General features: G+C 38.9%; 5 protein-coding genes and 1 long non-coding RNA gene across 7 annotated transcripts; 5 read left to right on the top strand and 1 right to left on the bottom strand.

The window, feature by feature from the left end:
* Positions 1-61463: 61463 nt before the first annotated feature.
* On the top strand, positions 61464-63394 carry LOC147164686 (C-X-C chemokine receptor type 4-like). The gene is made up of 2 exons (XM_086092023.1): positions 61464-61591; positions 61838-63394. Exon 2 carries the CDS (start codon positions 61844-61846, stop codon positions 62963-62965), a length of 1122 nt encoding a protein of 373 aa, XP_085948149.1. The 5' UTR covers positions 61464-61591; positions 61838-61843; the 3' UTR covers positions 62966-63394.
* A 2707-nt stretch (positions 63395-66101) lies between these two features.
* dars1 (aspartyl-tRNA synthetase 1) lies at positions 66102-88627 on the top strand. The gene is made up of 18 exons (XM_086091559.1): positions 66102-66245; positions 68766-68877; positions 70588-70617; positions 70833-70890; positions 72730-72822; positions 74709-74811; positions 77499-77601; positions 78600-78680; positions 80360-80419; positions 83676-83787; positions 84840-84974; positions 86039-86186; positions 86614-86760; positions 86875-86917; positions 87025-87105; positions 87220-87331; positions 87888-87959; positions 88194-88627. The coding sequence occupies exons 1-18, from the start codon at positions 66223-66225 to the stop codon at positions 88283-88285; spliced, it is 1605 nt and encodes a 534-aa protein (XP_085947685.1). The 5' UTR covers positions 66102-66222; the 3' UTR covers positions 88286-88627.
* LOC147164684 (protein lifeguard 3-like) lies at positions 88108-93765 on the bottom strand. The gene is made up of 11 exons (XM_086091560.1): positions 93516-93765; positions 93347-93414; positions 93209-93273; positions 93062-93115; positions 91490-91540; positions 91381-91420; positions 91233-91270; positions 91051-91138; positions 90644-90739; positions 90463-90516; positions 88108-89053 (listed from the first exon to the last, which is right to left on the bottom strand). The coding sequence occupies exons 1-11, from the start codon at positions 93763-93765 to the stop codon at positions 88904-88906; spliced, it is 954 nt and encodes a 317-aa protein (XP_085947686.1). The 3' UTR covers positions 88108-88903.
* A 1200-nt stretch (positions 93766-94965) lies between these two features.
* pnkd (PNKD metallo-beta-lactamase domain containing) lies at positions 94966-101880 on the top strand. Its single transcript, XM_086092089.1, has 9 exons — positions 94966-95138; positions 95622-95737; positions 96056-96168; positions 96572-96630; positions 96940-97032; positions 97396-97559; positions 98985-99071; positions 99302-99417; positions 100861-101880. Exons 1-9 carry the CDS (start codon positions 94984-94986, stop codon positions 101032-101034), a joined length of 1077 nt encoding a protein of 358 aa, XP_085948215.1. The 5' UTR covers positions 94966-94983; the 3' UTR covers positions 101035-101880.
* Positions 101881-102770: 890 nt separating this feature from the next.
* On the top strand, positions 102771-111691 carry gmppaa (GDP-mannose pyrophosphorylase Aa). Of its 2 annotated transcripts, XM_086091933.1 has the most exons (13): positions 102771-102900; positions 104090-104187; positions 104287-104390; positions 104822-105014; positions 105173-105232; positions 105317-105447; positions 105578-105592; positions 107395-107529; positions 107628-107725; positions 107810-107856; positions 107953-108045; positions 109347-109515; positions 109616-111691. In XM_086091933.1, the coding sequence occupies exons 1-13, from the start codon at positions 102861-102863 to the stop codon at positions 109714-109716; spliced, it is 1284 nt and encodes a 427-aa protein (XP_085948059.1). In that variant the 5' UTR covers positions 102771-102860; the 3' UTR covers positions 109717-111691. The 2 variants fall into 2 exon arrangements, with proteins under 2 accessions (XP_085948059.1, XP_085948060.1); XM_086091934.1 differs by lacking the exon at positions 105578-105592.
* A 3208-nt stretch (positions 111692-114899) lies between these two features.
* On the top strand, positions 114900-129625 carry LOC147164681 (uncharacterized). Its single transcript, XR_015096725.1, has 4 exons — positions 114900-115011; positions 115087-115139; positions 115211-115288; positions 128071-129625. It is a non-coding gene; the product is annotated as an uncharacterized LOC147164681 (long non-coding RNA).
* The last annotated feature ends 279 nt before the right edge of the window (positions 129626-129904 follow it).

Here is a 129904-nt window from a genome sequence, read left to right as displayed (position 1 = left end):
CAGAGCTTCCCAAGTCATTCATTTCCTGTTTTGTCATGTCAATTACTGGAAATGTTGAAATAATGTATATTTTGTTTTATTGTAGGTACAATTACTACTTTATGCTCCTTCAAATAAAGGCATTTTGAAGCAGCAATTAACGAATAACCGTAATTACATCGTATGTTAGACAGGAACAAAATCCCCTAAAGATGTTCGTGATAATGAATTGCACAACAATAAACAAAGTCAAACAGTATTTCAAAATTACAATGCTAATTTTGCAAGTGTCGCTTGTCAAGAGTGACAAGAAATCTTAATTGTGCAGGTGTATATTAACATGTTTCACACAACATGAGGTAAATGAGCAAAAGTTCAGAATCAAAGCACGCAAAATTAGTTGTAATAGCCCATGTCTGTTTTACTATATGTTTAAGTGAGACACTAAACCTTTTCATACATATACTGTACTAGAAGAAGCATAATGTACGTAACTTTCCAGTGAATTGCACTTGTTTCTCTTCCGGGGCAAAATTATTCAAACACACGACAAACAAATGCTTTAGATACGGTACTACTCCGACTTGAAATTATTGCATCCACGGTCTGTGGTGAGGAAATGTGTAATAATGACTGTCAATGATGAAGTCATATTCATGAGTCATTTATAGTGCTCTCAGCTTGTTGGAAAGTATTAGCGATGGTTAAACGTTTTCACAAATCTTGAGATGTCATCAGACCAATGGATTTACATTTTATATTCAAACAAGCGAAATTTAACGGTTTATATTTCTACTGCACTTTGACCTGCACACAGTCTGTAAGTCAGAATGGTTTTGTGAAAGAGACATCCTTACTGTCAAACATCTCAATATATTACGCTCATATTCCACATGATGCGGTACATCAATTGAATTGTCTCTTCTCTTTAAGCGCTGCTGTATAAAACACGTTTTCATTGGTTGTTTGGGAAATGTTTAACAGAAAATGCGGGAGGACGCGACAAATTAGGTTATACAGTATACGGGCACCTAAAACAAGCAGTGGAAATTCTACTGAGCCGTCAAGTTATCCAAATTCATTGATCAATCTTCCTGGTGTATTGAATGAAGTCACTTCTGATGTTGTCATTCTCATTCCAGTTCTGTTTTTAATTGGCCTGAAAATGAACTTTATATTGATTCTTTTATCAATTCTCATAGTGTGAGTGAATGAAATAATACAAATGATATATCATTGCTTGTACAGTATATGATCATGCAAACGATGCTTCTATATATTGCTGTGTGACCTGGACATCCCAATATAATTAATCAAATATAGTTCAGAACCAAAATACACTTCTTGCGTGTGACATCATCACTCATTTATGGCATAAGAGGAACTGATAAGTGGATTCATCAAGCAAGCGAACAAACGATTTCTACTGGGAACCGGTTCTTAAAAAGAATCATTTTTCGATTCTCACCCCTACTTCAAAAACATGACTAAAGTCACTTCTTTTCATGGACACACGCTTACATAACAGACACAAGCTGGTAAAGTTATACAGACAGTGGTTAGTCTCGCTTTAATACACAAAGCTGGATCTAATCATAGGTGACATTTAAGAATACCTGTTCATCGATCAGTCAGAACTTGTCACCATTGTCACCTCCATATTCAAATTACACTGTTCAAAAACCTTGGATAAAAATCTCATGTGTTGACTGTTTCATGTCCTCGATTATTGCATTTTTGATAGACTACTTTGGTTTGATACATTTCCAACTTTCCTATTGTGGCATAATTGGCTGAGCTTGTGATATCCCTCCAGAGTTCTTGTCTTTCTCTTCTGACACCCCCCTGCCAAACCATTCTTCTTTTATTTTTTAAGCGTAATGTAAGCAGGAATAATTGGATATTTTTCTCCATGCTTTCTTGATTTCAAATAAATCTTCCATCGACAGGATAGCAATACTTTATCTGGAAATGACTGTGTAGAGCTATCCAATTTCCACATTGATTTAATTGAGATGGTAATTAGTCAATAAAGAAGAGTTTCCTTAGGCAGCATTGTTTTCCCATCTATGAACTGGAGAATTGTTGTCTCCTACTACGTACTTTGAGTCACACTGCAATAACAATTGCCAGGCATCCATTCTTGAGGCCTTTTCCCATCGAGCGATAAGTAACAAGGAGACAACTCGTACTATATCTCAATGATGAGTGACAAACTGAAATGCTACAGCCCGAATCCAAACGTAACAATGGCAACAATCAAATAAATTCACCTGGTGTCAAGGGGGCTCAGAGCAGCTCCGCCTCGCCTCTGAATGGTCTTTAACATTAAAAGATTCACTCGCACGCCGGCTGGTTTCTGATTGTGTTTTATTGCGTTTATCTTGAAACTGTCCTTTCTGAACCCTAATCAAGGCTTTTCATCAGGTTGCCTGTTTGCTTTTGAAGTAATTAACCTCATCCGTCAGCGTCAGCCAACATCAGCCTTCAGTGGCATCACTTTAAATGGCAGCAGTTACATTGTTACAACGTATTAAGCCACCTACCATTATTTTCAGCTAACCAAATTAATGCTTTCAAAATTACACCTCGGCTGCACGTAGCTTATCATCTACTTTCAAACAAGACGACATTCAACTGACATCTGACAATGACATGACCGATCAAACTCAAATTATACACCTGCTGACAATGACTTCCTCAAATTGTGTGACCTTGGACACCAGACTGCACTTTTCATTACGTATCAAGCCAATGCTAAAGTAGTCTACTTTCAGCCACAGATGTGCCACACACTCTCTCTCTCTATGGCTTCAAAACTCTCCAATTCATCCAAGCTGCTTTACATTTGAGTTCCCTTATTTTTGTATACAATCATAAAGGTATACAAGAACCAAATGCCAAGCACATCAAACATACTGTAACTTGCATATATCTGTAACATGACAGCAGCAATACTCAAGGAGAATATAGTTAAAAGGGGCTTAGCTCTTGAAGAGGGTCATCATGCCATCAACATAAACGCCCTGCATTTCAATTCTCTCCTCTTTGTTCCATAGGACTCATTCCATGGGGTGTGATGAAAACGTGGCTGCAGATAGACAGTGAGTAATTGCAGGCTTGGAAGTGTTATCCATTACAGCTGAGAGCACGAGAAAATGCTGTTCCGTTTTACATTTAAATAAGCACTTCTTTAATGTCAAAACCCCTTCACCTCACGACCGGGTTAAGAGTCTTTTAATCAGTTGTTGGCCAGCAAAGCCTGTGACTGATGGGTTTCAGGACACATGCCAGTTGTGTTTAGACAAGTACTATAAAACACTCAAAACCTTCTCACTAACAGAAGGTCTCACACACCATCTCACTCCTCATTTTCCAATACATTAAAATCAGTTCGCAATCATACTGCCAGGCTAATGAAGTCAATCCATCATTGGAAATAACCTGTTTTACATTTTCCCGGCATGGTTCGGAAAGGTCTTCCATAATCATTGCAGTTGCAATCACATCAAAATGGCATCAATCTTAGCATATTTGAAAACAGATAATAGCTTTATTTATCTTGCTTCAGGAAGCCTTTCAGCAAAACATACAATAAATGCAGGGCCGAGGTGTTGGGGGGCAGTTTTTTGAACTCAGTATTACATCATCTGCATTTTGCAGATGATCTGGTTCTGTTGGCGCCATCATGACACAATCTTAAACTCTTGCTGGAGCGGTCCAAACGAGTGGGAAGCGGTTAGGATGAAAATCAGCACCTCCAAATCTGAGGCCTCAAATTTGGAGACACTCAGCTGCAAATCGCTACAGTGAGAGCTGAAGATCACAGTTTGATGAAGCCAACAGAAAAACATCAAATTCAAAAGGCAGAGATGTGATACTGGGGCCACCAATCTGAACCACTCAACACTTCAGCTGGCACATAGAAATTCCATCATGAAGCTTATCAAAGGAATCATTGACAAAGGGCAATTTTGGCAGAGTCCAGCCCTCCAGACTGAACAAACCCGTATCAGGAGTATTCCATAATCTTGGAGCAACCCTCCACAGGACTTCCTGAGGCACATGGTCAAAGGCCATCTCCAAGTCCTCAAATATGTACATGTAGACTGGTTGGGCAAACTCCAAGGAACCCGCCAGAAACAGGGCTATAAAGCTAGTCCAAAAACCACACAGTTCCTCCTGAACCTGAGATTCGATTTCCAAACAAACCCTCCTCTCCATGACCCTTGAGCTTACCAGGATCTCTGGTCCCTCTTCTTGAAACGGGAGACCACGACCCCTGTTTGCCAATCCAGAAGTACGGTCCCTGATGTCCACATGATGTTGCAGAGAAGAGAGAAAGCTCCCCAACATCTGGTGGCTTTTGGAAGTCTGGAAATATCGCATCCACCATCGAGGAGCTTTTTAAACGCTTCAGCAACCTCAACTCCAGAGGGGAGGTTCAACGGTGTACAGCAAAATCTTACCATGCTATGTTTTATTTCTGAACTCAGTCAATATAATTTTAATATGCATTGGGAACTTGAATCTAATTGGCACTAATAGTAGTCATTGAATAAGGCAGGAAGCTTAGCTGAAGTGATGCATAGGAGCACAAGTTTTATTGAAAGTGTTTGGCTATCTAATCTTTACTCTGTACGAGTGCCTGTCAAGTCTGCATCAATATTTAAACCCCACTGAGAATGCAAAACGAGGACATATGCATATTACTTCAAAGTCAAGATGAATTCACAGGCTTTCCTTTTTGATAATGTCTGAGGATGATGGGCTGTCCTGTAGGGGCTCAAAATATCAGATTGGCTTCCAAACCAACAACAAACAAAGACTTTCTATCCAGTCACGATGTTATGAGCCTACTTCATACTCGTTCTGAAAACATTAAATAATGTAATCTACCTTAAAATTGTCATTTTCCCTGCAAGTTTCTTGGTGACCGACCGTATGGCGCATTAAGTCCTTATAATTATACGTTTCAACTGCTCTACATCAGTGGTGTCAAAATTCATTTTCATGGAGGCTCACGTTAGAATTATGGGTGCTCTCGGAGAGCAATCACTCTCTATATCTTATTGCAAAATTACACATGTGTTTGATTAATATTGATTATAGCAGCAATTGTTTGAAAAACACAAGGCAGGTATGCTTTTAACAGAGTGAAGCATAAATTGCCAAAATGTAGTTAATTAAATGGAAACCTTTTGAACTTCACAGCTGAAAGGTTCAGAATTATGAGTCAGTCAATAAATGTGAACTATACAACTGTGTTTCGAATATCCTGCCGAGATCAACTGTGTGAGTGCCATGCAGTTGAATGTTGTGGCATTTCTAACAACATATGGCTACAAATATCTTAATAGAATATTCTAATTAGGTGTCTTACACTTAATTCCAGAATGTTCTGTTTCTTGTCTTGGTGGTTAAGCTGATTAGCTTTATGTTTAGTGCCAATATCGATTGAATTGCTTGAACTCCAATACTGACTCATTCCAATGAGTGTTGATGTATGTGCTGTACGGATTTCCTGTCAGTTGTAAGGATGCCAATTCAATTTCCCTTGGACATTTTGAGAGGAAAAAATATTCTTGGCTAGATGCTATCATGGTCAAAAACTTGAGATGCTTTGTGGAACTTGTGATTTAGTTACTGTCAAGCTAAAGTAGCACATCATGTATTTTAAAAGAATCATACCACTTTTCAAGCTTTCACAGGCTACAAGAAAATGCACGGGGATGCTGATTTAGCCCATGGGCTGTTTGTTTGACCTGCAGTATGTTCTCTGGAGCTTCACATCCACTGAGCTGTCAATCTCACCTTTGCTGGCATTGACCATGCCGAGGCTGGTCCACCAATTGCATCTCTATGGAGGCAGAGAGTGACAGATGAAGGAGAAAATAATCTGATGTCACAAGGTGCAATAACGTGACAGAACATGCACTCTGTAAAAACTCACTCAGGGATTAATGTCAAGATTGACATCTAACTCACACAAAGACCCGACTGAAATTAATGGTATGGATTGTTAGATTTACAACCAGCTTTATAATTATGTGAAATACAAATAAAATGCATTAATATTTTTTACATCTTGTCATTTCAGTGGGCATTCTGGCACATAAACATATACATTTCCTTTGGCATCTGTCATGCTATATGGTTCTCGCTCTCTTTCTCAAGCCGAGCCTTGACAGATCATTTCACCTTGTGTGTGACACTTCCCGCCCACTGTAATTCACCATTAGCAGGAGGAGACAAACAAGGGAAAGCGCAGCAGTTAAGTCAAGGCAACGCATGGCTGAAAAACAAATGTGGCATTCGGTATTGGCGGGACTTAAATTCATGAAATGCCCTCCTACTGCTTCTTCAGTCTGCAGAGGCAATTTCCTCCAGAAACGGATGGTAGTAAATATAGTTAATGTGCTGAGGCAGCATTAATACAGCCACATGCTGTTAAAAGGCGACATGAGATACCGGGGTGATTCTTCACACAATTGAGGTGAGACTTCCTGAGCTATAAACTAGTCTTGGACTGGACTCACAAATAATACATCAAGTATTCAACGTGAGAAAAGAATTTATGAACAAAAGGAACCAATATGACGCATTTTATATAAATAACCAGCACTTCTTATCAATATGTGCAATTTGTGGCAATAATTTAAAAAGTATGTTAGGTTTGATGCTCAGAGTAGAACTCAGGAAGGACCAGAGAGAGAACAGAGGGAAAGTGGGAGAAAAGTGAGTTTCCAAGGTGCGAGGGGTCTTTAATGTTTCTGCTGGCCTTCCACCGTAGTCTGTAAATGTAGGTGTCTCTGAGGATTTGTAGTGTAAAATCTAGTGCTGCTAGCTGCTTTCACCACCCGCAACGGGTCCCTCCTGTCCCTCAAAGTACCGCTACTGAACCAACTTGTAGTTCATGGGGCTTTCCATGGTGGAACTGTAGAAATTTATCAGCAGGTGTTGCAGGAGCTGGGCTTGCTGTGGTTTCCTAAGGAAGTAGTCTTTCACAGACATTCCTTGCATAATGACAAGTTGAGGGCTGCGAAGATGTTGACTCAGAGGAACTTAAAACTTTCCACCCTCTCTACCTCCTCTCCATTGATACAAAGACTGGGGTGTTCAGTGCTCTTCGTTTTCCTGATGTCCATGATCATCTCCTTCATCTTGGTTGTGTTCAGGTCCAGGTTAATTTCAACACCTCCTCTTTGTAGGATGACTCTTCGAGCTTTGACGATGTCAATGGGTGAAAGGGAGAGCAGTCATGTGTAAAGAGGGAGTAGACGAGGGGACGAAGGACAGATCCCTGAGGTGTTTCGTATTTGGGATGATACTGGAAGAGCCGTTGTTTCCCATCCTCACATTCTGGGATCTGTTGCTAATGAAATCCAGTATTCAGGTGCACAATGAGCTGCCCATTTTGCTCAACTTTGTCACCATTTTATGGGGTGCCTCTGTGTTAGATGCAAAGCTGGAAACCACACACAGCATCCTCACATATTGTAGGTGTTAGCATTATCCAGGTGTGTGAAGTCTCTGTGGAATATTGTGTTTACTGTGTCTTCTGTAGACCAGTTTGTCCTATGCAAACTGATGGGGCTCGTGGTCATAGGGAAGAGTGTGAGAAAGAATGGGTCTCTCCTGATATTTAGTTATTACAGATGTTAAGCGCGACTGGGCGATAGACATTTAGGCATCTCACTGTGTTCATCTATGGTACTGGTACACTTGTAATTGACTCAAGGCAGGTTGGGACGACAGAAGCCAGAGGTTAAAGATATTGGTGAAAACCTACGCTAACTGGTCTGTTGATGCCTTAAGTACTCTTCCTCTCACCCCGTCTGGACCCGCTGCTTTCGTCGCATTGACCCTCCACAGTGTAGCTGATGCATGGTGTTGGGCGTTGTCCCACTCCGGAAGGGCAGGATAGGTGTAGGTTCCACAGCGGGAAGAACAGGTTCAGGGTGTCCAATGAGGTGCTGTTTGATGGATGAGGTGTCATGCTGTTGTCCTTTAACCTCTCCTGCCACATTTATACATTTTTGGGGGGCCTTTTTGATGGCTTTTTGCAGGGACCAGGGTCTTACATTTAAGAAGCTTTTTGTTTCATATTAAAGAGGTGCTACTACAGAACCATGACTTTCAGTAAGCTTCTGTCTAAATGTTTGCATGCCGTATGTACTGTACGCAGTAATAAGACTGGCCAAGGCTTGGGGAAGGAAGAACAATGTAAATTGTGACACCATCTACTCCTCCTCTGCGCCTGGTTGGGCCAGCTGACTTTAAAAGTGTACTTTGCATCTCCTTGACAGGAGACAGATGGTGTTTGGCAGAGGTCACCAAAGCTACACAATAATGAGTCTTTTCCTACTGGGGTAGTACTCAACCTGCCCACCTATTCGTAACTAAGGAAACCGGCAAGCATAAAATCGGCATGCATTATTACCAACGGAAGCTTAAAAATCATTTAATTTTAAAACACTGTTAATGGCTCATCAACCTAATGACGTTACAAGCTATGACAGAGTGCTAATGTGGATTCAGAGAAGCTGTTAAACTTTTGACATTTCACACATCCCATGAAAGGTTCCAATTTGATTTCACAAAAAATAATGTCTGAAAGTGAAGGAAACCCAGACAATTTTACATACTTCAGGGACATGACTTCACAAGGACATGCAGTACAACAAACAAAATCAGTGACCAAAAATCCAGCTGTCAAATTTCCCAAAAACCTTGATATCAAATATTTCTAATGTTTGATGATGAATATTACAGACTGCTAGGCAAGACTTATTGTCTTGTCAACAGTTAATGTTTTTAATTTCAAGCGTTGACAATGACAATAAGGTATATATGTCAAACTGGGGATTCAGTATCTTGCTCAAGGATACTTTGACGTGGTCACAATAGCCTGGGATCAAACCAGCAACCTCAGGGTTGTGAGATGACCACTCTATCACTGCCGCGCCGCGCCACGCCTGAAAGAGTCACTCAAAATTGAGGATTATATCCTATTCCTGGTAGATTGTGATGGCTGGTGAACGCTGAGTAGCAGAAGCTGGAAATGACTTGACTGAACTGTTGATCTAACATAGTGTAATGAAAAGTGACAGCCCCTATGCAGCATCCATTTGTGCCTGCATAGGTTTCTGCACAACATTCCATCACTGCCAAAGATATTTATGATTAAACATCGCAAGGCCTCAGATACTGTGAGCGATGATCACATTATGCCTGTCTAACCATCACACTGGAGGACCATTTGGGCAGATAATCGCTTCCGAGCTTTGGACTTTCACAGTAGTGTAGGGCCAACGTAAGTGGAAAATGGAGAAAATAGTTGCTGACCGAGAAAGTGTAGCGTTATACATTTGTGACAAGAGCTCTCAATCATCAGTCAGGCTATGACTCCCCCTCTATCTGTTTTCCTTTATTTGTTCTTCCAGTGATGTGGGAGCAATAAGCTTATCTGTGATTTCCTCAGAGCACCTGCAAGCATTAGCTGCAGCTACTGATTGGGACAATAAAGAGCTTAAGCACTTACTTTGCTCATGTTTTTTGTACAATCATGGGGAAAGAAAACAGCTGAATCTGGATCAAATAATGGTCTGTGCAGCTGCTAAAGGGAATAAATTAGGGAATGGGAGGCAACAGCTTCAAGCTACTGCAAGACATTTAAGAGTTGGGTAAAGATGGAAGGGGACAAAAACAAAGGCAGACCTTTTGTTCCCAACCTTCAGTGCAGCAAGGGTGGCTCCATTCTCTCCCAGTCTACAGACTTTTCAATCCATCAACAGCACAGATAAGTGCTGGTCCCACGGAGAGATGAAGGAAGAAACCGATTAGAAAGCAATCTGATGCACAGCAACCCTCGGCAGCTGCCCCAGTAAAGAGTGATCGCCACTTTCACATTGGAACAATGTCCACTATTAAATATATATATATTTTTTTTTTACAAGTATTTGCTCAGGAAATTTGGCAAGAATTAATATACAGTTGAGTAAGACACTATTTAATTATATGTTCATCTTAATTTGCACCAGAAGAGAGACTGCATACTGTTGAACAATTTCTCATCTGTGGTCTCCTTTGAGTTTTATAGTAGGGTGACCAGACATCCTGGATTTAATTGAGACAGTCCCGGGTTTTGAGCCTTGAGTCCTGTTGTCCCGGCTGACTTCGCCAGCCCCATTGTTTTGTCCCACATTTACACAAGTCCCGTCCCAGCGTTTTTCCAGTGACCAATTGTTTGGCCCTTATGTATGTCATCTACCAAGTGATTCATACGATATCCCATTTAAAAAGGAATGTAACTGTTATGTGTCAAATACAGACGTAAAAGTGAATAGTTGACAAATTAATTATGTTAAATTTATAGAGTAGAAACATTGGAACGATGATCAACAGGTGTGTAAGGACTTGCCTTCAAGGTTTATTTATTTAACAAATTTCAAGCTTTAAAATTAAAATTTAGCTTGTGAGTTTTGGATCGAGTGAGGAATTTGACTGCTTTTATCATGGAGGCAAAATAAATGTGAAACAGCTGCAAGAGGTCTGTTTACCTTTTGCATAAACTGTCAATGTTTACTTTACAGTTGCAGGCATGTGATTTGTTTAAACCGCCACTGAACACACTTTTCAATATTTTGATTTCCATCTTAAAATGTAATACAAAGCATATGCAACTGAAAGGATTTAGAATTAATCTACAGAAAATACACTAATCTCTAAAAATATTGGAACAGTCTGGCATTTTTTTTCTGTAGACTGCACACATTAAAATTTAGATTTAATTCATACACCTGTCTGTGCAAGGCCTCATAGCTGACAAAGCATATCAGAGCAAAAACTAAGCCATGAGTCACAACAAAATGACTGTAGAGTTCACAGACAGTTTTGTGGCAAGGCACAAATCTGGACAAGGCTACTGAACAAATTCCGTGGCATTTAATGTTCCCAAGAGTGCAGTAGCCTCGATCATTCTTAAATGGCAGACTAAAAATTGGCTCATCTACAATTTACTTGCACATAGGCATGGATCAACCTGTTGTTTTGAAATGACACTGAAAAACTTGCCATGGAAGCCAATCAAGTGGAGCCAAATGTGGATATTTGATTTTAGAAATTTGTTTTTGACACACTAATCAAATTGTAACGCGTTAGACTAGGTTCGGTTAGGTACGTACTTCATAGGCCCCAAAGGATATTTGGGTACAACAAAGTATGGTTGTATTTTTATTTCACTGTAAGATTATAAAAGAAAATGGACGAATGACATCACTCCCCAAAGAGAAGAAATCACTGAAACTGTGAAAAATTAAGCACTATACATTTTTACATTACATATTTTTAGCTGCACGATCTGGCACTCGCCAGTTGAACCTGGCATTTAATACCGTTTGTGCAGGAGGATCCATTGGCATAACACTCATTTTAATTATAACACTATTTATTTACCCAGCACTCTGCAACTATCCTTACAAAAATGAAATCTGGCTGTTCATTAAGGATGATATTATTAACCTGCAAAACCTCTCAACGGCAAGATAACATAATCAGCAGTTTTAGCAGGCCAATGTACTTCGCATTCAAGAAAAAAAATCCCTGACAAAGCAACTACTATAGTTATGAAACGAGCAACTAAGGAAATCAAGAAGATGTATCATGAAAGGAATGGACTGTGCAAAAAAATACCAGAGTGGGTTCCCCTAATGGCATACAATAAGTACACAAGCTTAAACAGAAGTTAAATGTCAAATTGGGGAATTTGAAGGTTCATTATTCTTGACGTGATCAATGAATGCCAAAACTGACTGAAGTGTCTTCTCGCAGCTGGAACATTTCATTATGCACCATCAGGTCACTTGATGTTTTTGGGTTCTTTAATTGTCACCTGCCTGCATTTATTCATTCATATATATATATATATATATATATATATATATATATATATATATATATATATATATATAAGTGTGTGTGACTGTTTTTGTTCATCCTTGTTAGATTTTTTTTTTTATGAAATAAACAAGCTCAGCTAAGGGTTTTATGTGTAGGTTGTCAGTAAATTAAGTTTCTCTTGGTAACAAATGAGTTTTATCCTAATTGTCAGTCTGTTAAAAAAAAGATTAGTAAACAAACAAAATCACCCCCTGAAGAACAGCCTTAAATATGAAGCATAAATGAATGTAATTATTACAGATTACTGACAGATGTGGTCTGTTTATATAACAGTTAAGGTTTTTTTGGTTTTTTTACTTTGTAATTTACATTTTCTCCACAATATGAATACAGAGGCCTGTTTTGTTCTGAGTGTAAACTGCTAAAGAATTGTAAGTGATGAATACATATATTATGTATTTTGTGAAGCCCACACAAATCTAACCCAGACACCAGACAGGGATCTTCTGGAAGTGGTTGGCGAGAGTCAACCCCCAGTCAATGCATGAATAATGTATGAAGGATATAGGGACATCACTTAGAGATTCTGCCAATATCAGCTGGGGGGCCTGGCCCACCCCCGGGCGTCTGATCTTTAGCACGACCTTTGAATTTCACACTCTCTGAATGTCTGGCTTTCTAAAATAGCAAATAATAAGATATAAATCTGATAGGGGTGCGACTTAGCATCTGTACATCATCACAACATGGATTCATTTTATTGTTACAGTGAAATTTATTCCCTAATGAGTTGCCTTATGACATTTTAGATGTTGTGACTGTCTTCTGTTCCATTGCTATCATAGAAAACCAGACGCATTACATTATACAGTCCCGGGATCCAGCCGTCCGTTTTCTGTATCGTTTTAGGAATGCTGGGCAGGGGGAGCTAAAGCTAATGTAGTCAACGGTGTTGCATCAATGGAACCACCACATGTCACCCACTCAAGAATTTATTTACAAAATACTTATGAGATCATGTGAATATACCAAAAAAAAGGGAAAACACAATTTAAATCAATCAACGCAGTGCTCAGTCATGGCAACGCTTCAGTCCGTCACCAAAGAAGAAGAATGTTAAAGATCCAAGAACTTTCTTGTTTTTCCAAAGTCTGAAAAGTAACAAAACAAATCTAGTTTGACAGAGCTGCTTTGACTCGCAGACTTGGATTACTTGGATTAATTAATAAATATATTGATCAGTTTTAATAATAGCCTACCTTAAAATGTACTTATTATTACTCTCAACATAATAAATCTTTAAAAAAAATTGTATGAAAACTCAATATATTGTGTAGTTCTTTGTGATTAACCACTATTTGACATTGGCATTTTAAGCTTATCTTGTAGTGTAGTGTCTGTATAGCCTAGCTGTTGGAGAGGCTAAATTTGGACTGTATAGGTTTGATTCAATTGGATTATTTCTCTTTTCGCCCTCGGGGTGTCAGTCAGAACACAAAGGAACAGTGGAGCGAAGATGTGGATTGGCAGCTTTAATCCAGGAACATCAGCAGTAGGTGCACTTTAGTGTGCAGGCATGCAGGCATGGGCTGCTATGACTCAGGCACTGTGGAAGCGTGAACGGTGAATGTGTGATTCTGCAATTAAAAGAAAAACAATGCAGGGTATGAGTGTGACTACTTGACTCCTAATAAACACAAATACAGTATTGCATGACTTAATAGCACACACTGATTGGCTAAATAACTGGGCTGCAACATTACTAATTCACTATGTTAACTGTGCACATGAATGGCTATAAACACACACAAAACTTGTACAACATACTAAACATGAGATAATTACTCAAAAGTATGACGCAGGTAACGAAATTACATCACTAAACATTATTGTGGCCGACTACGGCCGTGGACGTCGCGCATTGAGAGCATAATGTCCCAAAACTGACGGCAGTGCAAAGTGGGACAAAACATGCAAATAAGAACACAAAACTTTAGTTCACTTCTCAACTAATGCCTAACACGCAGAAGAGAACACATTTATGTAGTTAAATGGTGTTTGAGACACTTAATTAGTTACTGTTAAGTTATTAACATTGTTTTTCAGTTTCAATTTATATTTTAGCCGTTTTGGATTTAGTTATAGCAGTATGGCTCAATGAATAGAATTGTATTATCTGTCTCACTCTCAGAAGAAGGGCAACGGGTTTTTACATTTGCTATCTTAGGGGGAGTTTTGTCTTGGGCCGGTCTCTGCCGGTCGGAAGGGAGGCACAGGCTGATTATTATTGTTTTTCTCTAATCTGATTTATACCCATGGGAACAGATTTTCTTGTATTCACTGAGTTGTAAACAAATGTACTGTGGGCTGATGGGAGGAGACTTTTCGTATTCACCCACTTTTGAATAAATAATGATGTGTCGGAGAGCCGGACACACAATCTGAACAATACTGCTTGAGAGAGTTCAATTGTTGTCATCAAAAGCTTTTGATACCTTTGCAAAGGGACTTCTTCACCAGGATCTCACCATTCAATTAATTGAACACGCAAAGAGTACAATACTTAATATTGCCTACTCTAACATTACGTAGGAACTTCAACAAGGTACTCAACGAGCTGTCAATCAAATCGGCGTCGGAGCTTAATAAGGCACACAAGACACACGATAGTGTGACAAATAAACACGATACAGAGTAAACTAAATTACTACTTTGTGTACTCACTTTTGGTCAAAGCTTGCAACACATTCTGTCATGGCGGCGTCCAACTGCACATTAACCGCTGCGCAACAAGTAATGGACCCAGAATGCAATGCGCGCATCACACAGGTAAATCTAATGACGTCACTCTATTCTTAACATGGAATATGGAAAATAGACAAATATAATAATGATGACTATTAATATTTGGAACCTTCCTAACACTAGCTAACATAAAAATATAATGTTTGTGTGAGTGTGTTCTTTTTTTTTTGGTTCACATCTGCATATTGTGATGGGATCGCAGCAAACATGACTATATTTGCCAAGTGTTATCATCATGATACCTTCTTTAAAAAGAAATGGCCCTCTCCAAAACGTTTCTTATTTTCAATGTGACCATATCAAATCTCTTCACCAACAAACATTCATGTTGCCATCATGTTACCTTCTATGAAAAGAAATAGAGCTCTCCAAAATGTTTTTTTTTTTTTCAATCAATGTGACACATGATAAAATACTCCATGTCACTCATCTTCTGGTGTGTCAAGGCAAGTGGCCTGAAAATGGAAGTAAGCAGGCACTGAATGGAACAAAATGACCTGACAGAAAGGCAAATTAGCATATTAGCAGAATTAGCATGTGAGCGTAACATAGGCAGTGAAAGACCTTTGACAGAGATAACAAAAGAACAAAAGAGTCAGATCGCACATCCCGCTGTTTTCCATTAATGTCACCAAATAATATAAGAAAATTCCCATTCTTCCTGATCTTTTTTTTTTTGTCAGTGAAAAGGTTGTCTTTCTAGTGTATTAGTGAATGAAGACAACTACGTATTAGAGGCCAGGCTCCTCCAGCTGCAAGAATATGTAAATACTGAAATGTTTTCACCTTTGTGGCTTCTAATCTGAAGATATTAGTTAACTGAATCAAACAGCTTCTCAGAGGATCTGAATATGATTCATTACATTCGCTCCCATTGTTGTATGAGTGCTGCAATGTTTATATAATATGTACTGAATTATTATGAGTTTTGCTGTTTTTCTATGGTTTGAAAGAACAGAATATAATTGATTCTTGATCAGGTTTTATCATTTGAAGCGAGAATAATCATCAGTTCTAAATAGATATGACATTTGAATCCTTTTGGATACCACCCTGAAAGTCGTTTTTTTTTTTTTTTTTCGTTGCCTGATACCAATCCAACAGCATTTTCCAACTGTTTGCCAGTATTCATTTAAAAACAACATTTGCTGTACATTCATTATCCTGGAGAAATAGTCTGCTTGAGAAACAAAGAGATAAATATTCTCATTTTTAAAATGATGTAAAGGGCTTACTTTCAGAGTCAAAAGAAAGCGCAACCACTCCGACTGTCCTTGATGAGTGCGTGTTTGTTTTTTTCAGAAGACTGAGAAATGAGTCCCACTCTGCAGTTCACTCAGCATTACTGAACCAGATTGCCTCATTACTGCTGAACTGATAATGTTGATTTTCTTGGCATCAACACAGAGAAGACGCCGGATGCTTTTTGTGGAGGTTATTTAATTTTCACCAGCCACCGCCACCAAACAGACATCAATTGTGTCACACTTTTTTGACAATTCTGATGACAGCTCCTGCTACTCGACTAACTACCTCAAACACTCGAGAACTCCTTCATGCGTATTTGCGCATGGCACAAGTTGTCCTATTTGGCAGGCGGTAATTTACATGAAAGCCACACTGAAAATCAAATATGAATGACTCGCATTGTAGAATGTTTGTGTAATTAGTTATGATTAAAACAAACAAAGGCAGTATTGGTGTAGTGCATGTGTACAAACTATGGCACGGGGGCCATATGCGGACCCCCATCCTTTTTTTTCAGCGTTTTGCGACATATAGCTACTAAAACAATTTGTTGATGGACTCTACCGCTGCTAATAATAAATACATTTTATATTTTGTAGAAGTTTTCAAGACATGAAAATAAACAATTTAACTATTTACAAGCAAAATGGCAACATTTAAATGGGTGGTACTTTAGCTGGTTCAGATCATATCTCGGAGGCATAGCCTACATCTGAGTTCGATTCTTGAACCACTATTATTTAGCCTGTACATGCTTCCACTGGGTCAGGTCGTTCACAACAGTAATGTTACACAGACAACATGCAGATGTACTTAGCTCTGTCGGTGCTTAGAGCAAGTAAACAGCTGGATGCAATCTAATTTCCTTCAGCTAAATGAAGACAAGACTGAATTTATTGGTTTTGGCAACAAAAAACGAAAGGAAGGTGGTTTATTGACCAGCTTGATTCTAGGGGTAAAAAGACAAAAACTCAAGTTAGAAATGTTTTAATTAACTCCGACCTGAACTTTACCAGTCACATCAAGGCCATAACTAAATCAGCTTTCTATCATCTAAAACAAATAGCAAGATTCAGAGATCTCAGACAAAACCGCCAGAAACTCATTCACGCTTTCATCTCCAGTAAGCTGGACTACTAGCAGTCTTTTGTCCGACCTTCCTTAAAAAGACTGAGGCAACTTTAGCTTATCCAAAAATGCTGCCAGGGTTTTAACCAGAACAAGAAAAACTGAGCATATCACTCCTGTTCACAAATCTCTATACTGGCTCCCTGTTACCCACACAGTTGATTTTATAGCGGTATTGTTAGTTTATAAAACATTACATGGTATGTGGCCAAAACACATGTCTGATCTACTTTGAATGATATACAGTAAACCCAGTAGGGTACTGAGATCCCTTGGATGTGGTCAGTTGGTAGAATCTCGACGCAGAACGAAACAGGGTGACGCTGCTTTTAGCAACTATTCTTCACATAAATGTTGTTTGTAGTGCTTAAAAATGTAGCCAAATCTGTCATTTGATCAAACGCCTGAGACGGCATCTTGACAAGTTTGATCTCCGAGTTGAGCAAAGCAAAAGATGATCTAAAAGAGTCGCCTGTGCAGATGTGACAGGAGCCGTTAGTGATGATTCAGCAGGTTTGTAGCGTCTTTGATTTACACGTGCGAAAGAAGCACATACATGTACCGACTTCTTAAGATGGAGAACGACAAAGCGTCTGTGCAATGATGGATTTATGTGCCAAGTCTGCAAAATTGTACTCGAGGACTGCAGCACATTTCCAGAAGCTGAAGACAATGGATGTTTGGTCGTCCTTGCTTGCAAGGACAGCTTCTTGGATTACAATAGGTGACTGTACGCATTGTCTATTGACTGCTGTACGGGAATGAGATCATCTCGTATGCATGCGATGTTCTCTTAACAAGCAGCCAATCACATCAAGACACCATAACTGATTTTTAATTTATTTTTTAAGCAGAAGCCTGTCGGCTAATACCTTTGTAGCCCACTACTGATACCAAATACTGCTATGTTTCCACTTATTGTCTTCTAAGTGATCAACATTGTTATGCATCTAAGGTATGCCTGTACCGTAATTGCCCGTGATGTCTACTTAAATGATGCTAATTGGTCCAACAGTTTGCCCTGCTTCAACTCAAATCTTGCTAAAAATGTATTTGCAATCCTAAATGCACTTAAGGAAGCAGAGTGGGACTAATGTTTAGGATGTTTGCCTCAAAGAAGAATTTGACCAATTAAGGAGGCAATTTGTTGTTATCCTAAAAATGAACAGAGATGAGCAATGTTTGCTGGTTTGAATGAATATTTCAATTAACCTTGGTAAAAATGTTAAACGTGTAACCTCGTGTAACGTGTAACCTCAAGGAACACGTTTATTTTATTTTATTTACCATACTAGAATAAGTTGTAATTGCACACCCACTACAGTAGGTGGCAGTGGCACACTCATTGTCAGTGAGTGCGAAAAGAGTATTATCTGAAAAAGTGTACAACAATTTTATACACAAATTATACTATTTATAGTCGCGGCAGAGAGTTGGGGGGGGGGGGGGGGGGCGAAATATTTTTTTCCTTCTGGGCCGCTTAACAAAAGCCAATAACAGCATTATGAAAAGCATTATTTAATTGAGAGTAAAAAATATATATACTTTTGTAATTAAGTACATTTCAGAGTCTGTTCTTTTTAAAGATGTCAAGTTATTAATCTTATATTATGATTAATCACTTAATTAAAAATGTTTTTGTCAACATTTTTTGCCCGCCAAATTTAAAGAGCACCTGTTATGTGGTAATTGTTTCTACATTTAATGTATGACGACATATTAAAAAAAAAATTGATCCATTGCACACACTCATCCTCTTCTTTTTCTAATCAGTTAATTACTTGCATAATTTAAAGTGAAAAAATGACCCCAATATTTTGACATGAACAAATATTCTGAATATCTTGCGCAAGCATTTATTAAACGCTTTACTTTAATACATGCAGTTGTTTATTGCTCAGCACAACCTGTCCTACCTTTAACATAACCACTAACCATCTGCTCTCAAGCTAAAGGATCATCTGCGGTCAAAATTAATAATGTGATTAATCTGCGTTAAAGCAGGATTAATGCGATAATTTTTTTTGTGATTAATCAATGAGTTAATGCTGCAACTTTGACAGCACTAGTTCTTTTATACGTGTACTTAATGGCAGGAGTTGAATCAGTACTGCTTTTTCCAAAGATTTGTTTACACAGCTATTCTTCTATGCTTAATCTTATGCAGCATTGTCTCCGCCAGGCTTTCTTAAGTGTCTGCCACTGTGGTAGGAAAATTATTCATTAGAACACAAGTGTGAAAATTGAAAATCCCTTAAAAACTGAAAGTTCTACAAAAAAAAGCTAAGCAGTTGCAGATATTTTTACATCATTAATGCGTGTATCTAATCATCATTTTGTATTTTCAGTTTATTGTACGTCCACCCTCTACTGTTATGCAGCCCCTCACCATTATTACAACATAATGAGAAAAACTGTGCCACCTAGTGGGTGACTGGAGGACGACATCAATGCGGCTTGTTGAGAAATGGTCAACTCATACGGCATGGTCATCCGAGAGCATTTAGGCTTGGACAGATTCTTTGTCAACTGTACTTCCATGTCACAGATGTAAAGAGGTCATTATAAGTGTGCCTGTTGCTCTGTGGAAACACACACTGATTTTCAGACTATATGGACAAGAAAAACGCTAGAATATGTACACAATAGGAAGCCAATCAATCACAAGAGCAAACAATCAACCCCCCCCCCCCCCCCCCCCTCTTTTCCTCTCTATACATATCCTTCACGGATTCCATCCCTTGACACACTAATAGGTAACAGTAGACAGATCTGGGCTCCAAAAATATGTTTCTAGTCTGGCCAGTGCATCCAATTAGCAAGTCAAGCAAAACCTCTGCCTGGGGCAAATGGAAATGTAGATAAGATCCTTCGGACAAATTGGAGGTACAATATAATAAGGGACTGACTGATGGGGACCAGGAGTCTTAAGATGCTATCGAACAGACATGCTGACTCGCCTCACTTCTGCTGACCAAGCGTTAAAGGCGCTCTTCATCCACAGAGCAAAAAAAAAAAGACACAAGAGATAATTATGTTTTTTCATATCAAATATATATAATAAATTACACTCCCGCCTGTTCAGAGACTCGGTAGATAGGGCTCATCAGAGCACAATGTGCTTTATATGCGTTCCAATTTGGCTCAGTCAAATAAAACACTGCCGGTAGTGAATCTATTCATATTTCTTCCTTCACAGAAGGTTGATCAAAGGAGGGTGTAGTCTGCGGGAGTCAGCTCTTCGCCATTAAAATATCTGAATTCAAACCACTTTGCCATTAAAGCGGAGAGCAAACTTCCCGCTTCTTTTCTCAGCAAAAGGCGTGCAATTTTTCATGTTAATGTCACTTTAACTGCATCGATAAACAGTGAATGGAGAAGCTGCAGGTGGCATGTTGCGGGCAATGTGACGGGAATAGAGGAGCTCCTCGCTCAGCGTTGACGATCAGAGAGCAACTTCCCTTGTGTGGAAAAAGCTCTTTGCTGCTCAACAGGGGTGGGGGCGGGGTTGGGGGTTCTGCATGCACCCGGAGGTGATTTGTCTTTACAGAACGTGGGAATATTAATAAGGGAGCGCATCTAAAGGTGACATTTATGTGAAAACAGTTTCACTCTTGTATCATTTAAGATGATCTTGATTAAATAATTCATGTTTTTTTTTTCTCCCATGCTAATAAGGCTAATAAAGACGATTCTGATTCTGACTCTAAAATGTGAACGCGAATGGTTGTTTGTCCACATGCGCCCTGTGATGACCGATCCATGGTGAACACGAACAAGTCAGCTGGGATAGGCTCCAGCTCAGCAGCGATCCTAATGAGGACAAGCGGTGTAGAAAATAGATGGATGGATAGCCTCTGCAAGAAGAAAGGTTGCTTAATCACCACGGTTAGGCATCATTTCTTTCTGTGCCTCATCCTCCACGCTCTCATTTTCAAAGCATTTCTTAAACTGTATTTCGAATTCCCAAGGGCAGACTCCCTTTTCACGTCGCCGTATTTATTTATGCTGCCGGCAATAAACCACACAAAGAAAGAAGGTAGAGTGATAGACAGCTCAACAATGTTGCGTCCCTGATCAGTTTTGCGGTGTAGTGCCTTGCTCAAGGACACCTGCAAAAAGAAAACTAAATACATTTTTGGTTTCCTGCGTCTATATTCAAAAACTCAGTAGCATAGGTTCCATTTGGAATATGTGAGTCTGTATGGTTTCACATTTCTGTCAAAGGTGGCGAAAGTATTTTGATGAACAAATTAGTAGAAAGTACATATATCTATTTTCAAATATAAGGAGTAAAAGTGTAGTGTTAATTTCGTCAACAAAAACTAAACAAAAATAATTTTGTCAAACATTTTTCACCAGACTAAAACTAGATTAGACTAGACGGAAACCCTCATTAATAAACAATAACTGGAACTAAATCAGTAAGCATTTTCGTCGACTAATGAAGACGAGACGAAAATGTACTTCACTTAATAAAAATTGGACTAAATTCTATGGACCTTTTAGTTCATGAACAAAAATGAGACGAAAGTTGTCTCTCTGCTAATCTGTCACTGTGACACATTGTCAAGTGACACAGTGACACACACACATGGTGTGTGGTAAAAAAAAAAAAAGAAGAAGTAAATTACAGTTATAACGTAACATGAATCCAACGGCCATAACGTTAATAATGCTGGAAAATTTACTAGCTTATAGCATGTAGCCACTTGTTGATATACTATAATTGTGTGTCAATGTGTTTTTCATCCAAAAATATGAGAGAACATTTTACGTCAAATAGTTTTAGAGCCCAAATGTTCAACACAATCTGCTGACAAAAAATATACAGAAGTAAAATGATTGTCCTCGACCAGACTAAAACTAGATGAATAAAATCATGTTTTCTTGGACTAAACTAAAGAGTAAAATGCTAGATTTATAGTCGACTGAAAATTGACTAAATAAAAATTGGTTGACTAACTATGATAAAAAAACTAACAAGCGTGATTGAAACTGGACTAAAACTAAAATTCAAAATGGTGGATAAAATGAACACTAAAAAACGCTCATGTACAATTATTTTTACTTTGTTACTTCCCACCACTGCTGTACGTGCCCTGCAATTACCGTAACTGACGACTCCAGGGTGTAGTCTGCCTCTGACTCCAGCTCAATCTCATCCTCAGTAGGATAAGTGATATAGAAAATGGATAGGTCTTCAATCAGAGCTCACTCTGTGTACATTGGTTCAAAACTCCATATCACATGGCACTTCCTTCACTTGTCAGTCAAAAACCCCTCCCCTTTGGATTTGTGTGAATCCGCTCAATCGCTCCATAGAGTCAATTTTAAATATCAGAATTGACAATATCCAGTACAACTTATCCCAAGGATTCCGGGCTGAGGATAAGAGAACATGTTTTACTCCTCTAATATATAGCAAGGCATATTACATATTCGTCAGCCTCTCTGCATATAATTACTGAACATCACAGAAAAGAGAAGTCGTAGCTACGGGAAAGAAAAAAAATAAATCTCAAGCGGCTTTTATTTAGCCATATCTGAGCTGCATTCAAATCTTTCCCAAGACTCTTTGTTGCCAAGCAACATGAACCTAAGATACTTTATAGCCCTGAAGTTATAGAGTTTCCCCCTCAGGCTTGACAATTTATATGAGACGAACATACACTGGCATCCCGTTTCCTTGGAACGTAACAAAGTGTGGTTCCCAAATTTAGATTCTGCCGCTGATTATGGAGGCACAGTAACTAGCAGGGATTTCCCGTCATCCTCATGGGTATGGTGCATTTTCTCCCGCTCTAATTGGAGATGCAGAAAAATGAAGAAGTCGGTAAAATTAGGTTGAAGTGTAAAATATCATAATACAAACATGGATTTTTTTTTTTTTAAGATGGAGACAAAGTAAAAAGTAAAAGAAGGCATTGTACAGTCTGAGGTCAAATGTAGTATTTTGAAATGCTTGGCCACCTCCAGATAGTCCAGATTTAGTAGCTTTTTTTTTCTTTACTATGTACAGAGACTTTATATTTATTGCAATTAATTAGTTTAAAAAAAAAAACGCGCTTAACAGCACTAAAAATAAAAAAGCTATTAGAATATACTTTTTATGATTTTCCATTAATTCCAATATTTTATTCAGGTAAATATCCATTACAAACTGTATATGAAATAGTAGTAGAAAAATCGGATTAGTCGCAATTAATTACAGAGTATCGTGCGATTAATTAGTTGAAAAACTTTTAACCGCTTGACAGCACTAATATGCATATATGTAATGTGTATGTCTGCCTGGCAACAACGGCAGCCTGATTTTTTTCAGGATTATGAAGTCTCATTTTTGTCAAACTTTTTAATCATTTAAATTTAGCAAAGTTTTTAACAACACTCTTTCTCTGCGGTGTGTCAGATTTAGAAGATATTTATTTTTCACTTTAACAGCGACTTCAGTGCTCTTCCATTTCACCTTTGCAATATTATGATGATGGCTATTCAAATATGGACTTGTTGAACCTCAGGGCCATTCCACTTTAAACTTCCCACCATATTTGATTAACCTCCCTTTTGTTATTTCAATGCCATGCTATGCGCCATGTTACGGAATTTGCATGAAAGCCAAGCCAGGTTGAGCCGGGGCAAGCTTAGGCTGTCAGTGTCCCATTCTTCTCACACTCCTCGGTTGAGAAATGAACCAGACTGGATCGTTGGATGCGGTCCAGTTTAATTAGTGGAAATCTGAGAATACAGAGTGCTGACAAGTGAATATCTATCTAGGGATCTGTAGGGGCCACGGGGAGACAGCTGATATAATTTTGCAGCCTACCTGAATTTGTAAACAACATTGATCAATATGACACGGCTTTTACAAATGGCTGTAGTTTAGAAAAATGACAGGTCATTACAATAAAGGCGCAGGGCCAGAACTGTCGCTAATATAGATAATGGCCTGGGGATAAACTGCATCATTGATTTCCCTTGCAACATGAGGACCAACAGCATTAGATAAGAAACCGCAATGGAGAGAATCTTTATGGAAAGGAGAAGATGACAGTGGATTAAAACACATGCAGTAGAACAAAGAGAACAGCAAAGGCATTGTGATTAAAGCAGAGCTACGCCATTCTTTGCGCGTCTCCGTACAAGTTCAGAGACAAGAACAAGGCTCACTGTGCCTTTGCTGCTTTTCGCCTCTCTGCATATCAACTCCTTCATCTTTCAGTGTGGCATTTTAATACCGCGTCATGTCGTAGTGCTAACTCACAACAGCGTCTGCAGAGATACAAAGGCTGATATATTTGCTGTCTATTCTCCGCTTGTGCAAGATCATTGCCGGAGAAGGACGTTTTGCTCAGACTTTGATACCGCGTTGAAGTATCACAACAGGCCTCGTACATGTGGGATAAAATCAAATACAAAATAAAAATGAATGTGAATATTTTTCTGACTTCCGCCGAACTGAAGTGCTTGAAAAGTAGGGCAACGGGGTTCCTCTCGCGCACAGCCAAGCCAACAGAAATTGCCTGGGGAGCTGGAAATCGGGCTCAAGGGTACAATGACGAAGGCAACGCTCGTTCAGAGCTGTGATCAGCCATGAGAACTGGCAGGTCAATGGCAACATTTAAAAGCAAATAAAAAGCAAACGTACGCACAAAAAATTGCTCAACGGGGCCAATGGGAAAATGAACATCCTAAGTCACCAAGGGAAAATCAAGGAGTAACTAAGCGACTGGAACGCAACCTTGAGATTGAAATTGAATTTAAGCAAAATGTAAAAATTCAGATGATAAACACATCATCATCTATGCCATCATCATCTTTTACATTTGGTTTGCTGCGTGCGTAGATCATCATACAGTGGAGAGCGCTGTGGACTTTCAAATATTTGAACCATTTTATGTAGCTGTCAGGGTCACCAAGGACTCACTGAATCAGAATCACTGAATGTCATTTACAAATAACATTCCAATATAAAATGGCATAAATTTATTCCTAACAGTCTATTATCTTCATGTCATAGCATTTCTTTTTCACTGGCTCTAGTGTGTGTATGGCAATTTTTATTTAATATTAGGTTTTGTTTTGTTTTTGTTCAATCATATTTCTATGGAAGCCCATTCCTGTCAGTAAAAAAATATTTATTTATTTATTAATTACTATCAAAAGCCTGTTTCCAACAGTGGGATTTTATTTATTTATTTATTTATTTTTGGTTGTTGTTTCCAGCCCATTTTCACCATTTTTATTTTATATTTATTTATTTACTGTCAGCAGCCAATTTCTGCCAACAGATGTATTTATTTATTTATTTTAGAAGCTCATTACCATTATATATTGTGTTGTGACATTGATAATATTAAGAGGTGGATTAAGTCATTAGTCAGAATGAATCAATCAACAACAACAAAAATTAACAAAAAAAGTTACTAAAATATTAGCCACGGGCTTTCAATAAAATGAGTTATGAGTAGTGGCCCGGAAGTGTATGGTTTGTTAAATGCTGATTTTCAGGTCCCTCTTTTGCAGACCGCTCTGGAATGTTATAGCCGGTGGCATGTCCAGCAAAAGTTTACTCCGCCTGTCAATTGACATTGATATAAACGGTCAGACTGTGACTAGTGGCCTGTCTTGCCTGCGTAGCATCACCCAGTGTCAGCTCGGTTTGGCGTCAGTCTCCATTCATTTTCCACAGAAGCAGCAGGATCCCCCCCAAATGGATGGATAGGAATATTTTTAGCACTATACTGAGGGCATTATTTGCATTTCTCATTCCCTCACATATTATATGACATGTTTTTATTGCGCTGAAAATATTTCTCTCATTCACCAGACATCATAAGACTGTAATGATATTGAAATGTAATCATATCAACTCAACAGTATCATTCGGCTTAGCTTTATTTTTCTGCTGTGTTTCTAAAGGTTCTTTGCATAATTATCCCCAATTTTTCAATTGTGGGTTGAACATTTCCTTTTTTGTTTAGGATTTTCAAACTATTAAAGCAAGCTCATGACATTTCCTCAACACCCTCCTGCAAGTGAAACTATACTTTTACACATCTTCACACTGCATAAGCAAATTAGTGCGATAGGGAGCTGCTTTACAGGCAACTAAATGCGATCTCACCTTAATTAGGATTGTGTGGATGTATTCAAACAAACAGCATCTGTTTCACTTTGAGATGCAGTGCACAATGTTGAGACAAGATGTCTTTCAGTTAACTCATTAATGTGCTGAACACCTCGCGGTGACAGCATCCAAAATAAATTTCGATTTAGCAGCAGCGGAAAAAGCCCCAACAAAAACACAAACAATCCGTCAGGTATCTGCAAGCCTGCGTTGTTCTTCCGACACCCACTTGCTGTCCAACTGCATGCTTTCTTCACTTTGTGGTCTTCCTCCTACCTACGGGAAGCAAGCTTAGCTCTTCTTGTTGCCAGAAATACTGGCAGCAATTGCAATGACAGCTGTGTGGAAGTCGTTCACAATAGATCAAATCATTCTCTACCGCACTGCAAACTTTCATAATTTAAACCTAGTTCAGTCATATTTTAATTGCTTGGATTGGAATAACAGACATGGAAGGCCCTTTTCTTTATTTTACATATTTGTGCTAAACGGGGCAGTTACAAATTCTGAGGTTTGGGGCTTCGGATCTCAGGTCTGGCCTTCCTTTTACGAGAGGTGTGGAATTTGGACCCAAAAATAGACAGGAAAGAGAAGTTGAGAAACAGAAACAGTCTTTGTAGACAAAAATACAAAGCAAAACAGAACAGAGAGCAGAGCTGGAATCAGATGGAAACTACTCGACGAAGAAACCTTGACTAGGAACCGTTAGCCCAGCTGGATGTAGAGCAACCTCGACGTAGGCCTGCTGACGAAAGTGTTACTTGGTAACTCCAGCTGTTTGGAAGCAGAATCTTTTTTTCTTCCTTGCAAAGGGAGATTCATTTGGCAGATTTGGTTAATTCGGTTAAAATTGGAATCATTGAACACAATAATCTCTGGATCTTGAACATGTCAAAATGCTCTAAATTGGCAATGAATGTGTGTTAAGAACATTTTCACACTGCACTTAGCAGGGTGCAGCACGTCATCATCAAACCCTTTCATTGTGTATGTGGTCAGGGGCAGGGACCACGGAATGGAGTGTTGCGGGGTGACATGGTGCCTCGAATTTGGAAATACTATTTTTGAGAGTGGTGTGACGTGAGACAAGTGCCTCCATTTAGAAAGGAGCTGGTGGACTGATTTAGTGTTATATTGGTGGAATTATTTACAAGTAACTCCATTATTAAATTACTTAGTCTTTCTCTGCTGCTTGTGTCCTCCTCCTCCTCCTCCTCCTCCTTAAAATGACCAAAGTCTTATGGTCACATTGCGGTCTAAACAGCGGTAAAATCACAGTTTTTACTTCCTGTTAGGGTTCTACGCAGAGGTGGCAAATCCAGGTCCAGAAAGTAAAAACCCTGCCACATTTTGGCTTTAGCCCCTGGTGCTAGCTCCCTAGCGATCTCCCGTGGTGCTCGTTTACCTGCTAGGGAGCTAGCTAGCTAGCTAGCACCAGGGGCTAAAGCCAAAATGTGGCAGAGTTTTTACTTTTTGGACCTGGATTTGCCACATCTGCGTTCTATGTCAGAACATCCAAATGTGTTATTATATGTTCTAGGCAAACTTAGCTACAAGTATGGTTTTAAATAAATTGTGTTTCTTTACACTTGTACACTGCGAAATAGGCACACCAGTCACACAAAACAGTGTGTTATTTTCCACACGTGTTGTTGTGCCTCTTCTAATCTAAGTGCAAGTCACGCGCACGTTGTTGTTGTTTCTGCCGTGTTTCATGTAAATGAGTTGCTTTGAAAACATTACTTAGTGTGTGGCCACGGAGAATTTGTGTGCGGTTAAGTGACTTCCTGGTGCCCTTTTATTGGTGAAACAGTCAAACGATGCAAACAGTTGCGTAGGAGTGGTGGAACAGATTCGTGTGGCAGTACCCAGAGGCAGATGTCTCGCTAAAAATACTCAACAAGCAATAATAGATTGATACAAATCAAAGTAGCAAGTGGAATGTAGCGCAATGTAATGGAGTAAAACAAGGGTTTCTTATGAACAAAAATGCTCAAAAGTGTAAAGTATGGTGCATTAGAACTACTGTCCTCAACCGCCCTCATTTTTCAGATAAATTGAAAGATCCCGTGAAACATACCAAGGCTTTCGGTGAACAAAACAAAAGTGTAATTCTTAGTTCAAGATGTCCTCTGGAATGGTTCCGCCAGCCCTTTCCTCACATTCTCATCTTCTCCCGGATAAATTGTCTGCCAGCCACCTGATCTGGATCATTCAGGGTCTAAATGAAGAGTGAGCCAGAGGAGACGGTCTTGTCAATTTGTTCCCAATATCCGCCTGGTCTCCCCACGTGTCCACTTCAAGCCTTCGTAGTGGGAACATCTCAATTCTTGCAGCAAGATGTTGCACACATTCCACTTTCAATATAAACACATGAAAATTTAATCCTTTATGTTTTTGTATAGAAGACAATATAATTGATTAAAGCCAGCAAGGCTCGCAGTAAAATGGTTTACTTCCCATGGGAGACCTCAGATAAATGTTCCTACACATCTTCCAGCACCATGTCTTCATCCATTTACTCACCTTTCCGACACTTTATAGCATCTTAGCAAATGGCAGGAGCACAGAGACGCGGTTTAGTGCAGGAGAAATGAGCGTTGTTTCACCGACAGTAACAGATAGACAGATATCTTTACTGGCAGTGCAATTTAAAAGGCCAGCGGTAACCTTAACAAAACAGTTTAGTAAGACAAGCCGCCACCCAAATTGCTTTGCTGACACATGGAAAAGCTATCTACATTTGCCTTGATTGGTCTAAGCTAATTTCCATGGGCAGGTTAACCAAGAGAGCAAGATTAATGAGTTAATCCAAACCGTTCTCTTCATTCTTCTTGTGTGGAAAGTAAATAGTGGCAAATGTGGGTGTCATTATGCGCTTTAAACCCTTCTGGATGTGTAAGAAATGTGATGGATTTATCTCAATTGAAACTGATAACAGTTTCCATGAACAAAGAAAAGTGCTTTAATGAATCAACAGCAATAATGTATCAAAAAGTCCACTAATGTTTTATCTTAATGCACCGTAAAGTGTGCTACTTTGCTAAATGCACATATTTGAGCCAGAAGACATCTGCTTCTCCCCTGTAAACAGCACAGGAAAATAATTATAATAAGCTGCTCAAAGCATTAAAAACGTACATTTTAAAAAGTCTGCACTATCGTCCTTAGCCAGACAATGTGTCCTACTTTTTACACTCGATGATTCAGAGCCTGCAGTATGAAAGTTCACTAACTAGCCTTTTTATTTTCATTAGAGACGCTCAATAATCACATAAAATACCACACATTGATTCAGCGTATTGTTTAGTTGCTGTTTTTTTAAGATTTTTTTTAAAATAGAGATATACGTAATAGATCAAGTATTTCAAGAAAAAAAAATCATGTGGCTAGTGCTTCATTATTGTTATTCAATCATATCTTGAATTTCTAGTTTATAATACAATTAATAGTGGATTACTGGTTATCATTTTTGTACCTAAAACCATGTTCTGGGTTTGAATCTCAAATTAGGTTATGTTTGTCTATATATGCCCTATGATTGGTTGAGGAAGACAAGTATCACTACAAGTACAGAGTTCAAGGCAAACATGGTGAAGCAGCTTTTATCTGTTATGCTGCACACAAATGGAATAAGGTACCAACAGAAGTAAAGTCAGCCCTGAGTGTAAATGTATTTAAATCCAGGTTAAAAACATTATTAAAGTTTTGATTACGGTTTTGTTGTTGTTTTTTTATAATAATTTGTGAATCAATTTCACAATACAGTATTTTATTAATCTTAGAAATCTACTTTTATTTATTCTTTTTTTTAAAGTGTAGTTTTAAAATGTATGTTCTTTTTTTCTCTGCTTCATAATGTCGTTAGCTGTTGTGCTTTATGTATAAAATGTGCTATTTAAATAAAGATGCCAATAGAAAATGAATGGATGGCTTCATTTCAAGCTATCAACATTGATATTGTAGCTTTGTAAGTGGCGGTCCCACATACTAAGAGGATCTGCACTTATTACTTTGTTTTCAACCGTTTTTTCATGAATTGTGCAGACCAGTTTTTTTCATGCCATACAATATTGATAGCAGTATAACCACACAGTTTATCAGCCTTTGATGTTTCCTCCTGAGCCCAAAGACATGTTAATATGTGAGACCCAAAAAAAAGTTTTTTTTAAACCTACATAATTAAAAAATAATAATAATAATAATAAAATAAATAAATAAATAAATTAAATCTCTTGCCAAACTAATTTAGTCTGCTCATGAATAGCCTACAATGTCAAAAGTTACTTTTGTTTGTTGCTCATGTTTAGGGTGTTTTATTAAATCAGTGCTTGCAAATTGACCAGTCCTTGAAAAATAATGGTTAATTCATTCCTTTGCTTTTCTTCATTGGCTAAAACCATTTTTTAAGTTAATTATTCATCTATTTTCTATTGTACCTTTATCAATTATGGTCACCAATGAGCTGTAGCCTATCCCAGCAGACTTTGAGTGAAAGGCAGACTACAGTATAAATTGGGTCTTACCAGAAATGTAAACAAACAACTGTTTACAATCCCATTCACACCTTTGGACAAAGTTTTCAATGAAACTAACAAGCATGTTTTAGAATGTGGGCAATATGCCTGAATACCCAGAGAAAAAAACAGACAAGCCAGATCAGAGATTCAAAACCAGATCCCCAGAACAATGAGGCAGACCTGCAAACCATTTGTCCACAACATGTGCTGCCTCGGTTTGTTATATTGTATGTAATTGATCAAAAAAGGCTACATTGGAATTAATTATGCATACTACAATCGTGTTTGAAATTCTTCTGCGTGCACACGCACACACCCCCACACACACACACACACACTTAAATTGCTCAACCCACTTCTTAGTTTTTATGGCAATCCCCACAGGAAGTCTTCCTAAATGTCTCATGTACAAGAGTCAAAAATGTAGGATTCATATTTTTTTACATAAAGTTTGGTTTTGCTTTTTTATTTTATATTTTTTACTAACAACACTAAAGTGAAAACAAACCAAGGCAAGCGACCTAGTTAGAGAATTTTTGTTCATGCTCGTCAAACTGGAGTGACAGTCTGGTGAGCAAAAAGCCATCAGACATAATCGTTATCTAAAATAATGATTGTGATGCTGCTGCTGCTGCTGCTGCCGCCGCCGCTAAGCGAAGCTTGTTTCTCGTACAAGATGAACAAGAGGTGAGAAGTAATTACATGTCTAATTATATCACTGATTGTCTTCTTACCATTTTCATGACTAAAATGAGTTATGTAGAGAGTGTGCTGTGATAGATACAAACTTTTTTTCTTTTTTGTTGGAATTCTGCTTCACTCTCCGACTCACTAGTCAAAAGTGTGCGCTATGTGTGTGCACGTGTAGAAAAGCAACTGGTCCAAGGCACATCTTCATTGCACTCACTGACGCCAACAAGCGCTTGGCAGGCTTATCAGTTCTGTCGCCCAGCAGGCCAGTCTACTCCTACTAAATAAGTCCGCGAGTGGCGATAACATGACGGCCGCCAAGCCAATAATTCTTCATAAGCATATATTCCCAAATGCACTCACCATCACCCCTTTGAATAGATATGTACTTTCAAGCAGCAACAGTATACAAAGTCAATCCGTGAATTAGGAAGGTCTATTGTTATCTAATATAACAGCTACAAATTTGTAAGTGAGTTTACGAGTATGATGTAATGTGATAAAGGGCGATTAGAATTCCGCCTGTAAGAAGTTGCTGTTAGTTGACAAGCCGGGAAAAGAAAATCCTGTGGTGAGACTTATGTAATGGCACGCCTGCTCCCACTAGATGGCGGCCCATCCAGATGCATTACCTGCCCTGTCATGCCTTATTAGTATTCTTTCTAATGACTCATATATATCTACAACGCCCTGCAAGAGTTTTGGCCGCCATCTGTTGTTTTAGCAATTCTATAATGAACATTTATAGTAACTGCCACTCAGTAGAGTGCAGATCTCCATTAACACAAAATTATTAGTAAAAATAAATAAAAACTTGGCCATATTTTAACAGCCTGATGGTGAACAGACAGCCAGTCTCATTATGAGTCTGAATTTCTATCCACTCTTTAATCTACTGTAGATCCCTGCGACGCGATCGGAGCGCACGCGTGACTATTGTGCAATGTCAGGCTAACCGTCAACAAGAAGTTCCTGAGTTGCAGTAAATTATTCAAAATTAATCCAAAATAATTATACAAATTATTTTACAATTTGACTTGCAAATGAGCTGCATTGCAACTCTGCGGACGTAACGGCAAAAAATAAGTCATATTTCATTGTATCACATGATCGTTGACAACCTAACTTATGTTTTCGGGTACCAAGCTAGATCCAGCCCGCCACCACTAAGCCATACCAACACCTAAACAGTAAATAATATTACGTTTTACAAAATATGTTCAAAAAGCGAAGTGTGAAGAGTCTCCTAACTCTCTTCTTTCTTCTTGCCCATATCCTCTGTTTGTGTTAATATAAAATAGCTACAGCAGACAGAGAAATTCACATCTTCTGTGACATTTACCACAATAAAATACGCGGTGCCTCAAAACGTTGTTCTCCAATTAGAACACCAGGGGTTGCAGTTTTTCCATTCTCATTTCCACTTACACGTGAACTATCACAGGGAGCAACAAGAATGCTGGAAAATAGAAAGAAGAAATAGTACAAGCATAAGAAGAACTGCGACACTAACTCTTGTAACCACATTGTGGTTACAAGCTCTTATTCTTCCTATTTTTATTGTACTGAATAAATAGTGAAATATGTTAAAAACACTTAACAAAGAGTTCCTCCTTTGTTTGTGTCTGGCAACAGTGCAAGCTTCCTAATTGGTCATTACAGTTGTGAAATCCCTGGTTTAGCTGAACCCGGTGTTGAGCAGACATGACAAGGATTGCGCTTAAGGCTGCAGCTATTGAATATTTTGTTATTCGAATATTCTACTGAAAATTATATCTAATAGTCACGTATGCCGATAAAAAAAAAGAAGGAAATATATTTTTGCTTGGTTAAAGAACAATTGGAAATACAGAAGACAAAAACTAATATCCACCTATTAATGAATGACAAGCTTGTTTTCATTTTTATATACTCAACATTTTTTTTTTAACTTAAATTGAAACTGGGCTTAGCAGCATAGCTTACTGTTTTCTCTCTTGAAACATTAGCGGGATGTTAGACAAATCTATCCCCAAAGATTTTGGTCCATGAGACGAAGTGACGTCAGAACCACAGTAGCGATTTTATTGGCTAAAACAGCAAGTTAAAAAGTAATCAGGAGGAACAACAACTGTGTCACGCTGTCAGCATCAATGTGTCCATCATTTACGTCTGGTGACTCATTCACTCCCATCCATTTTCACTGAAGCAACCCCCTTCGCTCCAAGCTGTTTTAATGGATTTTGACTGATTTTGCAAGGCCCACAGAATATTGTGTTTTATTGCTATAAAATCATCACCTACCCAAATAAAGATTAGTTTCTTCTTTCATCAGGAAAAAAGTATATTTCTATCTGTTTCCGTTTTGCAGCAATTAGCACTAAAATATAGCTAGGTTTCATCATTATTTTACAAACCTGTTGAAAACACTGGGGGGGGGGGCTTTTTTCCAACATGGCCCTGGTTGATCTCTTATACTCTAGTGCCACCGTTTTTTTGTAATAACTACCATTGCTTTAAACGATCTCTTCAGGTCAGAGGCTGCTTCAAAGCTTTCTCTATGCTCTAGCATAAATCAAAAACATAAAAAATACATATAAATATGTTTTTTCTACCATGGCAATATTTACGTTGAGGTTTTTATACGTTTTTGAGAACAAACGAGTTAAACGGGCTTTAAAAAGTGTTACTAGCTGCTAGCACTGCTAGCTGCTAGTGCTGTTGGCACTGATAGCCACTAGCGCTGCTAGCCATAGCACTGATAGCCACTAGTGCTGCTAGCCCGCTAGCATTGATAAAAACATCCGAGATCACTTTGAATCAGAACTAGACCACTCCATTAAAAACAACAAGTGTTATGCAGAGTACAATTTGTTCCACTCATTTGAGGAAGTAGTTTGCTCAGCAGACTGTGTCACACGCCAACTGCATTAATGTCTTATATTGAAGTCAGGTCACATAGCAACCTGATATTTCATGAGCCAAAATAGGAAGCAGTCTGCCAGCTGCCTAAATGAACAATGGGCTGTGCGACGACTGACAAAATCTTGAGTCTGAAAGCAAAGAAAGTGTCTTCGCAGGATGTGAGATGTCAGCCACAATCTCATGTTGGACAAAAATTGCTCCCTCCGCAATGATGGATTTCCGTCCCAAGGCTTCTCATAAACATCTCCAGAGTAGAACCGCTTTTTTTTTTCTCCCCTCACACAAGCCAGCCTGTAGGCTCTCTCCCGCAACGTGACAAGGTTTCTTTTGTTTCTGTTGGCAGCATGTGTACACCCTGAGATCTATCCACACTGGCCCGCATGGGGACGGGACACGATGTCAGAGGACTGCACAACCTTAATGTCGCTCCCAGGCACAAGCTGAGCTAGATTGGTGGAGCCTCAACCATTTTTCTTGGTGATTTATAGACCAGGGATAATGATAACACAAGCAAGTTCCTCAAAAGAAACTAAAGAAAGTAAGCAAGAGGCGGTATTGAGGTTGGGCTGTTTTGTCCGAAAAGTCAAAAAGTCAGCGACCGGAGGGCAGGGCGGGAATGAGAGGGTGTGCAGGTGGTGTGTGTGGGCTGTCCTGCCTTCATCCCGTCCTGGGTCAATTTACCTCTCCATCCCAGCACGCTGACCTTTTAATATGGGCTATACCTCCTCTCCTTTCACCCGAGCTTTTATGACCCCATGTAAATCTCTCTCTGGTAACACAAGCTTGTCAGCCCTCCTCGAGCTTCTTTCTTTCCAACGCATTTATCCTCATCGAGAATTCAAAGAGGGCCCGTGGAAGGCAGGCGGTATGCGACTCAACTCGAGTTAAAGGAGACTGGGAAAGACCGAGGGATGATCAAAAAGGAGAAAGTCCAGAGCGAAACCCTAGACATGGGAATGGCTGGACAATCCAATGAGCAGGGGAATAAAGAAGGGGGGGGGGGGGGGTTTAGCCCCTCTCAGATGAAAGGCAGCCGCCAGCATCAATAAGTCATTAAAGCAGACAAGTAGATCAAAAAAATAAATGGAAAAATAACACTGACAATCAAAGATAGATGTCTCTACTGAAAGCTCACAAGATGAGACAGCGATGCCAACGTCGAAAGGAATAAAATATTCAATAAAAACGTTAGAAATGGAAAAGTGCTAGGCGTCGTCTGTATTTAGTTTCAATCTTAACTGTTGCTTTTTACCGGGGAAACAACTGCAACAACTAAATGCTCCAAGGGTATTTGTGAGCAGGCTGTGTTGGTGCGGGGCGGTCATTAACTGCTCAGACAGGACTCACTTTTACAACATCATGTAGGGCAATAAAATACCACCCAGAGAATTCCGCTCCAGGTCTTCACGGCTGTTTGTGCTCTATTTATAGAGGCATCCAAATACATGAGTGAAAGCTAGCAAATCTTAACTGACTGTATTCTACAGCGTGAATAAAAAGTCCCTACAGAAGAAAAGGAAAAAAAACTAAACCTGATCCATCTTAGTTAACCAAATAAGTGATGTGATAGTCTGACAGGGGTCAGGCTTATTCATGTTGCCACATTGTGAAACCAGGAAACTTGCGAAGGGGAAGCTTATAACTACATTTACTGAGCAGTAAATTCAACCGCTTTAACGGTTATATTGACAGTGGCTTGTGTGTGCCGGGAAAGGAAAAACTGGAAGAAAGCCCCTCCGATATATTTCATGTTGTTTTACACCTGATTCCATTGCCTTTTTTCTGCATCATTTCTCTAATAGTTGGTGATAGCAACAATGGGATACCTTAATAATTTAAATGGTGCCGCGGCTACCAAATGCTGCTCATATTACTTTTCTAAATTGCTTTGTATTTTTTGCCGTGTGACTGCCGTGAGGAATTGCGGATCACTTTGAAATTACCAAGAAATCACTGCACTCAATGGGCCCGTGCAGCGAATCGTAATCATCCAATAGCGCCGTCTCTAAGCCCCGGGAATAGCTTTGTTGCACTGATTGTGTAGAAGACAGAGGGCCAAACAAAGTCATTGTACAAATGTCGCTCCCATTCAGCCATTAGTTGTGGGACACTTTAACTACTTACTATCAGGCCTTTCATGACTGTGGGCTTGTTAGGACTTTAATGACTTCAAATTCCCCTGAACAAACACAGCGTCTGGGAAGAGGTCACACGGCTCTCCTTTCACTCGTCGGCTCTGTGCTCACTTTTGTTTGTTTATTTGAAGGCGTCTTACTAAATTGACACAAAAACAGTGTCCCAAGTCTGGATTAGGTGCCCCTGTTAACGCAAATGTCCCAAAATGCATTGCCATTAACCACTAACTCTTTCAAATGAGCTAATTATATTGTATTTAAAGGGAAATGTAGAACAATGGGTGCCGGTAGGACAACAGAATTTAATCAGCTGTATTGTGGGATCATTAGGCTGAATTGGAGGTAACCAGATGAAGATTAGATTTGTGGAAACCCCTTGGACGCAAGCCTTTCACTCGTGCTTCTGAAAGAACAAAATAGGTTGTTGTGCCTTTTTGGAGGCGCTTTGTCTATTCAGTAGCATGTTAATCATGGCCCTGTAATGCAGTTATTGAGAAATCACTGGTACTAACTGGCATACTAACATCTATGTATAACATACTTTTTTCCCCCCAAGTAATTTGAGATCTAGTGGTTATTGTGCTTCTGAGTGCTTGCGTCCCACCCATTCCAAAAGTATGAACAACAGGTAGAGCTCAGGGCCTCTCAAAATTCCCAATTTGCTATTTCTGTTGACAGTAACTACCGATAACAACTTCTGAACTTAATCATATAGTTATTCTTTGTACTTTTCATAAAGACATGACATAGGGACATTCAGTGATGCCTAGCGCCATCTAGTGGTCAAAGCACACACACATCCACTTCGGTGGCTCAGAGAGACCACATTTCGCAAGCCTACCGCCAATTCTTATTTTGCGTGAGGAAGCTTGGCAGCCTTTGTAATGCACGCGAGCGACACCAAAATCCGAGCGAGCCAGAATTAGACGGGGAAGCTAACAAGAGTGGCTAGCAGGAGTTAGTCGGAGCCATAGGCTGGAGTTGCTAACAAGAGCGACTAGCGGGAGGAGCTAGTAAAAAAAAAAAAAAAGTAGTAAAGTAAAGTAACAAGCGACGGGCCCGAATCACGGGTCTGACACTCGATGCAATACCACCCGGGCTAACTACATTCGCGAAATTGTCCTTTGGGCATCCGTAGCAGGAAGATGGCGGCAAAATATGGTATAGCTCTAGTACAGCCATGTAATATAATTAGTGATTACTTGACCTACGATCATATAAAAAATATATGTTTATGCGATCCAACATATTTTTTTACATACTATTGACATAAAGTCAGTTTTTTAAATCAATGTTCATCACCTTTTCAAAGCTTCATCATTCACTCATTTGAAATGTATCTTTTGAAACAGAAAGCATGCATGTTTTGGCAGCAGCGTCTGCCTCTGGAAAGGTTTTTCATTTTGGTTTAAAATGGCTTACTTCCCTTGCCTGACTGTACAAAGATTTATTTTAATTTTTTTGCGCTGCTGACATAAATCCATCCTTGTTTGCTGGGTCCAGCTGCCAGTACCTTGATAGCCGTAGCTAGCTAGCTGGGGAGACGTCACTCTAGGACCAAAGTTGTCCTCTGCGGCGTTAGAGGTCGGCACTAAAGCAATGACATAGGTGTTGATACACTGCTGAGATGGGCTTTATTGACTGCACTGCCTAACAATTTTATTTAATGATCATTAGATGTCTAACTATTCTATGTTGCTGTCACGCTTTTGTAAATCCACATACACATTTCCATGCCTCCACACCACCCATATACGCTCCCACCTCAAACATTTTTTGTGATAGTTTTCGATTTTGTGGCCTGAATACCCACCATGATATATAACACGAAGCCGCGGAAACATCTTGTAACTTGACTTGGGAGGGTCAATACGATGGAAATGGAGAATGGTTTCATCTCATATTTGTCGTTTTCTATTTTTAGCTCGCAATTCTTATGCTTTCCAAGAATACATTCACCGAGCACGGCTATTTTTAATGATGACAGCCAGACAGAATCGTCACTATGAATGTATTACCCTCGTTAAGGACGACAGCGCTGTTGTGTTGCAGTAGATGAGAGCCGTGTTGAGTCAAGCAAAGGCGTCTTGAATGATTGGCGGCAGGGCAGCATGTTGGTCTTTTCCTGCCTAGTGAGCAGCTAATGGTGCGCACAGCATACAAGGAAAGGAGAAGGGAGGGGTGTGGATAAACACCCTGGCTCTGCTATGACGCCAGATGGGCTGTCAGCTATATATTGTTGCTTGTAACAAAGCCTGCACACCATGAATGATCAGTGCTTGTAGGGCAATGACAAATGAAAAAGGCCGACGTGAATGTTTTTACTGGTGGTCCAGCCTGCCTACAAGCACTCATTTATCCTCACTATCAAGAACAAATAACATTATTCCACATCTCTACTGTCTTGATGTCACATTATTGCAAATAGAGAACAAATTGATGAATAACTAGTTTTGAAATTAGTATTATTGGAAAATAGTATCACATGTGGTTGACTTCTTTAAAAAAAAAAAAAAATATATATATATATATATATATATATATATATATATATATATATATATATATATATATATATATATATATACATAAAAAGAAGAAGCATGAAGTATGCGTACATGATTTGCTCTAGTGGGCCCAATCAAATGATGTGGCGGGCCTGATCTGGCTCACGCGCCCATAGTTTGAAAGCTGTGGTCAAACACTCAAACCCTCAAGACAACACAAACACACACATACTCACCTCCCCCATCCCTAAGGGTCGACCTACCATCTGTCTTGAGGAGCAATGACACAATGACCAGGTCAGAGGAATCTATTCATGAGCAAAGACTTTTCTGATGGTAAAACTTCATCCCCAGCCTCCTGTTGTAAAACATCTGCAGCCTTTATTCTGCAAACCTATGGCAACATTTAACATCGAAAAGCTAGACTGGATATGAGATGCAGATATTTCTAATTCAGATTTGCCTTGTCAAAAAGAGCTTTTCAGTTACCCGACACTGAATTTGTCCTATGCACAATTGGCAGATACAGTATTTAGATCATTTCATAAATGGCATCACTTTTGACATTCAGGTGTCAGGTGTACAGATGTCTACAAGACAGTTGCAGATATACGCTACATGACTTATACATAGCAGCAACACAATCGTAGATATGCGATACTCCAGTTTGAAATCTCTACAATTTGAATCTGACGTCACAATTCCAGTTATAGATATATTTAATACACTTCATCTGCATGTCCAGTTCAGATACGTGAAAGTACAATGATAGGTAGGTATCTGTAAATGTAATTATGACTAGTTAAAATGCCGTTTATTCAAAATGCAATGACGACGTATATCTGGCACGGCATATCCGTGTGGAGGCAGGTTAGACCCGATTTAGGTAATTTCACGGATATGCACAGGCTGGCGGATCGGCATTGTAGGAGTGGCCACAGCCGACTACAATTAAGGCCAATCGAAGTGGCTTTTTTCATTCCCTTTAAATAAATGTCACTAGTCTCACACTAGATTCTCAACATGGCAGAAGCACTTTGATGGCCATGTAGCACTCCGATAGCTGTGCTGGCCAGTGGAATGATTTAAAAAATGAAAATATTAATAATATGCTCAAGGAATTGATTTATGCAATGATTCCGAGGATTTGATTAATTAATTTGCATACTTAGAATCTGTCTGCCTGTGCCAGGATCAAATTGACCAAACTCGTGTTAAATCAGATTTAGTGATTATTCAGATGTGGTCTGAACGGGCCAGGTACGTTTAGACTGACTTTTGGCCACCAACTCCTCACATCTCCATGGACACACCTTCACTGCACCGGATAGTCCAGCTTGTCAGACTGGTCTGCCGACAGTAACTGGCAGCATTTTTGCATTCGCTTACCATACAAACCAGTAAAACCACAGTTCAGGAGGAGGAGGAGGCTACTGATGATCTAATCACATCGCGTTATTGTTTTATACAAGATACCATATAGAAGAGAGGTCTTGCTAAAGCACTTTAGCCATAAGTTGCGTAAGAATAACGTGACAAAACGCATCTGCTGTGTCAACAAGGGTGAGCTGTTTTGTCACAGTCTGACGCCAGCGTGGCAGCATGAGAAGACCAGCCTTGTTGCCGCACGCCACAGTTCATCTTTTTTTTTACCTCACGTTATCTGAAAATGAGGGAAGTGTAACTTGGGGACACGAATGTTGCTGTCGACCGTCTTGTGATCTGTGTGGGGCGGAGGTGTGAGAGGTTATTGATCTCACTGTGGACATCTCGGTGGCATCTATCAGTCTGGCTGGTCGGTCTTTAGAGAAGGGGAAGTAGTGCGGTTTTATGTTCGTGCGTATGATGAGGTAGTCAGACAACAAAAATGAAAAAGAGGTTCATTGGGAGTTCAACATGTTCTCCCAGTACCAACAACTTTTGTTTTTCTTGCTTTCGTTCTCATTTCGCCTTGTTTGTTTTTCTTTCTTTCTGGATGTGTCCCCGTTACTGCACTCTACTGCACTTGTAAAAGAGAACCAACCAAGATTGGTTGCTGTTCTTATTTTATGTATACTTTTTTATATATATATATATATATATATATATATATATATATATATATATATATATATATAGCACAGTTCTTAGTAGGTTCGGAAACCTACTAAGAGGCAAGGCACTTCCCAAACTGGTTGTCTGCCAATATCTGGCAGCATATGAACCAATAACCATACCATTCACCCCTATTAACAGTTTAGAACAGTGGTCCAAAATCACAGGTCCACATCCCGGTAATAGGCCACACAGATAGATTTTCAAACAAAGCATATACGTCCCGATTGGGAATGTACATCATCACCCATGCAGCCCCTCCCATTGGTGATTAGTTTCCGACCATACAGGTATACGTCATCTTCCCCAATTGTCAACAAATCGTTGCCGTACTACCACCGTCTCAGGTGGTAAAAAGGTTGGGGACCACTTAATTAGAGTCTTTACTGAAACTAACGCGCATGTTTCGGAAATTTGGGAGGAAGCCGATGTATTCAGAGAAAGCACGAAATTCAAACTCAGTACCCCCAAAACTCAGTGGAAGACCAAACCATTAGGCCACCCTCTAACCACTGTCCTTATTTCATCTATCCATATCTAAGCCAGTGTTTGTTTGTTTTGCAGAGTATAGTATATCCATCTCAATTACTTAAGTACGTCATCACCCTAACCCCAATTGGCGATTAGTTTCTGACCGTGAATATTCAACGGCACAAACGCCCCATCGACGAAATGAATGATTGGGTCCATGAAAGATCTGTCCTACTGTTAGGGTTGCAGAGTCCAGGTCCAGAAAGTAAAAAGCCTAAAAAATGTTCTCTTTAGCCACAGGTGATTCTAATCAACAAGGGTGTCTACTTCACAAAGCAGGTTTAGTAAGAACTCTGGGTTAAGAAACCCTGAAATGTGGGAAACTCTGCGTTTTCCATTTCAGAAAAGGAGGTAATTGAAACCAGAGAAAAAGAGGTAACTCTAGCCTGATTCATAAATTGAGGTAATTTAAGCTCTCGGTCAGTTACCCTAGTAACATGTTCCATGAACCAAACTTGGTTGGTTGCAGGTTTTTCACAATGAATCTCGAGGTTTTCTCTGTCCCCGCCTCCTTTCAGCCACATTTCCTCATTCATAAAGTCCGCTGCGGCGAATCTTTGCGTAAATATGCCTATAGTCTCTAACGTAAAGTCCACTTTTGTCACGAACATGGCATGTCCTTTTGACAATGATCCTATTAATGAAGGTGCCGCATCATTGCGCAGGGAATTAAATATTTGTCGTGAGATTGTTAACAGACCGCGCATAGATATGCTGGCATTTCCGGACAGTTATCTTTTTGAGCGGTACCGTTTCACATCACAGTCCATCATCTACATACCCAACTTAATCCATCCTTACATTACCAGCCGTAGTCATGCGCTCACATCACAGCATATATTGTGTGTTGCTCTCCGTTATTTTCTAATAACCGTTTGAATAACGTTTTTATATTTTATCTTAAGTCAAGTGCGTTTCTCCCCCGCAGGATTGCACCTAAATTCAATAAATTAATGAGTTGCCATTCAACAGGTTTCCCCTGTAATATTATTGTGATTGCAACGGACTTCATTTAAATTTACGCATTGACCCGACACCAGAGCAGCAACGTTCTCCCACGCCGCCTTCCTCTATGGGGAGCAGCTGCGTCGTTGCACTTTTTTTTCTAAAGACATGTTTAAATTCGCCATATGATCTCATTAAGATTTTCAGTTGAAAGGGGTAAAAAAAAAGAAAACGCGGAAAAAGAGGGCGGCGCCGCACACTGCGCTTCCCCGTTGCCATGTTGATTCGACGAATCGGGGCTCCGTTGATGTGGACTTTTTAATGTAGTGGCAACGCCAGGTGAAACAACTCTGCGTTGATATAACTACCTCTAATCAGAGTTTCCGCTCTCAATTTATGTCAACTCCCTGGTCAGGGTTAGTCTCGGTGTTTGTTGAACATGCTTTGTGAAATGGACCCCAGGTGTAGATGAGCCAGTTGATTAGAAGCACCTGTGACTGAAGTCAGTCTGTGGCTGGATTTTACTTTCTGAACCTGAATTGCCCAACGCATGCTTACGGTGTACCAGTCTGTGAACCTGGAGGAATTGAGCTGGATCTTTCCCCAGACGAGTCACCAGGGCACATATATTGTAGTAACAGACAAACATTCACACTCACAAAGTGGGAACTGAACCCTTGCTGCCTGCACAGAACTGAGACAAACAAACCTTTTAACCATCAGTAACCGGATCTTATTACAACCCTGATAAGGACAAACTACAGTAACCCAATTATCAGTAAATCACTTAATGAGGACAAATACTTATGCCTTTTAGCATACTTTGGGAAAGGTCTTTTTCCATCATGTCTAAGCTGGTGCACAAGACAAGGTCCATAAATGCATGCTTGGATGAGTTTGTTGTGAGACAACCTGAGAGCTCCGACCTCAACCCCATCAAACATCTTTGGAAGGAAATACAGCAGTCCCCCCTGCTCACCCAACATCAGTGACCTCACAAATGTTCTTCTGGATGAATGATAAAAACCATCGCAGACGGATCTTACAGAAAGCTTTCCCAGAAAGTGTAATGGCCACGTGTCCCAGAGATCCAATACTTATAAATCACCTTTACTGTGCACAACTACGCATATGAGATGTTTTAAAGATGAGAGTATAAAGCAGCTATGACACCGAAGCCCATTATTAAAGAAAAGAACCAAGGCAGCGTGCAGATAGATGGAAGTGCTTGTTGGATAAATGAATCATATAACATAATGCAAAAGGAATTATTGTTTTTGGGTTTTTTTAAGTTGATTTATGAGATCTGGTACCTCTGTGAAACAAAGCCAGGTACTGTCATTATGTATGAAGAAGAAATATAAAAGCCCTCCAGATGATTCAGAAACTTGATGATGGAAGAAACGATCTTTCTCTGCCTGTTACGATGGCAGCCAGCCCCCAGGCTTCCCAAAGCAGAAAATCTAATGAATCATGGGGGATGAGACAAGGATAACATAAGAAAAAGGTATCTGTGCATGATGCGGGACGAGAAAAAGAAGCAGTGGGTGTTGTGTTGTGTGAGTCATCATTACCGGAGCCTTGTCACAGGCGCCAGACGATGTAAGGTGAGAGACTGATAAAAGTCCGCACAACGGAAAGGTGATTAAGATCAGGTTGCAGGTAAAGGGAAAAGACCATTTCCATATACAGTCCCTTGACAGTTTATTAGGTACAATCTGGATCCAATATACAAGAAGTGCATCATACGAATGTTTACAAAGACCATATTGTTCACTTTGAATTAAACAATTTTATTTATTTATTTATTTATTTTTTGGTAGGTTCGGAGTTTGAAATGGACTGTAAGTGGTTGTTAACCTTGTTGGAGGTTACTGAACCCCACTAGTTTCCTATGCACATTCACCAAGCACTTCTTTGTTGAAAAATACATTTATTTATTTTCCCGGAATTGAAGACATAGGCACAGGGCTTACTGGGGAACAAAACGAACAGAGAGGGTAGCCATTTTCATCAAATCTGTTTGCTAGATAGCTAGTTGCAAATCACGCAATTAGTTGACTCCCATCACTCAACTCAACTGTTATTTTATTTACCGGTAGTCACAGTACAGCATGGCAAAATGTTAGATTTTTTTTTTTTGTTTTATTCAGCATTATAAAGGCAGAATGGTTTAGTACAGTTCTTCTACTGAATCTCATTAAATGTTATAGCACGTAAGTGAACTTTCATTGGAAATCCATTCGATAGCAGCCATGTGCCTTCCATGTTCCGACATGACCAAATGTGATTGCATTTCATGTTAACTTGTCGGATTTCTTTTTGCACATTTTGATGAGAAATTCCTAACTCACTATCTCACCTACTGCATGGTAACCTTTCGAGAAATCAAACCTGCCACAGCATGCTAGAACAGGTTACTTTTACATTTTATGTGTCGGGTACTTTTTTAAAATTTATATTAACCTCAGTTTAAAGGGCAACCAATTATGTCTGTACAATAGTAAGAAGGAGTGAGGGTGGAGGATTATAGTCAACATCTTTTCAAACACTTGCTTTTTAAAATACATGCAGAATTTTATATCTCACCTTTATCGTAAAAAAGCAAATAATTTGACATTTTGAGAAATGTGCTTATTTTGGAGGGATTCGAACTAAATACACCAACAGAGATTTAAAAACGCAGATGAAACGGGCTATGCCTTTGACATCTTTGTGTTTCTTCATCGAGTAAGTTGTCATAAAAAGAAGACAAATACAGAAAGGCAGACAAGTGAAGAATTGGGCCCTTCTTCGCTATCTCTGTCAGCCAAGAACACATAAAGACTCTCTTTTATGATAGAAGAGGTATTGCTTTCTCAAATTGCTTTGCTTAAGCAATTGTCGACCCCATAAAAAAAGATCGCCATTGGCATTTTCACTCAAATGGTGTGCTTCAAACTTTAAAAGAAAACCCAGTGTTAAGTAATGTTTTGGATGTTTAAAAAAAAAAAAAAAAGAAGAAGAAATAACTGAAATGATTGCATGCCGTCCCGTTTTGTTGACATTTTGTCACATGCCACCTCATCTCATGACAATCTCTATTCAGGGGCCATGGAAAAGTGATCAGGGGAGAAAACGGGAACACGTCCTCTTGTTGAGTTTGCACCAAATGTTTAAGAGAGTGTGCCTGACCTGCAATGACAGGCAACAACAAATAAAACACATCATGATAAACAGCTTGTCACTTGACTGCTGCAATGCATGTAAACAATATCATCTCTAAAGTTGATTCTGTCATTTCATTACTTGGACCCAAGAAAGAAAAACTGAAATTGATGTTGCAAATAAGCCAGTAGTAGTTTACAGCAGAATCTTATAGACGATGGGTGTCCATTTGCAGCCTGTTGCCAACAATGGACATGGAGAATGTAGTTTCCCTGCATTGTACAGTAGATACTGTACTTGATTTCTACAATGGTTAAAAAATAAAGGAGACAAAATACCTATGTACATATAGTACAGTAGTATTCAATGTTTGTTATAGTTTTCATTTGGCCAATATTAATCACATCAAAAATTGCAAAGAAAATTCACATTTGGAAAAACAAAGGGAAAGAACAGCTAACAAGCTAACAGAAACATTTTTTGTTTGGTTTTTCCAAAAACAAATATGGTATGTAGTGTAGCGATAAATAATGCTTAGCTCTTTTTTGTATCTTAAAAATATAATAAGTGTTAGTTGTATATGTTACCCCAGATCTCCGCACAGTAAAATATACAGGATTTTATATAGAGAACTAAAATAAAAACAAAACGCCTCTTTGTAATTCCACCCATAATATAATTCTGTTAATAGCTTGAAGTGTGATGGATCATTCGACATTCCTTACATTCTACTTTTTTTTCCAGTACATTTTCGATTTTGTGTTGTGGAGATGTGATGCTGTTTAGTACAGCAATGGATCTATTCTAGTGGGGACATCAATCATTTCTTTTTTTGGACTTTTTTGCTTCATCACCTAACAGTTTCATAGATAAATATTTACGTATCAAAACAATATATTATTCAATATATGATATTAAATTCAAGGTGAATGATGTCAACTTACTGACACCTCTGCTCCAGACTGCTTCCCAGCCCTCGTACTTCTTTCAGTACCAATGAGTTTTATTACATGTAAAACACTTAGGATACTCAAAACAGCCAGCCAGCCGTGACCACAGCTTCCTGTCTCAACATCTGCTAATGTATACGTCAAAGTGTCTTACATTTGTCAGACGACATATAAAACCAGATGGAAAGCTCCCAAGGGGCAGAAGGAGCCATCTATAATTCAATTGCTGTGTATACACACATGCACATATGTCCGTGAAAGACGTAAGTAGCCAGTGGGTACAACAGAAAGAAGTCCTTACTGGTCCAAAAGTGCCCGCAGGCAAGAGGCCCGTGATGGATCAGGAATTGATTTGATTTGAAGCGAGTGTGAAAGCTTCCGTCCGTGGCCTCTGCCAGAGAGGTTGAACCATGATTGAGCAATGGCTGTCTGGAGGCTTTTCTAAAAAAAAAATTTAAAAAAATGTCAATGGACAAGCTGGACCTGCTCCTCACAATAACCTTTTTGTACAAATTGGTTGGAAATTAAATGTTGATTTAATATACACAAAATACATTTATAAAGAAAACATTCCATTGTTTTTCATTTGCGACATCCTTTAGCGCGGCGGTCCCCAAGCACTGGTCTGTGGACCGATACCAGGCTGCACGGACAGACAGACACCCCCCCCCCCCCCTCTCCAAAATAGTTGTCCTTCAAAGATGAAGCTATTTTGACAAGATGAGTTCCCCAGATGGGTGTGACGGTACCTCCAAAGTGACGGGGAGCTAATTAAGCCAATGTGAAAGATCCTGTATGTCACCCCTCAAAACTGGCAACACATCAAACCTCTTTAACCATTTGAAGAAGTCCTACCTCCCAAGTTCTTATGTGGAGAATATGAAAATGCGAGCGGCGTTCGTACAGCATCAACACGTAGCAATTGCAGTTAGCCGCTGCTACTAATAGCTATCGAAAAAAAACCTGCAGGGTGTTTATTTTGGGTCTTGCTTGGATACATGGTTAAACCATTGCAAATTATTTCACTGTTATTTTTATTTTATTTTTTATTTATTTATTTATTTATTTATTTATTTATTTATTCATTCATTTATTTATATTTATTTATATTTATTTTTATTTATTTTTATTTATTTTTATTTATTTTTATTTTTTAATTATTATTATTATTATTATTATTTATTTATTCATTTATTTATTTATTCATTATTATTTTTTACTTACTCACTTATTTATTTATTTTTAGAAATGTACTGTTTCATGAATAAATGCTTTTTATATAAATGTGATTGAATAAATAGGTTATTTATTTAATTATTGATTTATTTTTAAATGTGATTAAAAAGTTAAACTACTACCTAGTACATATGCTGTAAAACTGGCAATTGAAAAACAATATATAGAAAAATCATGGTAATGATCGAGCACATCTGTCTACTCCATCCAGCCATCCATCCATCACTAGCGCTAGCTAAGCAAGACATATAACATACAGTACACGTTCTTATCTATGTACAAGACCAAGGTAAACAGAGAGTAGCAGCATGCAGTCAACTAAAACACACACAACCCTCTCACTGATGTTATTGATGATAACCCGAAAGCTTTGTCGACACTTCTGATAATGACACATTCTTTCAGCTGCCTTCCAGCGTCCCTCTTCAGCCACCGCGGCTCAAAGCAAATATCCAAGTGTCTCCCTTCCTGACAGATAATAATCAGTCTGAAAAAAAATTTAACTTTATGGTGGCGCGTTCCCACCTGAGGCCTAGAACTCTCCCATGCGTCTCCAGAAAGCCAGTCCATTATCTCCCAGCTACAAACGTGAACACAAACTGTATGGTTCATGAGTCAGAATTCAGTTCTTTCTATTACGGGTTGTTGTTGTTTTTCTGTGGAAATGTGTTTTCACCACACTTAAAAAGCAAGCAGCAGAGAACAAGAAGCACCTTCCATATACAGATCAATATTTCTTTTTCCCGTGGAATGCAGTGAACCTCCTTTGCCAACAATGTTGCAAGTATACGTGTTTTAAACAACTCTAAGACACAGGGGTCTCTTGAATATTCCAAAAACTGGACCGGATGTTGGTCATCGCCCTACAAATCCACATGTATTATTGAGTCCACGTTGTTGTTTACACAAAAACACAATAATACTCACAGATTTGAGGTGATGGGTTGCAGTAAGGGCAACAATCGCTATCAGCAATCCCAATCTTAAAAGTCTTTGGCAAAGAATTCTATTGTGCTGGGAAAATAAACCCAGAGGCATGCGTGACTACAAAGGAGCCCGTTTCAGGCCAGAGAGTTTGGGTTGAGGAGGAAGTTGTATCGTTTAGATGGTGAAACACAGCCCGTTGGTATGTTTATCTTAAAAAAAAAAAGGGATTCACAAGGGGAACTCCCTGCTGCTACTGCTGCACACAAACATCAGACAAACAAACAAACAACATATTTAACATCCTTAAATGTTGACGTGCTGTTTGAAATAATGCTCGTTTCACTGAGAATCCTGAGAAACAATCGCCTGCATTTCCAACAGCATCACTTTGATTGTTTAGATAATAAGGCTTTGATTATTTGAGCCGTCTGGTTAAAGTGAGCCTGAAAGCGAACTTAAGATCAACTTAAATGGCAAATAAATGGCAGGTTTTACTGTCCACAGCGCCCGGCCGGCATACAGTAAGAAGTAGCAAATAAAAAGTTTCGGGTCCACTGGCTGGAGGCTGCCGATGTAGACGGTGTCATCTTTCAGACAAGGAGGCACCGCAAGAGCTGTTGGCACAGCCTGATAGATGGTCCTGCCTTTGGTGCTTTGTTCCGGTTTGGTGCTGAGCATTCGTCCCCAAAACAAGTCAGCGCTTTATGACATGGACAGAGACGCTCATATGTAAACATCTGCGCGGCTTCTTTTCTATCACTGCGTTTAAATAATGAATGACGATGAATGAGGCCCCCTTGCGCTAAGTGGCGCTGTAAATCAGCAGGGTCAGTAAAGAGTGACTAGAAAGCAGAGGTTTTCATAGATTTTACATTTGGAAGTGGTGCTTCTGGGTCTTCCTGCTTGATGCTTGACGCCTGTGGAAGATCTTTGTTGTGAATAACACCAAGCAAAACACTTATCCTGCAAATTAAAGCAGTACAAGTAAAAAAAAAATAATAATAATAATAATTAAAAAAAATATATATATTTATATATACATATAACAATTTAAATAAATCTGTAATGGATATTAAAGAAAAGTACAACTATAACATTATATTTTTTTCATTAAATGAACAAAACTAAATGAACTTAAAGGAATGCTTTTCTTTGCTTCTGGGTTCTCCCTCTACAGCAACAGAGGCGGTTTTACAGGGTGGCAAATGGTGGCAGTTGCCACTTTTACCAAATGCCTTGCCAACCCAGTTTCCACCTCCTACAGTTGGCAATGAATCTATCAATATTCAATTATTGTCTCCATAGTGTGTATAAACCTTTTAATCACTATTTAAAAATTCACTCCCACTCCAATCCACCACTTAGAAGTTGGTTCCCACCATGCCACAAATTAAGGAAAAAAAGTCAAGTGTATTTTACATTCACTATCCAATGCTGAGCACAGACAGTCAGGTAAGATATGAAATTATTTGTGGTTGTTCTATGTTTAATATGTTCAAATGGTCTGTTAAGAGTGACAATTATTAAAATTTAGTTAGCAGTATTTTTAGCTAGTTGGTGTTTAACGTGTACCTCAGGTGCCCAATTTGGAGGTATTGATGGGGAAACGGAGCAATATTGTAAAGTTGGATAAATATCTGGTGTTCCCATTTTTCTGTCTAGTCTTATATTGGCCAAAATAATTCCGTTGGTTAATTTTAATGCTCATCGCCATGTTGGGGCAGATGTGACATCACCACATAGACCACATCGACAGATCATCGCTTACTCTTGAGTGATACGCCAGATCGCTTCCCTATGTAAACCAGTCATCAAGACTCGGGCATTTATTTATAATAATTTATTTAAATGGAAAGGGTATAACCTGACCCCTACAGACAGGCTTACTGCTTGCATACGTCAGGATTGGGGTATAACCTCCATCTGCCCTCGCAAATGAACCTCCTGCCACCTTTAAAAAAAAAAAAAAACACTTTAGCGCTATATTAATCAGTAACACAAAAAATTCTGTGTTAATTTCCTCACTCTCTCACTTCTTTCCAAAGTATTCAATTCAGACAAGACGGTGAACTTATCAGCCTGCACATGTACGTACACAGCCTTTATTTATCCTCCCTCGTGTTCTAGAAACGAGTCCAATGTGACAGGTTTAAACACATGTCGAGTGAAGTAAACGCTCATTCAACTCTAATAGTGGGCGTGTGACGAGCGTGACCGTGACAGCTTTACAAGATTACCCTTGTTTGTAAGATTACACGCACCTTGCTGCCTGACCTCTCACCTCTCACTGAAAATGAGCAAATTGGAAAGTCATTGCTTCTAGTGGAAGAAAAGTGTACATGTCACACCTGACCCATCCATCACCCTACGTGTGCGTGTGCGTGTGCGTGTGTGTGTGAGAGGGAGAGAAACATCATCCAGATACACGACTAAAGAAAGGTACTCACTCATTTGTAACATTTAACTGATTTGTTTTTTTTCTACCTGGTGTATGAGATCATAAGTGTATTTTTTACTGCTCTTATAATGTGCGATGTTCTCAAAATAACAATAACTCCTCAGACAATCACACCCACAGCTGTGCAATAATCGACTTTCTAATCAGCACCTTGATATGTCACACCAGTGAGGTGGGATGGATTATCTCAACAAAGAAGAAATGCTCACTCACACAGATTTAGGCCCCGTCCAGACGGAAGCAAAGCCGGCGTCGTTCCTCAAACAAATCTCGTACACACAGAAGCATTTCAAGACTTGCGTGTGTCCAAAAGAAGACGCCGAGGACGTTTAACGGCTGTAATGCATATGCCAGGTCTGAAGCAGCGCTGTAGCGCAGCCACAGGGAGTTAACGGAAAGCGGAGAAGAAGAATCAGCGAAGAAGACAAACACTTTTTTTTTTTTATCTTTATTGCAATTTACAGAACAAACATGGCTTTGCATCGAAACAACATGAAAAAGACAAACACATTAGAATTGACAATGGCGGGTGATTTAAGTACAACGCCGCTTGTTGAACGTGGGAATAAAGAAGCAAAATGTTTTGCTGCAAAAGCATAAGCAAGCTAAGGAGGCTGCGCAAAATGACTAACGACACGGCTATCCGCAATTGTTGTTGACAGACTGACAGTTCGCGCGTAGTCACACGAGAATTGGTCGCCATCGAGCTGCGACCATTACGTCATCACTGGAGGAGTATCCTGCATATGATGTCCAGACGGACGCGTACGCGTTTTGAAATCTTTCCACTCTGGAGCCCGGTTTCAAAAGTGATCGGTTTCAAGCTCCGAAATCTCGCCATCATGTGGACGAACGGTTTAAACTGGAAGAAACTTGTGAGGATACATTGAAACTGGCTTTTGGGTGGGCGGGGCCTAAGACGCATTTGTGAACAATATTAGAGAGAAATGGCCTTTTGTGTACATAGAAAAATGTTTATCTTTGAACCTAGTTCACAAAAACTGGGGGCAAAAACAAAAGTATTGCGTTTCTATTCTTGTTCAGTGTACATGGGAAGTGGTTGAGTTATTTTTTTAAAGAATACATTGCCCAGATTTAGATTTGAATTAACAAGTAGGGATGTTCGATACCACTTTGTTCCAGCCCGATACGATACTCAACTCTGGACTAGTCACCGATACCAGATACTGATACCACTAGTACATAACACCCCCCCCCCCCACCCACACACACACACACACACGCACACAAAAGCCAGATCATTAAAAAAAAATAAAAAGACTTATAAATCCCAATCTAGAGTTATTCCTAAAAATTGCAAATATGAATATAAATTTTCGATTTCTCTATTTTCTAGTTCCTGATTGTCAAGCGGCCACTAGAGTGTGGTCGATACTGGTAACGGCCACTGTCACGAGTACTGATACCTTAAAATAAGGCTGGCGTCGGCACTGATACCGATACCTGGTATCGGTACTCGCCCATCCCTATTTATAAGTAGTCCTAGACGTCAATAATATTCCATTCTGACCCTTTGATGGCAATAATGTCTCACGTAGTGAACAAATGCACAAATCTGTGACTACGTTTACAAGTAGTTAAGGTCATATAAAATTTCTGGTTTCACAAATATTCAGGATCACCCCTTGATGTATTACACTCCCATATCCCGATCTAAACCGTGACGCAAAAATGTCATTATGCAAATGGGCAAACATTTCCACTTTTAACTTTCTACGGTCAAAAAAAGCCATTCATCACACGAATAAATTAGTCGCTTTCGGTTTCCTACAAAAGTGTGCTGCTGTGCTGCATCTGAGTTTCTCCATATTAATTTGCCTCTGCTTGTGTATTTACAGTGGGTTACACGCCAGACACAGGAACTTACAGTATATACACACTGTGGCATTTCCAACAAAGAGACAGAAAATAACATGTAAATGCGGCAGAGAAATCAAAGTATTTAAATTAGCCTCTCTTTGCGAGTGGCAATGTAAGATGGCCGCCGCGCATACAAATACGTATTTGGAAAAAACCCGACTCCCCGAGTAAATCACAAGAAATAAATGACAGATAGTGATACTGTAGATTTCCCCACACTAGCATAGGGACAAGAAAATGGCCAAGTATGGCGAAAAATACCCCACTTATATTGTTCCTTTTCACTTTTTTTTCAAAGTCGTAACATGCATTAGAAAGTGGTTTGACAACTGCATCAGCACCAACAGTTTATGCTTTCAAACAAGGCAACCTACACTTCATGCATACAAAAACAGCTAAAAACATTAAAGCGGAGGTTGTAAAGCAGAATTATTTCCCACTTTAACGTTGACAAGTGCATAAAGCACTTCAAGTGCTCTACTATAGGAAGTAATGATATAGTCCGGTTGGCAGCTGGTTGATTGGCTCTTTCTCCTTGGTCACCTGACTCTCTCGAAAGCTTATCTGCTGTCATCTGGCACATTGTTTCTGTTATCTGAGGTGATCAGGGGCCAGGGCCGAGCTAAGCCTCTACCACAAGGTCTTTGTGGGCCAGATGGAGGAACCTCCACCTACAGGGAGCTTGAAAGGAAACTTGCTGGGACTTACAAAAGCAGCAAGAGGATTGTATTGGAACTTAAAGAAGTCGATGAACAATGACGTTCTTTAGGCACATTGTTTGTTTGAGAAAACCTTTAAAAAAAAAAAAAAAAGAGCAGGCAATGCTTAGCATACGTCACATTTGCATTTTACAGATCAAAATGGCAGTCTAATGCTGCATTCAAGGAGAAGAGGAAAGTGGGAAGTCAGACTTTTCTCAACCAGGAAGTGTGCTCTTTTGAAATTGGAAATCCGAGTTGGGAAGGACGCCTTCAATTTGACATCACTTGACAATTATCACATTCATTTAGTTAATTAAAATAACTTCGTGTAACACGAGGTGATTTGGACAGACTGCGTAATCAGCCATCTTTGTTGTTTACATTTGCCTGGAACGCTTGTTGTTGGACAATTCGAGTGGGATCAATCCGACTTCCCAGCTTCCTCGAATGCAGCATTAACTTGGCGATAGAAGCTCTCCGCTCATTGAAAATCATTGGAGTTTGAATCGTTGTCGTTTGATTTGTGAGGATTTGTTTTGATTTAAAAACAAGTTTTCAGCAATTATCCTCAAGCATATAAAGTACAATATTTCAGGGGGAAAAAAATCTATGAAATCACTTAACAGGGTTTTTAAATGTTTAAAGTGATGTGTAAATCATTGAATCAAAAAAAAAAGAAGTCATTTTAGTAACATGTGTAAATTTGAAGCAAAACCACAATGGAGACGTTGGTAAAAAAGGAAAGGGAACCCTGATTGCATTTATTATGAAGTCATATAAAAACCACACGTCCTATGCAACACACATTTCCCAACCAGTCTTGGCGTGTGTTGCATCACTTTCTTTACTGCTTAAGGACAGTGCCAAATGATTTCAGTCTTTTTGAGTTTTTTTCCCAGTTTCCTTGATATGTAGAGACTCAATATCGGAACAGGCAGCAGAAGGATGTGGGAAGGTAGTCGGCATGAAAATTGCCAACGTCAAGACTTTGTCTTGAGTGCCAAGAAATTACCTTTTTAGTATGCCGCAAAGAAGAAAAATGAAATAAATCCTCTGAGTCTACTACGACTGAAGTGGCGAGACATTTGTTTATGTGTTTCTATTGATGTCCTGCAGTGACCCTGAAATAACTTCACCATGCACGGTGGGCACAAAAGTAGGAACGCATGAATAAATTTCATACTGGAATATGGAGCCTCAAAAAGATTTTGTATTCAGGGTGGATGTGCGGCTCTTTCTGCATAGTCCTTGCGGTACATTCTGATTTTAGTGGAGCGTTGTGACCTTGATTGAGGTCAAGGAAAGTGCTTTAAATGGGCCGACAACACATGCAACCTTAGTGAAAAGTCGGAAGTCTAAGAGGGTGCCTTCCGAAGATAAGAAATTAGCTTTTTAAGAGGCTCTATTGTTTAAGTAAGTGCTTACTTCAAACACAGGATGCTTTGTGTGGAAATTGAATCATTCATTTTGGCCCATTTGACTAAATGTCATCTGTTTGTTCGATTTTTGTGTAGTTTGTTGACATTTTTTTTTCTTAATAAGTGTTAACACAAAAATGCCCTGATGGAACCTTGACTGGTAGATGACTAGCCAGATAGAGAAGTCATGCAATGCATTCCAGAGTGAAATAACGCACATTTTGCAGGTGCATAATCATTCATATCAAAACAACACCACATTCTTCGCTCCAGAATATTTCAGAGGCCACATTCTTGTGTTGGACGAATAAAACCACCTACAACTAAAACAGTGGTTCCCAACATTTATTTATTATTGGCTTTTTGCCATCATCGAGCCAAGGCACTCCTTTTATAGAAAAATCTTGCGGTTGATTTACGGCGACTGAAATGCTGAATGCTGATATATACTTGCAGGAAGATTTAAGACTTCATCTAGTGTAATGTCAATGTGGATAAACGTTTTGCCATTTCATGGCAGAGCAGTTAAAGTCCCCCTAAGATGAATATGATAATGTTCTTTAATTAACCCATTAAGGCCTTAATCCCCTGGCAAAACATGCCTCTAAAACTCATGGGTGACTTTTGAGTCCTTCCGAAAACCCAAGAAAAAGTTTTCCTTGAAATTCAACAATTTTAAAAATCTCAGCTCCTGAGGCAGATTCCAAAAACAGTTCAGTGTTCACACAAACATAAGATTATTATTATGAGCCTTCAATATATATATATATATATATATATATATATATATATATATATATATATATATATATATATATATATATATATATATATATATATATATATATATATATATATATATATATATGTATATTTATTTATTTTTTTTAATCAACAAACAATTCAGCTTGGCAACGTTAATAACTAGCTAGCTAACAGTACATCGCAATTGTGCCGGATAACTGCTGATGTGAATTTTGGTGCGGAAGTTCTTGACTAGAATAAAATTGAGTAGCATTTTATTGTCACTGTCACAGGAACAATGGAAATCATTCGGGATCTCACAATTTGCAGGGGAGGGGTAATTAATGCTAATAATAATTTTCAGACAAATTAAGTGAAATTGGATCATTTCATGTCATGAGCTCTCATGGCACATTACATACTCATTAAAGCAACCTAATGGAGATTTGTTATGTGATCCTGAGTAAATGAAACTGTGCTTTTTAGTCTCTTATAGAGTCCAGACTTTTTTTTCCCTCTCTCTCTCTTTTTTTATCATTCTGGTTCTGATCGTGCATAGTTAAAGTCTGACGTAGTCAACTTTAACAACCAAGGCTGCCTGTTATTTTTCTACAAGACCTATGAAAAGTGAAGGTGACATTTAAGCAAAGGTGTCATTATGCGGAAATGATCCTGCCGAGGCATGAGTTGCACTAAAAGGCTTGCCGTTGACTGCGCACCACTGCTCTCTTTCCTTTATCTCGCCGCCATTCTTCTATCTCATTTCAATAGCCATTCTTTAGTGAAGAGCCCCCTTCGCCGGCGTTCACACTTCTTGTGATTTGTATTCTAAGTAACTCGCATATCTTTTGTATGCCGAGGACGATAGCAATCTGAATCCTCGTGCCGACAGTGGAGACAGCAGCTATCCTGCTGGAGCTGGTAGGGAGGAATCTTGTTTGTTTTAAGGAGGGGAATCACTTAAATCAAAATGGTACACGGTCATAAGCTCCATGTACACGCACAAGCCATGCCGGTGCATCGATTGGAGTGATTATGCTTCTTATAATTGCTTAAAGATTAGTTCTATTTGGAGGGATGGGAGTTAAACCAATAATGCTACTGACAAACACCTAAACTTAAAGTTTAGAAGCATGATTTTGAATAATTCTGAAATTATTATCAAATACCAACACTGTGATTTAGAGGCCTCGAATGTGACTTTTTGGGCATTTGCCATTTTAAATTGATCTACCTGTACAAACAAGTTAGCTTTCGTTTAAACTAAAGAACGAAATACAATTATAATTCGTTGTCGATGTTATAAATTAATGTACTGCATCAACATAGATGGATGGGACGTCTATTTCCATTATTTTGTAATTTGTTATTATAAAGACGCAGAATTGGGAAAGATATAGAGCGTTATCATCAAAACACGCATGCATCCACAAGCCTCAAAGGCGCTTGGAGCCGAGCAGGTTTTTTTTTTTTTTAATAGTCTATTTTTCAATCAAGAGGTCATCGCAGATACAGATGCACTTTGGTCACCCATAAAAATGTTGCTTGGGGTAATAAAATACATTATTTACACCCACACACACACACCCACACACCCACACCCACACACACACACCCACACACACACACACACACACACACACACACACCCCCACACACACACACACACACACACACAAAAAGAAACATGTGGAGTCCCCCTGCTGGCCACAGTTTGCCAAACTCGTTTACTCGTCCCTCATCTGTGACACTCAAAATGACGTATTACTGTGAAGCGAGGATGTAGTGAAACTTCTGTATATTCCTATTTAAATACATGGTTGTACCTTGACTTATGACTTTAATTCATTCTGTTACCACAGTCATACAGTAACTCTTCCTCCGTTTAAGTTAATGGAAAAGCCATTCATATTTTACTCCGCCTCAAAAAACACCCAACAAATAAATTTGCAATGTGTTTTTTAATAAAAATAAAATAAAAATTTAAACAGAGAAAGGTACAGTAGGCCTATTGTACTTTATAAAAACATACAATTCAGAGGTTCAATGATAAATGGACAAGTTAAATTGGTCGATTATTATTGAAAATTGATTAGTCGTTTAGGCGCACATTTTTTGACATGTTACGGACCAAACCAGCAATTGAATTATAATAATAATCACTATATAGAATTGATGGTAAAACAAAAGACCATTGCAAATGAGATATGTTAGTTTTGGCAGAGAACAAAGAATATATGCCTGTAAGTACTATTTTATCAAACGTACCAGTTTTGTTTGCCTGTCGACAGCGTTTTTCAACGTACGTTAGCATTAAGCTAGCTGAGCTTTGTAAGACAACAAACATTGTGTACCGGTAATTCACTTAGTGTCTTATTTATTCTAACAGTAAACTTGAACGGGGAGTGGCAATAAACAGCTTGAAGCCTCTTTTTTTTTTTTTATTGAAGAATGAGTTGAAGAACTTAAGACAAAAAAAGAAGAAGAAAAACGTCAGTGACTGCACATATCTTGAAGTCGGGTCATTCGTAATTCGAGGTAGCCCTGTTAATACATTTATTGTTGACTTTTTTTAGGTGTGTTGTTGTTCCATCTAACCAAACTTATGCAAGAGCATGTGGAGGGAATTTGAGGACACAAGTCCAAAACAAAAATATCTCTAAATAACAAAAAAAACAAAACGGTTTCACCGAGTGGGCGAGTGAAAGTGAAGACGAAATAGTGCGCGCAGATGAAACCCAGGAGTTGTGCTTACAGACTGATAACACAGCAAATGCCTTCGTCTGGATAGTGTTGATAAGAGCAACATAGCAATACAGTGGCCTTTCTCCGAGCCACAGATTCTCCCCGTTTCTCTCACTGAGGACACAAAACACAAAAGATGAGTGTAAAACCACTTTGATAAGCCCCTGAAGTGCTTGTTGCTCTTCTTGGGGGTCAATCAGCAAGTGTGTGACTGGTGATTGTTGATCATTGGGTGATAGTAGTTGTCAAAGTTGTGATGACTGAGCTCCTAAATTATTTTTGTGAGTCCGTTTTGTGGCGAGAACGCTCAACATCATTTTCATGTTATGTAGTATTGAAGGTGATATTTTGGTGATATTTTGGTTAAAACTTTTTAAATAAACAACACATCAGGGATGTTCAAGCCTCTGCAGGAAACCGTGACAGATAGTTGTAACGTTTATTATTGTGTGCAATGTGTGAACTTCCCTATTTGAAAATATCACCCCGCTCTCAAAGTTGCATAACACCTTCGCTGCGGTTGTTTGGAAACTCATAGCTGTAAATTGAGGTGAATTTTTTGGTAGTAGTTCCGAGCGTGAATTGTAATCTTTCCCGGGCCTGAAAGGTGATTGCAACATGAAGTGTGACTGTGTACTTGCATTTTATTCAAAACACGCGCGATGCCTTTAAAAACCAGCTTGCTAGCAATGAAATCAATGACACACGTCAATGTATAAAATCTATCACCCGTCTCATATTTCAAAGACGCGGCTTAGCATTTGCATGTCTCCTGGTGCAGATTAAGTTTCAGACACCCGCCTGCCTGCTCTCTGAGGAGGGAGGCGGGTTCGGTGTGGCCGGGACCTGTCATCACTAACTTAACTGAAATCAGAGAGGATTGGCAAAGCTGCGAGAGAGATTCGAGTTGTATGCCACAAGGCTGTTTGATTGAAATCCCTCATTATAGCATGTAAGGTACTTTACACATCCACTGGGGTTATTCAGCACTTTGGAGTGTAGACATAACACTTAAGCACTGTATGAAGGCATAAGAGATTCCCACTTTAGGTGACATCCAAAACATTATAGGCAAGTCAGCTTTATTTATATAAGTGCATTTCATACACAAGGTAACTCAATGTGTGTCACATAAAAGTATAACATTTAAAAGCACTTGTAACAATCAAACAAAATTACTAAAAGTGCATACAGAGCAAGAAAACAATTTTGGAAAATTTATTTTTAAAATTCTTTAAAAGATCCCAATCATAGTTATCAATGGTGGGGGCAGTTTTCACTTGGGGCTAACTTTACTTTTGTTGACAGCTTATTCTATTTGCATGCAGCATAACAGCTAAATGTTGCTTCACCATGTTTGCTTTGAAGCTCCACTATTGACCCGAGTCTTCAGACCTCTGAGCCCTACTGGGTTTGTATTCCATTAGCATTTCTTTAACGTAAAAGGTCCTAAACCAATCAGTGATTTATAGTAAAACTTTAAAGTTTTTATAGATGGCCTGTGGAAATGTCTGAATGTGAACATATTGTCCCACGGGGTAGCACATGGTAAGAGGATGATGAGTTCATCGTTAAAAAAACAAAACAATAATGATCAAGATCATAACAAAGATTTATTAGATGTCTTTCAAGGGATCTAAGAACACTTATGCTACATTCACACCCAAAATGAAACAATACTTTGCCTCGCGTTTTTTGAGGGAGTTTGGTGGTGGGATACTACGAACGTAGCGGCTTCATTTGCACGTTGGCAAAACAACGAAAAGGAGGGTCTCCTCCTTGTATGAACATCGCTAATCAATCAGTGCTAAAACTTTGGCTAATGCTAAATGCTATTGCTAGCTTGGTTCACAGTTCAACTGCTCCTGATTGGCTTGATCGCTAGCTACCGGCACACCACAATTGTGCAGGTTACGTGAAGATGCTCAGGTTTTTATATAGTAAGTGAGGGGGGACTCACGCCTGAGCCGAACATCTGGAGAACTGAAATGAAGAAAAGTTTTAACGCTATAACTCTCAGTCTTTGCATATGTTCAGCAATCTTCGAACACGTGTGATGTGTTTACAAAGAAATCTCTGATTTTACTTCAGGAACTTTAATAAAGACACAATCTGTAATGCCAAAAGTGTTGCAATTGTCCACCAATCCACTTCAACTGAATGACCTCTCATCTATATTGCATGCTTGTGTGTGTGCGTGTCTGCTGAGCAAGTGACTGTGCTCATGTATGTCTCAATGGTAGGAAGTAACAAAATAAAAAGAAAACTTTGTTACTAATTAAGTAGTTTTTTTCCCCACATATCTCTACTTTACTTGATTATATATTTTTTTAACATTTTGTATTTTTTGTTTTATTCTCTACATTTGAAAACAGGTATCTGTGCATTATTTTCAACATTACAGGCTTGTTACTTTTTCAATATTTTGTATTTACGTAAGTACATTTTAGTCTGTAATTGTTTAAAAGTACAGGATATGAATTATTAATAATTCTATGTTTTACCAAACTAGTATTTAGCTTTCTACTGAAGCGTGTGACTAATTTTGCAACCTCCGGTATTTGTGTTTATGTGCGTGTACATTAAGAAATGTAAACGATGCTGCATCCAAAATAAGCAAAGCACAGATGTTCTGTTTCATAAATGAGGCGGGCGTAAGAAACCAAAGTTACAGAGCGCTCTATCTTTATAAAGCCCACCCGTTTTTGGAAGAGTGGGTCCCGCCTCCTTCAGGGGAGGGGTCGGCCGGGCTGGGACACCCACGGCATTTATTGAGGCGCGTGCTGCAGACACTCACAACACCCTGTTCAGATGCGCGCACACACAGCTTTCCTAACGTTTCATTAACTTGGTTTCTTAACTTGGAGGTGAGTTTGTTGTTGTTCTTTTTTTATCTCATAAATAACGCAATTGCTTTTCTGCAAAGGATGATTACGTGTGACAAATTGGTTTCACTATTTTTTTTAATAGGTTTCTGGTTCTTTATCAGTTTGAGTGCATAACCAAAAAAAAAAGTGTAAAGCATTTCAAGACAAAGTTTCAAAATGCAGTAGTTTTACATTCGTGCATCTTCCACATGTCTGACGGGCCTCACCATGTTTTTGCTCATTTAGGTCGCTATGTCTGTCTACTTTTTCACCAACACTTCTGACAACATCTCAGAGGAGTCTGGCGACTTCGACTTGGACTTTCAGGAGCCATGCGACCGAGCTCTCGGCGACGACTTCAAAAAGGTTTTCCTGCCAGCCGTTTTTGGAATTATAATTGTTCTTGGCGTGATTGGCAATGGATTAGTAGTCGTCGTGATGGGCTATCAGAAAAAGGTCAAAACAATGACAGATAAGTACCGGCTACATCTGTCTGTGGCTGACCTGCTGCTTGTGTTCACGCTTCCCTTCTGGGCCGTGGACGCGGCCAAATACTGGTACTTTGGAAGTTTCCTCTGTGTGTTTGTGCACATAATCTACACCGTCAACCTGTACAGCAGCGTGCTCATCCTGGCCTTTATCAGCCTGGACAGATACTTGGCTGTCGTGAGGGCCACTAACAGTCAAGCCACGAGGAAGCTTCTGGCGAGCAAAATCATCTATGTGGGCGTGTGGCTACCTGCCGCCATCCTCACCGTACCAGATCTGGTGTTCGCCAGAACGCAAGAAACGAGTTCGTCCAACTTCCTCTTCCTGGCCGACGGAAGCATCCAGCTGCCCGAATCCAGGATCATCTGCCAGCGCATTTATCCCGAGGAGAGCGGCCTCACGTGGACGGTGGTTTTCCGCTTCCAGCACATCCTGGTGGGCTTCGTCCTACCCGGCCTGGTCATTCTCATCTGCTATTGCATCATCATCGCCAAGCTGTCACAAGGCGCCAAGGGTCAAGCGCTGAAGAAGAAAGCTCTGAAGACTACGGTCATCCTCATCCTGTGCTTCTTCTCCTGCTGGCTGCCGTATTGCGTGGGCCTCTTACTGGACACCCTCATGATGCTCAACGTGATCGTGCCTTCTTGTGAGCTGGAGCAAGCGGTGACCAAGTGGATCTCCATCACCGAAGCCTTAGCGTATTTCCACTGCTGCCTTAACCCAATCTTGTATGCGTTCCTGGGTGTTAAATTCAAAAAGTCCGCCAGGAGCGCGTTGACTTTGAACAGCAAATCAAGTCAGAAGGCGACGCTCATGACAAAAAAGCGCGGGCAGATTTCATCAGTGTCGACTGAGTCAGAGTCTTCCAGTGTTTTGTCAAGTTAACTCGACTGAACCTCTAAAATGTGAGACTTGAAACTAAGCTTTAATTGAACATGTTACTACAGTTTGTACAGTTGTAAAAAAAAACATTTAGGTTTGTTTGCCTTGTTTCCTTTAAGCAAAATTGTTTCCTTGTGCTTTACAGTCAAGTTTGTTTTTGTAAAAACTGTGAGGTCATATTAGGTCTGGCATAGAATGTCTTTATTGTGAGGGATGTAGCTGCTTCTGGAGACTGTAAATAGTTTGAAGAGTGTTGTGTGTGTTCGCGCTTAAGTTGTGTGAGTATCTGAAAGCTTTTATTTATTGTTGTCATCCACACTGGAAGTTTTGAAACAAATTGCATGCTGCTTTTGAAACCTTTTTAAAATTTGTTGTTCTGCGTGTTGCCGTTTTTTTTGTTTTTACCTGAAAATAAACATTCAATACTTCTTATATTGATTGTGTTGTGTGTGTTTTCATTCAAGCACTTGTCCCCAGGGGCTTGGGGGATGGGTCTCCCAACACAAATGTCCCCACCTGATCTAACTGGAAAGCAGAAGGAGGGCTGTGCGGACCCTGTAATTGCAACAACATCTGTGCACTTTTATCCTAAGCAGTCCTGACACCAATGTTAAGAGTCTTCCTTTATAATTAAAATCCATATGGCGCTGTAAGAAAAGGAGAAGTTCCTCTTTGACCCCATTCATTGTTGCCCTCTTGACACTGGGCTTGTATACAAGTGTTTAACCATTGTCACTAGTTTTGTTAGCCCCTCACCTACTGTGTTCACAAAATGGGTTATAAATTTTGAGAATGCAAATGAGCAAACGCATTCTTTGTTCGGTATTCACACTATAGCAATCTATTCTGTTACAAACATTGACACCCCAATTAGGAGGGTTTTATTTATTTATTTTTTTAAAGCTAGTACTGGTGACAGAGTGATGTTCAAGTTGGAGACTAAAGGAAGCTGACAACAATAGAACTCTAGAAGAATGGAGCCGCCAAATAGCTGCTGCGCAAAGCATCGTCGGCCCTCCTTTCAGCAAACCAATGGAGGTACATTTCCATTTCTTTACATGTAAAAAGGTGTGAAGTGCCTCCATCAAGTCAGATGCTTAATGGATATTTGTGGCCTCTCAGAGAGAAACAGGATAAAACCCAGAGGTGGTTCTTCAGTTGGAAATGTTCCCAAATGACTCAGGATTAGCATAAGACCTTGACTGCCTTGCAGCCGGTGTAGGAAGAGATCTTAGGTTAACACGTCACTGTGTTCATCCCAAGCCTTTTCATCTGCTTCTTTTCCTGTCAGAATGCATCAGCATTTGACTGGAGAATCACATTATTATACACAGAAATGTACTGGCGCACACAGGCAGCATGATGGAGGGAGTAAATTGACCTCAGGAAGGACAAACGGGGGAAAAAAAGTTATGCTTTGGAAAGTATAAGTCCATTTGCTTGATATTTACTTACATTCTTAAAATACAGTGGCGCCTTGAGATACAAGCTTTTTCTTTCTTTCTTTCTTAAAATAAATGGGAATTGCCCCAAAAATTTCGGTAACATGTTTTAATAAGGAAAATAGCATGCTATAATATTTACTTTGTTAAACATATATTAATAACCTAATTGAATAGAAGGTAAAAAAGAGGGATGTTCAATACCATTTTTTTCAGACCGATCCCATTATGAGTATTCAATTCGTGAGTAGTCACAGATACCGATACCAAGTATCAATCTGACTTGTACTTTTGAAACATAAAATTTTCCAATGACAGATAACTTTAAAGAAATATCTAAGTATACAAAAAAAAAATCATAAAATCGCATGAAATTAATGGCAATTTTCTATTCTTTTGATTTCTAATTTCTATTTCACTAGAGGGCAACCAATACCAGTATCAGCCTGCGAGTACCGATACCTTGAAATAAAGCCCAGGTATCAGCCCAAAACTGGTGTCAGTACTCGCCTAGCCCTATTAAATGCAGTCAAGAAAACACAAACGATGAAGACTTTCACTCAGTAAACTACAATAGTATTATTGTTTTTCAAAAAGCATAAAGAAAATTTGCCAGTGTAAGTACTGTTATATTTTCTGTCAACATCCGCTGCCTGAAGGATCATAACACCACAATTATCAACGCTATTTGTTATCCTGTCTATGGCATTTCCCATTATGTGTTAGCATTAAGCTAGCTGGCTTTAGAATTGTGCTGCTTTGCTTGTTGTCCAGTGTTTGGATCTTGAATTTTTCTTTGCACATTAAAGCAAAATGCATGTATGCAAACCACCCAAAGTGCCTGTTCGAGTGCACACAATTAAGTCCCCGCTGGCCACTCAAAAATAAACCCTTGGATCACATGGGTCAACTCTCATACATAATTCAAGAGTTGTAGTCACATACATTTGTCTATGTGTTGTTGCAGTGAAAGGTCTTCAGTGTATGGGTTAAAGGTCAAAGTTGTTAAAAAAACGGATGGGAAATAGTTTCTATCACCTGTATGAATCCATGGGCTGAGCTACAATCTTATGCACACAAATAAAATATCTACATTTTGAATCTGGCTGAGTGTAATTATTTCAAACGGACATTGCGAACATGAGATGAATGGGACATAAATACTAACGATTCCCTTGGGACAGTGACCTGCTTCACTAGTCACATTGTTTGGCTGGAAGAACGAGCAGCAGGAAGACTGTTTCCTGCATCAATATCGCATGCGGCCAACAGACAGAAAAGCTTTGATGACCCCCCACTGTATTCAAAGCGCCATCACTTACACTGAAAGCATGCAAAGCTCTCTTGATACCTGAACGCCCTCAGTGCACTCGACAAAGGCAAAAGAGGAAAGTTAATAGAAGCTGACACTTTAATGCTCACCTGGAAGTATCGTGTTGCTCTTGTTATGATCACTACCTGTACCACATGACATTTAGTACTAATTTCATCAATTTAGTATGAATTGTTGAGCTCTAACTTAGTTTGCATTCTTTAACCATTCAGCCACATTGCCAAACGCACTTCAAGCTTGCTTTGTATTTATTAAAAGTGATTAATATATATATATATTTTTTTAATTAAAAACGGTGTGGGCAAAAAAAAAAAACAACCTCTAATATATTTGTTTCTACACGGATTAAAAAAGCGATCGGCATTTAGTGTCCCCTCAAAATAAATCCCCTCTTCCGGTTTCCGGGCATGCTGTAACAGCTGACGCGCTGCACGCCTGTCTCTGTCTTCTGCAGTTCAACACGTTCTCTAAGAATATAACTCGTCATGACTAAAGAGGGCGTTCAGGGGTAAGAAACGTGTCTTATGTTAATAATGTTTAAGTCCTGTTACCGTACAAATACTGACTTGAAACATGGCACAGGCAAGGCTAAAATTTAGCGTTAGCTTGATGGCATTGCCTGTACATGCATTGTATTGCATCATCTGTCAATAGAAGACAAGGAAAGTATTCCCACAATGTCTCCTGGTGTCATTGCTTGTATTAAGTAACCAGAATTAGATGTTTAAGTAACTGTTGTACATGTTAAACCTAGATGAGAAGTGACCATTGCTTACAGTATTTCAAAATTTAGATGTAGTCTGATTTGATTGAGGAGTCTCAGCCAAACCTTGTTATTGCATACATCATTTCACCTCCTTATTTGTAGATGCAAGGGATTATTGTCATGTTTATTGATTAGTCATCTGTTCCGAGGAATTTCGTTGTTTTTTTACAACATATCCTTGTTTTTCGTTTGAGCTAACATCAAGAGTATGTGTGCACAGCATACGCGCTTAGTGTTGATGGAATAAACGTTATAAACCCAAATTTAAATCCAATGAAATAAAGATGACAAACCAGCGCCCGTTCTTAATTTATGTTGGCATTGTCTGATACATTGCTGACAAAATTGGCCCCAGGAAAGGCCCAGTCTTTGTTATTACACATTTTGGAGTTATTATCAGCAAATATGTGTTTATATTATTTAAAAACGAAGTAGCGACCCTTGTGAGGAATAAGCTGCTTGCAAAGTTCTGTTTTCAAAGCTGCTATGCAAAACCCAACCTGTATGGACATGATCATCAACATTCCTCAGCTGTTCTCAATTACTTAGTTTTGCCTCTGCTCATGAGCCGTGCTGTACTTAAATAAGTGAGAGGGTTTGCTTAATAAAGTTTAAAAACTCATTACATAGTATTTGTTTATGCATAGTGTACTGCTTATCCTGCCCCCCGATCATCTGGAGGCCATCCCAGCTGACTTTGGGCAAGAGGCAGAATACACTCTCAACTCTTGTGCAGTATTGACAATCAATTATGGGCAATTTAGAGTCTCTATTTAATCTGAAATGGATGTTGTTTTAATTTGGGAAGAAGATTTGAGTCAATCCATTATTGGTTCTATCTCGTGTGCTTTAAGATTTCAGCTAACAGTGAAACTTTGAAAAGATGATAAATTCTGCCCTAGCTTTTTGTCTCAATCATATTAATAAAGTTAAAAAAAAAACACTTAAACATAACTTTTTTTTCTTGTATCTTGGTGTACTTTGGCTGATTAAATGCAACAATGACCTTTTGTTTCATGTGCGCATGCACCACTTGGTTATGTGTGCCCATTTAGTATTTTATCAATTTATTGCTCTCTTTAAGGGATCAGAATTTCTGCAACAGCAGAAGGAAGGCGTGTTTGATAAACGTTATTATCGTGACAATTGTGCACAACTGTTTCACTTTTATAAGGTGACCTAATGTAAATGTTCTGTTTGTGTAACAACCTTTCATCAGTGTTCTTTGCCATGAGATAATACAAGGTTTGTGAAAAGCTGCGCCACTGAATAATTGCTAATTAAAATTACGTGGTTAATCCAGTTTAACTAAGTCAACAGGTTTACACCCTTTGTTTTTGATTTGTGATTAATTCCACAACCCAATTTTACCAACTCATTTTATAGAGTAACTGAACATACTGTGTATCGTGGTACTGTATATTGTTATTGGGATAAAAAGGGGCTATTTTTCTACCCAGCACCAGTGCCTACTGCTAATAGTAGTCCCCAACCGTTTTTTGGAGCATTTACAAAAGACAAAGAATGTTATTATAAATTCAGTTTATTTTTAAGGCTTTATAGCTATGTATAGTCAAACTTTGGTCCTTGTTATTTCCTGTGACTAAACAGCTCCCTTCCTTTAGGTCAGGACACCCGGACTGGGGAAGCACTTATTTGTCCACCTGCGCTTTTAACTTTAAGAAAAGTTAATGCAAAACTAATTTAGAGAAGTGCAAAGTTCATTGTGTTTATGATTATATAGTTTATTGCGTCTTCGTTTCAATCCCCTGAAGCACTTTAGCTTTCTGTGCTAGCATCTGGTAGCTAGTATGAGGTAACCATTAGACACTTTTGGGAAAGGTTTTGCTTTCTCAGTTGTGTTGGTACCTTAAAGGTTGACCACGTTTTTGATTGGGTGATTAGGACAGTTGGAAATACTAGACGGGTTAATTGTACCTTCCGCGTTGTTTGTTCTGTCTGTCACTATGTTAAAATAATAATCTCACATAGCACAATAATGAACCGAGGTACGGTAATTAATTTGAGCACACTGGTCCTTAGTATCTCTTCGCCCAGCCATATACATACATCCATTCAACAAAACCTTTGAATGAACATCTTTCACCACAGACTGTCTTCTTTTTTTCGTCCGTAAGAATGGCATTAAAGGTTACAAGCGGGACGTGACGATAGCGGCGAACAACTTCCTCTGGCCTACAGGAGAAATAGAAGGTGGAAGTCGACATCAATGTTTATGTTGTGTATGTCTTCCTGTCCCAGGGCGGCGGCGGCGCCCGAGGAGGACCCTCAGGCCCAGTCAAAGAAAGCCCAGAAGAAACAGCAGAAGGAAGCAGAGAAAGCTGCAAAAAAGGCTGAGAAACAGGCTAAGCTGGTCAGTAGTGTTTTTTTTTTTTTTTGCTGTCACACATCCGTTGCCTCTTCTCACAGCTGGTAAGACTGTGTCGTGCCTTCTTGATGGGCATTGTGGTTCCAGCATGGTTGTTATTCAGCGAGGGGGGGGGGGCACTGCTCCCCATTGTTCAAGTATTCCTGCCATTTTTGCTTTGTTTACGTCTGCCCAAACAAAGTGTTATTTTCCTCTATGCTGAGAGCACGACATGTTGGCTCCCACTCAACACGAAACAGTCCGATAATTCTGGACAATAAAGTGTTATCCACGTCTCCTGTAATTGTATTGCCAAAATTTTCAAAATGTAGAAACGTATGTATTATATGTTTACTAGAACTAATCAGAGCTCTTTCAAATGTGGATAAAAAGACTTTATGTAATATATAATCCCAGTCTATCCAAGTTTTATGTCTGCAAAATACACAGAATCTTTGACGTACTGTATACACATAGGGCTGGACTGGGCATCGGGCATAATGGACAGATGCCTGGTGGGCCGGCGTCTTCAGGGACCGATGTGATGCAATTAGTTACATTTTTAAATCATTTTATACAATTCATTCATTTAAAAATAATTTTTGTTTGTTATTACTCTATTTTTTTTTATCGTCAACCATGTGATTTGATGATCAAATAAAAGTTTGGTGATTCCCATGCCGTCAACTAAAACAGGCATTTCCATTCACCAATACCCATTTGCATAGGAAATGAAAGTCTAGCCCGACCAAGACTCCATATGAACGCACACACTGAGGCACATTAGCCCTCAAGTCGGCGAAGATGTGGAGAATATCTGTCTACTTCTGCTGTTTCCATTACAAAGCAATATCTCCCACTGCCATTCTTCATTGTCTGTGATTTGTTGGCGCAATATGAAGAAGAGCTGTGTGTTACAGATATCTCAGTTTTGACCTGCAGCTGGAGCTCCGAATTATCATTTGTATTTGTATTATCATTTGTCAATTTCACCTTTCAATTTGTGACATATTGGGAGTTTTATGTATTTTGTGTGTACGTCATCCCATACTGGCTATATGTAATTAAACTAGGGGTGTCAGACGAATCCCATTTTTAATCGTAATTAATTGCATGACTTCAATAGTAAACGATTAATCGCAAATTCGGTTTTAAATGTACAATAAAATAGTTTTCTTGTTAACATGAAAGTGGATTTTTTTTTTAATTAATAGAAATATGGTTGCATTATTTAATCATTGATACAGTAATTTCATAATAATTCATAAAACTGAGTTAAATAAAAAGATGTAATGTACTGTAAAAAACGAGTGTTAGATTTCTCTTGAGGTCATTTTTCTGCCACTAGATGGCATAATTACATTTGTAAGACGTCGGTGACAGCTCGGTGCATTTTTCTTTTCATATTCAGAGCTATCTAATCTTTAACTTGAAGTAACTTGTGAACTTCTGCACATTTTTAAAATTGTAAAATACAACTTGACCCCAGTTTCCACAAATATATGCATTATTGTTAAATTTATTATTGCTAAATTTTGACGTGGACGTGTCTGCTGCATTGCGACTGGAATTCTCCCAGTACAGGCTTTTCAAGTAAGGGGCGGTCATTAATCGCGCATTAAAAAAATGAGTGCCATTAAAGGACCTTAAAATTAACTAAAAATTTCCGCAATCATTTTGACACCCTAAATTAAACGCATCCTTTTTGTGTTTCAGGCTGGTGATCAGAAAAGCGAAGAGGAAGATGTAAGTATCTGGACAATTTACTTGCTTTAGGTTGACTGACTCACTTGTAGATTCACACCTTAGCAACGCTTCTTGTGTAAAACGGCCACATTGGCACACCACACCTGCCAGTTCTCCGAATCTGTAGATAAAACATCGTCATATCTTATCTCGCTTTTGTACAGCCAAACTGGCGCTTGTAAAACGAAAGTGGTTTTTGTTCTTTAAATTTTCAGGACTTCGCCAAGGATCGTTATGGTGTGATGGCAATGGTCCAGTCCCAACAAAAACTGGGTTAGTTTGGCAGCTCTTTCTACACCGAAACACCCATCAACACTTCTGGTGATAGCGGTTACCATAGACTTATCAAATTCTACACTCACAAATTTTTATTTTTTATTTTTTTTAATATACAAAGTACACACAGACTTGTTTGGAATAACATTCCTTTGTTAGCAAATTTACAGACAGAAGTGAGTGACAGGGTAGTCATCATTGATCCCCTTATAACAAATGTGTAAATAAATAAAAATGGCTGTGTACGTGTGATTAAAAAATTGGCCTGTGTTTAATACCCCTGACTGGTATAAGCACTCACTGCTGAGTTGCCAAGAGCAAGGCACCCACTTCCCCTCAGGAATTAAATGTAGATATAAAATTCCATGTACCGGTATGCACATTCATGGCAAAACACTCATTTTGTTTGTTTCTACGTCTCCCAGTTATCTATTTTATTTAAAAATGAAAAAGTGTGCACGTCAAAGTCATTATGTCATTAAAATGGCCTTCTAAAAGTGCCATTTTTCCTTTCTCAGGTTAGACCGTGAAATTGTGGGCCCCTCAAAATGATCCATGATGTTATGACATATAAAGAATGTCTCATAGCACAAACATCTTGTTGTTTTAGTGATGAATAACGCACCGCAATAATGATTACTATCGTGACAAATCGTTTATTCTAAGCTCGCCATGCGACGCCAGTGCTTTCGTTGATGATGAACTCATGCGAGCAGTCAGACCTGTCCAGGTCCAACCGTACGGACACGTTCCAGCTCCTGTGGCTGTAAACAAAGTGGGTCCTTGCTCACCTGCATGAAGAGCCTGGGGATGGGGACGGAGGGCGGAAGGCTTTCATGTGGGTTGACGCAGAGTTCTCAGCCTAAGTGGCAAGCCGGCGTTTTCTGACGCTGCCTCCTTGTCTGCCGTGTGCTGATAATGACGAAACATGCCTTCAAGTACAGAAGCGTATTGCATTCACTTGGAGAGAAAAAAAACCTCCTGTTTTTGTGACTAATTTTTTGGGGGAGCTGTTTTTTTAAATTTTTAAATTTTCAGTTTTTTTTCCGTCCCAAAAAATTTCAGAAAAACAGGCTAAAAAAATTCTGAAAAACAGGGAAAATAATTATTTTAAAAAAACAGATTTTTTTTTCTCAAAAAACAGGGGGAAAAACTTATTAATATATATTTTTTTACCTTGTTGCAGACTCGCTAACAGCGGAAGCGGACACTTTCCCGCATACCTCCATATGCAATAAGATGGTCATGTTTACTTACTGGCTCTCGATAAAGGAATTAACGTGTATACTGTATTGTGGTTTGTTCTCTAATCTCTGAGGGAAAACCCCTTTAAAAAAATATTCAGAAAAATAAAAAATATATATTATTTTATAAAACGGAAAAATTACTCAAAAAAACAGGAAAACAAATTATTCAGAAAAACAGGAAATATGTATTTTTTTTAAACAGAAAAAAATACTAAAAGAATAAACAGGGAAAAAAATATTCAATAAAACAGAAAAAAAATTACTCAAAAAAACAATGCTCCCCCAAAAATTTGTCAGAAAAACAGGACTTTTTTTCAAGTGAATGCAATACGCTTCTGTATTTAAGTGACACACTTGAGGCCAATTTGTCACAAAAAAAAGGCAGTCAGGCGGCGTTCACTTGGCACCGCTGTAATTTCAAAATGTTATTATTTACTTGTCTACACAAACTCATGCATACTGTTTTTCCCTGCTTTTTGAGAATATCCAAGGTCAAACTGAGGTTGGGTGTGGGATTCTGTACCCTGAGTAGTGAAAATGGATTCCCAAAAGCCCTTTCTGAAGTAATTCAACTTGTGTGTGTTTGCAGACAGGACTTTGGTGCTGATCAAAGACGTTACTCCTGAGAGGGCTGATGAGTCGATCTGGTTGCGTGCCCGGGTTCACACCAGCAGGGCCAAAGGTGAGATCTTCATTTTAAGATTATTTTATTTGTTTTTAAAATCTTTAAATGGTCTTGCACCACTTTACCAACTGGAGGTTCTGAGAACAAAGCGAAGGCTCAGAAGGGATTGAGCTTTTCCGTTGCCAATCCCTCTTTTTGGAATGACCTCCCACTCAGCATTAAACAAGCCTCATCACCATTTATTTTTAAAACTCGTGTTAAAATACATTTTTATTGTTTGGCTCTTGACTCAGTATGAGACTTGGCATTGTTGTAGTGTTTTATTGTATTTACAATTTTTCTGTTATCGTTTTTACTGTCTTTGTTTTTATCTGTCTAATATTTATTTAATGTGCAGCACTTTGTATGGAATAAAGTTGGGGCTAGGTATCGATTCTAATTTCGTCAATCGATTTGATTTCGATTCACAAGAGTTCAGTTCGATTCGATTTTTCCCGTTTTTTTCCAGATTCACTTCAGTTAATTCCGATATTGATTAATTATGGATATGGAACATACATTTTTCTTAAATATTAAGGACATGATAAAAACTCCACAAACATTACATTCCAAATAAAATTTTGCGGAATCAGTAAATGGTTAAATGAAATGATTTAGTTTATTGTATTAATGAAAGTAACGCGTGTTAAGTGTGTTACACAAACATTAAGATCAGCAAAGATGAGATGAAAATGTTTTCATAATTCAAATTCAATCATTGTAAATACAAATAAATTAAAAAATCTGAATTGTCTTTAAGTGCAATAAATCAGGTCTTTCATAAATGTAAGAAAATACTTTTAAATTCAAGAAAATAGTCAATTTCAAGAAAACCGTAAGATACAAAAAACAACTACAATACAGCCTTTAAAATTATATTTTTTTCTGGAAAAAAGAGATATTAAAATAATCGATTCATGGTTTTATGAATCGATATCAGGCTCGAAAAGGAAAAATCAATTTAATATTGATTATTCGATTTTCTAAACCCAGCACTAAATAAAGTTGAGTTGAGTAGGGTCTTAATTGGTAAAACAAGAGGTAACGTTTCGTCCAAATCCTGAATTTCTTCTGGCCCCAAGGGAACAAAATGTAAACATTTCCTGTATAATTGACAGTTATGTGATCGAGATGGAAAAATCTGATAGCAAAAGTAAATTTTAGAGAATGCTGAAAGAAGCATTGAAAGAGGTGACTGTGCTTCCTGAATGGTCTTGTGTGAAATGCTGCACAATCTTTCCTTTTTCTTCCCCATGACTTATTTTGACTCATGTTTCGTAGTTTTAGAATAGCACTTGGTGGCATCCAATCATCCGTCAGGTTTGACAGGCTATTACTGTTCATGGTGCCAAAAATGAGATTGAAATGATGACCTTTTAGTCATTTCCTTTCAAGATAGCTTCCGGAGTCAAGGGTCTCTTCCCAACGCTCATGTCCTCCATCGTTCTCGTCATTGTAAGGATGTCCGTGTGAACACAATAACATCCTGATTCAGTCTGCTAGGATGAGGTGTGTCTGTTGCGGTGGGATTATGACTTTACTGTTATCACAAACGGCCGCCTCTTGGTCACAGGCAGCAAACATCAAAGTGCCTGGGTGGTCTGGCGGTCTTCTTCCCCAGGAGGTTGCTTGCTAAATTGTTTGCTCTCCTAATAGGTGTGTGTTTGTTAGGAAGGTAGCAATCTCCCATTCTTCGCTCACTATTCTTCAAAGACAATGTTCCATTCACACTTTACCTGTAGATGACGAAACCGATTCAATTGGGGACTGTGTTACTCCCAAAGTCATACATCACCTTTTGACTGGCCAAGTCTACATTGTTTAAGGATGAACACGGCAGCCTTATAACGGCCATCAATCTTTGCATTCTGGCATTATCACTTGTTTTGTGTTTTTGTCTTTAGGGAAACAGTGTTTCTTGGTGCTGCGCCAACAGCAGTTCAACGTGCAGGCACTGGTCGCGGTGGGAGATCGTGCCAGCAAGCAGATGGTCAAGTTTGCAGCAAAGTGAGTACAGAGACTACATTTCCTGTTAGAGTGGCGCAAAACAATGGTGGGAAAATCCTGGCCACTAATTGTCCGCCGATCCATTTTCACACATTCTCAGAGAGGCGTGGGCCGAAGAAATCAATCATTTTTCACTTGACCACAAAAGCTGCCTGTTAACAGGGTAGGATATGGCAGCGTTTTAATAGAGTGGTTCCTGTTGAGATGGCAGATACAGCAACGTGGTACTTAAGAGACGAAATGCATGAGAGCCAAGCATCATTCGTCATGTTAGCAGCTACCGGGGGTAGCCTGATAGTTTGTCTTATGTTTACATGAGGAATTCATGAACTAGTGGTACTTTAAAACACACACACTTTTTAATATATTGTGATGAACCAGTGATTACAAACGTTTGAATTTGTTTCATTGAAAACAATTCATATCGTCACTGTCAAAGCAGGATTAATTACTGCCCCCCCCCCCAGTTTATTAACTCATTTACTGCCATTGACGGCTAAAAACGTCAAAAATTCATTTGAGCCATTTCTATTAGTTTAACATTTTATCCCTTCTTTTGTTAAAAAGAGTATGAAAAGCTAGATTTTTTTATTGTACATTTAGAATAGATAGTAGTGATTTTGGAAATGCGAGTATTCTACTGCACAGCAGAAAATATGCAAAAACGTGATTTAAGAGAGCTCTCTCCGCTGCACTGATGACTCAAATGTACATTCATTTAAGTGATGAGAATTGATTAAATTTCACACGTCTAAAAGATATCCCATCCTGAGCATGTTTCGGTTAAGTGGATGCTTAAGTTCAAATATCTATCAGCTTTGACTTTTCTTTTTTCTTTTTCTCTTTGGGCAGACACAACTATGCGTGACATGTCAGGATCCCCTGACCTTGCTGTAGTTCCTCTTACATGACCTGTCCATGCAATCATTTTGTGATACAGCTTCAGTTTCATTTCATACACTCATTTGACACTTCAGAGAAATAACTGTGAATCTTTTTTTAATACACCATACTACAAACACTTGTATTGGGATTGAGTTCATAGTCAAAAGCACAGTAATATATCAGGGGTTGCGCTTGATCCCTTAGTTCCTCCTTAATCTTAATTAAAGTCTTAATTCTTCTTCATCTTACCAAGACAATTCTATTCTTCCTCTGCTTGCTTCTGCATCATTGTGCTTGGTCAGTTAAGTATTGTGCAATACCTTGCCACAATCAATATGATAACAGAATTGCCAGGACAGCACATTTTTGCTTGAGAAAAACTCAGCTAAACCCAATCACTTCTAGCAATTGTGGTCCAAATGTTAATCATCTAAACCTTAAAAAACAGGTGCGACGATCAATCCCGTTGCTTTGCAAAGTTTGGTTTTGATGACTGACAACATAAGACTCTGGATTACAAGTAAATCCTGTCCTTGTTGAGGCCAGTGATGATATTACTGGCGAATCTTCATTTAGTAGATTGGATTTACACAGTTTAATTAGATGGTCATCAGGCTCTGCAGGCGCACCGCCACTCAAGCACGTAAGTAGTGGTGAATGCTATCGGAAAGGTCTTGGGGGGGAAAAAAATATGTATGTAATCGGAGGTAATTCCTACTCTCTAGCTTGTTTGAAATTGATGTTTACCTTATGTGTTCTGAACTATACTATCAGCCTCTGGGCCCTTAAGCAAAAGTCATTAATGTGGGATTTATTTATCTACTAGGCAGCAAGAAGCTATGGGTAGCAGCTGTTCTGGGGCCAAAAGGGACACTAGCGCATCAGCATTCTGTCCCTCATTACTGTTATGGAACGAAGAGGAGTGAAGGATTAAAATGCAACCCCCTCAACCCCCCCTCCCCCTTCCCTGGTCTTGAACTGCTTGACCTCCTGTGCTGTTCATCATGACAAAGCTTTAGTTTCCTGGATAGGCAGACGGCGCCTTGTTCTGGAAATTTCATAGAAAGTGTCCGGTGCTCCAGCCGGATTCATATGATTTACACATTTATATGAGTCAAATGTGCCTCCTTTTAAACGTTTTCAATTGGATTCCACTCAAAGACACACAAATTATGATCTTATTTGTGACTCTAGTTAGTCTGGGTTCCATGGTAGCTGGATCGATCTTTGACCATAGTTTTCTTGACTTACTCTCTTTTGACTAGTGTTCCAACAGGTCTGAAAATAATTTGTTTGATCAACAAAGTACAAAAGGAATGTTCAGGAAATCTGCATGTACGGACATCTTTGAATTATTTTTTTTCCCACATCACTGCAGTAGCTCCTCTGTAAGATAGCGGGCTTCCTAACCGGAGGGAGGGTCACAGTTTGACAATATTGTGATGTCTGTACACAAAAAAACTTTAAGAAATAATGAGTATGAAGATAGAAATCAATTTTGGACGATAATCTTGGTATAGTATTGTTTTTTTCTCCCCCTGGCCTTATGACGTGTGGAAACTGGAAACAATGAAGCAATCTTTGCTCTGCTGTAACCTTTTAATTTGTGCCTAATATAAGCGCCTATACGTTCTTTCAGAAATGGTCTCAGCCCCCGCAATCTCTTGAAAAGCCATAACGCGCCGTGGCAAATGCATGTCAAACAAAAGTTCCGCTTAAGTAGGAAAAACATTTTTTTCATGCACTGATCCTCCCACACCGACTGTTATTTAATCTTAATTGTCTCACTTTTCCTCCACCAGCATCAGCAAGGAAAGCATTGTCGACGTAGAGGCATCAGTGAGAAAAGTGGACCAAAAGATCGAAAGCTGTTCCCAGCAGGATGTGGAGCTTCATATTGAGCGGGTAGACTCTTTGGCAATCTATAATTGTCTACCAGTGGTGCTCATTGCTATAGGTTAATAGCCTAATTCTAAAAAATGTGCTAATGCCTACACCAGTGGTGCTTGGAGGTACTAAACTCTACCAGTTTCCTATGCACATTCACCAAACTCTTTATTGAAAAAAATTATAATTCAAGACATGGGTATAGGGTTTACTGGTGAATAAAATGAACAGGGAGAGTAGCCTTTTTCATTCAATCTGGCTCTCTTCACCTTGAATTCAGAAAGTGTCTTGCATTCCCCATCCCCAAGCAGCTTGAGTGTTTCTTTAGTTTTTCTAGATAGCGAGATGCCAGACTAGAATTGCTCAACTTGGCATTGTGAATCATGCCGTTAGGATGCTGACGCCATCCCTCAACTATATTTATAGAGTGAAAAAAAACAAAAAAAAACACTCAAAACCGCAGAGGCACCAGTACTGAACCCTGTGGATCACCATATGCTCTGTTTTACTTGAGAGTTAATATTGCACACATTCTTACATATTCAACTGTCATACACATTAAGGCAGTGTTCCCCAAACATATTGAGCCAAGGCACTCATTTACATTAGAACAGTCTCCAAACACACCACCAAACAAAACTGTCGCAAAAGTTTTGAATACTGAAATAATGGTGTTCTTGTCTAAATTTCCTTACAGATCGACACACCCATTGTAAAATCTGGGACCATTTAATTGAAATCAAAGTTGATATACTCAATGGAAGCCCATCCTATTCTGTTGTATAAATAAGCATGTTTATCGTACCTTCTGCCATCCGATGGAAGAGCATTTAATTGTTCTGCCTTCCACTATATATGCTGGCATAGTAATGAGCAAAGATAGACAACGAAAACTGACTCGAGACGGTAACTAAGCAAAGCTCTGGAAAATGTTGCATCAAGTGCCTGTCTGTTAATTTATGTTTGTTCTTGAACTTTCATGTGATATTGTTATTTCTTCTTCTTTTCCCCCCCAGATTTTTGTCATCAGCCAGGCAGAGGCCCGTCTCCCCCTCCAGTTGGAGGATGCTGTTAGGCCTGAAGGAGAGGGGGATGAGGTGAGAAGATGAAAGGCTGCAGAGACAGCTTAAGGGATTTTAAAACCTCTCTTCTGACTATTCCTTAAATCTGGAGAACCACTTTGTTGTTTGAGTGTGCTTTCATAGCTGTATGTACAGTATGCCCATATATGGGGTTTATCTGCTTAAGTTCTGGTGATGCCTTTAAGAACATAATTTATTTTTTAGGCATTCATTAGTGGAAGTGAATTGATCTGATACATTGTTAAAAACATTTCAACCTTAATTTGTCTTAATCTGTTGAATAAGGTTTTATGTTCCCGCTCCCATCCAGAATATGTGATTTCAAAGAAAGTGTAGCCTTGTAAAGCACATAGAATTCTAATTAGGGTGTTTTGTGCGCTAATGCCGAATCATTAGACGCTTTTACACTTGCAGAAATGAATACCATTTGAATTTCTCTTTGTAGATTACATCTGCTTGTCGGTCGCATGTGGCAGTGAAAATTAGAATAATGATAATTGTGTTCACTGCACATTTCTGTGGTTGACAGCATTCAGAATAAGAATAATTTATAATGTAATGTGTTCTATACTTGTCGCTGTCCATCAGGAGTTCACAGTTGGTCAAAGCAAAGTTTAAAAAGCATTTGCATTATTTGTATTGAGGTCGCTGTGATGCTGGTGGAAACTATGCATGCAACAGCAGTTAAGTTTCCATCGTGGTCTTAACTGCAGCTTTGCCAGGTTTACACTTGCGGATACTTTTGAGAATGGTATAAAGTTAACAAACATCAACTTGTGCCAACATTCTGGGCTGTTATTTGCAAAGAATAAGAAATCTCTGCTCTCTTTTTTTCTTTAAATGCGGTATTCCTGACAATTTATAGCCCATAGTAGAAAAAGTCGTAACTCTGTTGGTTGCATTCATAAAAAGAAATTAAATTAGACAATCCAGAATTAAATGCCGTTTTCATCTACAGTTGATTGAGGTTGCACAATTATAGATGCTATAAATCAGTCTTTTCCCATATCCACTCTCATAATTTAATTTCTGATACCATGAAAATTAAATGCCTTGTGGCAGCCGAGGGCTCTTTTTTTTGTGTGTTTGGCTACTAGGCCAACGTCTGCAGCTGCAGCAGCATCCCAGGTGTTTTCTGCTGGGATGTAAGATGCCAGTTGCACGCTTGAAAGGCGCAAATGCTGTCCTGGGAGACGAAAGACCTTAACAGTCTGTCTACCCGCCTCTCTAACCCTTTGTCCCCCTGTGCTGGGCTGTTGGGAGCAGGATGTAGCTACACAGGCTATTAGCGCAAAGCCCTGCGGGTCCTCTGAGGAAGCCCGACATGCATGACCCTGGAAGCTGTGGTTCCTCCTGTGATGAAAAATTTACTCTTTCATTTGTGTTTTTTTGCTACCGTATTTCCACAGTTCCAGGTGTCTTTTGTTTCATTAGGCTGTCACATGGAACAAAACCTGTGCTTTGCAAACAAATGTGGAGTTTATGGTGTGTGTGTTTAGGGGGGGGAATCAAAGGTGGACAACTTTTGTCTCCAGCTAAGATTTTAAAATATATGATTTTCACGACCAGTATTACTTTTTTGCAAACGCCTCCATACATCTTTGGCCACTGGCAAAATTAAACGGATGCAGCGGAACACTGTTTGATATTTAATCAAATAAAATGGCTTTTGTTTTCTGTTTGTCTTCCTACAGGAAGGCAGAGCTACTGTCAACCAGGACACCAGACTGGACAACAGAGTGATTGATCTCAGAGTAAGTTGTTGCCTAGTGTCATCTCCTATGGAGAGACATAATAGATCCATCTGAGGTTTTCTGTTTTCTTAATCACGACTCATTCCTTAGCAATCTTTTAGTTGTTTAAAAAGAAGTATCATTGTATCTGTGATATTAATGCGAATCTTGCTTCATGTAGTTGACCTTATTCAATATGGGTAGTATACATGATATATTTTTGTATTGGTAGTTTTTTAAATCAGTAAATCGGTGATGCCAGTAACGTGTTGCTCCAAAATGTGCATGTTTTCCAGTAACCGGTGAGTGTATTAAGGAGGTGAAGAATCGGATCACGTCACAGGTGTTATGTGATAGAAGAGTATCTGCTAGGATGAAGGGGGGAGTTATTAAGACAGTGGTGAGGATTAGATGTACGGATTAGAGACAGTGGCACTGAAGAAACGACAGGAAGCATCGTGGCGAACTGAAGATGTTGGGGTTTTCTTTAGCAGTCACCAGGATGGATAGGATTAGAAATAAGATCATCACAGGGACAGCCAAGGTTAGATGTTTTGGGGGGAAAAAGTTCAGAACAGACTTGGATGGTTTGGACACGTCCAGAGGAGAGATAGTGAGTATATTGGTAAAAGGGTGACGAGGATGGAGCTGCCGGGAAAGCGAGTGAGAGGAAGACCTCAAAGAAGGTTGATGGATGTCGTGAGAGGAAGACACGAGGGCAGCTGGTCTTAGGATAAGGATGCAGAAGATAGGCTTTGATGGAAAAGGATGACACGCTGTGGCGACGCGTTAACAATCCAAAAGGAAAAGAAGTACAATAACTAAAGTTACTTTTAAAAGCAAACAATCAGCAACTGCTTTCGGAAAAATGTAAGCCTTTTTTGATTCCGTTTCGTTTTATATAGTTCATTCCACTTTGCTTTTCTGACAATAGATAAAATGATGGTAATACTGCTTTAAATAAAAAACAGCCTCTTTTGCATACGCATATGCATATGCATACATTGCAAATCACTCCGAAGTCATACGTATAATTTGTGATTTAATGTGTTGATTCTGTACAACTGTGTGGGAGGAAATCTTGAACTTAGGTGAGCAACTGCAGATACCAACCTGAAATGTTTTGATCTGTCCCTCCTACACACACGCGCGCGCGCGCACACACACAATGCAGGAAGGCGCTCACACCACAGCCCCAAGTACTACGTCTCACAAGAACACCTGTTCATGCAACACTCTGTTCTTTTAAGTCCGTGGACACATCAGGGTCCAGTGAAGCTATAAAGTGGTTCTCACACTTGCAGATAGACTCTCCAAAAGGGAACCATAAAACATTTGCTAAAGACGATCCTTAAACACAATGTGCTTTCTTTTAGAGCACAGTAGAAAAGGGTTACTTGATTTAATTTAGATTGTGCAAATTAGGTGCACTAAGCTGCTGTTCTGTTGTTGAGTAGACAAGTCTGTGGTCATTCTTCCAACCATTACATTGACATTGTTTATGTGAAAGAGATCTCCCAGTCTTTTAGTTACCATAAAACTAAATATTGTTTATTCCCTTATTTTTTGCATTTACTCTAAATAGCACAGCCTTATCATCATATATAATTCATTACACTAATGTAGCAGAGCCCAGCACATCTAACATCCCAGAATCCATTTATTCAGTTTGAAATAACGGCTAGATGAGTGACTCAAAAGAAGGGAAGCGTGTGCGCGCCCAGACAAATGTTTTTCACGCGTAGTGAAACTCGTCTGTGGTAAATTGCCGCCGCAGCACAGATTGTCCCGTCTGGTTCAAGTACGTTTTGTGACGCTCTGAACTGTAGTGAAGCTGAGAAAAACTGTCAGTTGTTAGCTGATTCTCTATGGTAACAACCTTCACACCCACTCACTAGAGGTGTACTTGAGACAGGAAGTGACTTTCTGTCTGTCCTGCTCAGGACAGTTTTTGGTTTGTCTATTGAATGTTTATATAAGTTCAGTTCAATAGGTTAAAGAGTATCTCAATTAATACTATTTTTCTCTCATTTTCAATATTTATTTCTTCAACAACCAACCTACGTTTGCGTTATATGCAATTCGATTGTACTATATAAAATAAACTGCAATTCTGGAAATAATATGACCCTTATTATAATTTAGACCTAATACTGTAGAGTTGTTAACTATTGAAGTTGATGTGTCTTTTGATAGTTAAAGATCCCTTTGGCCAAATATCTGGACATAATTGGGGTGGCATGGCTCATCTATAAGAACTTGGGCTTTAAAACTGGTCAGGGTTCAAGTCTCACACTGTTGGTAACTAGTCATTGGAGAGATGCTCGTACGTGTCCCGTTGAAGTGTCCTGGAGCAAAGCAGTCAGATCCTTAGATACATAAATAAAAAAAAATAAAAATAAAGGAGAAAGGTCAAGTCTCTGAATATCAGTTAAGTAATTGAACAATAGACAGTCAAAGAAGCCCAACAATTATTTCATCAGACCCCTTGCATGTGCCGAATTTTGAGTGTGAACATAAAAATCTGGCTGTAAATGCAAGGTATGCACCGATATGAAAACTCAATTATTTCTCTAATTATATGATTCAGCGTAAATGACCAATAGGGTGAGGTGTTGATACATGTGGTCTTTTATGCTAATAGTGTTTGTTGCATTTGTACGTATGTGATGTTGATTGCTTGCATTCATGTATGCAGCTATCCCTTGATCCAAGATACATTTGTCCCAAGAAAGGCAAATAATAAAGAGAACCTTTGAACTTTATAAGCACCAGTATAATACATGATCACATTTCCATCCTTTCACCTGTCATTCGCACAGAGAGGGCTTAGGCGGTTGCCAAGGGCAAGAAGAGACAAAAAAAGACTCTTTTTTTTTTTTTTTCAAATGCAAGTATAATAGACCACTCACTGAAAGGTCATTGAGCCTGTTTAATATCTGGAGTTAAAAGCCAGTAAAGTTGTTGATTCATGTATGGAAACAAGTAATCGTAGGGCGGTTTTCAGTTACATTTTGATGGGTTCTGTCTAACTGTCACAGCTTGGGGGATTTCACTATACATACATATATATATATATATATACACCCCCCCCCCCACACACACACACACACACTCCCACACACACACACCCACACACACACACCTGCTGTTTTACTCCCATACTAAAGTTTCTGTCACCCCCATATAGCCTGTTAATTTATTTCAGGTTTCACAATTTTTTTTTCCCATTGCTAACTGATTTCATTCCTGTAACGTTTTCTTGTGTCTCTCAAAGACAACCACCAGCCAGGCCATCTTTCGCCTGCAGTCAGGAGTGTGCCAACTTTTCAGAGATACCCTCACTAAAAAGGGCTTTGTGGAGATTCAGACACCGAAAATCATATCAGGTACACACACACGCGCGCACATGCACAGTGGGGTTGGATCTCCTGGGAAATCTGAGATGTTTCAATAACAGTACACTTTCTGTATCACTGCCCATATGTGAAATGTAAGTCATTGCCTTACTGAAAACTGTAAAGTGAGTTTTCTTGTATGAGGTGTACATTTTCTTTGCCTCAACTTGAAAAGTGGATCCCTGAACAGTTGACCAACTTGTTTTAATGACAAACTGAATGAGAGAAACCACAATATAATCTGCCTGCGTAAATGAACCCCAACGTATTTTTACATTATGGTGTTAGTTGGACAAGGGCAACTTTGCTTAAATGTTCTCCATACAGGCTTCCTACTTATTTAAAGAAATATCCCGCCAAGTGCACGTCTTAACGGCTTAAATCAATAATTGATAGATATCTAGATACTTTATTTTCTAGTAAACATGTCTTATAGTAACTGCATAGTAACTGTTCTGCCACTATAGTTTTTTTTTTATAAGGATGGCAGATTTGTGACATTCAATAATTATGCATGTTGTTAAGGACCAAACTGGATATTCTTTGAATATCTAAAGTCCCTAATTCATGGTAATGAATTGAAGCTTCTGAGTTTGTTTACGCAACACGGTGTAGTTATGCAACACTTTCACTTCTTCCTTGCCTCAACAGCCAATGAAATTGACTTTGCTCCGCGCCTCGCAATTCAAACGTGGCACTCTTTATTAGAGCGGCAACTGTAAATCCACACGATGTACTTGTTGCAAAAACCACACCTTCCTGTTTGCCAACACCCTTGACACGTAACAACTGTTTGCGACATTAAGCGGGCACTTTTATGGACATGCAAATAGCAGACAAAACCCTAACCATCTGCGTCAAATGAAGCTGTAGATGTTATGAATTTTAAGTCTGATTTCTCTGCTGTGATATTTGCTTTGAATGTGGGTATCTTTCCAGAAACAAATTATTCAGATTGTAAAGTATTTGCCCAAAATTTCAAATCAGCATCTAGATGAATATAAACCTTTTATAAATAAAAACGTTTTTTATTCCAACTCCAGCTGCCAGTGAGGGTGGAGCCAACGTCTTCACTGTGTCTTATTTTAAGACCAGCGCCTACCTGGCCCAGTCTCCCCAGCTGTACAAGCAGATGTGCATCTGTGCTGACTTTGACAAGGTCTTCTGTGTGGGTCCAGGTAAAAACACGTTCCCAAAATTACAAGATTGTGATGAACCGCACAATATTAACGGACACAACTTTGCAGTCAGATTCTGTCAATTCCATTTATACGAGGGAGCTTCTCTAGCTGGATCGTGTAACTGTTCTTTAGTTATTCTCAACTTGATGTGTTATGAAGCATTCAAGGTAGATATTACACCACCGGGATGGGACAGCCTCGCTTTGTTTTTTTTTCCTGTCAGCTCACAAGAGAAATCAAAGGACTTAAGGTCATCACTGCATCTAAGGCTTGAATACATTTTACCGCGGTTGCCGTAGTTACAGCGGGCCCATTTGGGATCAGCACTCTGGCAGTGGACTCGTGTAGTGTAGTCCACTGAGGAACAATTTCATGTAAACATAGCATAGGTCTTGGGCAGAGAGAGAGGAGCAGAAGTCATGCTTGTATGAGTTCTTATTCAGGGGTCGGATGGGTGCAACTTTGTAGATTCTAGACTGAAGTGGTCTACAAAAGCAGGGTGAAATGTATGGAACAGTACTATTTATAAACTGACTTGGCTGATTTGCAAACTCTGTTGGTGGTCCATAACACTGTTTCCATCTGACCTAGAGAGACGCACACATTTAGAAAAAATATTGTTGATGCCGCTTTCAAGGCATGTATTGATGCAGCTTTTTATTAGCCTCACACCTATGTGAGGTGCATAAATGATTAGCCATTCTCTTGATGGCCGACATCAATTAGCGGCTAATTATGTTTGGCAGCTAATTATTACTATGTTATGGTCACAGCCGTGTCAGTCATCATAAAGTTACCTGTCAGTCATGAGTAGTAAACAAGATGAAGATTTTTACATTGTGCTTCTCAATCACATATGAAAACAGTAGCCTGTTTCTGAAGATACTTTTGCTTACGCCAGGCTAAGTTACAGTAGCTCATCATTTTTAATGCTGTCAGACTGAGTTTAAAAAGCCGGTTGGAATCGTGACCCCCCTTAATTGCTTTTTCTTTAAAAAAAAAAATTTAAACCAGGAATGTTTTAAACTGTTGTTGTGACTCTAAATTGTCATTCTTGTCAGTTTTCAGAGCAGAGGACTCCAACACCCATCGTCATCTCACTGAGTTTGTGGGTCTGGATATTGAGATGGCTTTCAATTACCATTACCACGAGGTCATTGACTCCATCACTGACACCATGGTCCAGATCTTTAAAGGGCTGAGAGATAAGTAAGTGTTACTGCCGTACTGTTCTGATGGCTTGAAATTTTAATCGAATTGAGGCCCGCGTCAAACCTATTTTGGTGTATTATTATCACACTGAATGGTTAGGAGATACATGCCCACAATATTTTGCTTCTGTTACACAACATCGATCTTGACAAGCTCCTGGTATGGAAAATTCAGATATTATATTTCCTGACAAAACTATTTCGCCAGTTTAGATAATGGGCTGTCAGGCATTTTGTCAGCTTTGTGGAAAACAGCTGAACGGTCAATGAGATGATGTTCCGTGTTGTTTCAGTGCCTCCTAGTGGTGGCATTCGGTAGTAGCTAAACAAAATTACCTCTTCAACTCTAGGTCTGCTTGGTCATGATGAATTAATGGAGGGGTGAACAATTATTGGGTTGCAATAGATGTTGTCTATTTTATCAGCTTCCAGACTGAGATCCAGACTGTAAACAAGCAGTTCCCCAGCGAGCCTTTCAAGTTTTTGGAGCCCACTCTGAGATTGGAGTACAAGGAGGGATTGGCCATGCTGCGTGAGGCCGGGGTCGAGATGGGCGATGAGGAAGATCTGAGGTCAGAAATTATCACATGCAGATGAAAGCCAAAAAATCCCAACTACAGAAGCTGTACAAAAATATTTCCATATGTTAGAATAAACTGGATACTTATAAATTCACATTTTTGTAGCACGCCGAATGAAAAGTTGCTTGGCCGCCTTGTCAAGGAAAAGGTAAGTCCAAATGTGGTCAGTGTGCATCCTACCTGTTACCCCGAGTCAACTCGGATAGGCTATCACTTATCGTCATTCCACCTGTAAATCTTTTTCTCACCCTCCAGTATGATACCGATTTCTATGTTCTGGACAAGTACCCACTGGCTGTGAGACCTTTCTATACCATGCCTGATCCCAACAACCCTGTAAGTGTCTTACAAAATCAAACAGACATGTTGTTGTTCATCTGTCACTGTGTGAAATCAGCAGTAATATTGCAACCCACATATCATTTTGTATTTTTATATTCTTGATCCCAGAAAAATTCCAACTCCTATGACATGTTCATGCGTGGAGAGGAAATCTTGTCTGGAGCTCAGAGAATCCACGACACGCAGCTGCTGACCGAACGGGCCGTGTATCACCAGATTGGTAAGGATTAGGGGGTCACAATATGGCCCGCCGAGTAATTACATGATCAAGAGTTGTAATATTAATTTTGCACACAAAAAATTATCCTAAATTGGTAATTAATTTTGTATGAATTAATCTAATCAAGTAAATAAGTAGTGTAAATAAAAACAAAAAATAAATATATAAAATATATATTTTTGCAATTACAGTTAAATTTAGTAATAAAACAAATTAAAGAGTAACTAAATATTTTATTAAAGAATGAACACATTTACATACACATTTTAAATACAGTTTCCACCCCCCTCCCAACTTCATCTACAAATTACCTGGCCCATCTGTCTGTTTTGAGCATCTAATGTGGCCTTTGAGCACAAATGTTTTTCAACCACTCAACATATGTTGAGGGACCAAAGACAAACACTGTTGAGGTTTGTCGCCCTCTGCAGGAGACAATAAAAAAAAATCCACAAGAAAATGAATGAATCATTGGAGCCACCATGCTTTGTGAATGTGAATAAAATATGGAAAATAGTTATGTGACCTTCTGTTTTGATTTGTTTTAAAATTACAGATCTGGAGAAGATCAAGTCATACATCGATTCCTTCCGCTATGGCGCCCCCCCACATGGTGGTGGAGGCATTGGTAAGAAATACTGTACATATATACATTTATATATGTTAATGGTTCTGTATGCGACTCGCCCCAAAAATAGACTTTGTACGTAGCAATTTTGTTGTGCATATTTTTTATTCTGTTCATTTGTTGAACAATCTGCCGTGTGCTGCTACAACACTCAAATTTCTCCTCCGGTGGACATTAAAATATTTTTTATCAAATTACAGTATATAGGTGTAACTTTAGTATAATTCCTTACAGGCCTGGAGAGAGTCTGCATGCTGTACCTGGGGCTCCACAACATTCGCCAGACCTCCATGTTTCCCCGTGACCCCAAACGCCTGACGCCTTGAAATTGTCGAGCCGTCTTTTTATTTCCAGACTACAAGTCACATAACGCTGATGGGGATCTACTAATTCATAATGCTGATTTATTGGGTTAGTGCCACTCTTAAAGACACTAACATGGGATTAATTTCTACTATGGGAGATTGTTGTCAGTGCAACAGGAGAGAGCAGTCAGATGGTTAACATCTCTTTTTAAGAAGATAACCACCAGTAGTTAACCATGACACGTTCTAACTACCTCCAACTAACCATCGTGGTCTCCTGCAATATGTCTGTAGATGAGCGTTTTTTAAAATCAAATTAAAAGAACAAACAATGGCTCATAAAAATATTTTTCAAAGCATAAAGCTTAGTCTGTATTCATTTCTTTCTCTTATAATTTCCCCACACTAAATTGGGGATGGTATATTATCGTAACGTTTTTTTTTTAAACAAATTCCGCTACCCTTCTTCATATATTACAGAAATAATCCCAAATGCTCAAGTGTTGGTGGCAAAACAGCAAGGACATCATTTAAAACATTTAATACAGCTGAGTACGGAACAACTTTATAATAGCTAATTAACACCGGGCAATGTTAGTCCAAACTCCCAAGAGGACGTTTTGAGCTCTCTCCAAGAGCTCACTCAGTAGCCGAACCACTGATTTGGAGGATGAAGAGGAAAATGTGAACAATGTCAATGTAGAGGGACAGTGCTCCGTAAATGTACTCTTCTGGGCTTAACGCCATTTCGCGGTTTCCGATGAGAAGCTGCGTGTTGTATACTAAAAACTAAAAGGGAGGAAATAAAATTGATTTTAGTTATCCTAAAAGACGAAGCCTCCGCTTGGTCTCAGCATAGAACACAGATTAAAGACCCTGTAAAGTGAATTCAGAACTTTGTTTCGAAATAGATTGTACATTTTTGAAGATAATTGCTAAAACGTGCAGTAACTGGAAACGATGTAGTTCTCAATTGCGGAGTTGTAGCTCTGAATGTTAAATAAGTTTTTCACAGATTCAGTTTGCTCTTATATTTTGGGTGTGGCTAGAATTGTCCCTCCCCCGACATATTACCCTTTATTTTATGCAATTGTGATGTGCAGTTAACTAACTAGCTATGCCTACACCATGACAATGAATATTCTCCTCAGATAGTCTGCTGCCGTGGCCTCTTTAGAGTGCCTCATTGTAGGCTGTGAATGCACAACGTGTGAGGAGAGGTAAGGTATTTTTATTTTATTTTTTTTAATGCGACTTGACAGCATGTGTGGACAGGGTTTTTGTGCTGGCAAATACAGTATATTCTCGCCGCTGGAGGTTTTAAGCAGATATTTTTGCAGATCAAGCATTACATGTAAAACTTAATGACTCCATTTTCTCAGGACTAGTAGTCGTATTTGAGAGTTGAGCAGCTTCCAAGAGCATAGTAGAATTGATTATTTTTTTACGGATTTGAAATACTTTAATTTATATATAAATATGTATTATTAGGGGTGTCAGGCCAATAAATGTTTTAATTGTAATTAATCGCATGACTTCAATAGTTAACTCATGATTAATTGCAAATTTTACAGCTGTTCTAAATGTACAATAAAATTAATTGTATTAAAAGTTTTCATACTGTTAACATAAAAGTGGAAAAATGTTAAATAGAAATATGACTGCATCTAATAGTCATTGATACAGTAATTTCATAATTCATAAAATTGAGCTAAAGTGAAATTGATAAATAATAAATAAATAATATGATATTGATTTGTGTTGCCACTAGATGGCATAATTGCATTTGTAAAACGATGACAGCTCAGTGCATTTTCCTTTTCATATTAAGAGCGAGCAAATATATATGTTATTATTAAATTTATTACTGCTAAATTTTTATGTGGACGTCTGCTGCGTTGCGATTGCGAATTCCCCTAGGACAGGATTTCCAAGTAAGGGGCGGTCATTAATTGTGCGTTAAGAACATTAGTGGCGTTAAAGGAACTTTAAATTAACGCACTAATTTTGACACCCCTCATATACATATACATATATATATATATATATATATATATATATATTATATATATTTTATAATTCGCTGACAGGGATGTAACAACGCTCTTCTCTGTGATGTCACAAATTCAGAAGACATTTGTTTTCACTTTACAGGGACTTAAGCAGTTTGCAAACCGAACGTGAATCTTGAAGCTCACCAAAGTGTAAACGATGGCTCCAATGGCAGCATAGAGCATATGAAGCCAAGGCACCTGTTCAGTGACATGGGAAAATGGCCTCTGCATGGTTAATTGGTCGCACGGTTGCACCCTGCTGAGCGAAAGCTTTCTTCTCTGAGAAACATGAGTAGACAGAATCTTGTATTAAAGAATCCCTTACGTAGTGGAAGGAGAGCACGACGGCAGTCACAGCCCCAATGATGACGAGCAAAATGGCAGCAATGCAGAGAAATCCCCCGCAGGAAGTGAAGTCGACCTGCGATAAGAAGCATTTCCAGTGGCAGCATTTGAAGGTGCATTCAAATCCGTATTATAATGAGGCATAAACCTTTCGAAGAGCGGATATGGTGTGCTCTATAGCAAAGATGTGACATGTTTTTTCATCTCTTACATCAGACAGAAAGATGAATTCACATCTTTCCCAAAAAATCTCATCAATATTTAAAAGGAACACGGTTCACAGTTGTAATGCGAGACAAAGGCGTTCTTTTACACTGACAACAAAGACTCTGTGTGACAAGCCGCATGCGGCTGAGCCACACAGGCATTCTTTTGACTTGCATCTACCTTGGTTTGAAAGCAGAAGACTGTGACAGTTACACAAACTAAGGCTGTTATTCCCATGGCAAGAAAGACTGCTTTTGTTTCGTAATAGCTGGAAAAAGATACATAGAATAGTTAAAACCAAAACATACCTCATTATAATGTGTGTATGTGTAAAAAAAAAAATGAAATAAAAATCTGCAAACCTTGAAATTGTACCAGACACATAAGACAGGGCGACGGTCTGCAGAAGGAAATTGATACAAATAAGTCATCATTGTTTTTGTTTTTGCCTATAGCTCTGTTAGACAAAAAACACGGTTTCTGATGAATAATCACCAATACAGTACTCACAAACACTCCCAGCAGCACCAGATTCCATGGAAAGCGCCTCCTAGACACAAGTTGTAATGAATGTATACAAACTCATAACCAATTGTAGCTTTTAAGGGGTGTACGATACCTTGGCTCTTTGCAGCAGATGAGAATGCAGTAAACAATAAAGTAAACCACTCTACGAAGAGGAAAAACACGGAAATTATTACTTTAAATAAGAATCTGTAAGGATGGACATTTGACTGCAATCCCTTATATGTACCATTGGGATGAATGCTAATTGTACTTTTTAAGAATTTAAGAGAATGGGATTTCTTGACAGGTGGGTAGAGACGACAAAAATTGTACTCAAGTGTAGTGTTACTTCTAAAGATTCGCCAAGTAAAAGTAAAAATTAGTCGTAAAAAAAATCACTCAAGTACAAGTAAGAAAGTATTCGCTGAAAATACTCAAGTACTGAGTAACTGCTTGAACATAAAGTCTGATTTACTTTTTAAAACCATGTCATCAGAAAGACAAAAATGCCATAATTTGCACATAATTTGATGTTTTCAAAAACATCAAATTATGTGCAAATTCTGGCATCTTCAAAAACATCAAATAAATAACTTTTTGAACTCGAACAACAGTACAAGCATGCACAATTCATTCACAAATTGTGTAACTGGCTTGATGCTGCCTCCCAGTCTGATCACCATAGGTGGCAGTTTCTTAAAGTGAAAGCAACAAGACGTCATCTTTCAGTTGACCCTTTCGGGTTCTCCCCATGCCTGCCAGTCCTAAACCAGGGCAGCATATCCTGTATATAAGCAACGTGTCCGCGGAAGTCAACCAAGCGGAGCGCTTATGTGAAAATACGGTAAATCAAATGTATAAATGTGGGGCAGGTAACGACTGTGCAGTGGGGTAGATGCCACGGACTTCCGGGTTTCACACATCAGCGTAGTTTCCGGCCACCGATGGCTGCATTACAACACTCGCACCCCAACCACGCGCTCCCGCCGATGCGCAGGGCGTCTCAACTCTCTGAAATGCTTCGGACAACTGAGACAGACACACTAGTGCACTACACACTCGCATCCGTCGAAGGTACCGTGCAACCTAAGGGCACAAAGGCGGAAGTGCAAGAACTGGGACGCGGCCCACACGTTGCAAACAGGAAACTGAAACAAAGCTGATGTGTCGGAAGTCCCGCCTCCTCCGTGGCATATACCCCATATAGCAAAGTAAGAGTAGCCTTACTTCTTCACGCATCTACTATAGTATAAAAATACTCTTAGAAGTAAAACAGTATTTCAAAAGGGTACTCAAGTAAATGTAACTCGTTACTACCCACCTCTGTTTCTTAGTTATTGCAATCCCTTCATACTAAGTCGAGCAACAATAAAAAAGTAGTTTGACGAATATGTGCAATTCTTCACATGTATGGAGTCCCACAGGGTTCAATTCTGGGGCCTCTGCTGTTTTCATTGTTTCTGCAGCCCCTGGTTTCCATCTCAACCCCTTAAGATTCACTGTTGGCTCAATAATTTAGGAAACGCAGTGTTAAGCTACTAACTAGTTGAGGATGAATCAACAGTGTTACGGCCAAATCGTCAACTCCTTTTGAACTCACTCGCCTCAATTAATAACCACTCAATTCTGATTAATTCACTTGAATACCTTTTAGTTTGAATCTCATATCAATTGTGTAACTCACAAGGATGCCCAGTAGATTCCAGGATACCTGATAACAAACATCTTGACCGGATCACTACAGAAGTGCAGATATAGAGACCACTCAGAAAGAAGACAGTTCATGCCCCCACCAGGGCCTTTGGGCGTGATGTAACGTGTCGACACTTACACAAACGTAAAGACTGCCACAACTGAAAATGTGACAGTGAGCTGGGCTGCTAAAATTAAGTACACCTGCCAAACAAGCACACACAACAGTCAGATTTTGAGATAGAATACGATAAATTTAACAAATGAGCACACCTACCTTTCTGATAAAAGCATGTCGAACAGATGTACTCTCCCACTGCGTGCTCAGAAAGCCCTCCATTTCTCCTGCAAAGTTGAGAGTAGATAGCAAGTATTAGCTTGCGCACAAAAAACAACAACAAAAACGGTGTGCTGTACTACACTCCACGATAACATTTCCTCCTAACTTGGGTTGGTTGCAGGCACTCCGGCGGACAGAGTAGGTATTGTGCCGGGCATCCCGGATGGAGCGAGTCCAGGCGCTGCCCACATGCCGGCCTGGCCCCAGTAGCCAGGAGGGCTGGCGTACATGTCGGGGCCAGGACTGTAGGATGGAGGTGGCGGGTCAACCGAACCATGCTGCAGCTGGTTGGGGTCATACTTGGGATGTTTCAGTGCATCTTCATAAGATGGAGGATTGTCTATTTTAGATGTCATGCTTGTGCCTTGACACTGTAAAATAAATTCAGAGGTTTGCTTCTATATACATATATATAAATGTTTCAGCATGATACTTGAATGTCAGATTAGTATTGGCAGTCTCAATGAGTACATGAAGGCCGGTATGGGGCCTGATACCGAAACGACACTGGCTATCTATAATCACCCATAACTAAGGTAAGCTGATCTGTTATTGTCATCAGTCACATTCATTAGCCGGATTCTTATTGTGAAACTGCACCTAAAAGCAAACTGCAAAGATTAACCATCTCTCAAAATGTTATATTTGTGTTATCTAGAGCGGTGTTTTTCAACCCTGGTCCTCGGGGGCCCACTATCCAGCCTGTTTTCCATGTCTCCCGATTCCAACGCAGTTGAGGATCGTTATCTGGCTTCTCCAGAGCTTGCTGATGTCATTTGAATCAGCTGCGTGTCAAATAGGGAGACGTGGAAAACAGGCTGGATAGTGGGCCCCGAGGACCAGGGTTGAGAAACACTAATCTAGAGAATATGCAAAAGGCAAAAGTTGTATAAATTCATGATGAATGTGTACACATAGTGCAAAAGAGTCCTGAGCAAATATTAAGCATAACAACAAATATGACGTTCCATACCTGCTTCGTCTGCTATGTCCTGTACACTCCTGTCTCCTAAATGTGCACCTCGGTCCCCAGTGTCATAGGATATGCGCTTTGTAACTTACACTAGTCAACACTGTGTGTCATATGCCGGATGCTCCTGTTGCACAGGGAAATTCTAATTATTTTTAAATATATAAATGATGTCAAGGTAAATTTGTTATAATGGTAAATCATAACGTGTAATTCTCTCATGGCACCATATCAACGTAAATCGACCTGACATTCTCTGAGGTACAGAAAAGAGATCGTATTATTACCCTACCATGTATTCAAATGTTTTATTTTATTAATGTGTTAGTAAATTTGATCTGGTAGGAGTGATGAACAAAACGCATAAAATAACAAGCACTTAGTTCATCGACTCTGCTCCACCTCTAATGAAGACACTCACCAGAGTAAATAAATACATGGAAATAATATGAAAGTAATATTTAAACTGGTCTTAAGTCCAGTTTTTGAGTCGTCAGAGACATTAATTTTTTTAAATTAATTTTAAAAAGAAAGAAAAGCTTTTTATTTATTTACGTATGGCGCGTGCCTCTGACGTCATCACGTTTTTCCTGGCTCAGACGTAATGGCGCTTCCTGACTGGCTGCTCCCGATCACTGTCGCAGCATCATTCGTCTCGCTATGTTTATTTGTTCGCTTCAGGCGCACTGGACAGCTACTTTGGGGGAAAATATTTAGCAAAATAATGGCTCGCACGGAGAAGCCATTATTCAGAATAGCGTACGTTTGTTGTAACTTCAACTACAATAATGTACCGTGGTGTTGTGTGTTCGTCTGGTTGATTCGCTTTAGCGGAGCAACATCTAGCGTTAGCTCCGTGGCCATTTAACATTACATTCAATTCTTAATTCTATCATTTAAAGTTCATCGCAGCCGCTAGTCAGAGATACTGAGTCACTCTATGTTAGTGTTGTATTCATTTTAAAGTCAACCAACCGAATGTCCAACACTATGCTTGTCAGTCCAGTATGTACCGTAAATGTAATGAATATTTGGAACAGCTTATCATCATCCGGATAATGATAATGATATTGACCCAATTTTCAACCGAGTTATTATGTAATATGTTTTAAATTAAGATGTCAACATTTAATTATTTGTCCTTACACCCAGCTATAATATATATGTTTTAAATGTTTGTATTTAATTATTTGTCCTTACACCCAGCTCTAATATATATGTTTTAAATGTTGTTTTTATCAGGTACACACTATACACCAAGACCAGTCTTGGCTACATGTTTTACAAGCGGCAGATGAGGAAAGCCCGGGAACGCTACCCGACTGGACACTCCACAGTTCTGCCTGTGCAATTTAGTGGTATGTCCAGGATTGTCTACATGCTTGCATGTTTCATTTAGATTCAGGGGTCGATTTTCTTTGCATGTTCTCCTTTTTCTTGTATGGGGTTTCTTCCCTAAAACATGCATGTTAGGTACATCGTGTGCAGCTGTGTGTGTATGAATGGTTGTACTGTATGCGTGAGTGTACCCCATCTCTCACCCTAAGTCAGCTGGGATAGACTCCAGCTTATGTGACCCAAATGATGGTATGTGCTTAGGAAAATGAATTGCTCGATATCTCTAGCAATAGATGATCGTGTTATAAGTGTACATTTTGTCCTCTACCCACTGACAGGTATGAAAATCATTCCCATCCCTGTCCTGTCCGACAACTACAGCTATCTCATAATTGACACCAACTTTGGCGTTGCGGCGGTTGTAGATCCAGCAGACCCTCAAATTGTTCAGGTGACTGCTTCCGAGGTTTTGTATGATGTGAACACACTTCTGTGCAGAAAGAAGCATCACCTCACCATTTTAAAGGTTTTTGTTGCAACAATTTATTTGCAGTGCGCTTAGATACTGAAACTAGTTTTCAAGGATGCAAGACGGCACTGACCCATTTAGTATTTGGCACTAGTTGCTAAGCTACCAAACAGAAAGTAGCTTAGATTGAAGATCTTTTTTGAATTTATTTTAATTAATTTTTTTAGCAAGCAAAGAGTATCCGTCAACGGGATGTCATATGACTATTTCCAGTGACAGCCGCCTGACTGGAATGAGCCAAACTGTGGCTACCGCTAATGCTAGTTCAACAATTGCTTCAAATAATTTGCTAGCCAGTATAACATCTTCAATATCAATCTTTTAGGCTGTGCTCAAGGAGGAGGGAGTGATGCTCGAAGCCATCCTCTGTACACACAAGCATTGGTGAGTATATCCATTTCATTTTTTTTAGCAATGCGCTGTATAAACAACAAACCCAGTGGATAAAATGTATTGTGTAAGTGCAAAAATAATTCTGTCTGCGACTACTAAAGTTTAATTCAAATTTTTCTTCAACGTGCGTGTCCATGAAGTGTACACTGTCAAGCTTGATAGTTTTACCACCCCAGTGAGTTTCAATTATATCAAGTTTTGACCAAATATGCTTGCTCTCCACAAATCAACGAGATGAGTTAAAGGGAATTGTCGAGTCAAATCACCACATACACTCGCCACTGTCTGTGTTATCTACAGGGATCACAGTGGGGGGAACAAATTGCTGAAAAGGCTTCATAGCTCATGTAGAGTTTATGGAAACGCGGCTGATAACATCCCTGGCCTGACACAGTAAGTTCCAGCTTGCTCAATATAGCACACCACATGAACAGATTGCACGCACGGAGACCTCTGCGTAGGCACACACCACATAACAGTTGACTTCACAGTGAGTTATTGTGCTCTGATCAACTGCACTTGAGTGCGTGTTGTAACTGTTTTTGTTGATAAAGTTGACAATTAATGTCATCTTTTTCTCCTCTGAATAAATTGATCATTTTCAGCCTTTCTATTTTAGTGGTATCTGCTTACCAGTTAATGCGCTGAATAGTCAATTTATTTCCACTCTCTTATCCAAAGTGCCAAGTATGATATACTATCATCACTGGTTTTTGTGTAATTGTTTTGTGTGTGTGTGTGTGTGTGTGTTTTTAGCCCGTTGTCAAACAAGGACTCGGTAACAGTCGGGTGTTTGCACTTCAAGGCCCTCTTTACGCCAGGACACACAGTGGGCCACATGATCTACCTGCTGGATGGCCAGCCACTTGGTGCTCCATCAAGTCTTTTCTCTGGCGATCTGGTCTTCCTCTCAGGATGCGGTAAGTAGGCCTGAAATGATTCAGCATCATAATTTCATTGTAAAAAGAAGAAAAAAGCTAAATCTGTGCCTGAAGCTTTGCGGTGATCTTTTTTCTACATGGTGAATGTTACTCAGACTCGCACACCACTCTGTGTCAGGGATGGGCAACTTAAATGTTGGAGGGGGCCACAATTTTTCACAGGTACTACGTGGTTTGGCACGTACAGTAGGACCATGCACTTCCTAACGAGATGTATGGCAATGCTATTTTCCATATGGACAAAATACAAGCATATCAGCAAAATACATGCTTTTAGTATATTTCATTTTTGATCATATATCTTAATGTATAAAAGATCAACTATCCTAACCCAACAACACAATAGCCACATACTATTTTTTTCCCACTGCGAAGAGCTTGCTGGTATAAAAACTAACATTCATGGACGGCACATAAAGTTGAACAAGAAACCAACAATAATTGCAAGAACTGCATTTTTTCCCCACAAAAATCAACTCTCATAAATGTTAATATTATTGAGGTTCTATGTTCTGAAAAAATAAATATTGGATCAACTCCTGTTGTAATTGGTGCTGGGTATCGATTCTAATTTCCTCAATTTATCCGATTTCGATTCACAAAAGTTCAGTTTGAGTCAATTATGATTTTTCCCAATTCGATTCCCTTCACTTCAATTCTTAAATGTTAAGGACATGATACAAATTCAATAAATATTTAGTTCCGAATAAAATTTTGCAGAAGCAGGAACTGGTTAAATTATTTAGTTTATGAATAAAATTAACATGTGTTATAGTCACTTAAGTTTTACACAAACATTGACATCAGCATGGATAACATTAAAACTTTTTCGTAATTCAAATTCAATAATTGTAAATATAAATTAGAAAAATTAAGAATTGTCTCAAAGTGCAATAAGTCAGGTCTTTCTTCTTCTTTTAAATTCATGTGAACAGTAAACTTCAAGAAAACAGTATGATACAAAAAAATTGCCTTTAAAATTTTATTTTCTAAAGAATTTATGAGAAAAGGAGATAAAATAATTGATTCCTAGTTTTATGAATCTATATCGGGCTTGAAAAGGAAAATCGATTCAATGTTGATTATTCGATTTTTTTTAAAACCCAGCCCGAGTTGTAATATAGGGCAGTACAAGAGCCAGGAAAAGTGCAACTAAAACATGCCTGCCATCTAGTGGTGAATGGTGTTATTGCAACGCAAACTAACATGGGTCTTTTAAGAAAGCCAAGAAATGTGATAAAGTGGCAAACGTGGATCTCCTCTAACTCTTTAGTCTCATATGCTATCCCTGTCCTCCCCAATGAGGTCTTCCTCTCCACCACGACCCACCAACACCCTCTCCAGATACATGTCATGAAAACAAAAACAAACTACTTGCGTCAAGTGTAGTTTTGTTGTTTGCAGGGAGGATGTTTGAGGGCAGTGCCACAACAATGCTTTCATCGCTCGACACTGTTTGCTCCTTAAATGATGATACTCTTCTATGGCCTGGTAGGAAGCTTGCTGGCACACACACACACACACACACCCGCACACACACGTCAATGTTAATGTGTTGTGGATGTGCACTAACGTAATTTGTAGTCATGGCAAAGCTGCAATTATTCCACAATTGCTGTCAATTTCATGGCAGGAGTGCTCACTTGAGTGTTATTATGCTGTTAGCTAATGCTTGTTTTTCTTGGGGCCACGTGAATGCTTGTACGCTGCTCGCCCCTCAGGTCACGAGTATGCCATGGGCAATCTGCTGTTCGCTGCTGAGGTGGAGCCACGCAATGCGGCCATGGAAAACAAATATCAGTGGGTGCTGCAGCAGCGAGGCCAGAAGCGGTGTACGGTGAGAATGATGCATCACCGCTCCGGTCATGCTGCCCAAAGATTTCTATTTTCTAGATGCCGGTAGAAAGGCCTTATCACCTACTAGTGTGTCAGGGCTGGTTGTTGTCACACATCCTCATTGCACGATACAATCTGCACAGCTAAGAAAAGAGAAGTTTGTCCACATATGTGTGTTTTATAAGTCGTGTATGTGCATGCTTGGTAAAGGAAAGTGTTGGGCATTTAAGAATTTGTAATTGTTTGGAGCTGATTATTAATCCCATTTGGAGATCAATCATCTTAACTCATTCACTGCCATTGACGGCTATAGACGTGAAAAATTCATTTGAACTATTTTTATTAGTTTAAAAAAAATGTCCACTTGTTAACAAGAGTATGAAAGCCGAGATTTTTTTTAATTGTACATTTAAAACAGATATAAAATTTCTGATTAATCGCTGATTAATAAAACAAATAATCGCCTGACACCCCAAATTTTTTAAGAATATTTTTTTAATTTTTAATAATCAACTCAAGTAATCATTTGGAGCCATTTATTTATTTATTTAAAATTGTCCAAATCCTCAGATTTCAGCATATCAACTGTAATTAACTGATTTCAGTAGTCCTTCATTAAAAAAAGAAAAGATTATTAAAAATGAGTGGCGTCAGGCGATTACAATTTTTACTCGCATGACTTCACTAGTTAACTCACGATTAATCGCAGATTTTATATCTGTTCTAAATGTACAAAAAAAATGTTTCTAGGGTTTCATACTCTTGTTAACAAAAGAGGAAAACAATTTAAACTAATAGAAATAGTTCAAATGAATATTTGACGACTATAGCCGTCAATGGCAGTGAATGAGTTAATATGATTTAATATGAGTACACCATAAAACAAGACAAGTTTAAAAACGTCTTACAGGCACAATGAACACTAAGAGCCCCCTTGAACGTGAGCCGTGCTAAAACGATACGGCTCCAAACATCACTTGACATTTGAAATTACACTTCAAATACTTCAGGCAGTGCTCATTTTTAAAATGCTTTTGAATCAAATCAAACTGTATTTATATTGCACTTCTCATATATTTAAAAATTCAACACATGGTGGAAATACATATAGAAAAAGCAAGCCCTCACATGTGAGGGGGGGAAAAAAACGTGCGAGCCATCCACACCGGTGCCACCGCCCACAACCACTAGATGTCGCCACAGAGACCAGTGAAACCAGCGTCACTTGTGTACAACTGCTGAAAAAGATTAGAGTACATAAAGGTAAAAATATTCGGCCCGATGCTTTTGGACAATGTTTGAAGGGACAAAGAAGCACAGCACTTAAAGTAATTTGAAGTTGTTCCTGACTATATATATTATGTATATTATTATTATTATTATTATATTATGTATATTACGTTGTCTTGAATCTACTCAATGAAATCCTCTCCTTGCTTTTCAGTGTCCCTCAACTATTGGAGATGAAAAGGCGTACAATCCGTTCCTGCGCAGCCACTTTACAGATCTCCACACGACGCTGGGACTCAAGCAGCTGGAGGACGAGGACTGGACTCAGTTCCGGGCTCGCGTGCTGGAGGAGCTCCGCAAACGCAAAGACCAGTACAACAGAAAATGATCATAAGAGCTGAAGTCAGAAAGTAGAGCGCTGGATGTAAGCCATTCTGTCCAAAGATAGGCTGAGCTTTGCGTTTATCTTCTTTTCACATCAACTGGCATCGTGATCACAATATCATTATTTAATAATACTAGCAATTGTCACATTCCTATAAGTATATTGTTTATGAACATGTCACTTTGCACACATGTACAGTATGTATATGTTGTAGGTACAACCAGATTAGCCTGTAGAAAAGGCTTTACAAGGAACAGTTCTATTGCGTTGTTTCCTGCACAACCTTAGTCATAAAACAAACAAATGATCTTCTTCCTCTTATCCCTAAGCTTTTGTTACACAGCATGAGGTACGTTTAAGATACATGTGGTTTTAGTATTAGTTACTGCATATTAGTATTTTCCACAGGACTGATCAAATCCAAGTGTTTTTCCTCCTTTAAAAAAATAATAATTGAATTTTACTTTGAAATGTATTTTTCAAATTTAGATGACTGCATTCATTTAATGAGAAAATAATGAATGCCAACATGTTACTCATGAAGCAATTGAGAATGAGTGGTGGGCCTCAGCACTTCTCATGCATTTGACTAGATTGTGAGCTACCTGGAATTTTATAAGAGTAGTTTAAATAATCTGATTTTTCTTGTCTTGGAGCTATGAAATTTATATGGTACGTATTGTTTTGAAATGAGGATAAGGAAAAGTGACTGATGTTTGCACTCGACTTGCATTGTCAAATTTTTGGGGGAAGAACCTTAATGATATACATTATTGTATATTTGATGGTTCATTGTACTGTGACACAAATGGCCTCAATAAAGAAATAAGCACTATCTTTCGCAATAAACATTTCAGTTGACTCTTTCATAAAGATAATATAATGCAGCGTGTATCTGTGGGGATGGGAAAGAAGAAACCTGGAAGATATGAAAGCTCTTCAGATTCTAGATTCTGCCGTAGAAGTTAAAAACCAAAGCAGAATGTCCCCTGGTGACTGTTGACTAAAATGTTATTCTGGTTGTTTGATGCTGTTGCACATCTGATTTGCATATGTTTGAGTTCAGAACACTACCGCACGGGAAACAGTTTGACTTTAGGTTATGTTTTAATGAGGAAATATTCAAGTAAACTTTTCCATTGGAAGTGTGTTGAAGCTGTTTGTTGCTTTTTGCGAGCTTCCTAGCCTGACAGCTGACTTATTTTTCGCCACTTCAGCCCCTCTCAACACAAATAACAAATAGGAGATATCCTTTTCTTTCACACATGGCAACACCACACTGTGAAATGGCAATGCTACAAGAACAACATAATATATAAAGATTTTGTTTTATAACTTAAACTACAGTAGAATGAGCATTGCAGCAGTGAAACACTTTTAAATTTGAAATTGGGCTGGAATAATCCTGGTGCAGATGAATACATACATGATTGAATTAGTTGATGGTGGGGTAGCGTTTATTCTCTGCGTGGGCTTGGAACCATGTTGAAGATAATCAAATGTTCTTTTGATTAATCATATAAAACTTCAAATTAAGGGACTGTGTCCTAGTCACATTTGAAAACACACACAAAAAAAAGTAAAATGTTGTTCCTCATCAGCACTAGTTTAAAACATCGTATCATCCAGTAATTACAATAGAATAGTTTATTTTATTTATTTATTTAATGCTAATTTATTTTATTTTATCACTCCAATCCATAGGTCCGCTCCTTGTTTTACACGTGATGCAACGTCACGTTTATGCGGAAGTAGACATCAGTGGAGTAGCACCAGCGAACGTTCGCCACTGTTTTGGGGCAAAATCAAATCCCAGCTTGCTGCTCAAAATGCTGAAAGCGGTTATTTTAATAGGGGGGCCTCAGAAAGGTGAGAATAACTCAGTGTCTTGTCTCTAGAGTATGTCAGTTTTACCGGGTGTTAAAATGCCAATGGTAGAACTCAATGCTAGGCAGTAAGGTTATATTTAGCTGACGTGGCTCAACACAAGCAACTATAATAACTACAACATTTGAATATTAATTTTATGACGACTCCAGGTACACAACACAAGTGGTGTTATGTTGGTAATGTGTGAGTTTAAATAATAACTGGTATCAATAATACGAGGCACCTGCTAGTTTGTTTTACTGTAAACAGCGATTATACGATTAAAATGCTCAGAATGCAGCCAGTAAAAGACTAGTAACATGGAAACAGTGATACAATACATAATTTAATAAAGTAGCAATATAATACAATTAAGGCAATTGTTTATTTTTACCATTTCCACAGTACGTATAATCGTTTGTCAGTAATTTTAACACGACTTATGTTAATTTGACCATTTTTATTTTCCCTCCAAAATACATTTCACCTATCCCACTCCCTATTCATTGTAATCTTAATGGGAAAATGTATCATGTATGACAGCAAGTTTCTAACCGGTGCGTTATTATGTCCCAGTGCTGAACATTTACCTCAATATTTAACCCAATATTTAACCCATTTTTACCTCGACAATTAAAACCATACTCAGGTGTGCTAATAAAATGTCCGCTGCATGCTTTTTGTCAAAATACCCCAAGGAATCACTCCCAAAGAATCATAGCACACACCCTATTATTTGTCTTGCTTAAATCAGCTAGTTTTAAGGGGGTGACCATGTCTCATGCAAATGAGGGACTGTATTCGACTAGGCCGGAGCAAAATAGTTACATTTTGACTGTACATGTTACCCCCAGGAAGACAGCATGTGTAGCATTTTATCATTGATTCAGCACTTCATTACTGACTCAGCGCTTCATCACAAAGCTGCGTAATTACGCTTGTCAATTTGTGCATAGGTTGGTGTATTTCGGCATGCGGTGGACACATTGTTAAACACAAACTCCAAACACGGTTCAATAGCAGTACAGAAGGGCTCTGTCACAAATTGACACTTTTTCAGAATTAGGCAGATCAGGAAAGATTTCCTTGGTTGTTTAATTTCTCATTTGGTGGTGACTGGGTAGGTACTCCAGAGACTGTAATGTTTTATATGCAAGCCAATAATTTGGTGTGCTATGTTCTTTTGCAGGCACAAGGTTTAGGCCACTCTCATTTGAAGTTCCCAAACCTTTGTTTCCAGTAGCTGGTGTACCCATGCTGCAGCATCACATCGAAGCATGTGCCAAGGTGATGCCGTTGCCAAGTTTATGGCAAATTGTAGGAAGCTTTGTAACTGTCAGTTAACAATTTGTTTGTGTTTACCCCCCCCCCCCCCCCAAAAAAAAGTTACCAAATATGAAGGAGATACTGCTCATCGGGTTTTACCAGCCTAATGAAGAGCTGACCAGATTCCTTTTTAATGCTCAGCAGGAGTTCAAAATTTCCATCAGGTAAACAGGAAGTAAAATCACAACACTGGTTTAGCTCTTTGTTAAATTACTTTAATAACTCCAAAAGCAACAGGTAAGAAGAGCACCTTGTTTATGCTGATGTTTTTTGATTATCCAACTGAAGTTTTTGCAGAGAGCATGTTCAAATAAATCCCCGTCTCAACATGATGGCATTCCCTTATACACAGGTGCCGCCTCGCATCTGTACCGATACAAATGCTACCTCATTACATTGTTTGTGTCGTTCATAATCAACCGCGAACTGGAAAAATGAAGGCCAATGTTAGAGAGTATAGAGACTACTGTCACAAATAAGAAACGGTGACAAAGATGGGATTCGAACCCACGCGCAGTGCACAATGGATCATTCATCCTTCAGCTTCTCAAAACAGTCATACTAACCGCAGCTTGGCTTTTCCTGTGCACGGCAGGTATTTGCAAGAATATGCAGCCCTGGGGACTGGAGGGGGCATCTATCACTTCAGAGATCAAATCATCGCTGGTGGCCCCCAGGCATTCTTTGTTCTTAATGCAGATGTGTGCGCAGACTTTCCTCTGACAGAGATGCTCAGCTTCCAGAAAGAACACGGAGAACCAAACAGCTTTGTTATACTCGGAACAACAGTGAGTTATCACGATTGACAGTTGTTTGTCTTTTATAGAACGTTTTGGTCCGGGCTATTATGTAATATTGTGTAAGTTCCTTCCTTGTATTGTGTTAGTATTTGGTTATCCTGAAAGATTTGAAACTTCTATATTCACACTGTCGTTTCCTTCCTCAGGCAAATAGAAAACAATCGCTGAATTATGGCTGTATAGTTGCAAATGAGGAAACAAATGAGGTATGTACTTATTTCCATACATACTTTCCCACTCATCATTGTTTATGCTCAAAAACGATAACAGTTCATCTGTCTGATCATTAGGTGTTGCATTACGTGGAAAAGCCGAGCACATTTGTGAGTGACATAATCAACTGTGGCATCTACCTCTTTAATCCTGAGATCTTCCAGCACATTGGAACAGTCTTCCAGAAGAATCAACAAGACATGCTGCAGTGAGTTGGGGAAAAGCCTGTCAGGGATCCGTGTGTGTGCGTGCATGCTTTATGATTTTGGTTGCCTTCATTTGTCTCTTTTTCCTTCCTTCCCCATCTATGATTTTGTGTTTATCCACACAATCATCAGTTTTCCATATGAGGGGTAAGTTGGTACATGTCATCTGCACGGTGTGGTTATCGAGCACTAATAGTTTGGTGTGAGTTCCCTAGCAACAATGGGTGAGTTTGCGTAGGATGCTTTGTGATTGTTGCCCACACCTTTCTTCCTCTTTTTTTTTTTTTTGAAATACAGTACAGGTATAAGCCATTAGATGAAAAACATTGACCAACAGAGGGGAGACACAATAGGAAGTCGGTTTGCCAAAATGATGCCCTGGTTCTCAGATGAAAAAAAAAAAGGAAAAACTGTTTTCCTTTGGCTTGGCCTTGACAGCCTCCAGATTCAGACATTTTGAACAGTTTTAACAATTTATGATTATTGGCATTTTCCAAGCAGATCCAGGAGGGAAAATGCTCAAACTTGCCCCAATGAGGATTGTGTAGAACCCGCTTAACACGGAAGATGTTATCTAAAATATGATACACTCATACTTGTTTTATTTAGCTGGCTCTCACATTGTCATGTTGATGTGACCCCGCGGGAAAATTCAGCAGCTCACACATAAGCATGCGTTGATTGCCATTTAGTTTTTTTTCTCCTTTTTCCGCACTTTGTACTATTGCACTGTGAAGTTGAAAAATATTTGCATGAGGACATCCTGCACATGGTCAAATTATAACGTGGTTGGTGAACCTGAGAAAGTAAACATTTGTTTTGAATGTGGTGCTGGGGAAAAAAACCCTTCCTTTTACAGTCTCATGCTAAACAAATTCACAATCAAATTGAAGAAAAAACACATGGGATATTTTTGGAGTTTTGAGTTCACACTTTTTTATTTGTTGGTGTTTAATGTGCTAGATGTTGTACCCTAAGGTCTTAAAGCCTTTCAGACAATAGCCAAGCCATACTGCATACTTAAACAGGCTACATTCCACCTAAATAAGGATTAGCACCAAATCAGCACAATTTCTGATCATAGAACTTGGAAGTAATGAAAGTAGATGCAGGGCAAAATCTCCCAGGGATGTCTTTGCCTCGAACCATACCTCCCCTTTTGGTAAATCTCCCATTATGGGTGGAATCCTTAAACATGTTCCTTTCATCAATATTTAACACTCTGTTTCATCTCTCGGCTCTCACAATACACTTTTAGAGAGACACTGATTAGTATGGAGAGCCATCCACTCAAGGTTTTGATCAAATGTAGGATCGGCTTTAGCTTGAACCCCGAGCTGACAAGTGATGTGTTTTAACTCTAATCGTGCTTGCATTCACTTCTGAGTACTGCTTTGGAGAGCGTTTGATGAGTTTTTGTTTGGCTTTTCAGGTTATCGGCCAAGTGACTGCATATATAAAACATCAAATTTAGATTGAAGAAGTCTTTTAAAAAAAGATAATATCATGCAAGATTTTCAAATGGTTTCATTGTGCTCTCAAAAAATGATACACTGTATTTCACACCGATAGATAGATTGATGGGTTGGAATCGGACGATATTTGGTATTTTCTGCAAAATCAGTGAGCGACTGAAATGTCTTAATTTATCAATCAGTGATGTCTCTTTGATCGACTCCACGAAATATGACATTACACGTTATATTTAATGTTTATCAGCGGGTTTTGGAGTTTTCAGGTTTAATTACCTGCCCCCCCCCCCAAAAAAAAAAAACAACAACACACACATCCTAATATTCAGACTCAACTAATCATAATTGATAACTACTTACTTTGTGCGGGTATTTTGTCACCCCACAGGCTTCAGTTGTGTTTCATCATGCAATAAAAGTGCACAGCCACTTCTATCCTGAGATCTGAGGATAAAGTCAAGTTTTTGTCCCTGGCAGGGAGGAAACGAACAATGGCTGGCACAGAGCAGAAGCCATCAGGCTGGAGCAGGACATTTTCACTGCCCTAGCTGGACAGGGCAAACTCTACGTTTATAAAACACTTCGTTTCTGGAGCCAGATTAAATCAGCAGGGTGAGTGAAAAAGATGAACGTCATCTTTGTCTAACACCGAGGTGGTAACATGTGTTTGATATGATTATGACCCCCCCCCCCCCCCACCCCCTTCTCAGGTCTGCAATTTATGCAAGCCGATTGTACCTCAACCACTATAACAAAACTCATCCTGAAAGGCTGGCCTCAAATAAAGTCGGAGGCCCAAAAATAAGTGGTACGGCTCATGTCTCTGTTGCGTCATTGCTTTCAAGCATTGCACTGACCCAAACTCTTTAAAATGGCCTGTTTTGTTCTCTAGGTAATGTCTATATTCATCCGACTGCCAACATTGACCCCACTGCTGTGGTAAGTATCATTCAGCAGCATTATTATTATATGAAGTTGAGGACAGATTGAAGTAAAGCAGTAACTGCAACTATGTGCTCGTTTTTCACCATGCAGTTGGGTCCTAATGTCTCCATTGGTACTGGAGTTACTATTGGTGCTGGGGTTAGACTTCGTGAATCCATTATCCTACATGGTGCAACTCTACAGGTAAGTTTGATGTCATTAAATAATTTTTTTTTCTGTTATAAGTAGAGGTCAAAGTTAGTGGCGTTAAGTTCCTTTTAACGGCACCAATTTTTTAAATGTGCGATTAATGACCAACCCTTACTTGGAATGCCCGTACTGGGGGAATAATATAATAATAATGCATATATTTGTGGAGTTAGGGGTCAAGTTTTTGCAGAATTTCACAAGTTACTTCATGTTAAAGATTAGATAGCTCTAATTATGAAAAGAAAAATGCACTTTGCTATCACCAATGTCTTACAAACGCAATTATGTCATCTAGTGGCAGAAAAATTACTTCAACACATCAATATCACACTCGTTTTTTTACAGTACAGTACATCTTATTAATTTTAACTCAATTTTATGTTAACAGGAGTATGAAAACTTACAAAAAAATATTTTATTGTACATTTAGAACAGATATCAAATATGTGATTAATTGTGAGTTAACTATTGAAGTCATGGAATTAATTACAATTACAAATTTTAATCACCTGACCGCCCTAGTTATAAGTTCACGAGAGAGAACATTGAGTGATACTGATCAGAGACTATTGTTGCATGTGCTACTAACTAACACTATGCAAATGACATCTTCAGGCATTTTTTCTGCTCCGTGCAAATGGGATTTTGTTTTTTAAATTTGGTCTGTATGTGAAACCTTTCAAAACAGCAATGCTAGATAAAAATAAAGAGATCACCCCTCAAAGCCGTTATAACACAAGCCCTGTTAACTGACTTGATTTGACAATCGGTTTTGACAACTTTGCAAGTTTTGTCATCATTATGTAACTGACTTTCCACACAAAGCAAAACACTTGTCACAAGTGTGGAGAACACAAACGCAAGCAAGCAGCTCATGGCAGGCAAGCAACGAAGAATGTCCCCTTTCACGCAATAACAAAAATGCCGATAGGCCAAAGAGAATAATAATAGCAGAGCACAGCACTTACTGTACATGAAGACACAAGCAGACAGGGGAGCTATATAGACTAATGACGGAACACAATCGGTATAAGTCATGAGGGAGCCCTGCAGACGAAAGTAATTACGAACAATGATCAACACAAGATAAAAATGACAATGCACTAATATACACCTCAGAACTAGAAACTATTGTCTTTAAGTGAAAGTACGGAAGTTAAAGCCTCCTCCTTGTCCAATGATGTCACTTCAAATGTTCAGGCTGCTATAATTTCTCCCATTTATAATGGATGGATTCAATTTGTTTTGCCTACAAAATGGTTTCGAATTCAATGATTGATGTTCGTGTCCTCCAGGACCATTGCTGTGTCCTCCACAGCATCGTAGGATGGGATAGCACAATTGGCAAATGGGCACGAGTAGAAGGAACTCCCAGTGACCCAAATCCCAACGACCCATACGCAAAGATTGACAGCGAGACCCTCTTCAGAGAAGGAAAACTCACGCCATCCATTACCATTCTTGGTAATATTTCCTCATATTTGATTTGTTCATTTATTGTTTCGCATTGCTTGTATTTAACTGGTCATTATAATTCCACACATATTTTTACATCCACCCGCAGGTTGTAATGTGTCCATTCCCAGAGAGGTGATAATCCTCAACTCTATTGTCCTGCCACACAAAGACCTCAACCGCAGCTTCAAGAACCAAATTATTCTCTAGCTAATCTTGCGCACGCTGTATTTCCTCACGGTGTCAGTGGTGAGGGATCCACACTACCCACCTTTGAGTTACTGTATATAAGATGTCAGGAGTGAAGATATGGGACATTCATTAAGCTGTTTTGAAAGATAGATTTTTATGTGTTTGTCCTCAACGCTTTATGCATCATTGGGTGTCAGCGGTATTAAAGAAAGAGCAATCATACATGTTGATTCACCTTGAAAAGTGCTGTCAGAGGCCAAAGTTATTAACTTTACCAAACTGTTAAATTACCGGCAGAGCAAGAGTAATATATTTGGTGGGTGTTAATACGATGTAAAAAGAGTTTTATAGGTGAGCGCATTATGCTTCCCCAAGGACAAACCTGGGAGTCCGGTGCGAGAACAGTAATTGTAAGCGAATAAAAATTACTGACTGTAGGTAAAAATTAGAGGTGATTATTTTGGTGGCGCTTTTGATTAAAACCTTTTAACGTATTAAGTGCCAGTAAAAACTGACTACCAGCAAAATAAATTAGTGACATGATATTGAAATTGCAATCAAGTAATGCGGTATTTTTTTTTCTTCATAGCAGGGGGCACAGACTGCTTGAGTGTTCATAAAATCAACAGCACATGGTTAAATTGAACATTTGCAATCACTCGTGGAACTGTACCCATTGACGGATACGCCATATTAGCATTTACTTAATAAACTCTTCAGCCTTCATGATCACTTCTGCACTTTAGTTTCAATTATGGCGCCATTAGGGAGAAATGTAAATTGAGATAGTGGAGCTTGGAGTCAACTTTACTTGCAAATTCACTTGCCTTAGTGCATCAAAGGGGATTCAGTGAAAGTGGCTCTACATTAAAATGATGCGGGTTTTCCAACAAGTAGTGTTTCTTGGAGTTGTGCGACTGGTGAGACTTGCACACAAACACTTTCAGTTAAATGTGCTTCTTTTGAGGGCCAAGGTTACAAAGAAATTAGTTGGCAAATACTTTTGATGTACTCTTTTCGTGAGTATCTTCCCCCTCACTCTCGACACTAAATTTATTTTTCTTCTTGACAATGGAAATACTCACAGTAATTTCAGGGAAGGACAACCCGTCAAACACAATCATATCAGTAAAATAATTCTGAAGCGCTGCACTTCGGAACCTTGCAGGTTGAAGTGTCTCAAAGGCGGAGTAACTGAGGGCTCAGATACCTTGTGTGCATTTGAAACATCCATCCATTTTCGATAGCACTTGGCGAGCTGGAGCTCACATTAACATTTAAAGTAAACGTATAGCAACTGATCCCTTATGATAATAGTAAAGCAATATAAGTAATTGTTTAAAAAAATTTGTTTAGCAATGCAATAGCATCATCTTGAGCTTTCTAATAGCCAAAACATACACGACAAGACTCTGTAATCTAGCTCTTACCTGACAATCCTAAAAGGAGCCTTTTTTTTTTTCACCGTAAGAAGGTAATTTTGTCCAGAATTAATTTGAAAACGTCATTATTTTTCATGTGCAATTAATACCTTTTAAAAACAAAATTTTCACTTGTTGTCGACTGAAGAAGACATCACCTGAGGAAGTAGGTAACGACCAATCATAGCTCACCTGTTTTCTGCTTTTGGTCAGAAAACTGACATTAATTATATCACATTATCACATTAATTATAGACAAAATATCTTCTTAATGTTGAAAATGGCTCATGAATCAAGTATTCCTTTACAGTCGCGATATATCCTTTCAACATACTTCTTTTACACCAATTGCTACTTTTTGGGGCCTTTGGTGCAATCTTGTAAAGTACATTGCGGGTTTTTTCAGCAAATAGCTGAGTATAGGTTCCACGGGGGGAGAAAAGTGTAGTTGAATTTGTGAGTAGGGAACTGCAAGTAGGCCTCCCGCCGAAACTGGAAATGTTACAAATCCCTTGTTTTAATGTACTATTAAGAAATTGTCAACGTAAAATAAAATACTGTTGGAATCTAAACTGCTTAGTATATTTGTAACGTGCATGTTATTTCTTCCTGATCCAGACAATACATCCTGACGTATTCCTCAATCTGCATGAGTGAGAGGCAATATACCGAGTGAGTGAAAATTTTATTATATACGGTTTACAGTAAAAACATTTTTTTAAATTAAACTATAAAGGCAGCATGATTGTTTAATATTCTACCTCTCAGTTCTGATGTTCAGGTGGAATCTGGGATTGTGTGGTTGTTTGCATGTTCGTCCCGGCCTTGCCAAGAGTTTTTGCCTGGTGTTTCCTCCACATTTCAAAAACATGCATACTATAAGTTCATTGCTGATTCTTGATTGTTTATAGGTGTGAATGTGAGTATGAATGTCTGCTTGTCTATGTGCTTGTGGTGACCAATCCAGTGTGTGTTTCTCCTCCGCCTGTAAGAAGTGGAGGGAGGATTGCTGGTGCAACTTGCACATCCACTTTTAATATCATCATTGTATACTAAGTGGCCTGGATGAAAACAAGTCAGTCACCTGTTAATTGTGATTCCTGTTTTTTTTCACCTCGGATGAAATAGCAAAAAAGAAAAAGAAACTGTTTTGATGTATAATGTTCTGTGAGCCCCCCCCCCCCCCCCCCCCCCCCCACGGACGCTAATGTTATTTTCCGTCTTGACAATGGAAATGCTCGCAGTAATTTCAGGAAAGGACAATGTGTCAAACACAATCATGTCAGTAAAATAGTTCCGAAGCACTGCACTTGAGAACCTTGCAGGTGAAAGTGTCTCAACGGGGAATCAATGAGGGCTCATCATCCTTATGCGCAATCGTTGCATCCATCCGTTTTGTATAGTGCTTGTCTTCATAAGGGTTGCGGGTGAGCTGGAGTCTACCCCAGCTGACCTTGGGAAAGCCACGGAGTATGCAAACCATCATGATAATAGTAATAATAATGAAAAAAAAAAAAAAGTAATAATAATGAAAAAACAACAGCTTAATTACTAAAGAAACCTCACTGAGTGTCTAATGTGCCATTAAGGAATGTTCAATACATTAACAGCAATACGGTTGAAAACTAAAATGCTTAGTTTGTAATATATATATTGTTGTTCCAGAGAATAGGTCCTTACTTACTACCCACATGTAATAATAATTTAATTTAGTAGTATGTATCTAAAGTTTATTCCTACCTACTGTACCTCTGCATTTGCAGGGGTGTCAAACATACGGCCCGCTGGTCGGATTGGGCCCGCGAAGAGTTTTTTTTTTCCAAGATGATTTTGTAAAGTAAAAAAAAAAAAAGTATTGTCGGACCAACTAATCAGCCGGCCACAATCAAAGCATATCAATTCTTATTTTCACAAGCAATGCAACTTGTACACGGAATTGCTCTGGATGTCGTTATTTTACAATCCATAGTTTGTTTATAAAAAAAATAAATAAAAAAAAGGTAGACCAACATAAATCAAACACAAACGTGCTGAATAAGAGACACATTCAACTACACATATGAAAAGGATTAACGCCCTTAGAACTTCATTAACGGCACCACACATTGCATTCTGTGAACAATATACAGGTATAAGCAAAATAGGTAGATATAAAATGCCCGGAACTCACTAGGCAAAATGTTGCCGTGTTTCATTTGCATTCGTGTTATTTTTATATTTACAGTTGTGCCCCACAATTTAGGACTGGCCCGTAAATAGCGATAATTTGTATAATTATAAATAATACCGATCTGGCCTCCATGTAGCCCCTGAGCTAATATGAGTTTGACACCCCTTTATATACAGTAAATCAATAGAGTTTGATTAATATGCGATTACTTGATCAATACCTCTTGGTAATGACCATCAGAATGTGTTATCTGCAGAGTTAACAGTAGTTAAACTTCGAAGTAGTTGGTATAGTTCTCACATCTGCAGTTTCTGCGATTATGTTTGCATATCAAACGCTACACGCGGCTGATAAGAATAAAATAGCTGCCACTTCAAAAGTCCACTTGTGCAATCCATAAACAAGTCCTCTCATACGAGCACTTGCCCTCAGGCATTCAGGAAAGGAGATGGAAAGTTGTCAGAACAAGACCCGTGGGGAAGGAGATCAGCATAATAATGTTTATTTTCTACTGTACCCCCTTCAAATAGAAGGAGAATGTGCAAAACTGTTTACCGCTGAGATACATCTAACATTAAGATTAACAAAGGCGGCAAATTAATAGTGGATTAGTAATTATTGTTTTTCTTATCGCATGATAATAGCATAATCGCAAATGCGTTTTGCAGCAAGCACATCTGTTAAGTGATAAGAATAATTGGCTGCGATCCCAGTGGAAAATCCAAATGAAAGGACTACGAAAAAAAAAAAACGTTTCAGTCTCAGTGGATGTTGTTTGTTTCACAGCTGTGTTTGCTCGCACGTACACGTGAGCATGTGTAGGACTGGCACAAGAGGCCTGTTGGACTATGGGCGACGGTCCAGGGATGTTTCCACCTGAGAAGACAGGTGGAGGGTTTGCATGAGCGTAAAGTGAGAGGAAGATGCCTAACAGAAGCCTAAAGGGCTGACAAATGAGCTGTCAAATCGGAACTGACATCGAGTCACATGGTGAGGAAAAATAGCATTTGGCTGTGGGGCATTGCCAGTGAATGCTAATGTTTTGCTAAACTGCACCGTGAAATATTAAAGTGTGCCAGTTCCCTCTTTCCCCGAACAGGTGTGAAGCAGGTGGTTTTGTGGTTCTCAAACGTTGCATTTCTGACGTACGACTTTGACAAATTCAATGCGTAAAGCCCCCTCAAGAGACGGGCCGCACCAAAGATGAATTAGTCTGGAAACTCTGAAGTTAAGTTGCATTAATGCGCCAAACACGGTGGCACGTTATCAGGACTGTTGTGTTGTTATGCCTGCTCTTTCTAATGAGATTCAATATAAAAGCTAAATCAAACGTTTTGATTATGTTCATTTTTGATTGACAGTGTCAGCTATTTAGTGTTGTAGTAAATGTGTGGAAGTGTGGCATTAACACTCTTTGATATAATGCAGTGCAGTTCTCTACTTAAAAGTCAGTTAAAATAAAAGTTTTGTTAACCCTGCCAAATTATTATATATATATATTTTTTAAATGCGAGTAGCCTATATAAAATGAGGCTTCAAAATGGTGAAAAATCAAGCTGTTGAAATGTTGTGGGCGTGTCTGCTGAACGAGTGAAACCACGCCCAGCTACAAAATGGATGCTACATCGCCTAGCCACTTTCTTGTGCTTAGAAAGTCTGAGCTAGCGAGCTAAAAGGCTTCCATGCTTCCTCAGCCAGCAGACTGGCGTCTCCTCCTCTTTGGTAATGTAAATAATGGAACCAAGCTGTTATTTGAATTGTAGCATCCAGCAAAGATGCTTTTTTTCTTTCTTTTAGGTGTAGCTAGCTAGCTAGCTAGCTAGCTAACGACAGGCTATGGTGGCAGAAATGTGAGTAACTTGTAATTGCGCCAGATAACTACTGATGTCTTGTGAACAAAGATGCGCACGTTTTTATATAGTGAAGAGTGATGACTCATGCCAGTGCGTCACGGGAGAACATCTTAGCCACAGCCACAAAGATGAAGAAAACTGAAATGGTAAGAGAAAGTTTAATGGGATATCTCTGCAATTAAAACTTGTGTAGCTCTCAGACTTTGCAGATATTTTCATCAATTATCTTTAAGCATGTCAAGTGTATTAAAAACAAATATATGATTTCACTTTACTGAGTCAAATGGGTAGCCTATTAATTGTACTGTATATTATGTAAGACAAAACACTTAATGGAGCTAAATAAATAGCAGATGTGATTGCAAGCTGACAACTTTTAACGTGCGTTTTCCTGAGTTGAACCTGTGCCTTTCACACTTTTGTACAATGAGAAGCTAAGCCCAGTCCGAATCATCACAGTGAAAACAGCCTTAGTTCCACTTCTCAGCAGAGTGAATTTCCATCACAATTTCGGGCCGCTTTATCCCGTGTCTGTCTGTGGTGGCCGCTTTCGAACAAGGGATTTAACAAAAGCATCGGATGAAAACAAGAGAAGTGGACCGGTGCAAGGGCATGAACGAACATTTTTTGCAAAAGCTTGTTTTGAAAAAGGCTTGCTCACACAGTACACACATAAAAAATAGAAATAAAGGGAAATTATAAATGCTGTACATGTCTTTAGGTTCAAAAATAAAATCGTGACAGTGAATACTCAAAAATCATTATATTTGAAACTAGGTAGCTAAAAATGGAAACTTGTATTAACCACTGAGCATTTTCCCACACTGTTACAGCAGCAGAAGTAGCAGTAAAGGGCCTAAGTTTCCCAACTTAAGGTAATTTAATATAGTCTACCACTATTCATTTAAAAATATTGTATAATATGGCAATATTGGCAATGGCCTCTCAACTGACGCAATCGCTCAACATAGAGAGTGGCTAACGGTTTAACAAGTTACCAGCCAGCAAACAAAATTCTCATTCGCTTACTAACTAACTAAACAGGCCTGGCCCACCTAATAAAGACACACACAAATTCAACGTCACAAATAGTATGTTGTAGAAATTGAAAGCGGGACCCTCTTCCTCTATGCTCAATAAATGGTTTAAAAAAAAAAAAAAAAAGGAGAGAGAACAGTAACCCCCTAGTGGACAATAATCATACCTGTAATAGTGAATAGAAGTAATAACAGTGAAACGTGTAAAATAAATGCATATTGACGTCTGATTTGTTTGTTTCAGAAGAAAAACAAACAAACACACAAAACACTCAAATGAAAGTTGTTCGGATTTGTTTCTGTCTTCAGTCACTCGGGGTTTAAAGAGTGTTTCATAACTTCATGTTTGAAGCAGAAAGGCCAGTGAAGCCAACTGGAAAGCTTCCTGCTTCCCACCGGAGGGGGTCCACGGTCCAATAGAAACCTATTGCAATATTCATTTGACATGCACAACTGCATCCTCCGAATCAATAGTGGTTAGTCAACAGAATCAACGTGCATGACTGTTGACATTGCTTACTTGTCAAATAGTAATGGAGAATAGCAGTGTGGGCTTGTTTCCGTATACAGTGCGATCCTAATTGTGCCTGTTTAGTTTGTTGAAGTTGGTGCATACGGAACACAGTGTGTCGACTCTAGAGGTCTGCTTTTGCTGTGTTGGCTGAGGTTTGGCAGACATCCCCTGCATTGTAATCGACCTTTCCACTTTTTATACAGTAGATGTCTTGTCAAAGCGCGTTTATGTATGGTGCGTTACACCCAACAACCTGTGAGCTTCCTGCCCTCGGAATGACTCTTATGTGCTTTGCATATTTTCGCCCACCAGCGTAACTTTCGAGAAATAGACGCTGTTCAAAAGTTTGGGGTCACTAGAAAGAAAGGTCTCTTTTTTTTAATTAATTTTTTTAAGAAAAGCACTATTTTTGTGTGTGTATTTCTTCCTAATCACGTCGGCAACATATAGACTGTATTTCCGATTAATGATGACCTCAAACCTTTTGGATTGGGTAGAAAAATTAGGATGAACCCTGTTCTGATGTCTTTCTCCTAAGAGAATGGGGGTCATTAAGGAGTAAAGGATTAGAGGTGACTGATCACTAAAATTAAATACTGGATAGTAAATGCAAGTACAGGTAAAATGTAATTTAATTTTTATTGACTGCAATCTGCCTTTTTTTTTGGTGTGTTGTTTGTGTCCAATAGAGGGCACTGTGGCTATTCTTTGAGGCCAGTCATGTCCTGTTCTGTGTGTGACCCGCTTGGACTACTCTACATACTGTCCCAATGTTCAAGCAAAGCAGAGCTGCATCTGCATGACTTTATGGCACTCAGTTAAAACAATATATATATTTTTTAATCTGCAGCACAACATTAGACTTCTATCCTAACCCTTGAATCCGCATATAAGGGCTGCAAAGCTGCACATTTATGTTGTTTCTTATTCAACAATTTTGTAGGAAATTTTACCACTCACTTTATTTTTAATCCCAGATTTTTTCCCCCCCTTTTGCATTAAAACACTATTTTCAGCTGTTTTCAAACGTCACTTGCTTTTGCTGGAGTGCATAATTGTCGCTGTCCAATTGCACATTGCAGCTGTTTTCATGAAAAACAGTTTGACAGTGAAGTATTTTATAAAGACACAAACAGCACTATTATTAAATCGCTTCAGCACCAGCAATCAATCTTTTTTTTTTTTTTTTTGTTTTAAAGCTTTTGAGTATGTTTGTTTATTATTTTTTCCCCAAGGATACCGGCCATACTGAGGCCAAAATAAACGACAACAACATGAGAGGAAAGATGCAAATAGCAACAATTTGGAAGTAAACAGATGGTTCCCCGTTATGTTTACGGTATTTGTTTGTCCTCCATTTTGTTGGTTGAGATAAGGAGGATAAGCTAAGCTTGAAGTGGAAAGACTAGTGAACTAATTTGTCTCGCTTTGCCAATTTCAAGTTAATTTCAACTATGTTCTAAATTTTCCAATCTTCTAACCTAATATGAGGACTAAAAAGTTGTCAGACTAAGTGAACCTTTTTACGGAGTTGCAAAGACACAACTCAAAGACAAAATGGCTGACATAAACATCTACCATTCGGTGTGAACTGTGTGCGAAGACAAAAGGAAATGAAACACTGCTTAACGTAATAACCCGGAATAGTAGTGAGCTTGGGTGACCATATTTTGATTTAAAAATTTTTGCCAAACATTAGCCTCAAGGCTAGATAGCAAAAATTTGCCAAACATTAGCCTCAAGGCTAGATAGCGTTAGCACGGGCTGGAGCGAGTCAGCTGCCATTCTGATAATCCTGCATCTGACGTTTATTGTATTGTTTATTATAGTACCACAGCAATAATTGACCAATATCCATCCTAAGATATATACAGTATATTTCATAAATCAGTGTTCCTTAAGAGTACTCAACTAAAATGTAAACAATTTAATGTAGTATGCTTCTGAATATGTGATACAATATGTGTGTTGTTAGAGGACATGCAAATGTGATTATGTAATTGAGCAGCACATTTCGGGCCGATCTGATCTGCCTGCTTACACTGCAGTAGCAGTAGGCAGATAATTGATTCATATCAGATTTTTATCCGCATTTGGAAGTAGCCTGATCCTTATCTGGGGATATGCAGTTCCATGCCCCCCTCATGCCCCATCCACCTTTACAATGACCCAATTGTACTAACAGCCTTCATGTGTGCGTACGAACAAGAATGTGTACCGGTATATGTATGTGCCACACGTTTTGTTCATGTTTCTCTCTCAGCTTATAATAGTATGTTGTGTGAAAATCATCAAAGCATTGAATTCATTTGAAACATCTTCCGAATTCATAGGCTAAGTGATTGGCCACCTGATTTGAACCTTCGGACAACAAATTCTGTTCAGTATCCATACACTTTTTTTCTGTGTAAACAACTGATAAAAACATCCTAGCTGTTTGTTTATAATTACTTAACTGAATTGAATATTTTGAGGAAGACCAAAGAGGTGATGAAATAATGATGCAGGAGCAGTCTTTAGAACTTTGGGCTGCTCGCTTCTGGCTTAAGCAAAATACAGCCCAACCAATAATTTTCTCCCCGTCTGATCAAAGTCAACAAAGTACGGATGTCTCGAAAAGATTATCCTGACTGATTTATTATCTTTCGTTGTGGGATGTGTAGAGATTTTTCCTCCCCGAGCTGCTCGGGGCCACCAATCGTAAATGTCGCAACCTGTTCAGTTTGTTGTTTAGTGTTTGGTCAACACCGAGTTGGGCTAAACAACGAACTCGCGACTTGAAGCTCACAATGTTCCCCGACACAAATAGACCAGCAACTAGTTTTGTTGAATGTACAATCACCATCACTTTTTTTACTACATCCCTGAGTTAAAATCCAATTATATACAGTACCTGCAATCCTTCCATTGTTTATGTTTTCTTTGCCTTCCAAGTTGTTGGAAGTTGTTTCTTGTTTTGCTTGGTGTACATTTGTTTGCACAAATCTCCAGCGATTCGCATGGATATAATTTCTTTTTTTGTTTACCAGACACTGTTTGTCATTGTATATTGAATCTCAGGTGTTCCTTCAGCCCCGCGGCCATCTTCATCCTCATTCGCTCACAGCTATTGTCATCCTCCAGACATGTTCTTCCTTTTGCACTGGTGTAGCCCCCCTCTAAGCTTTGCCCCCAGGCCGTCTGCCTCAGGTCCCCCCCTACTTCATAACTTATAAGTACCCAAGCTATTCGCATGAGGCGCTCTGCTCTAGCACTCGGCAGCCAAAGGGCCTACCTGCCTGGGGTCTCCTTCTCAAACACTCTCCAGCTGGCTGTTGTACACTCTGTGCTCATGTCATCTGTCTCAACTTCTGCTCATCACTCCTGGTTCTTGCGGTTTATTTATTTGGTTGAGCTTGGCGTGACCATATTTTCATTTCCAAAAAAGAGGACACTCGTGCCGGCCTCGAGATACTTACAGAAACGATACTCTGTTTTCTCAAAGATATCATACATTATAACTATTTTAGTATTCCTCTCTATGGGTAGAAAATAAAGCAAAAAATACAACAACAAAAATATATATATATATTTTTTGCCATAATGGAGCTCACCTCTCGGTCTGACAACTCCAATGGCAGTGAAAGACAGACGAATGAACGTTAACACAGATCTGTGTAGCAGACATGTTAACCACTAATGCTGCATTCCAGGATGGTCGTAAGTCGGTCTTTTCCGAGTTCAAACCAGGAAGTGTGTACAGGAACGCCCCATTTGAACTCGGAATTTCCACTTGCGAAGTCGGAAAAAAAAGGACCCCGACTTCAGCAACGGACTACAAGGGAAGTCACTCTACAATGGCGACCCCTTTGAAATTTACTCGAGTATAAAACTAGATAGCTTTCTTCATTCATAAATATTTGACATAACTTCACGTAACACAACGTATATGACAGTATGCCGCTATCTCCCTGCATAAAATTATACGGTGAACTACTAAACTGTATGGAATGCATATGAAATAAGATAAAAAACAATAAATGAAGCAAAATTGCAAGAAGGTAAGCTTGCTGGAGGTCCAAATGAGTTTTGATGACCAAAATAAAAAAAATAAAAAAATATATCACTATCCGCCATTTTGGCCGTTTACTTTCAGGTCAGAACTGGGAAAAACCAACTCAGATATATCCAACTTTCGACCATCCTTGAATGCAGCTTAAATCTTAGAGTCATACTAAGAAAAACCTTTTAACTCATTCACTAGCAGTTTAGTAAAAAAAATATTTTTGACGTCAATAGCCGTCAATGGCAGTGAATGACTTAAAAAACATTTTGGAATTGTGATACATCGTAACAGGATATGGAAACAAAGCGAACAGGAATATTTTAACTCTGAGATAAATTATGTGTGAATATCTTAACAAGAAAAGAAATATCAGCGAGCTCCAAGAGGATTTCCTCAAACAATTACCTTAATGTGTCAGTGTCAGAATCGCTCCAATATCACATTACCCATTAACGATGCTGTGCTTTCGCTTCTTTCCGCCACATTTAATTCATTTGGCCCAATGTGACTGTGCAAACTGCTGTTTTTTTACACTTCACTACAGGTGACTCCAATGAGTAACAACAGTTGTTACACCTGGAGGCACTAATGAACCTGGGACTCCCCTCTAGTTATTTACAACAGGAAACATCCCAGAGAAAAAAAAAATATCAATTGTATTTCATTCTTGACTTAAAATGACATTCAAATCCTTGTTGTCGTTGGTATAATATATAATAACAACCTCTTTCAAGGGATCCAAGGACAGATTTGCAAGTTTGTGTTATTTGTAATCCCTTTCTTGGAATTGTTGCCATTAGTGTGCTCAACTCGAACTACTAAAATCTCATAAAGAATACAAAACAAATACATTTTAACTCTGGACATAGGAGAAATTTGGGGAGTTGAACGCTGCAAACCTTAAAACATTGATCTGTGTGTGCAGCATTATTATGAGGATAGCAATGAGACTTTTAAGTGGCTGAGGCGAAAGTGCGGCGCACCACAATGCTCTGGGAGCCATTACTGGCTTCATTGATGCAAGAAATAGATTCAATGTAGAACATTATACCACTGAATAGTTCATTAGATAAGTTTTAATTTAACTGAAAACAAAGTGGTTGCTGCCCGACGGGCAGCCTAAAGAGTGTTATTTTGAACTGCAAGGAGAATGACTACTGATCTTAAGTTGCAGTCTCAGGGACGCCTTTATGAAACTGTGTTTGTAATATTTAGGACATTATACCGCTGAATAGTTGATTAGGTGGGTTTTAATTTACGTAAATGGTTGCTGAGCAACAAGCAGCCCCCTCCCCCCCCCCCAAAAAAGTGGAAAATATTCTGTCTTTTAGAGTTTTATGGTTCTGTATTCGCCTACATTTACCGTTACAATTAGGAAGCTCAACAGCCAATGCCACATTTACGAGTACCTATTCAGTACCAGAAGTGGCCTCTGAAACATGTACTTTAGACCACACCTCCTCCGATCACTTCATATTGGAGATGAGTGATGTCTTTGTTTTATAGAACCATGTGTCAACAACATTGGATTATGAAGGAGGAGACAAGTGAAGGAGGCCATTATTTGGCTGAAAACCACCGTGAAGTGAATAATGGAGAAAAGAAAATTATGGAGGGATAAAAAAGCTGTGATTGCCGTGGATGCATGTCAAGATTTTTTAAGTATCAAAAAATTAGACACGGGAGTCAGGATGCAGATGTTACATCTAGGCAGCAGAAGTAATCCTTAAAGTATGTAATAGCCCGAATCAGAACCTGGCATCTCAGGTTTTTCCCACAGTTGCTCGTGTGTATGGTAGCAGTTTTGTCATGTTTAGTCATGGCCACGTCTTGGCGTGTGGCCATTTACGTACGGGCTGGGTGCCATACTGAAGCTTGCTTTCGACTACAGTCTGACATAATGACGCAAAAAGAGAGAGAGAGAGAGAGAGAAAATTCAGATTACTTTATTGATTCCTAAAAGGCCAATTCCCCCAGTAAATAAAATGAACAACGTAAATAAGTAAATAAATAACCTATCCGCGAAACAAGACAACAACAATGACCAAGAGAGGGACATAGAACAGGACACCTGAGCTCTGCCACTTTAGAGGAGGGCACAGTAGGAACCTGGAAAAAGCTCAATACATAAAGCTTGATGATTTGTCTATTAGTTGACAGAAAATGAATATGATCAAATAATATTTGAAGTGTGTGATTGACATATTCCACATATCCTGTAAAAACCCAATGCTAAAGGGTACCAAAAAGTAGTATAATCCTGAGTGTACACTTTTTTTGTATGTTTTTTAAGCCTTCTCACATGTTCATGCCATCCAACCGCCTCCTGACCATCAGAACTCTGCTCTCTTGCTGTTCCAAAAAGTATTGTTTGGGTCCCACTTCCTTTCATTATGTTCCAGTTTTGAACTATTTATCTGCTCTCCTTTTTGCTCCTGCCCAGACTTCCATCTGTTCTCTTGCTGCAGGATTTCATACTGCCAGTTTGGCAAAGCATGAGCTTAGTCTGTTGGGCAAACCTTGTGGATGCTCCACCTTGGACTCCATCCTCCTCTGCTCCTAATCTGCTTTCTAATCATTCTCAAATAAAACCTTGCACAATTTACAAGGTACTTGGCTGGTTCAATACATTTCAGCTCTTCTCATTGTGAGATCCAAAGCAGAACAATAGTGTTCAATCAACCATAAGGATTGTTTGGAAAGCAGTGAAATGTAACGTGTGTTTAAAATGTGTTGCAAGTTATCATCCTGGAAAGTAGAATACAAACCCAATCCATTAGGTCAATGCAATTATGAAACACCACTTACACATTGCATTCACCTACGAGGTAATCCTTATTTGATGAAGTGGAGGCTTCACAGACAATTTTACTCCCATGCGGCCTCTTATCTGTCCGTCAGTTACACTGGATGCGCCAGTGGATTTGGAACTTTAAAATTGAAATATTGACTTAAATGAGTTATCAGTTAGTTGATTGCGCTCATCATCCGATTCCCATTTTTGGGGGCCGTTCTAGAAAACTTCCGGGATATGACTCCATTATTGTAAACCCGAGATACATTTTTGCTACCCAGATTACGCAAACAATAATATTGTATGCTAATCATTATTCATTAGAACAAACAGGACGACTCCGCGCTTGTCACTGACTTAAGTCGAACAAACAGTTGCATGTTTAGGCCTATGAAAAAAACTTGGAGAAATAATGTTTTCTCACTATACTGTTGGGCTGACTGTAAGCTATTGTTCAACACTGAATAGTGAGACTTCCGTGATAAGCATATGAATAACCCACGAGAGTTTTGTCAACGTCCTGCGAGGCAGTCACATCTTCTCGTTTGTTCAGTCTGAACATTGGCAGGATGCTATTAACAAGAAATCAACAATGGAGTAAAAGACATATGGCAGACAAAATATCCCAAGGTACAGCCCGAGGCAAAATTATTTTCAAATGCATACAATCATCTTTTGTTTTCTTTTTTGATTCTTAGTGGGCCAAGAATTGGATGGGGATAAGTTGATGAATTATAGTTACACTTGTTGTATATGTCATTGGAGAATTGGATTTCTTAATTTAAACCTTTTATGTAACTCCTATCGGTGCTGAAACAACTGAAGTTCACTTTGAGAACTTTTTCATTTAATTTAAAATACCCTAAATGAAATGTATTAGTGTTAATAGTCATACAAAATAAGGCACATCTGTTTTTGGGTTATAACTCTTCAAGTGATCATATATCATAAATGTTATATTTGAGTAAACAAAGGCAGGTCTTTGGAAAATTGGATCATCTTAATCCTATGACTAAATGGCAGTACTATAGACTACCACCGCCCATTTTTTTTGAAAGGCGAATGCAGGACTATAAATTAATATAAACACACACCCATTTAGACTCTAAAAAGAAATATGTGGAAAAAAAGTTATTTTCACTTGCTTGTTAATCAGTAAAATAACATAAAGCATTCTACTGGCAACTCCGCAAACTAACATTTAGAAAAGATTAGGCTTTACTGGCCTGAGCTGTTTATTAAAGTTATTTTGTCGGAACTGTATATAGTGGATGGCAATAAACTTCATCTAAATCCATTATTTTAATACCGCTTGTTTACAATCATGGACATATTAATTAGCTACATCTTCCAATTTTCAGAAAGTCATTACATTTTTCTTCTGTTTATTTAGAATGATAAGCAGTAAAAGGGCAGCTGCTGCTTCTCTACAGACTTAGAGTAATTTTGTAGCATTATGTAGAAACTCAAAACGAGTGAGATAAAAAAAAAACATCGCTGTTAAATGAACAACTATTGTTGCTGCGTCATTTTAATATTCACACAATGCAGTTGTAATAAACATAATAAGCAGATTACAAATGATTATTGTCCGTTACCGCATTGTACAATGAGCCACGTTATATAGCTGCGACTCGTGGCTACCGATGGTGTGATGCGATTACACAAGTCATACAAAAATACAAAAATTTAACTGTTATCTTGTTTCCCATACATAGCCTTTTTTTTTTTTTTTTTTTTTTTTTTTTTTTAGAAACTTGATCATCATTGTTGGTACTTGCATGTCAATAATGTGGAAGATGAAAATATTAGAGACCTTGCTACTTTTTTTATTGTGTCTTTTTGAAATATTTGTAATTGGCTGTAAATCATTTTACTTCTCTGTTGGGAAGTCACACCAAAGAGGACATGGCAGCCAGATGGCACACACAGCCAGAGTGATGGCACACCTATTGGCAGTGGCAGACAAAGTGGACGCCGTCACCTCATTATAGCTCTCTGACATTCTATCAGCCCACCCGTGTTCATTCACTCATGTGATTTCATTAGCACCGGTGTCAATTTGATATGGCAGTCAGATTTCTATTGTGACGCACGATGTGGAACATCACAGACAGTAGGGGTGTGAATTGCCTCGTACCTGGCGATTCGATCCGTATCACGATTTATAGGTCACGATTCGATTAGATACTGATTAATCATGATACGAATCTATAAGTCGATTATTGCGATTTTTTTTAATTCAAAATTTTGAAAATGCTAATCAGTAGTGATAGACAAATGAAGCTTCATGAAACACTTGTGATACTGTTTGACTCCTCTCGATGGCACTCTTCGTTTAAATGCGCCAATTAGCTAGCTAGCTAAACAGCTAACCAGACAGACAGACAATGATAAGAAGTTTTCTGAAGCACCTGTGATATTTTTTGACTCCTCTAGATGGCACTCTTGGTTTAAAGGTGCTAGCTAGCTAGTTAAACAGCTAACCAGACAGACAAACGGACAGACCGACAAATGAAGCTTCATGAAGCACCTGTGATATTTTTTGACTCTTCTAGATGGCACTCTTGGTTTAAAAGCTAACCTCAAGTAAGATGTTTTGTTGAATATTTCCATTAAAAATTGATGTTTAAAAATCGATTTGGCCGCATATTGAATCGATACGAGAATTGTGCACGGTAATATCGCGATATATCACCGAAACGATTTTTTTAACACCCCTAATAGACAGGTTAGGATGCGAGAGACAATGTTTGGACCTGGGGTCTGATAAAAGCGAACGGTGGTTTGGTGATGTCAAATGTCAAAATAGAGAAGATGACAATATGAAAATGCATGTCTTGTCAGTTTGAGGGAGTATCTAATTCGCGATGATGGTCTTGGTTGCAGTGTCAGGTGTTAATATCAAGGTAACTAAAAATAAGCCGAGCACTTGCAGGTGAACACGATTGGTTCTATGAAAATATAACAGTGCGTTTAATTTCATATGTGATTTTATCGAAGCTGAATGTGTGAACTAAAGTGTAATTTCCTTCTAAATTCAGTGGGGGGAAATTTACATTACTTCATGTTATTCCCTTGACTTTCACATACTGTAGAAACAAGCTTGCGCATACACACGTAAATAACGTGTGCATATATATTTGGCACGCTACCGCTAATTGTTTCTGGAGAAAACAATTACTCCACAAATGTTGCTTTGCTTCTATGATTTCAAGTAAACTGCATTTAAGAATCCAATCACATTTATTGCCGCTGCTCTGACAGAGAAACAAAACTTAATTGTCAATCTGTGAACCTTTATCATGCCTCTTTATCAAGACCTGCGCAGTGTTTCATTAGGGATTCCTCTGACAGACACATGGATGCTTTTAATGGCTTCTTTTTTCAACTTTCTTTGCATAAACCTTGGATTGTTTTAATTTAACTTCCTGTTTCTGTGTGATGGATTGAGGAAAGAGCTTTTTGATTACGGTTGTACCAAACAAAACATCCTTTTGTGCTGCTTTGTTTAACCTTGTTGTTAAAAGCCCATAACTATTTAGTATTCTTTTATTGTATTTATTTTTTGATAATCAAGAGCAATCCCCAAGGCCTGACAAGGAACCGGTGATTCGACTCGACCCTATTCCTAAGTGCATTCCAAGTGCAAGTCATCAAAGCAACATTTTAACGACCTCATTTTGTATCAGTCAGGTAAAATTATCATTCATCAACATTACGCTCATTCAGTCGGTCATTTGTACTGTTCCTTAGCAAGGAATAAAACATGGCGGCCATCCTACATCATACATTACACCAGTTGTGGTTTAGTATAAAGGTAATTCTTTGAATATATAGATAGATAGATAGTATAGCATAGCACTGGAACTTAACTTTCTATAACACGCTGCCTCATAGGTGTTCTAAACCGTTAATTCGGTCTACATCGGTCAGCGGTTATTTAATATTACTGCGGGTTGTTGAAAATGAGACACCTCCAGGTGAGCTCATGTGCTTAAATGACACATTAATCACGCATAAATGACACATTAGGTGTAAAACAGGAGCGGACACTCGGCTAATGCGGGCTAATTAGTGCACATTCATCGCGTCATTTAGCTTCATTTTGTATTTCTGGATTACTTTTTGAAATAAATGATGTTTTAAATGCGACTTGTCAAAGTCAAATAGTTAAACTTTCTATTTTTTTTCAATGTTGATGCAGAAGCGTTAGCTAGTTAGTATGCTGTGCTAGCGACTAACCAGCTAACACCACTGCTCGCTGTTGTTATCTTGGTGAAGACAAATAACAGATTAAATTATCAAACAAATCATATTTTTTGTAGTTGCTGGTAGCTAACAAACACGCAAAGCTAATCAACAAATATTATCTTTGACGGCATTATTCCTTCTTGTGTGATATTGCTTAATTACAACATCAAATGATGGGTGAGGAAGACTTTCTATCTTCTGTATTCTACTCATTTGATAACTATGTGTTCCTAGCATAGATCGAGGTCTTTCAAATGATTTTTTTTCTTGTCTTTTATTGACAGAACAGCTGAACATGAGAGAGCTCTGACAGGTACCAAATGAGGGTGAATAACTCTACAAATTGAATATGCATGAATAAGACCAAACTCAACAAAGGACAACTTTAATGCTTCGGCCAGTCGGAGGTGGAACGGGCTGGTCAAGCGTTCAACTCACCACCCGTGAGGCATGGTGAAGTTTCACAAGGGCCACTGCACGGCTAAAGACTTGAGTCTGTGAGTAATTTTCTCACTTGCCTTTGAACTTAATCCTTTCAGCAGCGGCTCCAGCCTTCAGGGTCTGACAGTCATATTGGATATATGAATAAACCAAGAAATATGCATAAAAAGAGCGTATTGAAGAATCAAAGACTGCCTCCCCAATTTGGTTTCACCTGGCTCCGGAGAGTGATTGGAATTCGTAGGAGACGGACAATAGAGTTACATACAGATCCCCTTTCTCCCAGTATAAAAGATACACAATTTGAAAGGAGCATCACTTGGAAGTATTTTAGTGAGCGTGATAAGAACAAGACATGAAAGCAAGAAAATCTCGTTTTGATGGCAGTATTATACTGTAGAATTTCTATTCATATTCACTTTGGCCGGTGGTCCCATACAACGAACAAAAGTAATGTCTACTCACACACAATCTAATGAGTTCCATTTCAAAAGCTGTATGAAAAATGATGCTTCGAATGAATAAAAAATAATAATGTATGGAATGACACAATTGACCTTTTTAGGTGAAAACATTTTTGATGGCTATCCAATGTATTGAGGTTGAAGGTTTTTGCAATGCTTTAAACAGTTTTTGGGCGTATGTTGAAGATATATATATATGAAAAGATGAAGCATTTGCATACATATTATAGTGTAGTTTGTATATTGTTGCGTACAAGCTAAGAGAATACTATCCAGGAGACATCTTCTTTGACAAGGGTGGATTGGTCTGCGGCATTTATTTACAACCTTTCATTTGGTTAGAGATCACGAAGCATCAAAGCAGATTTACTCTGCTTCTGTGGTGTAAATAACTCCCCCAATCTCTCCACATCCATGGTATCAACTGGCAGTGCATTAACTTGGAAGACTTTATCGACAGCGCCGACGTTCAGGTCTTTAATTAAAAGCCCTCTCGCTCCGATGGCTGTGTATCACGGAGACTTCATCTTCAAAAAGGCGGGATCGTCAGTGTTAATGTCAATCTTGACTAAGTGCCTGGTCAGATCATTTTAATGTCAGACAGCCATATTTTAGAAATATTGAGAACAGGAAAAACGTTTGTGTGGTCCTGATCGTATTCTGGTGGTTAGCACAGGGCAGTCTGGGTACTCTGCGGCGTTTGTAATGTTTTCCCAGTTCATGCATGTTAGGCTCTTTAAAGACGGTAAATTGTCCATAAATGTGAGTGTGAAGCAAGATTGTGTGGTAACCCATCCTGCGTGTTCACAGCCTCTTGCCCAGAATCATTTGGGAAAGTGTCCAGCTCACCTGTAACCCTAATAAATGACATGTAAAAATCGATCGATTGATGTTTTATTCCTTAGTATCACGAAAAGAAGGTGGCAGGGTGTAAAACTAGACAGCTCTTAAATTCTGACTCACCTGTGGTGCCTTAGTTTAGTCTACATACATGTTGCATGCAGGCATTGGCTTGAAACTTTGGCGTGAGACTCATTTAAACTGGTTTGAAACACCGCAGCGGCATCATGTTTTGGTTCTACACGTATTGTACGTGTCGTTACAATTAGCCGTCGCTTGTTGTTTGACATTCTGAGTTTTTGGACTTTTTGACTGATGGAGCCATCCAGGAAGCGTTCTCAAGTGCATTTCTATTTCGTGCCACCAAATAAGG

This window comes from Leptonotus elevatus, chromosome 12 (assembly GCF_054856555.1).
Source record: "Leptonotus elevatus isolate MCC_2025b chromosome 12, RoL_Lele_1.0, whole genome shotgun sequence".
NCBI lineage: Eukaryota > Metazoa > Chordata > Actinopteri > Syngnathiformes > Syngnathidae > Leptonotus > Leptonotus elevatus.
This window is presented reverse-complemented; position numbering and strand designations above follow the sequence as displayed.

What these genes read in the sequence shown, in the direction of transcription:
- LOC147164686 (XM_086092023.1), top strand. Translation starts at nt 61,844, where the DNA reads ATGTCTGTCTACTTTTTCACCAACACTTCTGACAACATCTCAGAGGAG.
- dars1 (XM_086091559.1), top strand. Translation starts at nt 66,223, where the DNA reads ATGACTAAAGAGGGCGTTCAGGG. An exon ending in AGAAAAGCGAAGAGGAAGAT is followed by an intron (nt 70,618 to 70,832) that starts GTAAGTATCTGG and finishes TTAAATTTTCAG; the next exon opens with GACTTCGCCAAGGATCGTTA. An exon ending in TGGAGCTTCATATTGAGCGG is followed by an intron (nt 77,602 to 78,599) that starts GTAGACTCTTTG and finishes TTTCCCCCCCAG; the next exon opens with ATTTTTGTCATCAGCCAGGC.
- LOC147164684 (XM_086091560.1), bottom strand. Translation starts at nt 93,765, where the DNA reads ATGACATCTAAAATAGACAATCCTCCATCTTATGAAGATGCACTGAAA. An exon ending in GTGGCAGTCTTTACGTTTGT is followed by an intron (nt 93,116 to 93,208) that starts GTAAGTGTCGAC and finishes GCACTTCTGTAG; the next exon opens with TGATCCGGTCAAGATGTTTG. An exon ending in GGAATCTACTGGGCATCCTT is followed by an intron (nt 91,541 to 93,061) that starts GTGAGTTACACA and finishes TCCTCTTCGTAG; the next exon opens with AGTGGTTTACTTTATTGTTT.
- pnkd (XM_086092089.1), top strand. Translation starts at nt 94,984, where the DNA reads ATGGCGCTTCCTGACTGGCTGCTCCCGATCACTGTCGCAGCATCATTC. An exon ending in AACATCCCTGGCCTGACACA is followed by an intron (nt 97,033 to 97,395) that starts GTAAGTTCCAGC and finishes GTGTGTTTTTAG; the next exon opens with CCCGTTGTCAAACAAGGACT. An exon ending in GGTCTTCCTCTCAGGATGCG is followed by an intron (nt 97,560 to 98,984) that starts GTAAGTAGGCCT and finishes TGTTGTTTGCAG; the next exon opens with GGAGGATGTTTGAGGGCAGT.
- gmppaa (XM_086091933.1), top strand. Translation starts at nt 102,861, where the DNA reads ATGCTGAAAGCGGTTATTTTAATAGGGGGGCCTCAGAAAG. An exon ending in GAGTTCAAAATTTCCATCAG is followed by an intron (nt 104,391 to 104,821) that starts GTAAACAGGAAG and finishes TGTGCACGGCAG; the next exon opens with GTATTTGCAAGAATATGCAG. An exon ending in CGGAGGCCCAAAAATAAGTG is followed by an intron (nt 107,726 to 107,809) that starts GTACGGCTCATG and finishes TTTGTTCTCTAG; the next exon opens with GTAATGTCTATATTCATCCG.